The 144179-nt window shown below is 42.4% G+C and overlaps 1 protein-coding gene, 1 non-coding gene and 1 pseudogene across 3 annotated transcripts; 1 reads left to right on the top strand and 2 right to left on the bottom strand.

The window, feature by feature from the left end:
- Positions 1–11388: 11388 nt before the first annotated feature.
- LOC125119013 (small nucleolar RNA SNORA12) lies at positions 11389–11532 on the bottom strand. The gene has a single exon (XR_007132977.1). It is a non-coding gene; the product is annotated as a small nucleolar RNA SNORA12 (small nucleolar RNA).
- A 23871-nt stretch (positions 11533–35403) lies between these two features.
- On the top strand, positions 35404–143553 carry PCYT1B (phosphate cytidylyltransferase 1B, choline). 2 transcript variants are annotated; one of them, XM_047765403.1, is made up of 8 exons: positions 35404–35743; positions 66105–66204; positions 75606–75722; positions 98108–98259; positions 100746–100824; positions 113021–113163; positions 117242–117430; positions 139750–143553. In XM_047765403.1, the coding sequence occupies exons 1-8, from the start codon at positions 35627–35629 to the stop codon at positions 139960–139962; spliced, it is 1110 nt and encodes a 369-aa protein (XP_047621359.1). In that variant the 5' UTR covers positions 35404–35626; the 3' UTR covers positions 139963–143553. The 2 variants fall into 2 exon arrangements, with proteins under 2 accessions (XP_047621359.1, XP_047621360.1); XM_047765404.1 differs by lacking the exon at positions 35404–35743 and adding an exon at positions 65420–65622.
- On the bottom strand, positions 89667–92071 carry LOC125118292 (E3 ubiquitin-protein ligase RNF168-like; annotated as a pseudogene).
- Positions 143554–144179: the final 626 nt, after the last annotated feature.

Raw genomic sequence — 144179 nt, 5'->3', positions numbered from 1 at the left:
GTTACATGTTGTTCTCTTCATATATTTTCACAGGACATCTATACATATTTCTCTTATAATCACCAGTCGATGCAGTTGCATTGTCCATAGTCAGGAATGTTTGCAGGCAAAGTTCTTAGAAATCTTGTGGCCCCCTCCCACAAAATAACTTCAGATTCACAGCTGAAGTTTGGTAGGTGAGAAAGAATGGAGGAGAAGAAAAAGAAAAGGGCAAAGATAAAATGAGCCAGGCCCTCAGGTCAAACACATAAATGATGAAACACACATCATGAAAGGGTTGCTGGTAAACAGCAAAAAGCCATGGGAAAGATAGAGGCAGTTACAAAATAGATCATGTCCACTTCTTCTGAGTTTTATACCAGGCAGAAAGTCAATTTTTCTGTTAGGGAGAAAAATGTCTGCAAAACCCCAGAAAGCCATTAAAATAATAACTATGAGGTGAGAGGAAAAAAACAATTTCTTAGTTACTTGGCTTATCACTCTCACATTTTAGAGAAGTTTTGTTAATGGTCCAAATGGATCAACAGACACTCTTTTTCGCTTGAAACTTGGTTGTTTTAGCAAGTTACTGCAAATTAAAACTCTTGTGTGCCTAAAAAGAAAGATAATAAATTCCGAAGGTCTTGGTTCCCTACAACTTCTCAGTGCACTTCTTTTTGTTTGACACCAGCTGTTCTTCAGATTGAAACACCATCCTCAGAATTACTTATTTGCCTCCAGTCCTTTCAGGAGTACCTCTCAGTGTCAAATCAAATTGCTTTTCCTTGTACGGTCTATCCCCTCAAAGCCAAACAGCTCAGGAAGAAAATAGTGCAACCTCGGTGCCAAATTAATTTGTTCATTGACAAAATGTTTATTGAGCACTTAATATATGCCAGGCACTGAGGATATCAGCAGTGAAGTGAGGTCCCTGCCCTTCCATTTTGCTGGGAGAGATAGATAATAAACCAATAAGCATATGTCCCTTGGCGGTAGATATTATGAAGCAAAACAAAGCTGGAGCAGAAGGAATAGAGAATGATGAGTTAGGGGTGGTAAAATAAATTGTTTAAGTCAGGGAAATGTTCAGTTTAACACACCTCATATACTAATTTGTAATTCCATGAAGACTGGTACTTCTGTAATTGCCTTCATTTTCCACCTGGTTGAGAGCTTGACACAAAGTTGATGCTCAAGAAAATCCACTGGAAAGAGTAATATATGCAAAATACCTACATTCTAGACTTGAACTTGGATATGTCTTGATATCATTGGACTGTGTTTTCAGTCCATACTTTGGAAATGCAAAGCTCATACTTTGCATTCCTTTTTCAGAACAGTTGTGAGATAATGCCAGGGGAGCAGGAAAAGCAACAAGCCAGGGAGTCACAGGTAGTCGCTTTACTTCAGGTCCAAAGAAGCTGCCATCTCATCTGCCCCCTGGCTTCATCTCAAGACTAAGACCCCCAAAATAGCCTTGGATGAACTCATCAGTCATAGTGGTTCTAAGCCCAGTTACCTGGCATTCACACAGCAAAGGATGATGGTCACTTAACGAAATGCTGCAGGGATTGATTTATTCATTTAACAATTATTTTCAAAGCAACTACTCATACTTAGAACCATGCTGGAAGGAACAAACTATTTCACCTCAGTCCAGAATCTAGCCCTCAGCCACTAAGATTCAGGAAATAATATTATTCATACATTGAGATGATCAGACTTTTGATGACAAACTACCTGTAATTAACTGTAATTAAAATAACCAGAAATGATAATTAATTCATTAATTTCTACAGTAAGTTAGAATACTTCTAGATGGGCCAGCACTGAATATTTGTGGGGTCAGGACAAGAATATAAATGGAGGCCCAGGAGTAGCTGTCGTGGCTCAGTGGTTAATGAATCCGACTAGGAACCATGAGATTGAGGGTTCGATCCCTGGCCTTGCTCAGTGGGTTAAGGATCCGGCGTTGCCGTGAGCTGTGGTGTAGGTTGCAGACACAGCTTGGATCCCGCGTTGCTGTGGCTCTGGCGTAGGCCGGCGGCTACAGCTCTGATTAGACCCCTAGCCTGGGAACCTCCATATGCCGCAGAAGCAGCCCTAGAAATGGCAAAAAGACCAAAAAAAAAAAGTCAAAAAAAAAAATGGAGGCCCATATATCATGTGTCTAAATATCTAAATTCTGTATTGTTTGAAATTAAGCTAACAGACTGTGAGTGTGTGTGTGTGAGGTGGGGGCAGAGCCAGAGTCCCTCCTCTGTACCACACCACAGGGTAGGGCCAGCCCACATATCTAGATTCTGTTCATGTTTTCCTGCTAAAAGCTTGACAACCCCTCGTGCCCAGGGTTATGCATCTCTGCAGTGAGGTTACTCCTCAGGAGTGTGGCCCTGAGGAAGAGGCCACACACTGCAAACAGGATGAGGACATTTTGGCAGAGAACTCCAGAGTGTTCCACAAGCGGGGGGGGGGGTCTCCAGGCATGCACCCTGTCCCCATGATCTCATGGACTCCTTAGAGGAGGAGAGCCAAAGGGGGGGGGGGGCTTTTTTTTTTTTTTTTTTTAGGGCAGCACCCATGGCATATGGAGGTTCCCAGGCTAGGGGTTGAATCAGAGATGTAGCTGCCGACCTATGCCACTGCCACAGCTACTGCAATGCCAGTTCTGAGCCACATCTGTGACCTACACCACCAGTCACAGAAACACCAGATCCTTAACCCACTGAGCAAGGCCAGAGATTGAACCCACATCCTCACAAATACTAGTCGGATTTGTTTTCACTGAGCTACAGCGGGAACTCCCAAAGTAGAGCCATCTTAAACATGGCCCCCAAGGCCATGACCCAGGGCACATCCTGCCCACTAGTGAGGTACTAGAAAGCCAACAGAACGCTTCTGGGGAGTTCATGCAAAATGAGGGTGATTTCGCCAACTCTGAAGCTGAGGCCTAGGTGACCATCCACATCTCCCAGAGTAGAACACCTCCTGGGCCACGAGGACACTTATCTCTCCAATACAGGTGTGTATCTCCTGTGATAGAGATAACACAGTTTGCTTCCCCAACAGCCTCCTTTTCTCTGGGTGTCAGGGGCTGCAAAGGCTCCCCACAGACTGTAAGAATAGGGCTGAAATCCAGCCCTCCCCTTGCTCACCAAATGGGGCTGCTTTTCGAGGAGAAGCACCTTTTTCTAATTCACACAAAATGCCGCATGGGAGACCTGTTGCCCACCCATTTCTAACTATGTAGGCCTGGGCAGCTAGGCTCCACCCACTGACACCACTCTCAGAGCTCTGGAGCGCCCCTTGTGGTAGACTGCAGGGAATTGTTAATAGGACTCTCCTGAGACCATTGTAGTTCAAGAGGCTCCCAAAAGAAGAGAAGACTCCAGAAAGCTACTGGTAAGCGTTCAGATAATAGACACCTTCATAATCCAAGGGTAAACAGCTTAACTGACCAAACTGGGTCTCTGGTAAGAATACAATACATAGTTGTATTGGTAGCCCTTTTACCATGCTATTTGCTTTGTAATCAGAATTAATCAAGACTACCCTCTCAACTTTCTCATGCTTATGACAAATAATCACCTACTCCAATCAGGAATTAACTGAGGGAATAGACTGGCAGTGATTCTTCTTTTGGATGTGAGACAAGAAGCTTGAAAATATAATCAAATGCTCTGTTATTCTAATGGATGACAATAAGAGGCAATTTCAAAACAAGCCTCTCTTGTGAACCGTTGGGCCTTGATGACACAGAGTGATTTTTCCATTACTGAGATGAGCAGGACAGTGCAAATAGAGATTGGTGATGTCTTCCTGACAGCTGAACCAAGCTTTAGTTTAGATTCAGAGAAACCGTCTGTTTGAGGCAATCTGTGCTGCATCAAGGTGGGCCATCATTTCAGTGGACCTGGTGACTCACTCTAGAAGAAATAATGTGCACAGGATTTGCTTCTTCTTTTTTTTTCCTTCTTTTAGTTTACTGCCTGGAACCCATCCTGGGAATATGGCTTACCTCGGATATCTAATGCTAGCCTCTTTCAGGGATGATCCGTGGGGGATAAGAATGAGGATGAGGAGTTCCTGTCGTGGCGCAGTGGTTAATGTATCCGACTAGGAACCATGAGGTTGCAGGTTCGATCCCTGGCCTTGCTCAGTGGGTTAAGGATCCAGCGTTGCCGTGAGCTGTGGTGTAGGTCACAGACGTGGCTCGGATCCCGCGTTGCTGTGGCTCTGGCATAGGCTGGCAGCTACAGCTCCGATTAGACCCCTAGCCTGGGAACCTCCCATATGCCGTGGGAGCAGCCCAAGAAATAGCAAAAAGACAAAAAAAAAATGAGGATGAAGGAAGATATAGGAAGGGAGAAAGAAGAGGTATCTGCAGAAATGCTTAGATCTGAAAAGAAGTGTTGCAGGGTGAAGGCTATTGGGATCTGGAGGCAGCGGTCCCATGCAAATATAACATCTGTTTCCCTGGGTTCTGCAGTGGCTTCTAGACACAAGTTCTATGGGTTTCCTCCCTGTTACCCTCTAAACTACCCCTGCATGCTGAGGATCCTCTCCTAACAGTCTTTGTACCATGTGGAAAAATGAGTGTATCAGTCCTAGTTCCGTCAGGGAAGCAGAACCACTATGAGCCATGGAAGAAAGGACTTATGATAGGAAATAGACCTGGCCCATCATGGGAGAGGCTGGGGTAAGGAAGGTCCAGGGAAGGGGGTTGGAGGATGGAAGAGGCCATCCACCTGGGAGTCAGAAGCCCTGCACATCCAGCTGCCAAAGTGGAGAAGGAAGCCTAAGAGAAGCGATGGGAAGCTCTTTGGGGCTACATATACATCCAATGGTGGCCCTGGGCTGCTCTTGGGCAACAGTATCAGCAGTTGGGAAAAAGATCTGGACACAGAGTGAGGACAAGCTAGGACCCACTGTCACTTCTCCTCTGTTGGTTGCCACGCCCAGCCACTCTTTTCACTCTCATGTCTTCCAAAGCTTGTGCAAATTCCTCTTTTGGCCAACTCTGACTTGGAGCTAAAGGAAAGAGATCCTTGGGAATGGAATTCCAGCTTACCCTATCAGTCTACTACATACTCCCATGCTAGGAAACTAGCAGCAAATTCACTGACAGAACTCCCCCTGCAACCAGCACAACACTTGGACAGAGAAAGCGTGGGATGGATGGATGGATGGATGGACAGATGGACAGAAAGCTTGAAAGGATCCTTGGACTGAGGAGACCAAGTTTTACTGTCCAGAAGATGGAATATTTAAGAAAGTAACTAAGAGTTTTCCTGCCAGGATAGGAAATGTTTATGTGGTTTAGTTGTTTTTCTGAACTGTGTTGTGGTACTCATGATAACAGCAGCCAGAGTTCCCACAGTGCTTTGCTGTAGCCAGATTTAAAAAGAATTTTTTTCAGAGCCAGCCCAAAGCACATGCATATTTAAAGCGTTCTTTTAACCCACAGCGTTATCTGAGGGGAAATTACCTTAACACAAGTTGTGAAGATTCAACATTGTTAAAATGCACAAATTCATTGCCAGAGGTGCTTAGAAGAGCTCCTGGGAAGAGATGAAATGTTTTATTAGACACAAAGTGCATCTGAGAGATTTATTTTCTCCATCTCTATTCACCTATTTGAAGGAAGTGCTGAGTTGTATATTAACACTTTAAGGTCTTGACCACTTTTCATCTTGAAAAAGAGAGAGAAAGTTTGTCATTCCAGGAGCATAATCAGTCGAGGCGTCACACAATGACATAGTTAATTCGCCAACAGAATTTGTTGCCATAGCTCCAGCGAGGGACAGGGTAGGTCAAACAATGGCCTTTTTCACGAGTGCAGCTTTCACCACAACCAGCCTGTCCCCACACAACAGGCCATCGTCGCGCCAGTGCAGAGCACAGTAATTGTTAATGAACCACAGCCCAGAGGGGACAAGAGGAGGCTTGTGGCCAAGACAGCAAGAGCACCCGGCAACTTGGATCTCTGCTCATTCAATCCCTGGGACACGACTAGCTCCTTGGAGTTTACGCTGAACCTTTGGTCAGGTGCTCCCATAAACCCGGAGAAAGAAAACTTTCACCCCGTGATGCAAAAGAACTCCAAAGGGAAGAGAGGACTCTAAAAAAGGAGGGAAGGCAGGTCAGGAGCAGACATGGTGGGTCACCAGGAATGCACCATGAAAGAGGACACCAGGGACAGTTGCCCTCCCAAATTCTGGGGCAAGGTAATGTACTTGCTTTCTTTTTTTTTTTTTTGTCTTTTGTCTTTTTTGTTGTTGTTGTTGTTGTTGCTATTTCTTGGGCCGCTCCCGCGGCATATGGAGGTTCCCAGGCCGGGGGTCGAATTGGAGCTGTAGCCACCAGCCTACGCCAGAGCCACAGCAACGCTGGATCCGAGTTGCGTCTGCAACCTACACCACACAGCTCACATCAACGCCGGATCGTTAACCCACTGAGCAAGGGCAGGGATCGAACCCACAACCTCATGGTTCCTAGTTGGATTCGTTAACCACTGCGCCACGACGGGAACTCCTGTACTTGCTTTCTTACTGATTTTTGCCTCTTTGATTATCAAAGTAGGTTCAAAAACCAAAGTACTGTGCATTTGTGAGTGTAGTGGACCTGTGATAATTAATGGAATCACTCTCAAAATAGAAATATCCTCTCCATCTTAAGGTGATTTAAAAAAAAAAAAAAAAGAAAAACTGTGGTTAATGATTCTTTATCCCCTGACTAAGGTGCAAGCATTGTGGACGGCATTAGATCATGAGGACAAATTCTTTTTCTTTTTTCTTTTTTTTTTTTGTCTTTTCTAGGGCCACAACCTCGGCACATGGAAGTTCCCAGGCTAGGGGTCTAATCGGAGCTGTAGCCACTGGCCTACGCCACAGCCACAGCAACATGGGATCCTTAACCCACTGAGCGAGGCCAGGGATCGAACCCAAGCTCATGGTTCCTAGTCGGATTCGTTAACCACTGAGCCACGACAGGAACTCCCTCAAATTCTTTTTCTAAAAAAAAAGGTTAAATAGATATGCACCAATATATATGAAATACATAATCAACAAGAACCTACTCTATAGCATAGGGAACTATCTTCAATATCTTGTAATAACCTCTAATAGAAAAGAATCTGAAAAAGAACATATATATATTAAAAAAAAAACTTAATCACTTGGCTGTACACCAGAAACTAACACACCATTATAAAACAACTACACTTCAATTAAAAAAAATTTTTTTTAAAAAGGTAAAAAAGGAAAAAAAGGTCAAGTCAGTATGAGTAAATGTATGTAATTCAAGACCAAGAATGATGGTGTGGGAGCCTGAGGGCACTGGAGAAATGTTTTGACAAAATGTTCATTATCTTATAAGTTGAGAAAATCTTCTAGTAGTAAAGTCACAAAATCCTGACCAGAACATCCACTTGTGAATTCCTTGCAGTGCAGCTATCCTGTAAGTGATACTACCTACTGTGGTCTTTTACTTGGGGGCGAGGGTTCCTAGGGGAAATGTGCATCTTAGTGGAGCCCTATTAAACCAAATGAGTTCTAGATGGAAAAAGTCGAGGTGGTGGGACCAAATAAGTAGGAAGGATTCTAAATGAGGTCAAGAAGAGATTAGGCCCAGCAGTGATGTAATTTCTGCTTCAAAGTAAAGCTGGTTTTACACCACTCCCCAGAGAGTGGTTGGTTTCTCATGCCTTGGGACGCTGGCCCTGCTCTTCCCTGTCCCAGCACTCCTTCAAAACTTTACCAGGTGCCTTGGAGTTGCCCTGGAATGGCTGGTTAAAGCACATAGGCCTTAGAAAGTGGCCGGGGTGATATCCACCAGGCACTTGAGCTACATGACTGGTAGACCATGTCCCCCCATCTGTCCCTTGCCCATATTATCGCCTCCCCATGATATCTCAGATTTGGTGTGTTGAAGACTCATGAATGTTACCATCTCCTTTTACCGAGTTACTGGGGAATCGGGAGGCATTGTGGTCATGCATTCATTTATTCACTCATTCAGGCCTCATTCCAAAAATAGATTTGAAGTGGTATCAAAACAGCTAGATTCAGTTCTAGACTGGGACAGATATGAAAAACTGGTTTGATCCTTCTGTGTACGGTCATGTAGAATTAAATCTGCCTAAATACTACTCTGTATCCCCATACCCGTTGTGAATTGAAAAATAGCCAGAGGCTTTCTAATCTCACGATCGACTAATACCATCACTTATTATCAGAATAATAGCTGACATTTTAGTTCGTAGTAGGTGACCTGCCCTGTCCAAGTACGTTACATGCCTTACTTCATGTGATTATATTCAGTGAAAGTGCTCAAACTCCTAACCACTGTTCGTTTGTGCCTCAGTTTCTCAGAGTTAAATGGAATGAGTTTATTTAGCCTTCTTGGCTAAACAAGATGAATTACGGTATTAATTATAACAATAATAAAGAAGTGACTGCATTAACATTTTAGTCATGCTTTTCAGTTCTCAGTATACTTTTCATATAGAAGCTGACCCCAATTTCTGTAAATATAACTTTCTAACTGCCAGCCTTTTGGGGCACCCCTAAGCTGACACGTGACATCTCTGGCTATTGCTAATGGTGCTGGTCTATCAGCTAATAGTTATGAGCATCATCACTAAATATTATATCTGAACAGTGAGGTTAATTATGAATTTAATAATATAACTACCCTTAAACAATCAGAGTATAACTTAGTCTGCCCTCAATGTCTGAGGATTGTTCAACCAATCATGAATTGCATAGTACTGTAATATTTATTTATTTTTTTGTCTTTTTGCCATTTCTTGGGCCGTTCCCGCGGCATATGGAGGTTCCCAGGCTAGGGGTCTAATCGGAGCTATAGCCGCCAGCCTACCCCAGAGCCACAGCAATGTGGGATCCGAGCCATGTCTGCGGCCTACACCACAGCTCACGGCAACTTGGGATCCTTAACCCACTGAGCAAGGGCAGGGACCGAACCTGCAACCTCATGGTTCCTAGTCGGATTCATTAACCACTGCGCCACGACGGGAAGGCCTATAATATTTATTCTCAAAAAAATCCACATGTAAGTGGACCCACACAGTTCAAACCCATGTTGTTCAAGTGTCAACTATATTTTTAATCTAAGAATGAGAATTCCCTTTAAATGAAGGAGTTGGGAGTTCCTACAGTGGCACAATGGGATTGCGGCGTCTTGGGAGCACTGGGACACAGGTTTGATCCCCAGCTCAGCACAGAGGGTTAAGGATCTGGCATTGCCGCAGCTGTAGCTTAGGTCGTAACTAAGACTCATGTTTGATCCCTAGCCCGGGAACTCCCTATGCCACGGGGCAGCCAAAAAAAAAAAAAATGGATATTCATTTTCTGCATATTACTTTACTACAAATACTTTAGTATTTGATTGGCATTTATTTGGAAATAGGAGAATGCCTGAACATTATCTCAATTCCTCTTTCCCAAATGCTGTGAGGTTGATATTATTTTTATTCTTATTTTCAAGTGAAAATTGAGGCTCTCAGAGGTTACGTAAATTGTCCAAGGTAGTAAGGAGAGGGCTGGAATTCAGGTTCTTGGAATCCAGTTTCACTTTTTAAATCTACACTGTCAATTAAGGTAGCCACTGGCCACATATAACTTTAAATTTTAATTAATTATAATTAAATAAAATATCAAGTTTAGTTTTTCAATCATACTAGCCACCTTTCAGGTACTCAATTGTCACATGCATGGGAGTTCCTGTTGTGGCTCAGTGGGTTAAAAACCCAACATATTGTGCATGAGGATGTAGGTTCAACCCCTGGCCTCCCTCAGTGGGTTAAGGATCTGGCGTTGTTGTAAGCTGAGGCATAGGTCGCAGATGTGGCTCGGATCCCATTGCTGTGGCAGTGGTGTAGGCCAGCAGCTGCAACTCAGATTCGACCCCCTTGCCTCTTCCACATGTCACAGGTGTGGCCCTAAAAAGAAAAAAAAAAAATAGTCACATGTGGCTACTGTTTACCTTGTTTGGATAGTCCAGATACAGAATATTCCAGCATTGCAGAAGATACTATTGGATAGTGCTGCTTTAAGCCACAATATCTCTTTTAGGTATGTTGACACATTTTCTCAAAATATATTGCATTTCTGTTAAAGTAATATGGATTTAAAATTTTGCCATAAAATCTCATTTATTTCAAGTTTCTTCATTTGCATAGCACCAAGTTAAATTTGATCTGCAAACTAATAATATAGATAAGAGTCAAGGAGACATTAAATGCACTTCAGAGACCAAAGATTTTTAAGCACCATCAAATAACTCCAAAAGCTCTCACTTAGATGCAAGCAATTGATATGCTAATAATACATTTTTTATATATTCATTATAACCAAGATCCCCTAAAGTGCCCTGGTAGGAAATAATGTGGCTAGCTAGTTCTTTCTGCTATTCCTAAATTCTATGTAAAATCACCTTCTCCTGCTAACTTACCTTCCTTTCTTACTTTGGATCACAAAGTAAATTGGTAGCATAGAATACTTTGATGCTGAAAATTTTACTGGCTCAGGATCTAATTCCTTGCTTCTTCCACTATACCCAGAATTCCCTGGCAGGAGTGCTCCTGTGGGCTCCTCAGAGAGCCTGGTACATGGGAGGGGTTCCAGAAAAATCTCTTGATTGGCTCACAGAGACCGTTCTTTCAAGATGCCACTCAATGGAGTTGACTCTGATTTTCTACAAAGAGTTCATGGATCAAAATGAAAACTCTCTCTGTCTTTCATTTCTTCTTTTCCCTTTACCAGTCTTTGCTGCAAAGTCTTCATGCTGAGATAAGGGCTTCCTGTTTGTGAGAAAGAGATATTTACTGGGCATTCAGGGGAGGGGTGGGGGTGAGAGATGTTTGCTGGGCATTCAGGTGAGGGGTGGGGGTGAGGCGTGCCATCCAGCCCCAGGATTGGAAATGAAATCTGCCAGCTCCTTCAGAAGGAGCAGTTACCTTCCTAGGGCACTAGTCATGGGTTAGGTCGATCAGTCCTCGAATGTTTATGTTGAACACATTTGCTAAATATTGTGCTGGTTCCAGGTACTAGGATAGATGAAGAGAATTTTGGGTTATTTAGAGAAGAATGGCACTTGGATTCCTAAATCTTTAGCTGAGGTGGCTTCTTGCAACTTGCTTGGTTTGACCATACCAAATATCAATGTCTTTTTAGAAAAAATAAAACTCAGGTCCTCAATTTAGCAGTAAGTTTCAAAGAATATGATTTGTCACTTCCTTATCTTCTTTAAGGAAAATGTGTATAACGTTTAATTAATAGAAACAACATAAGTGTATGTTGAATATTTAGTCTTTATTTAGAGGGAATTAAACAATTTAGAACCCTCCAGATTTCTGAGGTTTAGAAATCTGAGTATTTTTTCCCTGCCACCTGTGGGAACCAGTCTTTGATTCGGGAAAGGCTAGAAAGAGATCGCTTTGTTATCAAGCCTTTGCCAGCTCCTGGATCTGTGGCAGAGTCAGGACCATTGGAAAAACTCAACAAATGTGCCAAAAAGAAAACCACCTCAACTATCTGAGCATTTTTTTTTCAAAGCCACTTAAAGGGAGAGTAGATGTTACATTTTTACTTTTTGTTCCAAAATGCCATTAGGTGCTTACCTGCTCAGCCTTCTGTAATTCCTGCAGACAAATCTCAATATTACGGGAACAGGCATTTATTTGCACAGCCTTCAGCTAACTCAGCACAGTCCTTGTCCCCTTTGGAAACTGCATAGTAGACTGACCCAAGGGTCACATGTCCTCTTAACCCAATTAGCAGGTGTATCATCACTGCCATAGGCTGCTCTGCTGATACTTCTTACTCTGAAAGTTAAGAAGTGATGCACATGCTCCATTCCTGAGACAAGTGAGTGTAAAGTTCTTTAGAAGACACTAATGTCTCTCCCTAAACTATAGAGCCCCAGCCAGTGTGGTCCTCTAAGGCAAACCTTGACTATCTCACATTTAGGAAACCTCACTGGCTTAGTTAGCATGCAGAGAGATGGGAGTGAGAGGCTGGACCTGGGAGTGTTTGAAACCTGGGGTTCCCTTGGCCTTCCCAGCCCTGGGAACTGTGGGGAGAAAAGGAGTCTTACTGGTCTCTCATTTTTTTTCCTTTATTCTAAAGGACTTGGAGCCAGATCCCAAATAACATGGAGTAAAGAATGCACAAGAACTGGCATAAAATTAATCTTGCCCCATTCTCACAATGAGACCTCATAATGTGAAGACATATTCTTTATTTTAGTCTGGCCCCAGATATTAGGACATTTTAAAATTTCTCTGTCTTTCTGCAAGCTACAAGCTACAAATCCCCTCTCCCTTTCCCTCTGCCCCCACCTCTCTCTCTCTGTCTCACACACACACACACTCAGGAAAAAAAGGACTTTTAAAAGTTGGACCATATGGCACAGGACAAAACGAAAAACAATATCTTTTTTAAAGCTGTCTTTCTCAGTTCCATTAAGTCATAAACAAAAACTACAGAAGCATCATTCATTCATTCATTCATTGTTTTTTTTAGGGCTGCACCCACGGCACATGGAATTTCCCAGGCTAGGGGTTGAATCGGGGCTGTAGCTTCCAGCCTATGCCACAGCCACAGCAACACAGTGTCTGAGCAGCCTCTGTGACCTGCACCACAGCTCATGGAATTGCCAGATCCTTAACCCACATCCTCATGGTTACTAGTCTGGTTTGTTATCATAGCTGAGCCACAATGGGAACTCCTGAGAAGCATTTATATAATTCTTTTGAAAGCAAATACCAGTATGATGAGAAATTTTTTTTCGGCTACACCCACAGTATGTGGAAGTTCCTGGGCCAGAGGTTGAATCCAAACAGCAGCTGTGACCTGTGCCACACCTGTGGTAATGCCAGATCCTTAACCCATTGCGCTGAGCTGGGGATCAAACCTGTGCACCACAGAAACACCAGATCATTAATGCACTGTAGGAACTCCAAAATGATATTTATTTATTTTTTAAATTTCTTTTTGGCCACAAAAGGATTAAACTTGTGCCATAGCAGCAACCTGAGCTGCTGCAGTGACAATGCCAGATCCTTAACCTGCTGTGCCACAAGGGAACTCCTGATTAGACTTTTTAACAGTACCATTATATTCACTAAAATAATCAGTCCTTGAGAGTTTGCCTTACATATATGTTTTTACTCTATATATTCTTCGAGAGTGGAAACATCACATTCATATTTGGTTCCTGATGGACTATAGATATTTAATAAATGTTTGCTGAATAAGTGAAAAGAATGTATATCTGTGTTTACTTTGTATTCTCCTTGCCCAGGAAGAGTCTTGAGTTTGTCCATCTAAGGTCATCTCTAGGTCATGTAGGAGAACGATTGAGTTTCAGCCCAGCCTTTCAGACAGATCTGTGTTGCATGGATCAACTTCAGTTTGACTCTAGCCTCTACATTGATTGACATGAACACTAGCAACAAAAATGTCATCATTGTTTATAAGGCTCTCCACCCCAAATCCTGCCAGACTCCGAGGGTTGCTGTAGGTTTGTGATATCTGAAGACCAGGTGGGACTTACTTAGAGATACTAGAGAGGGTAGACTCACTCTCTACAGCTCTTCCTCAGCTTCCCCCCAAATGGGGAGAGCTGGATCAGCCTCCAAGAGACATGGGTAAGACTTGTATCACATCTGTCCCATAAATTCTTTTCTGTGTGGCTACCCTACTTTTCCTTAGGATGGCAACTGAAGGACTTTCTTAAATATCACACGAGGAATTCAATACGAAATGGAGCATTAATAAAATAATTTTGTAGGGTTTTCTCCATTATACAACGTAGGAGAGAGTTATAATCCCTGAGAAGCATGGAAGTCTTCCTACCCTATACAATGTAGACCAGTAGGTCAATTAATTGAAAAATAACATAGTTATAATGGAGACTTGTTTTTTAAAATGATAAATATATACATTAAACATTTTATTTAAATTTAAAATAAATATACTGTTGATTTTCCAATCCTTTAATTGGGCCACCGATTAGAACTCTGTTTTCCTTTTTTTCATTAGGCATACACATAGGCAGTGTCTCTGATTTCCATTTTTAGTTTGTTCTAAATTAAGTGAAAACAAGTTACTTTCAAAACACTCTTGAGTATAGAATCCTAGATTGGGGGGGATTTTGTTGCCTTTCTTTTACAGTCATCTTGTTGTCACCTAATTCAACAGCAATTTTATTTTATCATTATATATATATTTTGGCCACACTCATGGCATATGGCAGTTCCCTGGCCAGGGAAAGAATCAGCCACACCTTTGACCTATGCCACAGCTGCAACAATGCTGGATCCTTAACCCACTGCACCAGGCTGGGGATCAAACCCGTACCTCAGCAGTGACCCAAGCCACTGCAGAGACAATGCCAAATCCTTAACATGTTATGCCAAAGTGGGAACTCCCTCAACAGCGATTTTAAAAAGTCACAAGGTTTATCTTGTCTTTCTAAAATAACTTAATTTCTTAAAAGAAACTCTTTTGTTCATCATTTTATCAATTTATGTAACATTTAATTAAATTATATCACAATCACAAGTACAATAGGCATAAATGGATCTGGAAAGAAGTTTAGTTAAGTCTTAGAAAATGTACTATTCAACTGGAGGAAGCAAAAGTATCCAGGCATTCTCAAGAGTAGCTTACCTACTTAGCCAGAAGTCTTAGGACACTTAGGGGAAATGGAGAGTGTTGGTTAATTCTGCAGGTTAGTTCATGTAGAGGTTGTTTAAGGGAATCACTACTGTGGCCTTTGGGGCATAAATTGTTACTATAGTAATCAGAGCAGGAAGGAAATCTTTTGTCTTCCATGCTTCAGGGGTACTACATTATTTAATGAGCACCTACTTTGGGATAGGTATTCTAGAGACTGAAAGAGTCACTCTTTTAATGATATAGAACAGAACCATACAAAATCTATGGGATGCAGCAAAAGCAGTTCTTAGAGGGAAGTTCATAGAGATACAGGCCTTCTTTAAAAACAAGAAAAATCTCAAATTAACAACCTAGGGAGTTCCCGTCGTGGCTCAGCGGTTAACGAATCCGACTAGGAACCATGAGGTTGCGGGTTTGGTCCCTGGCCTTGCTCAGTGGGTTAGGGATCCCGCGTTGCTGTGGCTGTGGTGTAGGCCGGCGGCTACAGGTCCAATTAGACCTCTAGCCTGGGAACCTCCATATGCCATGGGAGCGGCCCAAGAAAAGGCAAAAAGACAAAAAAAAAATCAACAACTTAACCCACTACTTAAAAGAATTAGAGAAAAAAGAGCAAATAAAACAAAGTCAGCAGAAGGAAGGAGATAATAAAGATCAGAGAGGAAATAAATAGAGATAATAGAAAAATATATATATATAACTCACATTTTAAAGTGTGTAAGTCAGTGAGGCTTTTTTTTTGGTAAACATTTTTTTTGGGGGGGGTAAAACTTTTTTTTACTAAGTTATGCAACCATCAACCCAATTTAATTTTTCATCATCCCTCCAAAGAAGCCGTTAATATTCTTTTTTTTTTTCTTTTAGTGCCACACCTGTGGCATATGGAAGTTCCCAGGCAAGGGGTCAAATCGGAGCTCCAGCTGCCACAGCCACAGCAATGCCAGATCTGAGACGCATCTGCGACGTACACCATATCTCATGGCAACTCCAGATCCTTAACCCACTGAACAAGGCCAGGGATCAAACCCACATCCTCATGGATACTAGTCAGGTTCGTAACCTGCTGAGCCACAATGGGAACTAGGCGGTCATTCTCCATTCCTTTCCAATATCCCCAGCACCAGGCAAGTACTAATCTACTTTCTGTCATATGGATTTACAGTACGTGGTCTTTTGTGTCTGGCTTCTTTCATTTAGCATGTTATCAAGGTTCAGTCACATTGTAACATATTTTGGTACTCTGTTCTTTTTTGTGGTCAAATAACATTGCATTGTGTGGCTCTACCACCTTGTTTCTCCATTCATCAGTCAGTGGACATTTGAGTGGTTTTCACTTCTTGGTTATTGTGAATAATGCTGTTATTACATTCGTGTATAAGTTTTTTTTGTGGACATGTTTTCAGTTCTCTTGGGTATATACCTAGGAGTGGAATTGCTAGTTCTAATAGTTAACTCTACTTTTAACTTTTTTTTGTGTGTGTGCTTTTTAAGGGCTGCACCTGTAGCATATGGAAGTTCCCAGGCTAGGGGTTGAATCAAAGCTGTAGCTGCTGGACTACACCACAGCCACAGCAACGTGGGATCTGAGCTGCGTTTGCCACCTACACCACAGCACATGGCAATGCTGGATCGTTTAACCCACTGAGCGAGGCCAGGGATTGAACCTGCATCTTCATGAATACTAGTCGGGCTCATTACTGCTGACCACAAGAGGAACTTCCTCTACTTTTAACTTTTAAAGGAATTTCCAAACTGCTTTCCAAAGAGGCTGCACCATCTTGTATTCCCACCAGCAATGTGTGAGGGTTCCAATTTCTCCATATACTCACCAATAGTTGTTATTTTCCATTAAAAAAAAAAAACTATAGCCATTCTAGTGGTACAGAGTGGTATCTCATTGTGTTTTATTACGGCCGCATGGGGAAGTTCCTGGGCCAGGGATCAAACCCATGCCACAGCAGCAACCTGAGCAGCTGCTGTGACACCAGATCCTTAACCCATTGAGCCACCAGAGAACTCCCTTATTTTGGCTTTGATTGGCATTTCCCTAATGGCTTATGCTGTTGAGCATTTTTTTAGTGTGTTCATTGGCCATTTGTATATCTTCTTTGGAGAAATATCTATTCAGATTCTTTGCCCATTTTCAATTGTACTCTGTGTCTCAAAGATCCATCTTTGCCCTAAAACAAAATGCTCAACCTTGGTAGTATTGACATTTTGGAGTGGATAATTCTTTGTTGTGTGGGGTTTTCCTGTGCATCGTAGGATGTTTAGCAGCATCCCTGGTCTCTACCCACCAGATGCCAGGAGCACCCTCCAACTTGTGACAGTCAAAACACTGCAAAATCACCTTGTGGGGGAGGGGCAAAAAAATCTCTCCTGATCAAGGACCACTGCTCTAAAAGATCCTTCTGTGTATCTAATAAACATATGGAAACATAACTCAGTTTTAGTGGAGTGGTGGAGGCAGAAGCTGGTCTGAGTGGGTGGAAGATGATATAAGAAAGTGGAAGGACCCTGGGGGTATGAACTGATTTTCCCAAATCTGGCTGGTGAGTTGATTGACAGCATGAGAGATAAATATCACGGTTACAAGTGAGAATTAGGTAACATTATGAGATAAACAATACTTCAGTATAACACACAATGATTTGTAAGACTGTATATGAAGGTATCACCAGTAGGGTTTATCTAGAACTCCTTACAGGACTTCTGAGAAAGGGAATTTCCTGTGAGCTGGTCTCTGGGGGCACTGTCATCCTTTGACCCTGCTGAGCATGAAGCCCAATTGCCGGGGCCAACTCAGCAGGATGGGGCTGAAGAACTTAAGGAAAAATAGTTAACACAAAACAAGACACAGAGACATTTATCTTAAGTAGAGGTGGGAGCCAGGGAACTCAAGGTCTCAGGGACCAAGAGCGCCCTGCCTCAAGAAACCACACTGCTTTTATTCTGAGATCAAGTGAGGAGTGGCTATGGGTGGATGATACAGGGTTTGTTTACTATTCTTTTACTATTTAAAAAGCCACTTAGGTGGTAAAGGGTTAAGCTCTTACTCTGACCTCTAGGCACATAACAGTTCTTAAGCTTAAGTCACTTATGCCTTTAGGTCTTTGCTCTTAAACTTAAGTCATTTACCAGCACTGTGACTGTTTTTCCAAGAAGGAAGACGGGATAAAGTAAGACAAGAAGATGGGATAAAGTAAAGAAGGACAAGATGGAGTTTTCAAGGAAACATGTCTTGCAACACCCAATTAACTGTTAAGTGGCCTTTCCCTTAGCTCTCAGCTTCATTTCTCATGTTAGTCTCACCTCTCAGTGGCGATGTGTACACAGTTGTCTCAGACACAGATGGTTGGATTGTAAGGAACAGCACCTACTAAGCTAGTTTTTTAATAACGGGGAATGCAAGAGGCTGTCTAAGAGAATCCACAGAAAGCTGAAAAGCGGGCCTTAGCAAGGTCAGGGAGCTGAGCAGCTCGAGAAGCGCTCAGAAGGAGTCATTTTTGGGACATAGTTCCTCTATTGCTCTGCCCACAGCTCAGCTCCTGACCCATTCAGTCTCCATCGCTTTCTAATTCCTAAAAGAGGGAATCTGAGGATCTGAGAAACTATGAACTAGGCCATGGCTTGGCTGTCTTAATCCAGGGTCTTAACCCAATTCGCTGGGCTGAGGGGTGGGGCAGTTTTCATAGCACGGATGGGGATGGGGTGAGGGAGAAATAAGAACCGTGTCATAGGAGTTCCCGTCGTGGCTCAGTGGTTAACAAATCCGACTAGGAACCATGAGGTTGCGGGTTCGGTCCCTGGCCTTGCTCAGTGGGTTAAGGATCCCAAGTTGCTGTGGCTGTTGTGTAGGCCGGCGGCTACAGCTCCAATTAGACCACTAGCCTGGGAAACTCCATATGCAGCGAGAGCAGCCCAAGAAATGGCAAAAAGACAAAAAAAAAAAAAAAAGAACCGTATCATAGATCCTTAAGCCAGTCCACCACCTGTATAGATTTTGCCCCACTTTTTACCTTCTCCAACATTTTTACCCCACTGCCTACTCCCCTAAATACACAACACATCTCACAGAAATGGCCTTAGCCTTGTTTGCGAGTTGAGTACACAGTTACCACCACTTTTTAAATTTAAATTTTTATGTTTATTTGTTATTGAAATGCGGCTGATTTACAATATCGTGTTACACAGTCACCACCATTTACCTAACGCTTTCCTTCAGGGCCTATGGTACTATGGTCTTGATCTCAGGTGTCCTGACTTTAGAAAGGGGATGGTGGGGAATGGGGGGGATTACCCAGAATATTTTTTCTTTAGTAATGACATGGTAGGCAGATGTCATATAAACTGAGATGGGCAGTTTTAACAAGAGAAATATATCTGTTTAGGGAGCAGTGTCTGAAACCTCTTCATCCCAGTGCCTCCCCATTGTATAAGGGTTGGAAATAAAGACCACAGAGCTGTTGGGAGATGGTACATCCATCCCACTAGTTAATAAAGTGATGCCCTGCCTTCACAGTCTATTAATTAAGAGGGTAATCAGTGCATATTTCAAGTTTGCTATCTGAAACTCAAAGGCAATAAAGTCAGAACACTACTCAAGATTTTTTTTTTTCTCATAAAGAAGTGAATAACAAATTAGGGCCACAGAGATAGAGTAATCACATTTTGAATGATTTCTCCTGAGCATGCTTTTAATAGCCTGTATGCATCAAATAAGAACAAAGAAAGGCAAAGTTAATTACCTCGGAAAGTCTTCATAAAGTTGTAGCCACATTAGGAGTTCCCGTCGTGGCTCAGTGGTTAAAGAATCCACCTAGGAACCATGAAGTTGCAGGTTCGATCGCCGGCCTCTCTCAGTGGGTCAAGGATCCAGTATTGCCGTGAGCTGTGGTGTAGGTCGCAGACGCGGCTCGGATCTCGTGTTGCTGTGGTTCTGGCATAGGCCAGCAGCAACAGCTCCGATTAGACCCCTTTTCCTGGGAACCTCCATATGCTGCAGGTGCGGCCCTAGAAAAAGACCAAAAAAAAAAAAAAAGTTTTAGCCACATTAGCTCAGGGTTTCTCAGTCTTGGTACTGCTGGTATTTGGAGCCAGATAATTCTTTGTTGTGGGAGCATATTGTAGGATATTTAGCAGCATCCTGTGCATATTGTAGGATATTTAGCAGCATCCTTGGTCTCTAACCAGCAGATGCCAGTAGCACCCCTCCACCCAGGCTATGACAATCAATATCTCTAGACATTGGTAAGTGTCCCCTGTGGGGCAAAATCAGCCTGGATTAAAGACTGCTGAATTAACTACATACATTCCTTCTCACTCCTCATTCCTCCTTGGAGCCCTCTAGGGTTTGCTGTTTTAAACCCTTGGAACCCAACACTTTTCTTTTCTTTTTAAGGGCCGTACCTGTGGCATATGGAAGTTCCCAAGTGAGGGGTCAAATTGGAGCTGCAGTTGCCAGCCTACACCACAGCCACGGGAATGCAGAATCCAAGCTGTGACCCACTGAGCGAGGCCAGGGATCGAACCTGCATCCTCATGGATACTAGTCGGATTCATTTCTGCTGCACAATAGGAACTCCCTGGAACAAAACCATTTCATATTAGGGCCATCTACATTTTACAGAAAATTATTTGAAAAGAAATTGACTGGGTCGAAATTTACTAGTCCATATGACAAGGGCTCCTTGCTTTTCTTCATTGAAAAGTAGTACACAGGAGTTCCTACCTCAGCACAGTGGGTTAAGAACCTGACTGCAGCAGCTTGGGTTTGATCCTTGGCCTGGCACAGTGGGCTAAAGGATCTGGTATAGGTCGAAGATGCAGTTTAAATTCAGACTCTGGCCTGGGAATGTCCATATGCTACAGGTGTGGCCATAAAAGTAAAGAAGAGTAGCAGGAGTTCCCGTCGTGGCGCAGTGGTTAACAAATCCGACTAGGAACCATGAGGTTGCGGGTTCGGTCCCTGGCCTTGCTCAGTGGGTTAACCATTAGGCGTTGCCGTGAGGTGTGGTGTAGGTCACAGAGGTGACACAGATCCCGCGTTGCTGTGGCTCTGGCATAGGCCAGTGGCCACAGCTCCGATTGGACCCCTAGCCTGGGAACCTCCATATGCCACAGGAGCGGCCCAAGAAATAGCAAAAAGACAAAAAATAAATAAATAAATAAATAAGAGTAGCAGACAAAAAGAACAAAGGAAGATGGTCTAACAAAGGTATTTATTTAAGGCACTCAGCTAAACAGTTTACTTATATTTAATCCCTACCAAATGCTCAGGGACATCATTAGCCTTATTGTACTGGTGAGGAAACGGACCCCTAAAGAGTTTAAGTGATTTGCCAAAGAACACACAGTTTGTAACTTGGCAGTAGAGCTGGAAGTCTGAGGACAGTTTGTGCATTGATATATATTGGCTCAGAATAGGCACTTAAAGTGCTCGACAGTTAATCAAGCAGTGACCAATTCTTATCTTTTCAAAATATACTTTTATTATGGAGCGTTTCAAACATACGCAAAATTAGACCAAACAGTCCCTTCCTATTTGTGCTGCTCATGTTCTCCTCACCTAGCTTCAGCAGTGATCAGCTCATGACCAATATGGTTTCATCTAGAGCTTCTCAACATCAGCATTATTGACATTTGAGGCTGGATAATTGTTGTGTGTGCAGTCCACACACAAGACAAGGCAAGACCAAAGCCACGTTCTGACTGGCTTGACGGTTGAAAGTACATTGAGTCGCTTCTGGATTCAGTGTATTACTTATGTAGACAGTCAAATGTAGCCACCTTCCTGTAGTCCTTGTCCCACACACCAAAAAGGACAACACGGAAACAAGAGGCCAGGGGACCTAAACCCCCATCGCTGAGGAGCCCATTGTAGATGACGACCAACTGGTTTTCTCCTCGTTAGTCCTATAGGGAGGGGGCAGGGCAGGAAACACCGAGGAGGCGATTAGCAACTGCCTCATGACAGCATCTCAGGAGACACAGGGAAGCAAGTGGGAGATGCTTCAGAGGGGCTCCTAATAGGCTGCCCACCTCTCGTGTTCCAGGAAGAGCACAGAGCCTTCTGCCGACACTCAGATGCACTGCAGTTCAAGTCTTGGCCCGCGTGAACTATGTGGACATGATCAAGGTTGTCAGGGTGCCAGGGCAGAGCCATTTCCCCCACAGTGGAGGGCTGTCCTGTGCACTGTAGAATGTTTAGCAGCATCCTTGGCTTCCACCCACCAGATGCCTGGAGCACTACTTCCCGAGATGTGACAACTAAAAATGTCTCCAGACATTGCCAAATGTACCTTGGGGGGCAAAACTGAACCCAGTTGAGAATTACTCATCTAGAGCCTTATCTGCTCCTCACATCCACATGATATATTTCATCCGCAAATACTTCAGTTTATATTTCTTTTTTTTTTTTTTGTCTTTTTGCTATTTCTTTGGGCTGCTCCCGCGGCATATGGAGGTTCCCAGGCTAGGGGTCGAATCGGAGCTGTAGCCACCGGCCTACGCCAGAGCCACAGCAACGCGGGATCCGAGCCGCGTCTGCAACCTACACCACAGCTCACGGCAACGCCGGATGGTTAACCCACTGAGCAAGGCCAGGGACCGAACCCGCAACCTCATGGTTCCTAGTCGGATTCGTTAACCACTGCGCCACGATGGGAACTCCCAGTTTATATTTCTAAAAGTCTTTAAAAATATAAGCAAAATAACATTTTCATCCTTAAACAAATTAATAATTCTTTTAGAGCATCCAGAAACTGTTGAAATTTCTAATTGTTTCATTAACATTGTAATTTTTTACAGTGTTTTGAATTAGGATCCTAATAATATAGTTAATATACTGCAATTGATTGCTGTGTCTTCTAGATCTCATTTAATCTATAAGTTTCTTTCAATTTTTTGGCTGTAGAGACTGAGTTTTTCCTATAGAGTGTCCCACGATCTGGATTTTTTATCCCTTCTGTATTTCCTGTAAGTTTGTCTTGGAGCAAGATTTATGGTCAGGAGTCCCTGCTGTGGTGCAACAGGGATCGGTGGTGTCTCTGCAGCGCTGGGACGCAGGTTTGATCCTGGGCCTGGCACAGTGGGTTAATGATCTGGCGTTGCCGCAGCTGTAACTGTAGCTCTGATCTGATCCCTGGCCCAGGAACTCCATATGTCACTGGGCAGCCCCAAAAGAACAACGACAAAAGAGGTGTGGTCAAAGCCAGGTTCTATTTACTTGGTCCATTACTTCATAGGCAGTACATATACTTCTATCAAGAGTGTATAGCATTTGGCAGTTCTTGTCGTGGCTCAGTGAAAACCAATCTGACTAGGATCCATGAGGACTCAGGTTTGATCCCTCGCCTCTCTCAGTGGGTTAAGGATCCAGCACGGCCACGAGCTGTGGTGTAGGTCGCAGACACAGCTTGGATCTGGCATTGCTGTGGCTGTGGTGTAGGCTGGCAGCTGTAGCTCTGATTTGACCCCTAGCCTGGGAACTTCCATATGCTGTGGATGTGGCCCTAAAAAGACCAAAAAAAAAAAAAAAAGAAAGTATATAACATTTGGAGTTGTCTGTCTTTTTGCCATGTTACCAGTTGCTGATGCTCAATACCTAGATCCAATCATTCATTAGGCATTATAAAATAGGGCTAGTTTAATTCATTACCTTCTTCATTATTTATTCTAAGATGATACCCTTCTCCTTCCTTACTACTTAATGGTCACACAGAGGTACAGTTTGCAGAGGAAAGGTAAGATAAATGCTTAATTTTCTTCCCTCTGATTCTTAGTTTTCAAAATAATACATTTGTTCCCTTGCCTCTTCCAATGCAGACAACTAAGATTTGGGGTTTGGGATTTTTTTTTTTTTGTAGTATTATGAGCTTATGGATTTAAACATATCTGGTGGATTTCAATCCAATGTCATTTGTGTCTCTGTTGATGTATGTACTTTTTCATCTCTGGTTGGCAGGAGTCTCTCCAAGTTGGCTCCTGAGTCCTTCTGTTAATTAAAAGGGTAATAGAACTTATCTACACACGTGAGTGTTTTTATCTTCCCATTTTCACTCTACAACAGTGTTACTTAAAGTCTGGGCCTTAGGCAACACATGTGAGTTGATAGACTGTCCAGTTGATGAGCCCTACTCTGGTCTTCTGAATTAGAATTTCTGGGAACAGGACCCAGCAAACTGTAGTTTCACCAGTTCTCCAGGTGAGTCTTAGGCACGATAAAGTTTGAGAATCTCTGCTCTACAAGAAGTGACTTCAGAGCCTAGCTTTGGGTTGCCTTCCTCACTTAGGAACTCTAGCCAAGAGTTCCCACTGTGGTGCAATGGGATCGGTTCTGTTGCACCAGGATGCAGGTTCGATCCCTGGCCTGGCACAGTGGTTAAAGATCCAGCATTGCTGCAGCATAGTCGGAAACTGCAGCTGGGATCTGATCTCTGGCCCAGGTATTCCATGTGCCATGGGGTGGCCAAAAAAAAAAAAAAAAAAAAAGATTCTAGCTCTTCTGGAATTTTTCACCAGAGTAGACCACTCCTTTTTTCTTACTGGATATCATCAGAGGGTACAGTCAATGCTGAGGGTTATTTCTGATATTTTTGAAACAACCAAAAGTCAGTTGACTGGGAGTTTGATACGTGAATGATAAATCTGGTTAATACCTCTGTGGCAACAAAAATTTCGATGTAATAACTGCTTTTCATAAGTGGCCTTATACAGTTGCCATGATGAAAATTGCAAAAGGAGTTCCTGTTGTGGCTCAACAGTTAACGAACCCAACTAACATCCATGAGGATGCAGGTTTGATCCCTGGCTTTGCTCAGGGAGTTAGGGATCTGGCATTGCTGTGGGCTGTGGCGTAGGTTGCAGATGCGGTTTGGATCCCCTGTTGCTGAGGTCTAGGCTGGCGGCTGCAGTTCTGACTGGACCCCTAGCCTAGGAACCTCCATATGCCGCCGGTGTGGCCCTAAAAAGATAAAAAGACAAAAAAAAAAGAAAGAAAAAAAGAAAATTGCAGAATTACTCCAAAAATGTTTTGAGCCATGATGGTATTATATATGCCAGGCACTGCCATGCTTTAATGCTAATGGTTTTGCTCCTTTTCAGTTCAGATGGTGAGGTTGTCCAGACTACTTTGCAGAAATAAAGGATTATTTTTCTTTGAAAGTGCTTATTCCATGCTTGCTTGCTTGCTTACTCATGAGTATTTCTTCTTGTAGCAAGGATGGGCTTCTGTGGAGGCGCACTGACTGTATATAGTGACTCTTGAGCGTTGTTAGTAAGTCTTTTAACAGAGCCTCTCATCTGGCACTTAAGGAGACTAGGTTTAAAATTATTGCTTTTAGGAGTTCCCGTCGTGGCGCAGTGGTTAACGAATCCGACTAGGAACCATGAGGTTGCGGGTTCGGTCCCTGGCCTTGCTCAGTGGGTTAACGGATCCCGCGTTGCTGTGGCTCTGGCGTAGGCTGGCAGCTACAGCTCCGATTTGACCCCTAGCCTAGGAACCTCCATATGCTGCGGGAGCGGCCCAAGAAATAGCAAAAAGATAAATAAAATAAAATCTAAAAAAAAAAAATTATTGCTTTTAGTCATAATGAAGATTTTTACATAGCCAGCTTCTTAGACTAATAGGGCTTATTTTTTTTCAATACAAACAAAATAAAGATTCTTGGAAAAAAGAGAGCCTAATAGTTTGGGGGTCAAAACCCATGTCTCAGTGCAGTCTCTCATCATCTCTACTTCACTATAGCGGCTCTCAATTTTTTTTGTGTTTGTTTGTTTTGAAATTTTCAAAGTTCCTCTACTGTGCCCCCAGGCCAATTAGGCCACAATGTCTAGGGAGTGGGAATGCAGCCTCAGTGGACTTGAAAGCTCCTGGGTGATTCTAATGTACAACCAAGGCTGAGGCCCTTGTGAAGCAGGGACAAAGAGAAACTTCATTAATAAAGACATGAACTTATACCCCTGAAGTATTAGGCTCTCTTTTTTCAAGTATAAGATATTTGATATACTCGGGGCCTTTGGAAAGATCAAGTCTCACCAGCAGTGCCTGCTATTCCTGAGAGATTTCCATTTTACTCGCAGAGAAGATAACCCAGCGAGTCTACTTCTGCTTGTATTTTGGAGGAAGAACCCATCTGATGGTACTTTTTGGAAGATTTATTAGAGGATGTGGAGACACTATTTTGAATGAGTGTTTCAAGATGACATCCTCCACTGGCACCTACTGAATGAGTCAAATATGAGATTTATAGGGGCTTAATAAAACGTTTTTATCTAGCTAGGCTGTATCATTTAATGTCAAGCTAAATGAAAAGCTTTCAACAAGAAGGCTTTCCAAAGAGAACAAACCAAGCAGAGCGTGGGAAATGAGCTTCGGAGGCAGCATATCATGAGCAGGGGCTTTGAAGTCCAGCAGACCTGACTTTGAAACTCGGCTCTGCCGTTGTCTAGTCCTGTGACCTCAGGCAAATTACTTATTCTCTCTCATCACTGATTCTTTCCTGCAGACTTGGTGTAGGGCCTGTGCCTGACACAGAGTAGGGTTTCATAAATTACTAAGTATTAAAATTATAGGCAGAGTTACCGTTGTGGCTCAGTGGGTTAAGAACCCCACATAGTGTCCATGAGGATGCAGGTTTGATCCCTGGCCCCACTCAGTGGGTTAAGGATCTGGCTTTTGTCATAAGGTGCAGCATAAGTTGCAGAAGCAACTCAAATCTGGTGTTGCCGTGGCTGTGGGGTAGGTGGCAGCTGCAGCTATGATCCCTGGCCTAGGAACTTCCATGTGCCATGGGTGTGGCCGTAAAAGGAAAAAAAATTATAGGCACTGTATTGCTCAAATACCTGGAGATGAGATAGCAGGTCCAGTTAATGCTAAGGAAGGTGGAGTAGGCAGAATACACACCCCCGCCCCCTGGAAAGATGCCCCCCCCCCCGAAGATGTCTACAATCTCATTCCCAGAGCCTGGGAAATGCATTATTTTACAGGGCAAAAGGGATTTTACAGATTTAATTAGGTTAAAGATCTTGCGATGGGAGAGAGCAGCCTGGATTATCCACGTGGGTCCAATGCAATCACAAGGGTCTTTTCCAGAGAAAGAGGCAGGCAGGAGAGTTAGAGATGTGACTGCTGAAGCAGAGGCTGCAGTGGGACAGCTGCTGGCTTTGAAGATGGAAGAGGGCTATGAGCCAAGTAATACAGGCAGCTCTAGAAGCTGGAAAAAGAAAGGAAACATATTTCTTCCAGAGGCTCCAGAAGAAATGCATTGGTTTTAGCCCACTGAGATCCCTTTCAGACTTCTGACCTCCCGAACTTTAAGATAATAAATTTGTGTTGTTTTAAGTCATTATGTTTGTGGTAAATTGCTACAGCAGCAATAGGAACCTAATACGGATTAAACTAGATCTTCCTTTGAGCATTCAAAGATACTGAGAACAGATTTTGCAGGATTTCACTTTGGAGGCCTGGCCGTTCAAATCAATTAGTATGAGGTCCCAGGAATGTAATAATAGTATACTTGCAAATGAATTTGTCCATCCTGGCATCAGATGGTCTTGATGATTACTTACTTGCCAGTCAAGCACATTTGTAGCATGTTCAGAAGGCCCCTGGCACAGTCCTCAGGACTCTGCCGTATTTGCTGCCTTCCTGGGAAACTGCCTGGTAGGAAAGCAAGGAGGAAGGAAACTGATTATGGCAGATCAGTAATCGAGAAAGACAGGTCTTTGGGTTATCAGAAGCAGTGTGGATTCAGTCACCTATCTGAGGGACAGTTTGATAACAGTGTCAAACAACATGTATATAAAGCCTTAAAAAATGCAAGTCCTCTGACTCAGCAATTCTACTTGTAGGACAGCTTATCCTAGGAGATAAAAAGTTGGATTAGTATGCATATCTTTCACTTGCTTAAAAAATCCTTTCGTGGTTCCCATAATTGCTTATAGAATAACACTTGGGGAGACTCATGGGAGACAGCATTACATCCACTTACATTGGATAATGAAGACTGGCAGGTGTTTGTACTGGCCATAGCTTGGTCTACACTTGAACCTGGTTAGATTAACCTTGAAGGTCCCGAGCCACCTTTGCTACATTTGCTCTCTTTCATGAAAATCACTGAAAACAGTGGTCGTGACTAACAGTTCCAATGTTAAATCGGGCCTGCCCTTGAGCATTTATTACAAACTATCATACAATTTTGTGACTGAAATTAAAATTCTTATATGTCTGTGTAATTGAGCCATTAAGTGTTGAAAATTACCTATATTCTTACCCACTGACATTCAGATGATACGTTTGGCATGCAAAAATTGTGATTCCAAATTATGCTCAACTCCAAGTGTGGAATCTTTATTCATTTATTTTTTCAGTTGAATTATCTGTTTCAGCCATATGTCTGGACCCAAACCCTGTCAAGGAGGGACCAAAATTTACACAACATTCTTGAGTATGATGGCGGCTGCATTTGGAGTTTTGATTAAACTACTCTACATGTGTGATTATTACTTGTAAACAGATGATTAGATATTAATTAGACAATAAGTGATTGTAAAGCACTTAGAAAATAAAAGTGTTTATAAATACCACCAAGTAATGGCAACAATAATTCTTTACTGACTACACAGCTGCTAATGTCAATAAGAATGATTTATTCTAGCTAAGGGCAGCTTTAATTTATGCAAAAAACCTGCTATCATATCTGTTTTGGTACAGCCAAACAAAATATATCATATTTACAACTGATTTTACATCAGCATTTAGATAAATACACCTCATTTTGATAAAGCAATTTATCTCTTTTAGGACTTTCTCAGACACAGGCACAACCATTAATTATGTAGTGCCTTCGAGTGCTAAGAACTGGAGGCCTTTGCTGCTCATGGCTCTGGTTTATGTCAAATATTTATTTCTTTAAAATATAAGATGTAAGGTGGCATTTTCATTTATGCAGGAGGTTTTTCAGGTTGGGTCTGGGCAGTTGCTCCCCAGCACCTTAAAACTGTGTACAATAGACTCAATTGATTTTGGTCAAATGAATGAGTAAAAGTCAATATTTTCCTGGTGATTATAGAAGCCGGAAAAAGAAGAAAATCCATGTAAGGAAGAAAATAAAGCACTTTCCTTCTATCTTCTTGATTTTGTTTTCCAAAAAAAGGTTTTGAAGCTCTGATTGCTTTTTATGTCGGGTGATTACTTTTCCCCCTAATGGCCTTTATGGGTTGTGGACCTGTATCAGCCTCACTCTTGACCCACTGGTGAATTTGGCAGGGCATTTGTGTTTAGCTTTCTGTTGTAAGTAAATTCAAGCACTTACAATGAGTCTAGGTCCATGCTTTCAGAGATTTGAAACGAGCTGAGTGAATACCAGTGAAGAGTGCTTCATGTTACATGATTTCAGTAGAAAAAGGGTGGAGTGGTTGTTTTCAAAAAATTTTTTCATAGTTGATTTACAATGTTCTGTCAATTTTTGCTTGGAGTGGTTATTTGGGGTGGTGAGATACACATGAGTTAGCTCAGCAACCTTGTTGACAAAGCAAATCTATATCAGAATGAGGCGGTGTAGTTTGGTGGAAAACAGAGTTGAACTTTCATGAGACCTGGATTCAAGTGATACTTCTGCCACTTATCATATGACCTTGCTCAAATCACTTAGCCTCTCTGAATAGGTTTATTCATTTGAAAAACTTCAGTATTAAAACTAGTCCATCCCAGAGAGCTATTATGATGTAATTCAGTGTGTAAAAGAACCAAGTGAGAGGTGAAATGTTTTACCCAGCAAAAAGGTTTATCATTACCATAATTCTCCTGGAGTGGGTGAGAAGGAATTATTCGTGGATTGCATTACTTAGATGGTGAATGTTTTTTTCTGGACTATGTCAGGGTTTAGGCTCAAACCATAAGCCACATGTAGAAAACTGGGTAACTGGCTCAGAGCAGAGCCATTAAAGTAACAAAGTTCCATAGAAGATAATAATGGTTTCCAGGAAACCGTCTAAGTTCTTCTGTCAACTTTGTCTAGTTCTTTCCAAGTTCTTTCCTTCTTTTTAATAGCTTCCTTATAATCCAAGATGATGACGAAAATGAAGGAGAAAGAAAAAAGAGAAGTGGAAGAAATAATGGAGTCAAGAGTACTGGTAGGTAAGGAGGAAGGATTTGGGATGAAGGAGGTTTTACACATGGCCTTCTTGATAGATATTAATGTATGTATGAAATGTATGTAGGGGCATACAAACTGGAGGTAAATAATTGAACATTCTCTAGTTGACAACATTTTTATACCATGGATACAAAATTTGTAGCAGCATGATTAAAGATTGGAAAATAAAAAGGGAAAGGTATTTTCAAAGAAGAGAAAGCTTAAATGTAATACCTGCTTTTCCAGAAAATAGACTAACAGATATGCAATGTTACGACTCATTTTTATCCATGTGGAATAAAAGCGGATAGAAAGGCATTTGCCATAAGGGAGATCATACTAAAACTTTATGATAGGACACTGAAATAGTATTAATTGGAGATCTCCCAGAAGCAGATCCTGAGACAAGGATTCAAGTTCAAGTAGTTATTTTGGGAGGTGAGTGTAGGAAAGACCCACGAGGAGTGTGGGCGAACAAGACAAGGAAAGGAAGCCAGCTACAACCCTGGGAAACTGAACTTAATCCCACAGGGGAACTCTGGGAGTCCGTGTAGAACATGTGATTCAGTTATCCCACCTGATGATTGAGAACAGTGGGGTATTCATACATAACCTCAGCGGTATTGCTGGGGAGAGAGGGCAGGAGCTTCCCATGGCCAGGGAGAACCCCCAGGCAGAGATGCAGGTGCTAGCCGTTGACAGTGGGCGGGTGTTGACATTGGTAAGGCTGGAGGGGACTGGGCTAAGTAGATGTTTTCTGCTGCAAAGAGATTATTTTAGTTCTTCCCTGCAGATCTTTGGGAATGGTATTTTCAACTACTGGAAGTTGAACTGAAGACCACTTGGGGGAGGGCTCTTCCAAGTGGAAGCGCAGGTCGCTATAGCCCGGGTTCCTCATCGGATCAAGTGTTGAGGGGATTAGGAGCAGCCCATGGTAAGTACCTAGCAGAGTGCCGAGAGCGTAAGAGGTACTTGACGAATGGTAGGAAGAAAGATGAGGGGCAGTGCTGATCTAACAAGTTCTCACGCAAAGCCCCGCCCTACTCTTAGAGGTTACAAGACTCAAGAGCCCTTTCTCCAAAATTTCCCTGAGGATTTCCTGAACAGCCCGCCAACATGTTCCCTCAGCTTTTGCTAACTGGAAATAGGACTCTCCCAGCTTCACTCCTGTTTCAGCTTTCTTGGTTCCTCTCACCGAGTCGCCCCCTGCACCTTGCCATTCTCTTACATGCTAACCTCTCCCTGCCTCACCAACCCACCCACCCCCTCACCACTCCACCCTGCCCCGTCCTTATCCAGCCCTTGATTCCTTTGGGGAGAAGGGGTGATGTTCATGTTTTCCCTATCAGGGTAATAGATGCTCATTTAAAAATACTTGTTGTAGTAATGAATCCGACTAGGAACCATGAGGTTGCAGGTTCGATCCCTAGCCTTGCTCAGTGGGCTAAGAGTTCGGCGTTGCTGTGGCTCTGGTGTAGGCCAGCAGCTACAGCTCCGATTGGAACCTTAGCCTGGGAACCTCCATATGCCGCGAGTGTGGCCCTAAAAAGACAAACAAAACAAAAACAAAAACAAACAAAAAACTTGTTATAGACCTAAAAATATATTTAAAAATCCCCAATTCCCCCATAATCCCACAGTTTAAAGATGTCACTTAACATCTTGGTGTATTTCCCTCTGGTGCTTTTCTCTAGGCATGTACATATCCCCAAACTTTTGCAGAGTAATATTTTGTGACCTGCTTTTCTCACCTGGCATAATATTAACATGGTCCCCTAGTGTTAGATTGTCTTAAAAAACATCACTCTTTTTTTTTTTTTGTCTTTTTGCCATTTCTTGGGCTGCTCCCGCTGCATATGCTGCATATGGAGTTTCCCAGGCTAGTGGTCTAATTGGAGCTGTAGCCGCCGGCCTACACAACAGCCACAGCAACTTGGGATCCTTAACCCACTGAGCAAGGGCAGGGATCGAACCCGCAACCTCATGGTTCCTAGTCAGATTCGTTAACCACTGCGCCACGACGGGAACTCCAAAAAAACATGACTCTTAATGCATGTATAATATTATATGAATGTATCATTTCTATTTTACTCATTCCTCCTATTGCTATAAATTGGATGCTTTTTTGCCTTTTTAAAGTCTATGTTAAGCATCTTTGTATATAATTATTTTGGGGTTTCTGATTAGTTCTTTGGGGATAAATTCCCAAGAGGAATCCCTGGGTCAAAGGGTACAAACTCTCTAAAGGCTGTGAATATGTACTGCCATATGTCCCCCGTGGAGTTTTTAACAATGTTAACATTTTGTATGGATTTGTGTAACCAGGACCATAATCAGGATACAGAACAATCCCATCACCTCGATAACCTTCCTTCTGCTATCCCTCTATAGTCACCCCCACATAACCTCTAGCGGGTTATGGAATACTTAATACCATATTGTGTAATTAACTGGTCATTCTTAATCATCTTAATGGCATTATGAAGCCCCCCAGTTAAAAATAACCCATTCAGTTATTATTAAGACGTACCGAAATCAGATTGCAATAGGAGCCAAGACTTTGATCCCCAGAGTTGGTGAATTTGGTAAGGACCCCTCTCAGAGTGGGGCCTGAAAGAGTTTATTTTTCCCCATGAGGACTGTGAGGTTCAATCACTGGGCTGTGGGGAGAGGGGCCTGAGAAGCCAGGATAAGGCTGGAGTAGGAATGGAATTAGTTATAGACCTGACCCTCAAGGCAGGTAGACGGAAATCTCAATTTTGAGGTTCAAGGACTTGGGCTGATTAGGTGTCACGTGTGAGTTGGATTTAGCATGCAGTGGCACTGACTGCTAAAAGTCTGACTTTCGTGAGACAGTGAAGATTTTCATCCTAGGCAAAGGCAGCATCTTGTTTCAATGAGACAGGGAGTGGGGGTGGGGGGGAGACGGGAGAGGAAGGGCATCTGCCCACTTTGACACAGGAAAGGCTTGGGATGGGGGATAAGGGCATGGTCTAGGCTCTTGGGCAAGAGGGGTTCACAAGGACCCCACCAGACATCAGGACTCTGCTAAATAGGCAGGTGCACTGGCGAGCCTCCCATTCTAGAGAGAGGATTAGAGGGTCAATTAGGAACCCAGCTGGTAGCTAGGTAACCCAGAACACAGTGGGGGCTGAGGGGTTAGGTGCTTTCCAAAGGGATCATGTGGCTCGAGGCATTGGTTCTCAAACTTTATAGCATGTGGCAGAATGCCTGTAAAACTCGAAAGTTTTTTGTTTTTTTGTCTTTTTTTTTTTTTTTTTGCTATTTCTTTGGGCTGCTCCCGCGGCATATGGAGGTTCCCAGGCTAGGGGTCGAATCGGAGCTGTAGCCACCGGCCTACGCCAGAGCCACAGCAACTCGGGATCCAAGCCGCATCTGCAACCTACACCACAGCTCACGGCAACGCCGGATCGTTAACCCACTGAGCAAGGGCAGGGACCGAACCCGCCACCTCATGGTTCCTAGTCGGATTCGTTAACCACTGCGCCATGACGGGAACTCCCGAAAGTTTTGTTAAAACACTGATTGCTGGCCTCTGCCGCCTGAGTTTCGGACTCAGTGCATCTGGGGTGGGGACGGAGAATTTCTAAGTTTCCAGGGCTGCTGCCACTGCTTTTTGGGGGACCACCCTTTGAGCAGCACGACAGTGTGGCAAAGAAAACACTAAGATTAGAAGAACAGCCTCCTTTCCCTCTCACGCAGTATAACAGTGGGAAAGGGACCCCCAAATGTATTGCAGGACTTGATTCTTCCAGGTTGAAGGCTTGGTACAGCTAAACTTGAAGTTTGAAGTGTTTTGTGTTTCTAGGAGGGCAGATAGGGTAGCAAGGAAATGGTGGGAAGGCTTCTTTTCAGATGACCCAAACCTCACTGGCATTCTTGCATCACTGGGGTTCTCTCAAGCATGGGTGATAACTGCAGTGCCAAGCGATGTCATTCTGACTTAAAGCGACAGGATCTGTAACTGTCAAACCACAACTCCGCTGCAGAACCCATTTTCTTCTTCTTTTAAGGCTAGCCCTCTTTGCTTATTTGAAGAGTAATAAAAATAATGCCCCGTTACATTAGTATAAAACATTCTAATTTACAAGCTGCTTTCACATAATATCTTATTTAATTTCCCAAATTCTACGAGGGAGGCAGGACAGGGATTTTTATCCCATCCTTTGGACTACTGGTCCCCTAAGTATGGTCTCCTTCAGCATCAGCATCACCCAGGAACTTGTTAGAAATGCAAATTCCACCCCCCGACCCAGACCTGGTGAACTTGGTCTTTAAGGACCAAGAATTTACATTTCCAACAAGTCCTCAGGTGATACTGATATTGGTGCTGCTGGGCCTGGACCATACTTGGATGAAAACCACTGCTATAGATTAAAATGAAAAATTTAGAAGCCCAGGGACTTAAGAGGACTTCTACCTAGATGCTTTTTCAACCAGTATACCTGCTGCATCCTGGCCCGCCCCTCCATCATCCTTCCAGTCCTAGCTCCACTGCTTATGAGTTTGAGGCCCTGAGCAATTACTCTAAATTTCAATTTTCCCATCTGTAAAATGGGGATAATAATAGGATCAACCTCTTTGGGTTTGCATGAAGATTAAACAAGATCTAGATTCAATACTTAGCACTGTGTCTGTGCTTAAGAAATGTTAGCAATTACCAGGACTTTTATTAATGTTATTTAAAGTGTGCTATTTCACTAGAACGAATACCTTTGTTCTTTTCTTTGGGCATGTGTCTTCAGAACGCCCTCTTAAAATGGTTATTCCTGGACAATTTAGACATTAAGGCACATCATCTTTAACACCCCATCTAGGATGGTTCTCTGATTGTCACGAGCCTTTGGCTGAGAGCAGGTTTCTTAGGAAATGGGAGCAAAGGAATAATAGACCAGCGTAAGGAACAATATATTGAAGGGGCAAGACTTCATTGAGGACACTCAGAATAGCTGGAGGTGGGGGGAGTGACTGAGGGAGGAAGCAACTAGGGAGGGCAGTCTGAGGTGGGAGGCAGTTCCCACCCCGGGCGGCCCCATGGGTAAGCGCCAGGGCTACACCAGGCCTCAGGGGATCTGCCAGTGCTCCCACTGCAGTCAAGGGAGTGAACACACAGGTGCTCGCAATGAATGCCCGAGAGGCTCTTCGAGCCAGCTGGCAACTGTGGGCCCAGCGAATTTGGGCTCAAAAGTGGCTTTTGTCTTCAGGGTGACTCCTATTTGGCAAAATTCTGACTACAGCACATCAAATATTCATGCCAGGGACTTGGTCTTTTTTTAGTAGAGGTCTGCTACATTCTGTCTAGAGGCGTCTTGGACCCCTCAGGACGCGGCTTCTTCTTATCTGGGTAGTACAGCCGGGGTCCCCAGCCCAGAAAGGGCCGAGACCTTTGTAACTGAATTAACCAGAAGAAACAAAAGCGGCAAGTTCGGGCCCCGTGGGCACGGCCGACCAGCCAATGAGGGCCGGCCGCTCCCTGGCGGAGTGGTACTATGATGACAGTAGCCAACCAGCGCGCTCCATGCAAATGAGGTACTGTATCCCGCACCCGCCGCTCCAGTGCCGTCTGGTTGTTATAGTGATAAACTGAGGCCTTGCCTCTCGGCTTCTCGGAGAAGGAAAGGGGCGGGGGGTTGGGGGCTAACCTCTTTACTTCCCCCTGGGAAGACAGAAAGAAGGGACGAAGAAGGGGGATGGGTGGGGAAGAGAAAAATACGTGACAAAGAAAACATTCTCTGCCTGGGAGGAGACTCACAGAGGGTATAGAGCTGGAGGGAGCATTCACTGGCCATGCCAGTACTTACCACTGATGCTGAGTCAGAAACAGGTATCCCAAAATCCCTTTCCAATGAGCCTCCCTCAGAAACCATGGAGGAAATAGAGCACACATGCCCACAGCCTCGACTGGTAAGTAAAGACAAAGGATGCAAATGTATGCGTGGCTATGGCACAAAAGAGTTCCTTATGCGTCCACAGCCAGCGAGGAAAACGCTGCTTAGAGGATTTTCATGTAAATGAGAATGGAGCTACCGCCTAATCCTTCTCAGCTGTTTATACTTAGCTTCTATACCGGGCGCTGCTCTCAGCTTACAAAGCATTATTGTATTGGCTGGGTAGGAAACGGGCTGCTCGGGCTATGCTGTGTTTTTTGTGCCTTGGGAGGAGGGGATGGTCTTTTTTTTCTTTTAGGTGTATTCTCATCTAAAGGTAAAGATTCTACCGTACACTTGAAAAATGGTATTCTCCTTACAAAGCTTGGGACGAGTCCGTTGTTAAGTTCTAAATTTTAGCTACGGGAATGATTCGGTCCTCAACTAATTTTGGTGCCTAATGCGAATTTTGGAAAAATGAAAAGGATATGGAAGCCAAACTTGCCCATTCGTTTCAAAATTTCAAAATAAATAAGTAAAAGGGTCTCTCAGCGATGTATTTAGAAATATTGTGCAAAACTAGCCCTGAGTTAAAAACCCAAGCCTTCCAGCCTAGCCTTAATTGTGCACCTTAAAGGAATGGTAAACATCACTGGAACGTGCAGTGAGGGCTGCTGTTCAGGTCATGGGAACCTGGGGAAGCTCCATTTACTTCGAAAGGGGCTGCATGCCTTTAATAATGAAAGTGTGGAAACGGGCACTGGGAGTTGCTTCCATCTCACTTACTGATATTCCAAATTTAATCCGCTCCTCTGCCATTGGTTATGATTCTTAACTCATAAATGTGGAAGGTGGTTCTCAACTACCTCAGTGTATATACTCAAGGAGTCAAAAACACCAAAAGGGTGATGGATTTTGTATGACCTGAAGTCTTGGGGAACTTGGGGAGACGTCTCTTTGAACCCTCAAATCCAAGCGACACACTAGATAGAGCTATCCTCTCTCTAGCGATTTCTCCCATGTTAAAAAGGTGCAATATTTTGATTGGCTGTGGAGCTTGAACCTGGAAAGAGGGTTTTTTTTTTCCCTTAAAAAAAGGATTTTGTAATGTAGCATTTTCTGTGAACTCCCAAAATAAGGGCTCATAGATTCCAAGGCCAGCCTATCCACAGCTGTTACTTCTTCATTAGGGTTAATGAGGGTTCAAAGGGAGACTTAGGACAATTTTCTAAAACATGAAAACAAAGAAAGTTACATTAGAGCACTGTGGGCTTTTGTTCGCTGTGTTTCTATTTTTTAGGATCTATTTTCTTAGGGTGCTTTGCTATTAACTGCTCCCCAACGCTTAAGCTCCTTGCAGAACAACATACACAGTGTAGTACCTGTGTTCTCACGGGATGCAAACCACCCGGATAAGTTTGTTGCCAAGGGATTCCTTTGAGCCCCTGAACAACTCTTGGTTTAGTACGGCAAAAAGAAAAAACAAAAACGAAAAAAACCCTGATTCATTAAAAAGCTTGTTTCAGGATCACCCCAGATATATTTTAAAAGTGAAACTCAATGTTGAAATTTGCGTCACACACCTTCCTGACAGGTAAAGGGCAAGGAGGAGGGAGAGGGCATCCGGTGCCAGTTTGCGTATCATTTTAGTCCCTTGTGCCCACTTCTTTTCCTTCCCTTTTTGACTTCTAGCTGTTCTGTTCCTTGGTTGCTCCTGCCTGAGAGGATGGGCAGAGGAAATCAAGGGAAGGAAGAAAGTTCAAATACTTTCCATTTTCACTTGTGACAACTCATCCTGGAGGTTAACTCACAAGAACCATGCAAAGCTGGCAATGTTAAACTTCTACCACCTCCCCATCATTTTAAAAGTGAGGCAGCTGAGGTTCCGAGAGGTTATGCGACTTCCCCAAAGTCACATTGCTTTGAAGGGCTGTAGAGCTGGGATTTGAACCCAGCGCTCTATACCTGCAAAGTGGAAGATCTTTCCCCTGCAACACGCCCTTAAATGAGATACAGTTCTTTCCATCTTTTTAGCAGTTCTGGCTTAGTGTGTGTGTGTGTGTGTGTTAAGGATGTATAGAAGTTGAACTGTTTAAGTGGTTGCATTGATCCATTTTATTTTTGGCCGCAGCATGTGGAAATTCCCGGGCCAGGGACTGAACCTGCACCACAGCAGTGACAATGCCTAATCCATAACTGCTAGGCCACCAGGGAACTCTGCTTTGGTCTACTTTTAAAAAATATTTTATTGAAGTATAGTTGATTGACAATTTTGTGCTAATTTCTGCTGTGCAGCAAGGTGACTCAGTTGTACAGATATATTCTTTTCCCTTATGGTTTGTCACAAGACATTGAATATAGTCCCCTATGCTATATAGTAGGACATCGTTGTTTGATCTGCTTTTGTTAAAAATGTTCCATGTCCATCATTATTGTAGTCTACTGAAAATTGGCTCTGTTTAAATAGAAACTGCAACCAATTTATAAATGACTACTAAATTTTTTGAAGTACCTTTTCTCGTATCACCTTGGCTAATATCTTCATATTTTGAACTATATAAATTCTGTTTCTCAGTACCCAAACATGTTACCCCAAATCTCACGTGGATTACTGAGGCTGCTGAATTGCTTAACTAACTTTGGAAAGTGCATGGAAGACTTGAGAGATTCCCCTTCAGAGGACAGGCTCTTTCTCCTACAAGTTATTAAACTTGAATTCATAAAGTGGAGAGGAAATAGGATTCAGTAACAAAACGTTATCTTAAAAAAGTAGCAGTTACCAGAGTGGTTCTCATTGCCTTAGCTGAGGCAGACACTGCTTCCCCAAACTCACTCTAACTTTTACCTAGCGGTATGGCAAAAGAAATTTCTGGGTGTATAAAGGGCCATAAAGTTTTACTGCAAGTCCCGGAATGTGAATTTCTGTCGCTGAGTGTCATTGTCTGTCAATACACATTTTATTTAAATCTCTGCAGTTGCATAAAATGCCCTTTGTGTAATGAACTGTGCTCTTGATCTAGCATGGCCCTTGAGAACGTGTGTACAAGTGCTCCTGTCTGCATGTGTTTGTCTATGTATTACTTCCAGTGAAGGTTGATGATGGTGATCCGGGTTAGCTCTGCCCATGTTGATTGAGTACCTACTGTGTGCTGAGCTCCGAGCCCAGTGGTACCTTGTGATCTAGCATTCTAGAAGAGACTGGCACGCAGACAGATTGCTTTCATTCAGATTAATAAGGACAGAGCGTGCAAAGGGGTGTGTCACCAGGTACAGTGCAGGCAGGAAGAAGGGAGTGGTGAACTCTTTGAGAGTGAGTCCCCATTTGCCAGGGGGATGTTGAGTAGAAACCTGTCTTGTCCTCACTGTATCTCTGGTCTCTTCTGCAAAGCCCGGCATAGCTCTTTAAGGAAAGGAAGTACGAAGCTGGCATGCCTAGATACACAGGACTTTTAAAGCCGTCTGTACTTTAGATCTTTGTAAGAAGCAAATTGATAAGGATATTGAGGATACAGTGGAATCATGTTCAAGGGGGAATTTTTCTGAAAGATAAACCTGTAGGTTTTCCACCTGCCTTTTTTTTTTTTTTGTATTGGAAGAAAATAGAAGAAAGAGGAAGAATAACACTGATAAAGAAATAGAAAATGACCTAGGTTTTATAATAGAGCTTATGTCTTAAGAATGTAATCTTCTTCCCCTTCTTTACCATGCTGGCTCAGGTTTGAGATGTTTCTGAGAATTCTCTCCATTGCTAGAGTGTTTTTTTCTTGGTCCTTGACTTATTTTTCACTCTTGGCAATTTTCTTTTAAACATGATGCTATGTGACTTATAAAGTTGCCTGTCTAGAAGAGAAATGGAGTGGCCTTGGGTGAGAGGATGCAGTAGCCTTCTGTGGAGACCCATGTCCTGAGGGAAGAGGACTCCTCGTGGGAAAGGACTGTGTCCTCAAAAGTCCCCAGCCCTCAAATAGGCCTAGGCAAACCCTCTGGGCCCAGGAGACGCTCCATAAACCCTTTCTGATGCAGCCCAGCCACCCTGAAAACTGTCTGCTGAGATATTTGGTTAACGACCTTGGTCAAGTTCTTCCAGGAGTGCATTCTGCTGTCAGAAAGAAGTTGTTATTCTAGCCTGCAGTAGTCATTTCCATGAAGATGGATGTGCCACAGATCAACTGAGAAGGCCTTGGCAATAAAAAAAGGGCTGGTTCGATATGCTACGTTAGCAGGAGTTCATTTTGGGCTTTACTTCAAAGTGGAGCCGTGCCAAGAGACTGCTGTCTTGCAGAAGGTGCATTATGTCAGTTAGGAGATAGGACGCTTAGCCGCTAGTGCTCACAAAGATGAGCAGATTTCCAGAGACCTCACTGGCTTCCTTTGCTAGCATCGCCATCTATTTAGCTACTCAGACAGCATACATTTTAAAAGCGAGATACTTACGGTGCTATATTGGTGAAAATAAACAATCATGAGCTTCCTTGGGCATATACTGTGGTCAACTGGAATTCTGCCCAAGGTTATTATTAGACCTCTTCCTGCTGGTCTCGATCCAAATGCAACATCCACTTCTTACAGATGGATAATCGTCAGGCATATTGGACATGGGATCAATGAATTAGTTTATTCCATTCTTTTAAGTTCATTCTTCCACTATCCCTCCACTCTCTCATTTACCTAAAGCTAAACTCCCTATGTAAGAAATTAATCAAATATAAGAAGATAGGTATGTTCTTTGTGTGTGTGTGTGTGTGTGTGTGTGTGTTTGAGCACGTAGAAATGAAAAGGGTGAATAGTCTTCATTTCTTCATGCAGGCAGTGAGGGGGGATTGGAAGCATTCATTGATGCAGGGCTTTCGAAGGTAGCTGAGGGAGTTCCCATTGTGGCTTAGCAGGATAAGAACCCTACATAGTATCCATGAGGATATGGGTTTGATCCCTGGCCTGGCTCAGTGGGTCAAGGAGCCGGTGTTGCTGCAAGGTGTGGCATAGGTCGAAGATGTGGCTCGGATCTGGCGTGGTGGTGGCTGTGGCCTAGGCTGGCACCTGCAACTCTGATTCCATATGCTGCAGGTGTGGACCCTAAAAAGGAAAAAAAACAAAGGTAACTGAGAGAAAACTCAGTCCCTGACCAACAGGATCCACAGTTAGCTAGCTACTTAGCAGCATCCATGCACAGCAATGCACCAAATGCTGTGGAAAGAAATAAAAGAAATAATGCACAGGAGTCCCCTGGTGGCTAGTGGTTCAGGATTCGACATGGTCCCTACTGTAGCATGAGTTCGATATCCCAGGCCCGGGAACTTTTGTATGCTGCAATTGCAGCCCCCCCACCCCCCAAAAAAGAAGTAATTCAGAGCCCCTGCCCTTGAAGATCTTTTTCATTTAACAGGAGCCAGTAGTTTGGTAGGTGGAAGCATGCTAGGATGCTGAAATCCCTTAAGAGAGCTTTTTTTTTTTGTAAGTTTGGCTTTAATATATTGTACTTTCTATGGCTTCTAAACTATATTTTCTCTATTGAGCAGAAGTACTTTCCAGCCGGAAGTATTCCATTGCTCTGATCCCCAAGTTAAGACAAGTCCCTGAATTGGAAAAAAAGATGCAACTTGTTCATCCCCAAACATTTTTGGACATGGAAAGGATCAGTTTATTTTTGAGGGGATATTAAGCCCCACTGCGAGTGGCCCACTCCAGCCTCTAGAGTAGCGCCATCCAATGGAGATATAGTGCAATTTAAAATTTTCTAATAGCCATAAGGAGTTCCCTTCGTGGCGCAGCTGCAAGGAATCCGACTAGGAGCCATGAGGTTGCAGGTTCAATCCCTGGCCTCACTCAGTGGGTTAAGGATCCAGCATTGCTGTGAGCTGTGGTGTAGGTCACAGATGTGGCTCGGATCTGGTGTGGCTGTGGCTGTGGTGTAGACCAGCAGCTGTAGCTCTGATTAGCCCCCTAGCCTGGGAACTTCCATATGCTGGGGGTGTGGCCCTAAAAAAGCAAAAAAAAAATTTTTTTTTTCTAGTAGCCACAATCTAAAAAGTTTTTGAAAAAGTTGAAATTAATTTTAATGATTAATTTAATCTGATACATCTAAAATATCATTTCAAATGTAATCAATATAAAAATGACTAATGAGGTACTTTATATTCTTTCCTTCTTACCAAGTCTGAAATCTGGTGTGTGTATTACACTTGCAACACGTCTCAGTTCAGACCAGTCAGTGTCAAGTGCTCAGTAGCCACATGTGGCTTTAGAAGGAACTCACTTGCCCAGGCCTGTGGAGGATAAGCTCTGAGAAGCCACAGTGATAAATACATTTCATGTTGCATAGCGCACACACACACATATATTTACTTATAGCTGAAAAAAAAGCCTTCCTTTACTTCCTATTTTGCACTCATAGTTTCTGAGCTCTCCTTTTATGTTTCAATTAGGAGGCTGCTACAGTAATCTACCTGAGAATTAATATGTGTGAAGTTAGGGTTGGGGTGGTGGAAGAGGAGAGTTCAGGATGGATGTGGGAGACATGAAAGAGGTAAATGCCGCAGGATCTGTAACTGAGTCTGTGGGTAGATCAGTATCAGGAAGGCTCAGTTTTCTGGCTCCAGTGAGTGGGTACCATCACTGAGATGGGAGCCTTAGGGAATGACAGTTTGTGAGAGTGAAGGTTGGGGATACCATGGGGGTTTCCACTCAAAGGTGTCTAATGAATGTTTGTTTTTAGAACTCAGAAGAGAGTTGTGTGCTGGAGACATTGATGTGGGAGATGCAGCATGGAGGAGATGGAAGTGAAATTGAAGTAGTGAAATTGATGGGAGTGAAATTGAGTCAGACAGCTTCTGGAGTGATGAAAGAAGTGTATGGAAATGGTTAACTAGCAAGAGTGCCTCAGGATAATCCTACTACAGGGTGATTTTAGAAATTAACTGACCCTGAGCCATCCTATCAGCTTCTTAGAAGGAGTAAAATAGAAGAGCTATAATTAAATCTATTAGAAGTCTCCTTATACCTGCCTGTCTCTACATGAAATCTGGTTAAATTAATCTACTTTATCCCAGTGCCTTTCTAGGAATACCATTTAACAAGCCAATAGAGGAAGGATCATGAAAAGAGGACAGAGATCTCAAATATCTGAGAGATGGGGGTGCCAAGGGCTAGGTACGTTCTGTGGAGGGACTATCCAATAGAACCCAATGCAGCCGAGAGATCTCATGAGATCACAAGGGACAGTCTCCTTTGGATTTAGAAAGATGATGTCAGCGGTGATGTTTCAGTGAAGTGGTGTAAGCAGCGGCCACACAGGTCGAAGAGCTTTTAGGAGGTGGGCAAGTAGAAGTTTGACTGAGAGGAGAAGCCTATAGAATGGGTAGGACTCAAAGATGGATAAATCAGGGTTTAAGATTGAGGGAGGCTAGCTTTTCTCTCCTCTTCTTTTTTTTCTTTTGTACTTCCCTCCATCCTTCTTTTCTTCCATCCATTCACGATGCCAAAACTTTTGGTTGGCTCATTCTTTTAACATGGTAGTGACTTGCGCTTAAACATAAATGGGAAAGAGTCAGTGGTAGAAGGTGGAAGCAATGGGGAAAATTGATGAGGGGAATGGCCCTTAGACTGGAGAGGTTGGGCTCCAGTTCACGAGTAGAAGAATTAACTTCAGGTGGGCAAAGAGACGCTTCTCCCAGCATGGTGGTCAGGAAGCTGGTAAGGGTATTTAGGATTAAGAATATGTTACAAGGGAAAGGGTAGTGAAGGTTAAAAGCCTCTCTTATCTGATAGCTTCTGTTTTCTCTGAAGGTGGAGGCCAAGTCATGGTGCTTGGTTCTGGTAGGTGCAGAATTGTAATTATGGGATAGCCTGGGAAGTTGGGTCCAACCCTAGGCTATTTCTTGGCCACAGGCCTCCAGGCTGGGGTGGGGTGGGGGAAAGGGTGGTAGGGGAAGGTGGAAAGGCTGAGTGGTTCCTGATGAGGTGTGCTTGCTATTGATGAGAGGAAATGGATCTATTTCTTTATGGCCTCCAGGCTTCCACAGCAACCCCCCCAAATCAAGGCAGATCCAGATCTGTAGCTCCAGGGGCACTGGGCTGGCCCATAACCGAAGGGCAAGGTCCTGGCAAGACAAGTCTCTGCTTGCTGGAACCCACCATCTCATTCCAACGTCAGCTTTGCCATTGACTTAATTATTGCATGGGCTTGAGCAAATAAATCACTTCTCCTCTCCGCACCTCAATTCTGTCACCTACTCTGGGTTGGGTAGCTGATCTTTTCCAGTTCTAAGACTGTGATTCTAGCTTTCAGAGCCGTGGAACGTGCCTCACCACAGGGTGCTCTGTTTGATCTGATGCTCATCAAACATCAGGGCTACCCACTCCTTACCTCCCTTTGGTTTTTACTCCATTTTGAGTAAAAAACAGGTTGAATGATCTTATGGTAAGACACATTGGCTAAATATGCATAATGAATGTTCACAAAATAATTTGGAACTTTATATTAATGTCATATGAGCCACTTTGTCTTCCACTTTATACTTCAGATGCTTGGTTGAATGTATTCTGAATCATACATTGAATGTTTTAGTCATTGTTCAAAGAAACCTGTGTTGAATCTCTTTTTAATGTGAACAATAGCCTCCTAATTGATTTATTTTATAATACTGAACTTTAAAATATTGGGTTTTCCTTGAGGCAGAGCAGTATGGCATTGAACTGTGGCGGCCTTTCTCTAGCTGATGCTGCTCATCTAGGACTTATATTTGGGGTTTAAATCCAACAGTGGGTCAGGCCACAATCCTGTGACTCTTGTATCCTTCACTGGTGCCCACGAGAAGCTTCCTGGTGCCCCTTAGTGAAATAAATGTAGACAGATGTATTCTATCTGATGACTGGAGGCAGGATGAAAAGGAGAGAGCAAGGAAGGTAAGAACAACTGAAGTAATTGCAAGCTAGGCCCGTTTTCTTTGAACAATCTCCCAGGTAAAGCCGCTACCTTGCTAGGATCTGATTACGCGTTGCTGGTCTCAGACCATAGCATTATTGTTTTAACGCTCCTACCTTCCTCCTTATCCCAGCATGCATCACGTTGTAGGGGAGGCTGGGGAAGCTGACCCTGCTTGGGGATAAAGAGACAGTTTAGCACTCGACAGTCTTGAAGGCACACTTGAAAGCTCAGTGATCGGAAAACAAAGCAGCAAGCCCCGAGAGTGTGTGCCTGCGTCATAATGTGTGGGGCCACATGGGGCCAGCCCGCTGAGCGGGATTCCTTTTCTTAGCATCTCCTCTTGCCAAAGTCTTTGACTTGGCTTTTTTGTTTGCCACAATAACAACAACAATAGGTTAATAGAAGCAGCATGAATGATGTGTACAGCTCATGGCCAACCGATGGGCTGTTGACAGCCCGCTCCTGGCACTCACAGGCTTCTGTGCTTCATCTCCAGTGGGCCTGAGATTGTAGGCACAGGCACCTAATACTAAACTGTACTGTACCTCCAGATTGTTCAGCTGTAAGGTCATGGTTCTGTACGGGCTTCAAGTCTAGAGGTCTCACTTATTTTCCTCCGTCGGCAGGTGGGGGAATGGAACAATCTTTATGGTGCATATTGTCAGGCACTGTGCCGGATGCCTTACGTGGGTTATCTCGTTTCACCAGGCTGCAGACCTATGAAATAAGATCTATTCCCCATGTGAGAAATAAGGAAAGCAAGCATTAAGTAATTCCCCAAAGATCAAATGCTAACTGATAAAGCCGGGGTTTAAATTAAATTTGTCTGATTTTTAAAGCCCCTGCTGCCACGACTCACAGTTTTCCCACATACGTGAGCAGGGGTCACCTGCTCAAGCTCTCGGGTGATTTAGAAACAAGATGTGTTTGACTGCACTTGGAGAAGTGCTGTATTTAGCTCTCCTGTGTCACATTTGCTGCTTTCAGGACCAGGAGTGGAAAGAGATCAGATGTCTAGGCTCTTAGTAGTAAATTTAGAAATTCAAAGTAAATACATTTGACCCAGCACTTGTACTCCTAGGAAACATGCACATCTGGCCTCCAGAGACTGGTGTTAGGATGTCTTTAGCAGCATTATTCATAATAACCTCGAAGGGGAAACTACCCAAATGCCCAGCAGAAGTAGAATAACAAAACTGTAGTGTATTTACACCATGTAATGCCACACAGCAAGGAGAATAAAGAGTCCAGAACCACCCGCACAAATAGGGGTGCGTCTCACAAACAATATGAAATCAAAGAAGCCAGACACAGAAGAATATACATGACATGATTCCATTTCTATTACACATTTTTAACTTAGGCAAACTATGATGTTCAAAGTCAACAGAGGAAGGAGCACAAATTGGATGCTGGCACTGGTGGGTTACCTGATCTGGACGCTGTGTGTGTTCAGCTTGTGAAAGTTTACTCAGTCACACACTTAGGGTCTGCCCTCATTGCTGTATGGATATTATTCTTGAAGACTAAGTTTATTCTGGCCACCGTAATAGAGGGAGTGCACTCTCTGATAGGTTTCCCATTTGCAGACAATTCTGGCGACCTCATAGATAACACTCTAAGGAATACTCTCCTATCCAACCTACAATCACAGTGCTTGGCTGCTAACAGAGCCGCAGTGTGTTCAGTCCTGCCTGGGAGAGAACAAAGGTAAGCCCTTGAACTAAACTTGGCTTATTTCTAGGACCCTAGTCAGTCAAGCCCTCATCAGGTAATCTGTGAATTAAAAATCCATGCTGCCCCATCCATATGCATTTTCTAATGGCCTGGTCTCACTGTTTCCCGACTCAGAAGGGCGTGGATGGAATTGGTTAACTAGCAAGGGTGTCTCAGGATAATCCCGCAAATTGTAGAAAATAACTGACCCTGAGCCATCCTTGTCAGGGTGGCTCCAGGGAGGTTTTTAAAGGGAAGAAAAATGAGGAGTTGTAGTTCAAGCAATTAGAATCCTCCCTATGTCTGCTAATCTCTGTATGAGATCTGGTTAAATTCATCTACTTTGCCTTACAAGCTTCTAGGATGTTACCTCAAGAAACAACATTTTGAGAGTCAACAGAGGAATGGCCATGAAAAGAAGACAGATATTTCTCAAACAGATGGGAGATCAGGGTCCAAGAGTAAGGCAGTCACCTCATTGGCAGGTATTCTTACACAGTTTTTCTGTGTTTGTGTCATATATATATATATATGTATGCATTTTGTATATAATTTTATGTATATATAAAATTAAGGAAGTCATACACTTTGCAGAACCAATCTTCTTTGGAAAATCTTTCTTTGTTGGAACATCTTTAGTGGTTCAGAAAAAAAGGGTTTTATTATTGAAATAGAATCTAGCAAATACCTCAAGCTGAGACATTAGAAGTATCTGTGCTTCCATCCAACTGTATAGAAAACCGCCCACACTACATAATTTGTTCTAATGCTTGTTTCTTCCAATCTTCAGCAATGTTTTCTATATGTCTTCCAAATATATTTACTGACAAAGGAATGCATTTAAGTTTGACATCATTTTTTTTTTCTACACATTAGAGCAGCCCGTTTTACTGTGGCATACAGAGCAGGTGTTTCTGCAAAGGTATGAGACTTTTGGTTTTTCTCTGTTGAATTGTAGCAACTTGAAAAAAGGCTTCTAAACATTATCATTACATGGAACACTGTTTTGTGAAGTACTGGATTGCTTACCACACATCTTGAAACATTGCTGAAAAAAAATCAGAGAGGTTTGTCTTTATGTTCTGGATGCTTCCCTTGAACGTATCATGGTTATTATAACAGCTTCATTCATTGCATCAGTAGCTAATATCTCGCGGTGAAGTTTAATGCTAATAGCACCTATTTCAAATAGTCTTTTTGTTTGTTTGTTTTGGCTACACTCGCAGCATGTGGAAATTCCTGGGCCAGGGATGGAACTTGCACCACAGTAGTGACCTGGGCCGCTGCAGTGACAACACTGTATCCTTAACCCCCTGGGCTGCAAGAGAACTATTCAAATAGTCTTTGTGTTAATTTTTGGGTCAGCTGCCCTCTTGTCAAATTGGATGAGGCTGTCGTTGTTCACACCTGGTAATGTGGCTGGTGCAGCCCTTATACAAAGAGCAGAAGGGTCAGCTCTGTCATTCTTGTTGTTGGTCTGTGCTTATACTATCTTTACTTTCCTATTTCACTGCAGGAAATATTTGAAGCCACCTGCTGATCTTGTGATCTTGTTAAAACTAGATTATATGATCCACAAATGCACTCATACAGGCCCAGGTGACCCATATGATATTGCAATAAGGTGAAAGTAAACGAATATGTCACTAGACCCAGGCCACCCTTCTTGATTGTAACAACTTGTATTTTTCCTTTGGAACACCTTGTAGACTTTGTGCTGACAGAGACAGGGCACCAGAGTTTGCAAATTAGAATTGGATATTAGTGGTCCTTCCTTTCTTGCCTTTATTTTTTTGCTTTCTTAGGGCTGCACGTGTGGCATATGGAAGTTCCCAGGCTAGGGGTTGAATCGGAGCTGCAGCGGCTGACCTACAGCATAGCCACAGCAGTTCAGGATCAGGCTGCATCTGGGACCTACAACACAGCTCATGGCAATGCGGGATCCTTAACCCACTGAGAAAGGCCAGGGATCAGACCTGTGTCCTCATGGATACTAGTCAGGTTCGTTATCATTGAGTCGCAACTGCTTTTTCTTTTTCAGCCACCTCTACAACATATGGAAGTTCCTGGGCCAGGGATCAAACTGGCACCTCCACAGAGACAAGCTGGATCATTAACCCACTGTGCCACAGCAGGAACTCCCACAACTATTATTTTAAACTTTCAATATTTTAAAAGTCACCTGAAGCCCTTTGGGGAAGGTGATGATATGAATAAAATATAAGATTATTATTGATGTTCTTTGTAAACTCCTTCAGCTCAATTGCCTAAGAAAAAATTGATTTAGGGTATGGAATTTTTATCTAAGGTGATTTTTTTCTGTTGTTCATCGCATCTGTCTATTTCTTGATTTTAAGATGTCATTAATTGTAAGACACACTTCCATTTCAGAGGTGTTAGAATGTCACAAAACGGTCCACACAGATTTTAAGACATTTATTTTAAGACCCCTCCTAGTCTCAAACATGTTAAAATGTGGAGGGGAAAATGTACATTTCAGAATCAATGCAATGTGGTATTATTTTTAGTACTAAGGAAGAGTATTCCAGCTCCATGAAGGATTTGGAAAGTGGCCACATGGGGAAGTTAGGCTTCTAGATCGTGTCATAAGGAGGCCTGTATCCCTAGTGCATAATAAAAATCCTGATTCCAGATTGCTGAAAGGGCAGTCATTACTAGCCTGACCTAAATGTGGGCATTCACACATTGGCTTAAAAAATGTGATTCTTGGGACTCTAGATAGAGCTGGAAAATGTGTTCTTTAAAAGATATTTAAGGTAATTTTTATACTGTACGGTTGTTTTGCTTTTTAACTAACTTCAATATTTATTTTCAATAATAGAAAAGTGAGCAAAGGACACAGTTTTCTCAGAATATAAAAATGGCTAATAAAGATTTGAAAAACATCCCCTCTTTCTTGTAATCAAAATAATGCAAATTGAAACAGAGGGATGCTATCTTTGGTCTATAAAATTGGCAAAGATAATACTCAGTGCCAGTGAGATGGCAGAAAGATAGGTGCCTTCATACATTGTAATGTGAGTATAAATGGTACAGCTTTTGTGGAACGTTATTTACCAGTATGTTAAAATGTTCTCCAAAGATTCATCTTTAGGAGTTCCCTTGTGGCACAGGGAGTTGAGGGTCTGGCATTGTCACTGCTGTGGCGTGGGTTTGATCCTGGGTCCAGGAACTTGCACATGCCATGGGCATGGCAAAAAAAAAAAAAAAAAAGATTCATCTTTAAAGTGTTCATACCCCCGATCTAAGTAATTCAACTCTTAGGCATCTATCCTAAGGAAATAATCAGAGGTTCACAATTATGATTAGTGCAGTTCCTGTCGTGGCTCAGTGGTTAACAAAACCCGACTAGCATCCATGAGGATGCCGGTTCAATCCCTGGCTCCACTCAGGGTGTTAAGGATCTGGCGTTGCTGTGAGCTGTGGTGTAGGTCACAGACATGGCTCAGATCTGGTGTTGCTGTGGCTGTGGTGTAGGCTGGAGGCTGCAGTTCCAATTAGCCACCTAGCCTGGGAACCTCCATATGCTGTGAGTGTGGCCCTAAAAAGCAAAAAAAAAAAAAAGTTTTAGGAAGTTATTTATAGTATAAAGTATCAGCAACTAAATATTCAACAAGAAAGAAATACTTAGAGAAATTATGGTTTTTCTATTTAGTGGAATGTTTTATAGCTTTGAAACCTAGTGAGAGTTCTGTGGGAAATATCCATACCTTCTGCTCATTTTGTTGTGAATCTAAAACTGTTTTAAAAAATAAAATCTAGGGAGTTTCCATTGTGGTGCAGCAGAAACAAATCTGACTAGTTGCCATGAGGATGCCGGTTTGATCCCTGGCCTCACTCAGTGGGTTAAGGATCCAGTGTTGCTGTGAGCTGTGGTGTAGGTCACAGATGCAGCTTGGATCCCGTGTTGTGGCAGTGGTATAGGTCGGTGGCTACAGCTCCAATTCAACCCCTAGCTTGGAAGCTTCCATATGCCACAGGTGCAGCCCTAAAAAAAGCAAAAAATAAAATAAAAATAAAAAATAAACTCTATTAATGGAGTTCCCGCTATGGTACAGTAGGATGGGCGGCATCTCTGGAGTGCTGGGACACAGGTTCAGCACAGTGGGTTAAGAACTGGGCTAGGTCACAGGTGTGGCTTGGATCTAATCCCCAGCCCAGGAACTCTGTATGCCACAGGCTGGCCAAAAAAGAAAAAAAAAATAAGGTCTATTAATTAAAAAAAAGTGAGGTTGAAGACTATTTAAATGATATGATAAAATAATCATAATATATTGAGTCAAAATAGCTGTCCGTGCTGTAAGATTCTAAAGTGGTTACTATGTGCAAATAACATATCAATCAGAAAGCTTGAAAAAGAAATGTAGAAAGTGTTAACAATGATCATATTTGGCAAGTAGAATTCTTTTTTATTTATTTTTAATTTTTTAATTAAAGTATAGTTGATTTACAGTGTTGTGCCACTGTACAACATAGTGACCCAGTCATACATTCTTTTTTTAAATTCTTTTCCGTCATGGTTTATCCCAGAGATTAGATATAGTTCCCTGTGCTGTACAGTAGGCCCTCATTGCTTATCCATTCTAAATGTAATAGTTTGCATCTACCAACCCCAAACTCTCAGTCCATTTCCCTTGGCAACCACAAGTCTGTTCTCTATGTTTGTGAGTCTGTTTATGTTTTGTAGATAGGTTCATATATACCATATTTTAGATTCCACATGTAAGTAATATCATATGGTATCTGTCTTTCTTTTGACTTCACTTAGTATGAGAATCTCCAATTGCATCCATGTTGCTGCAGATGCCATTATTATTTTGTTCTTTTTTATGGCCGAGTAGTATTCCACTGTATATATGTACCACATCTTCTTAATCCATTCACCTTTCAACGAACATTTAGATTGTTTCCATGTCTTGGCTGCAAAGTTGTTTCCATGCGAATAGTGCTGCAATGAACATGGTGTATTTGTTATTCTTGACTTGTTAATGATGGCCATTCTGACTAGTGTGTGGTGGTACCTTATTATAATTTTGATTTGCATTTCTCTAATAATTTGCATTTTTTCATGTGCCTCTTGGCCATCTGTATGTCTTCTTTGAAGAAATGTCTATTTAGGTCTTCTGCCCCTTTTTCAATTGAGTTGTTTGTTTGAGTTTGTTGAGTTTGTTTGAGTTTGTTTGGGTTTGTTGAGTTGTATGAGTTTGTATATTTTGGAGATTAGGCCCTTGTCGGTTGCATCATTTGCAAAGATTTTCTCCCATCCTGTAGGTTGTCTTTTCATTCTTTTAATGGTTCCCTTAGTTGTGCAAAAGCTTTTGAGTTTAATTAGGTGCCATTGGTTTATTTTTGTTTTTATTGTCATTATTGTAAGAGGTGGATCAAAGAAGATGTTGCCATGATTTATGTCAAACAGCATTCTGACAGTGTATTTTTATTAAAGTGTAGTTGATTTAGGGTATTGTACCAATTTCCGCTGTACAGCAAAGTGCCCCAGTCATAAATATATATACACACACACACACACACACACACACACACACACACGCCTTTTCTTATATTATCTTCCATCATGGTCTATCCCAAGAGATTGGATATAGTTACCTGTGCTATACAGTAGGGGCAAGTAGAATTCTTGGTAAGTTTTGCTTTCCTTTATTTTCCCAATTTCCCAATGGTATATATTATAATGATAAGAAAAAGTTATGAAACATTTTTAAGTATATTTATTTTTTTAGAAAGTGAGTTTAATTTTTATCAATAATCATTCTCTCTCCAGTGACTTTAAATCCCCCCATTCAACAAGTATTTCTTGATGGCCTTTTATATTCCAGGTACTGCCTTTGGAAGTAGGGATATAGTAAGAAATAGAACAGACTTAGGCCCTGTTTCTTGGAGTTTCCATAGTAGCTGGGGGGAGACTGGGCATAAGTAAACATCTCCTCTTGTCAACCTATACTTATGCCCTTAGCTGAATGAATAATGAATCTCGTTTAGCGGCTTTTAGTATCATTTATATTCTGATGGCTTCTTAACCTATATCACTATCTTAGTCCTCTGACCCAAACTCCAGACTTGTACAACTCACTGCCTTCCTGCCATCTCCATTTGGAGATCTAATAGGCATGTCACATGAAATGTGTGAGAACAGAAAACATTTATTTTACTGTATTTTTTTCTTCCAGTTTTATTGAGATAGAATTGACATATAGCACTATATAAGTTTAAGGTTTACAGCATACATGATTTGACTCATATATGTGATGAAATGCTTATCACTAGTGAACATCCATCACCTCCTATAAATACAAAGTTAAAGAAAGAGAAAAAAATTTTCTTTGGCATGAGAACTCTTAGGATTTTCTCTCTAACAACTTTCATATGTAATATCAGCGTTCATTATATTTATCATGTACTTTACATACCTCATACTTGTTTAACTTATAACTGGACGTTTGATTACCTTCATCCAATTTCCCCCTTCCCCACCCCCTCCTCTGGTAACTACAAATCTGATCTCTTTTTGTATGAGTTTGTGTTTGAGGTATAATTGACCTACAACACTGTGTGAATTCACTATTTCTGTACATTTCAAAATGGTCACCATGGTCTGTCTAGTTGTTCTTTGCCATACAAGATATTCCATAGTTATTGACTGTATTCCCCACACTGTACATTTCATAGCCCTGACTCATTGATTGTGCATCTGGCAGTTTGAACCTCCTAATCTCCCTCACCTGTTTCTTTACTCCACTCATATCCCTCCCCTCTGGCAACCACCTGCTTGTTCTCCACATCTATGACTCTGTTTCTCTTTTGTTATGTTTGCTCATTTGTTTTTTTAGATGACACATATAAGTGAAATCATATAGTACTTATCTTTCTCTGTCTGACTTATTTCCCTTAGATTAATACCCTTAAGGTTCGTCTATGTTGTTGCAAATGGCAAGATCTCATTCTTTTTTATGACTAATGTTCCACTGTGTGTGCGTGTGTGTACACTGCACAGTAAAGATATATATTTACACGCCACATCTTCTTTATGCATTCATCTATTGATGGGCCCTTAGGTTTGCTTCCATATCTTGGTCGTTGTAAATACAGCTGCTATGAACATAGGGGTCCATATATCTTTTCTAATTAGTGTTTTTGTTTCCTTGGATAGATTTCCAGGAGTGGAACTGCTGAGGCATCGTAGTTCTATTTTTAACTTTCTGAGGAACCTCCATAACACTGTTTTCCATGGTGGCCGCACCAATTTACATTCCTACCAACAGTGCATGAGTGTTCACTTTTTCCACATCCTCGTCCACACTTGCTATTTCTTGTCTTTTTGATAATAGCCATTCTGACAGGTGTGGGGTGATATCTCTTTGTGGTTTTGATTTCCATTTCTTTGATGATTAGTCATGTTGAGCATCTTTTCATGTGCCTTTCTGCCATCTGTACATCTTCTTTGGAAAAAATATCTATTCACATCCTCTGCCCATTTTTAAGTTGGATTGTTTGGTTTTTTGATAGTGAGTTGTATGAGTTCTTTGTGTATTTTGGATATTAACCCCTTATTGGATGTATCATTTGCAAATATCTTCTGCCATTCAGTAGGCGACCTTTTCCTTTTGTTGATAGTTTCCCTCACTGTGCAAAAGGGTTTTTAATTTGACGTAGTCCCATTTGTTTATTTTTGCTTTTGTTTCCTTTGCCTAAGGAGACAGATACCAAAAAATATTACTAAGACTGATATCAAAGATCCTACTGCCTGTTTTCTACTAGGAGTTGTATGGTTTCAAGTCTTGTATTTAAATCTTTGATGCATTTTGAATTTATTTTTGTGTAGGTGTAAGAGTAGTCCAGTTCAATTCCTTGCAGGTAGCTGACCATTTATTGAAGAAGCTTTCTTGTCTCATCGTATATTCTTGCCTTCTTTGTCATAGATTAATTGTCCATATAAGTGTGGGTTTGTGAGTGAAATTTTGATCTCCTCATCTTGTCCCTCCTACCCTCAAACCTATACTTCATTGTCCTCCCCATTGTAGGGAAAAGCAATGTCCTCTTTCCAATTTTTCAGGCCAGTATCTTTGGTGTTATCCTGACTCCTCTCATTCTTTCACACTCTACATCCAATCATTTCCAAATTTTATTTATTCAAAATCTACCCAGAGTCTCGGAGTTCCCGTTGTGGCACAGCAGAAACGAATCTGGCTAGGAACCATGAGGTTTCGGATTTGATCCCTGGCCTCGCTCAGTGGGTTAAGGATCTAGCATTGCTGTGGCTCTGGCATAGGCTGGGGGCTACAGCTCTGTTAGGTTCCCTAGCCTGGGAACCTCCATGTGCCATGGGTGCGGCCCTCAAAAGACAAAAAAGGCAAAATAAATAAAATAAAATGAAAAAATAAAAAATCTACCCAGAATCTGATCACTTCTTACCACTTCTACTGCCCTCACCTTGTCCCAGACTCTGTCTACTCTTGTCTGATTATGGTAACAGATGCCTCAGGTTTTTTTTTTTTTTTTTTGCTTCTACCTTTGACTTCTTACAGTTCTTAATATAGCAGCCAGGTGGTCCTGTTAAAACTAATTAGATCGTATCACTCCTCATTCAAAACTTTCTTTCTTCGTTTCTTTCTTTTTTTTTTTTTTTTGGCTTTTTAGGGCCGCTCCACAGCATATGGAGGTTCCCAGTCTAGGGGTCAAATTGGAGCTGCAGCTGCCAGCCTACACCACAGCCACAGCAACGCAGGATCTGAGCCATGTCTGTGACCTACACCACAGCTCAAAGCAACACCGGATCCTTAACTCACTGATGGAGACCAGGGACTGAACCCGCGTCCTTATGGATGCTGGTTACCATGGGTTCATTACCACTGAGCCATAACAGGAACTCCTGTTTCAAACTTTCTAATGGCTCCCATCTCCTCAGAGTGCAAGCCAGTCTTTTTAGCATCCTTAAAACCCCAGGCCACTGGGTATCTTTCATCCCCTTCCTTTTGCCTCGTGTCTCTGGCTGTATTTCCTACTACATTTCCTTTATGCTCAATTCCTGCAGGCACACTGGCCTTCTTGTTACTCCTGAAAGAATCCAAGCATACTTTTTGCCTCAAGGCCTTTGCACTTAATTGTTTTCTCTGCCTGGAGTGTTCTTTCTCCACATGGCTCAGTTGATCCTTTATGTATTTACGCATATATCAGCTTCCTTAATTATCCTACTTACATTTACACACCCTAGCTCCCCTTCCCCCTTATTTTTTCTATAATACTTAATACCTGTTAACATGCTACACATTTTGCAATCTTTTTTGTTGTTTATTATCTTAAAGCATTTCAAGTGTAGTATTTTTTGCCTATTTTGTTCCTCACTGTATCCTCAGACCCTAAGACAGTGCCTGGAATACAGCGAGTCCTCAAGTAGTGTTTCTTGGAAAAACGAATGGTGGACAGATACCATAAAGACAATTTAAATGGCTTTTAAAAGCTCCGATTTTAAATGGTCCACATACCTGGGAATAATGTCATTTAATGGTGCATTTATAGGTAACAGTTGTTGTTTAAAATGGTCTTTTCCCGTTAGATGCTTCCCCACCCCCTTATGTTAAGGACACTTGATCTTGATTAAATTTCCTGCATCTCTGAATTCACAGGGGAGGAAATATTTCTTTAAATTAATTTTTAAATTAGACTCATGGCATGAATGTATTCTCATTGTGAAAATAAAACAAGATTACAGATATATATAGAGAGTAAAAATGACAGCATCCTTTAATTTCTTCTCCTAATGCTATCTTCTTCCTCAGAGGTTACCCCAGTGTAACAATTTGTTGTGTTTTTCTAGGCCAGTGCTATTCATTAGAACTTTTTATGATGATTGGAATGTTCTATACCTGTGATAATAAAGCAGCCTTAGCCACATGTGGTTATTGAGCACCTGAAATGTGACCAGTGTGACTGAGAAACTGTGTTATTTTATATAAATTTAATTAATCATAACTTGAATTTAAATAGCCATGTATGGCTAATGGCTACTGTATTGGACAGCATGGTTCTTTTTTTTTTTTTTTATTTTCCCACTGTACAGCAAGGGGATCAAGTTATCCTTACATGTATGCATTACAATTACATTTTTTTCCCCACCCTTTGTTCTGTTGCAACATGAGTATCTAGACAAAGTTCTCAATGCTACTCAGCAGGATCTCCTTGTAAATCTATTCTAAGTTGTGTCTGATAAGCCCAAGCTCCCGATCCCTCCCACTCCCTCCCCCTCCCATCAGGCAGCCACAAGTCTCTTCTCCAAGTCCATGATTTTCTTTTCTAAGGAGATGTTCCTTTGTGCTGGATATTAGATTCCAGTTATAAGTGATATCATATAGTATTTGTCTTTGTCTTTCTGGCTCATTTCACTCAGTATGAGATTTTCTAGTTCCATCCATGTTGCTGCAAATGGCATTATGTCATTCTTTTTTATGGCTGAGTAGTATTCCATTGTGTATGTATACCACATCTTCCGAATCCAATCCTCTGTCGATGGACATTTGGGTTGTTTCCATGTCTTGGCTATTGTGAATAGTGCTGCAATGAACATGTGGGTGCATGTGTCTCTTTTAAGTAGAGTTTGGACAGCACGGTTCTAAACATTTTCTACGCAACTATTTAGTTCTCTCTCTCTTTAGCCATAAATGACATCATTACCATATAGCATGTATACATATTGTTTTGTGCCTTGCTTTTTGCATTTAACAAAATGTCTTAGAAATTGTTTCCTGTCTGTGCAGCTGTATCTGTCTTACTGTTTTGTGTGTTTGTTTTTTGTCTTTAGGGCCACACCTACTGCATATGGAAGCTCCCAGGCTAGGGGTCCAATTGGAGCCACAGCTGCCATCCTATACCACAACCACAGCAATTCAGGATCAAAGCTGAGTCTGCCACCTACACCACAACTCTCGGCAACGATGGATCCTTAACCCACTGAACGAGGCCAAGGATCAAACCTGCATCATCATGGATCCTAGTTGGGTTTGTTACTGGTGAGCCACAATGGGAACTCCTTGTCTTACTGTTTTTGCTGGTGCCTATTATTTCATAATATGTGAATGCCATACTTAGCTAAATGAAAAATGGATATTTCTTGATTCTGAACCATGTACTGGGCTTCCTTTTCCTCTACTCCACTGGCATCTCTTGAGGCTTCATGCCAGTTGCCTGTTCTGAAATTCTACATAATCATTAACAGCACAGGAGTCCAGTGATTCACATGTGTTTGGCCTGTAGTCAACTCTAAGATCTACTTTTTCTCTCCTGTCTATTTTCAAAAGACTTAAAATACTCTGATCCCATATAAAATCAGGCCTTGAGGAGTTCCCGTTGTGGCTCAGTGGTTAACGAATCCAACTAGGAACCATGAGGTTTCGGGTTCGATCCCTGGCCTTGCTCAGTGGGTTGAGGATCTGGCGTTGCCGTGAGCTGTGGTGTAGGTCGCAGACGCGGCTGGGATCTGGTGTTGCTCTGGCGTAGGCTGGCAGCAACAGCTCCGATTAGATCCCTAGCCTGGGAACCTCCATATGCTGCGGGTGCTGCCCTGAAAGGACAAAAGACAAAAAAAAAAAAAAAGAAAAAGAAAAAGAAAGAAAGAAATCAGGCCTTGAAAAATATATTCACTGACAGGAAAGTACAAACCTAAGAGTATGAGATTGAGGGAATGAGTCTTCTGCCATCTTTTTGTTTTTCTGAATTTGCAGTTCTTTTTTAAAACAACTTATTGGAGTAGAGTTGACTTACAATGTTGTATTAGTTTCAAGTGTACAGCAGAGTGAATCAGTTATACAAATACATATCTCCATTCTTTTTTCCCATATAGGTTATTACAAACTATTGAGTAGATTTCCCTGTGCTATACAGTAGGTTCTTGTTAATCATCTCTTTTATACAGTAGTCTGTATACTTTATTCCCATCCTCTTAATTCCTCCCTCTCCCTCCCACCGTTTCCCCTATGGTAACCATAAGATTGTTTTTGACATCTCTGAGTTTGTTTTCATTTTAGAAATAAATTGTTTTGTATCATTTTTTTAGATTCCACGTATAAGTGATATCCTATATTTGTCTCTGTCTGTCTGACTTACTTCACTCGTTATCATAATCTCCTAAAGTCCATCCATGTTGCTGCAAATGGTATTATTTCATTCTTTTTTGTGGCTGAGTAATATTTCATTGTATATACATACCACATCTTCTTTATTCTTCTGTGATGGACATTTAGGTTGCTTCCATGTCTTGGCTATTATAAATAGTGCTGCAATGAACATTGGGGTGCATGTATTTTTTCGAATTGTGGTTTTCTCAGGATAGATGCCAGGAGTAGGATTACTGGATCATAAGGTAGTTGTATATTTATTTTTCTTTTTTTCCTTTTTGTGGCTGCACCTGCAGCGTATGGAAGTTCCCAGGCTAGGGGTTGAATAGGAGCTGCAGCTGTAGGCCTACACCACAGCCACAGCAATGCTGGATCCTTAACCCACTGAGTGAGGCCAGGGATTGAACTTGCATCCTCTTGGAGACTATGTCAGGTTCTTAACCGGTTAAGCCACAATTGGAACTCCTATATTTATTTTTTTAAGGAACCTCCATACTGTCCTCCATAGTGGTTGCACCAGTTTACATTCCCCCCAACAGTATAGAGGGTTCTTTTTCTCCACATCCTCTCCAGCATTTATTGTTTATATGCTTTTTGATGATGGCCATTCTGGCTGGTGTGAGGTGATGTCTCATTGTAGTTTTGATTTGCATTTCTCTAATAATTAGTGATGTTGAGCATCTTTTCTTGTGCTTTTTGGCTGTCTGTCTGTCTTTGGAGAAATGTCTATTTAGATCTTCTGACCATTTTTTGGTTGGGTTGTATGTTTTTTGATATAAAGCTGCATGAAATATTTGTACATTTTGTAGATGAATCCCTTGTTGGTTGCTTCCTTAGCAAAGATTTTCTCCCATTCTGTGGGTTGTCTTTTCATTTTGTTTATGGTTTCCTTTGCTGTGCAAAACTCTTAAGTTTAATTAGGTCCCATTGGTTTATTTTTGTTTTTATTTTCATTACTCAAGGAAGTGAATTCAAAAAGATACTGCTGTGATTTATGTCAAGGAGTGTTCTGCCTATGTTTTCCTATAAGAGTTTTACAGTATCTGCCCTTATGTTTAGGTCTTTAATCCATTTTGAGTTTATTTTTGTGTATGGTGTTAGAGAGTATTCTCATTTCATTCTTTTACATGGAGCTGTTCAGTGCTCCCAGCACCGCTTAAACGAAGAGACTCTCTTTCCTCCATTGTATGTTCTTGCCTCCTTTGTCATAGATTAGTTGACCTTAGGTGAATTTGCAGTTCTAAAGCTGGTCAGTCCTGAAGCGAGAGGCCTCCATTGGAGGGAGTAGATTCTTTCTGAAGTCCTGCTCTTGTCTCTTGCATATCCTGATTAAAATGTTCTGTTGTAAAGGTCCTTCCATCTGGAAGACATTCTTGAGATGGTTATGACTTTATTATTAACTATGAGTAATTCACTTTTCAATTGATCTCTGTGCTTCTGACATGCCTCATCAACATTTGCTAGCTAAATTTATTGAGCCTGGCATCATACTATTATATATACTGTATCAGTCCAGGCCTTGTCATGACAGATGGCTTACTCTAAGGGGGAAATAAGAAGAGAGCTTAACAAAGGGACTGTTTACAAAGGCGTGGGCAAAGTTGAAGGAACCCTCAAGGCATAATACTGTACTCGAAGCCTAGAAACATTGGGAAGCTGCCATCCATAGGCCTGAAGGGGCAGGAAGGATGTGCTTACCAGCACCTCATGGAGCAGCCTACTGCTGCCTCTCAGGGGGGATGCCAGGGAGAGGAGTATCCTGGCTCACTCTTGTCCTACCCTCTAGCGTTTCTCATGCTTCCACTGGACCCAACCCAACTGGAAGCAGGAAGGCAAGGGAACCCATTGGTGCAGCCCATGCAGAAATCCATACAGGAAGGAGTAGAGAGAGTAGGAGAGAGTGGATTCTAGAGAGGTAGAAGGAAGATGATAAGCACACACATACCATTGCATTTACTCCTTGCAGCAGCCGTATGAGGTAGATCATTTCATTATCCTCCTTTTATAGATGAAGATACTGGAGGTTAGAGAGGTTAAGAACCAGCCAATTTCTAAAACTCCAATTTGAACTCAGACCTGCTGACTCAATAGCCCCACTGCAGTTCAAAATAGCTAAGCTTAAACAGGCAGCTCTGCGGTTGGCTAGCACTCTCAGCTGTACCATGCTAAGTTCTGATTGGTTGGTTAACTTGCTATCTGATTGATCCAGTTGTCAGGGGTGCACACTTTAGAAGTAGAGGTTCTACAGACAATTTTTGTACTCAAGTAATATTCGTACTGTATATTTTATATAGCGCCTAATAGTTCTTTTATACATTCTTAAAAATATTTTTCCCTTACAGTTTATCATAGGATATTGAATATAATTCCCTGTGCAATATAGTAGCATAGTAGGACCTTGTTTTATACCTAACCTAGTAGTTTTTGTGGGGTTTTTTTTTTTTTTTTTTTTTTTGCTTTGGAGGGTCACACCTGCAGCATATGGAGGTTCTCAGGCTAGGGGTCTAATGAGAGCTATAGCTGCCAGCCTAAGCCTAAGCCTAAGCCACAGCCATGCCAGATCCGAGCTGCATCTGCGACCTACACCACAACTCATGGCAATGCTGGATCCTTAACCCACACAGCAAGGCCAGGGATTGAACTCACAACCTCATGGTTCCTAGTCAGATTCGTTTCCACTGCGCCACAATGGAAACTCCGAACCTAATAGCTTTTGTTTTAAGTAAATATTTGACAATGTCTAGTTGAACATATTCTGCAAATGAAATGCCCAAAATCTTCCCCCTTAAAAAGTCCATGCAGTTTACATAACCAGAACTTGCATGCCAAAGAAGCAACATATTCACATGCAGTGACTGGGTGTTCTGAAATCTTAAATTAGGTAAAAAGAAGTTTAATTACAGTCTAGCTCCAAGTCTGTGGTCTGGCAAGGCCCTGGCACATGTGAGGTCCAGGGCACTGGGCCAGGGCTTCTTAGCCCTTTCAAATCCTCACTCTCTTTGGGTAAACGTAACAATTGCATGTGCCTCTCTAGCCCTGAGTTGAGAATATGGCTACCTAGGGGGGCATAGTCTGTCCTCTGATGATCGCTACCACCCAAGAGGCTTAATTTCTGACTTGTGTATAGAGAAAGGTAGAGTTTTTTTCCTGAAAATTAAATATGCCTCTTCAAGTGAATACATCCTCCCATTCTAATAAGGCCACTGTTGACATTGGAGAATTGCTGCCCCAGAGCTGATTCCCTTTTTCCGCTTTCTAATTCCCTTCCCCTGTTTATCCACCTCCCAGACATCTAGCATGTGCTGGTACACACTCGACTATGTGATCTAGTGATTTGGAGTCTAAGTTAAGAATTGTGGGAGTTCCCATCGTGGCTCAGTGGTGGTTAACGAATCCAACTAGGAACCATGAGGTTGCAGGTTCGATCCCTGGCCTTGCCCAGCGGGTTAAGGATCCGGCGTTGCCGTGAGTTGTGGCGTAGGTCACAGACGTGGCTCCGATCCTGCGTTGCTGTGGCTCTGACGTAGGCCGGTGGCTACAGCTCCAATTGGACCCCTAGCCTGGGAACCTCCATATGCCGCGGGAGCGGCCCAAGAAATGGCAAAAAGACAAAAAGACAAAACAAAACAAAACAAAAAAAAAACTGTATGTAAGTCCCTACTTTACTAAATTTGGGTAAAAATATGGTCCCATTTTTTTTTTCAATTTTTTGACGCCCCCACACACACTTTTCTGATTACCAGAAAGTCCAGTATTTCCTTATTGAGGACATTTTATCCTAATTATCTAAGAATCCTAATGTTTCTTCAGTTCAAAGGGAGCCGAAAAGATAACCTCATCTGAGATCTACCACTGCTGTTGCTCTTGCTGCCACTTGGTGTCACTGTTGAAGACAGGTCCTTTACACTTCAGCAGAGGCAGTCCCTGCTTCGTAGAGTTGTGGTACAAATTAAATGAGCCAATACATTTGACAGCATATAGATGGGTACATGGCACTAAGTAGGCACGTAAGGATTTTTATGTTATGTTATTGGGCCTTAGTTGTATGTCTTATGTAGGGTCTAGACCAGAGGATCCCTGAAACCATCCCAGCCCTGGCACATGGTGAGGAAGAGATGGGGGCCTGCAGGCTGGTATAGTGGCTGGAGGCAAGGTTGCACCAGTCTCTGACCCTCTCCAGAGCCTCTGGCTGTCTTAATCCCATTGTCCTGAGGTTGGTCTGCCCTTTGTAGGTGGAGGAGGCAACCTGAGTAGCATAGAATTCTTGTAAATCACATGATTTGCTCTGGCTCAGAGGAAGAATTTTGGGATGTTCAGGCTAAAAAAATACTGCCTCAGATCACAGGGCTGGTTGATGGTAGATGGGTCTTAACCAAGATCTTCCTGAATAAAGAACTCGACTCTAAACTCAGGGAGTGTTTGGGCTCACTTGGAAGGCAGTGATCTAGAAAACAAGGGTGTGGCTTATTTATTTTTACATTCTCCTCATTCCAAGCACAGTGCCTTGTACATAACAAGAAATACCCCTCCTCCATGTCACCTGCTGTTAAAGATAGTCACATGCTCACGAGAACACATGTGCATGCTTGCACACACAAGCACACTTACAAACTCACTCTGCCTTCCACCTCTCGGCCTCTCTTGTTTTCCTACCTTTGGCCACAATAATTAAGAACAACATGCACAGTGTGCATATAAACCTTTTTTTTCACCTTTGAGTAACTCCTGTTGCTTGACAACTTTAATTGCCAGATTTCACACCTTCTCGAATATGCCTTTCTTGGAAAATGGCAACAGCTTATATCTTTAATAGACTTTGTGAATAGCACGTAAAATATCTCCAATTAGTAATTTATTTTATTTATTTTTATTTTTTTAGGGATGCACCCGTGGCAAATGGAGATTCCCAGGCTAGGGGTCTAATCGTAGCTGTAGCCACTGGCCTACGCCACAGCCACAGCAACTTGGGATCCGAGCTGCGTCTTCGACCTAGACCACAGCTCACAGTAACGCCGGATCCTTAACCCACTGGGCAAGGCCAGGGATCGAACCCGCAACCTCATGGTTCCTAGTCGGATTCGTTAACCACTACGCCATGACGAGAACTCCAGTAATTTATTTTAGATCATGTGGAAAAGATTCACTAGCCACATATATTAAAGGTTAATGAGTCATTCATATAAGCTAACACTATTTGTCAACCCATTTACTATTTGGGTTGCGTCCTAAAAGTTCATTCATGGGCCAGTTTGTTTCCATGGGGAACTATAATATCTGTTATTATATCATAATATAATGATCCTAATATATAGTATTATGTATTATGATTTATAATGAATACTAATAGCAGTACTAATAGTTGCTACAATTCATTGAGTACCAGGTACTTTACATTCATAATTTGTTTTTTCAGAACAACCCTGCAGGATAGGTACCCATTTTACAGATGAAACTGCGATTCAGTTGAGGAACTTCCTTTTAAGAACACACAAAGTCAGATACATTTCTTGTCCCAAAGATGGCAACTGCTAAAGAAGCAAGGACAGGCCACCTACAACCTGCCTCGCTACTCCCTCTCCCTTTACCAGCTACAGCTGGTGGGTACCAGGCGGCACCCGAGTCAAGGCCAGCCTGGTTTGAAAAAATGAGCTTGGCCCATTGATCTTCCCTTAGGAACTGGAACTGGGAAACATGGAAAGAAGCAGTTAAGTTAGTAGGAGCAGGAGCTGAGGCTGAAAGGCTCAATCCATAGTTGTTGAGTGAGCGTTGGGAAGGGAAGCTGAGGAAGCCATAATGGGCCATATTCAAGCTGAAGTTTATGGGGGAGTAGCAGGCAGACTTTCATGTAGTGGCAGGACATGGAGTAACTGGGAGCGGGACAGAAAGAGTCACATACAGAGAGCAGCCAGGTGGATGCCGAGCACCTGGGGGCCAGGCGCTGCCCCTTCCCTCCTTTCCCCACCTCAGTTTCTGTGGCAGGGTAGCCACAAAATAATCCTTCATCTCTTGAGTTAACTTTAGTTGCAGTTCCTTTCAACCAGGAGAGCCAAATTAGAACTTCAAGGCTTTTAAGTGCTTGAAAGGGGGTTTGAACCCCCATTTTGTGGTCTCTACTCTTGTCACTGTACCTGCATCCTATTGCCACATCACAAATGCTGCTCTCGCCCATTGTGGTCCGTGAGCTCACCTCATGTATCGGAAAGAGAACCAAAAAAGACTCCAGTTTCCTGAACCCATGTCTCAAGTCTTGCTTTCAGAGCCTGAATGGGAAGTTTAAGAAAACCTCAGGAAACCAGGAGGTCTCTAGCTTCTAGGGTGGAAGGTGCTACAGTGGGGAGAGCGAGTGGGCGGGTGTGGGGCAGGAGGGGTCCCTGGCAGTGCAGAGGAGAATGGGAGCTCCTCCAGGACGAGGACCGGTCTTATCTGTGCTTTTACCCCCAGTTCTAAGATAGTGCCTGACGCGTATGTGAATGAGTGAATGAATGAATGAGTGAATGAGTGCACGAATGGCAGAAGTGGGGCCCAGCCCCTCGTCACACGTGTGAATCATTCCTCAACCGCATCGTCTCAAGTCCAGGAACACCTGTGTCTATCTTTAAGCCGTTATCCATGCCACAGTATGAGTAATGTTTTCAGTGACTCGTCACCTTCAGCTTGAAAAATCCTAAAGATGGTGCCGTGATGACCATGGTAAGGACACGGTTCGAAGACGGCAAGGGGATTCCGGATTGCCCTGACCCTGTTTGCAAAAACACGGTTCCCTTTGTCTTCCTCTATCTAGAGAGAGTGAGGTTTTCATTTTAAGAGGCTGGCTAAAAAATGCAGAGCCACTTCCTGGGCAGGCTTCCAAGTGACTACATCTCTCTGACAGCGCTCCCCGGAGCCCCAGCCCAAGCTGCCTGGGGCGGGGCCTCCAGCCGCTGGTGGCTGTTGGAGCTACCAGAGGAGCAGTTATCTGCAGCCCGCCAGAAACGCGGTGCTTTTAGGCCCTTCCTGGCCACAGATAACAGCTCTGGCCTTTGGGCCGAGGAGACGTCAGAGTGTGTGATTGGCCAGGCCGGGGTGTGTGGGATACAGATGTCTGCCACACTCCTGAGCATGGCATTCCTTCCAGCTGAGTGCCCCCGGGTGTGGGTAAGTCGGAATGTTTGAAGTCTGCCCTCCCTGGTTGTGAGATGCTCAATGCTGAGCATCGTGACTCTCCAAGGGCATGACTTAGCATATTTCTTCATCGTGCTAAGCCTCAGTTTCCTTTTCTGTGGAGCAGAGCTGGAATTATCCTGTGCTGTGGAGGGACAGGAGGATCTAGCCGTCCTTCAGTATTGTGGGGCCTGGGAGACAAGGCGGCCAGGGCATCACATCTAGTACCTGGCGGGAAGTACACGCTGAAGTGCTCTTCTTTCTGAAGCCAGTCCAAAAAAAAAAAAAAAAGGGTTTCAGCGACAACATCCCTGTGTTTATTTATAACAGTCCAATATTTCTCTGAAAGGCTCAGCGGAGGTATTCTACTTCCTCCTCATACGCGTGTAGCCGGCAGAAGTAAAACTTCAGGGGAAGTTAGTGCTACAGGAAAGAAGTTGTTCCGACTCTGTTCCCTTTCTCTTTTTCCCTTCTAGACCCTGACTGCACCCGCCCCATTTGCTGACGAAACCAGCTGCCAGTGCCAAGCACCCCATGAAAAACTGACCATTGCTCAGGCCCGCCTAGGAACTCCAGGTGAGGCTGTGTTTCTTGTTCTCTGGATGGGCCCTGTCCTGGCATCTAAAGCGGCGGGCAAGGCCCATCATTATTTGAGCAGCACTTGCTCTGATTTGGCTAGTCGGATTTAGAGATGACAGCACAGTGACAACGTAGGGTAAACCCCACCCATGACGAAGTAGGCCAACCAAAGTAGCAGAGGAAAAGACAGCGCGGGGTACCAGAGTTGGAGCCCTGGGGCTGCCATTTGCGAGTTCTGCCACCTTGGGCGAGTCAGGAGAATGAACTGAATCTGCTTCCTCATGTGCAGACAGGGACAGTGATTCCTGCTTCACACGGTTTTTATGACAGCTAGACTGGGTTCAAAACACCGCAGCATTTTTTAAACACTGTGAGGTCAGTCTTAGACAAACCTGAGCTACTGTAATTATCATCATTCTTAAAAATCTGTGTTTTGGAACAGTTTCTCCAAGAGTGCCTTAAATTAAAAAGCCTGGGCTTTGCTCTAGGAGTTTATTTGCTCATTCCTTTAGCCTATAGCAGAGATGGAGAGGGAAAGGATTTTAAAAGAGCTATAAGGTGCTATTTCTGTTGCCCAAGGGCTTTCACTATAATTAAAGAGACAAAACTACTAGATAGGAAATAAACCCCACTAGCAGCATGCATGCGGGTGCTTAGGGGTTAAATCATGCAGCCCAGATGATAACTGACAGTGAAGGGTAGATTCATTTGGCATTGAGCAGTCAGGCAAGATCTGGTCCCAGACCTGAGCTGATCCTTTGGAGAGAAGTAAGATTTGTACTCTGTGGGCAGAAAATGGAAGGGTATTCTGGGCAAGTGGAATAGGAACAGCGTAGGCACAGAGATAGAGAGTGAATGGTGGCATTCCAGTTGAATTGGGATGGAGTGAAAAATAAGCCTAGTCCAGCAGGTAAGCCTTGAGCCATTCAAGATGGCATAATTTGATGGTTTCCACTCACCATTGCAACAAAACAAACACCCCAAATTTAATAGTCTTTGGGTCAAAGGACAGTTTGCTTAATAGTAACAACAGATATTAAGTGGTTGCAGTGCACTAAGTTCTTTATATGTATTGTGTGTCATTTGACTGTCACAACTCTATGTGGCTGGTACTTAGAGGATTTCACAGATGAGGAAATGAAGGCTTTAGGGAAGCTTTGACTCTGTAGATCATTTAGCTAGGAAGTGGCCGTGGTTCTCACATTTGAGTCTGCTTCAGAATAACCTAGAGGGCTTGTTAAAACACAGGTGGCTGGGCCTCACCCCCAGAGTTTCTGATTCAGTCCACCTGGGGTGAGGCCTAAGAATTAGCGTCCCTAAGAAGTTCCCAGGTGCTGCTGCTGCTGCTGGGGGACCACACTGTGAGAACCATCGGTAAGTGGTGAAGCTGGTTTTCATCTCCAACCTGTCTGTGCTCAAGCCTCATCTTTCAGCCATGACACTGTGTCTCCCCTTTAAGAATAGCCTGGAGGGAGGGATGTGGGGAAGAGTTAGCGGACAGGAGTGACTAGGGGTGAGAAAGGTCAGAAGAGGCTTGGGGAGGTAGTTCCAAGTAGCTAAACCAGTGTGCAAGGAATCACTTCACAAGTGTGTAAGAGGCAGACGTTGTGCTCGCTCTCCCCTACCACTAAATCTGGGGTGAGGCCCAGGCATCTGCGGTTTTAACAAATATCCCAAATGATTCTGAAGTTGTTGATCTACCCTGAGAAATGCTGTCCCAGCAATAAGTTTGAAACGATGCAATGGAAGCCCGGGTGTTACGAAGAGAACAGATTTGACATCAAGCAAAAGGATGAGCTTTAGGCCTGAGCAGAGAAGGATCCTCCTTTCCTAGGGAGGAAGAAAGGGAATTAGAGCTTACTCGCCATCTGCTAGGTGCTGTGCCCCGTACATACTGTATTTCATTGAGTCTTTGCAAAATCGGGCGAGATGAATATTATTGTGTCCTTTCTGCCGGCAAGGCACATGAGATGTGGAAACCTGAAAAGTGGTTTGCCAAATGGTCTCGCTGGCTGGGTAGAGCTAGGATTCAATCCTGAGTCCCCTTCACCTCATACTCCCGCTTTGTCCACCACAATGGGCTGCCCGGTGGAGCCCAATGAGAACACGCTCAGACTTCAGACTGGAAGATGGAGGGTATGTGAACAAGACAGATGGAAGCTGTGATTTTTTTGTAGTGGCGGGGCCATCTGCATGCCTGCTGCTGTTCCACCAGCACCTAGATGCTCAGTAAATACCCGGTGAATGAATGAATGAACAAAGGAAGAATGAAGGCAAGTTTGGAACAAGAGAGGAGCTCATCATTTGGACATAGGCTTGGAGAGAGTTTGGCCTGATGTGGACTAATCGGCTGAGGTCGGGCACCTGTTTGCTGTCTAACTGCCAAGCGGTTTAAAGCTGGAGAGTCAAGCTGGAATAAGGTGGTGGTGCATTTTGAAATATCTGTATGGTGAGCTCTGTGGAGCACTGGTCACTGCTGGAGGGGTGAGATGGAGCAAAGGTGAACTGTTACTCTCAGAAGAGATCTTCTCCCCTCTTAACTCGGGTGATGGCACTGGGAAGTTAGTTATCCAGGAGAATTTGTGATGCTGGTTGGCATCTGGCCGAGGGAGCTTCTGCTAGACATTTATTTAGAACTTCTAAACATCAGTGTTAAAATGTGGTAAGAATGAGTTCCCGTCGTGGCTTAGTGGTTAACGAACCCGACTAGGAACCATGAGGTTGCGAGTTCGGTCCCTGCCCTTGCTCAGTGGGTTAAGGATCCGGCGTTGCCGTGAGTTGTGGTGTAGGCTGCAGACTTGGCTCAGATCCTGCATTGCTGTGGCTCTGGCATAGGCCGGTGGCTACAGCTCCGATTAGACCCCTAGCCTGGGAACCTCCATATGCCGTGGGAGCAGCCCAAGAAATAGCAAAAAAACAAAACAAAACAAAGAAACAAACAAACAAACAAAAAAACCAAAAAGGTACTTGGTAGTGGTTGGAGGGAGTGTTATGGAGAGGATCTAAACAGGATCGTTGGAGCATGGTGCTGTTACTAGAGAAGCTCACAGAGTTTTAAAAATCTTACTGTTTGGCTATTACTTAAGAAAACAAGAAAAACATTATTACTTTTTGGAACTGTTTGGTAATTTTCAAGACTAGCAAGCACTTTCTGTGGCACTGTCTTGAGCATCCCATCAAAAAGACAAAACAGACGTGTATTGGGGGCCTATAATGTGCTTCAAGATTATAGTTACAACCCACGTCTTTCCCTAACTGCTTTACTAGCCCTTTTTATGACTTCATCCGATTGCCTACATTATGTTTCACGGTCTTACGTCTGCCCAGGCAGGGGCTGGTGTATACATTCTAAAAGAGGCAATAACAGACTCTGCTCGTAGCTTTTAGCTCCTGGACCTCATCTGTGAGGGCACAGAGTGAGGAACCTCAAGAACAGGAGGAACTCAGTCATCAGAGTGGGTGGAACTGGCACCTTTGATCTTACCTCAAACTAGTCCAGCTGCAAAGCTATGAACCTACAAGGTTTAGCATGTATTCTCAGCATCAGTCCTCTGCCATGAGATGAAGGAAAAATCCAAGTGACTCTTTCGGTAGTTCCTTTTCATTAAAGCTGACTTTTTTTTTCTTAAACGGAAAACTCAGCTCTGATTTCCTATTTTCCATCACAAAAGGGAGTTGTATCATTCTAGTCACACGGCGATGTGTGTAGAGTTTTCCAAATTCGTTTTTCAAGAGCCACCTTAATGAATTTTGCCTTATTTCCATGCCCCCTGTACTATAATTTATTTATTTTTCTTTACAAACATTTTTAAGCTGAAACTTAAGTATTTTAAAAGCAAACATTAGCCATTATCATTTATTGAAAACAGCATCACTGGTTCTGAGTGGAAGGAAATTATAAAGTTTATGTAAAACTATAAAATACATAACTATTCGATTTTTAGAGATTAATTTTTGTCTCATTTTTTTGCACATCAGCTGTATACAAAAAGAATTCTAGTTACCATAGTTACCGGGCATTCAATAATTGTCTCTCTCTCTCTCTTTTTAAAAAAGACTCCATATTGGTGTGTAGTTTTCTAGAAGGCATCATGAGTTAGAAGAAAGAGCGATGGAGTTTGGTTTGCACTCAAACTTCATCTTAAATTCGTTGGATGATGTTGGGTAAGCTGCTCAGTTTTGCTGAGCTCCCATTTGCTCTTCTGTGAGAGAGAATAGTAGAGTGGATTTAGAGTTGATGGAAAGATTAAGTGCAATACATGTGCTTTGTAAATCATAACATAAATCATAGCATATATATATATATTTGTCTTTTTGTCTTTTGTAGGGCCCCACCCAGGGCATATGGAGGTTCCCAGGCTAGGGGTCTAATTGGAGCTGTAGCCACCGGCCTACGCCAGAGCCACAGCAACGCGGGATCCAAGCCGCATCTGCCACCTACACAACACCTCACAGCAACGCCATATCCTTAACCCACTGAGCAACGCCAGGGATCAAACCCACAACCTCATGGTTCCTAGTCGGATTCGTTAACTACTGAGCCACGACAGGAACTCCGATCATAACATATTTTAAGGCAATGTTAATAAGCTATATTTACAAAGCCATAGTCTGAGTTCCTTTGCTGTGCAGTGGGTTAAGGATCCAGCCTTGTCACTGCAGTGGCTCGGATTGCCGATGTGGTGTAGATTCGATCCCTGGCCTGGGAATTTCCACTTGCCATGGGTGTGGCCAAAAAAATCAAATTAAAAAAAAAGCCATAATAAAAAAATAAACAATAAGCCTTTTATTGTTGCCTGAAACTGAAACAATACCAAGAAACACTGTATTATGCCCTACAAAAATGTGAATTCAGGTGTAATGTAGTTGTTGAAGGCCTCGTGTCTGGCTGTATGGTATGTGTATGTTTAACTTTTTCACCAACTACCATACTGCTTTCCAGTGTGTTTGTACCATTTGACATTCCCATCAGCAGTGTGTGAGAGTTCCAGTTGCTCTCTATCCTCATAAACACTTGGCATGTAAAAATTTTTAAAATTTTTAGCCATTCCCGTGGGTATGAAGTAGTCTCTCAGTGTAGCTTTAATTTGTATTTCCCTAATGACTAATAGTACTGAAGATCTTTTCCTGTGCTTGTTTGCCATCTGTGTATTTTCTTTGGCAACGTGTCTGTTGAAGTTTTTTGCCCTTTTAAAAATGAGTTATCTTATTATTGAGTTTTGAGAGTTCTTTATATATTGCAGATTCAAGTCTTGTATCACATATACATTTGCAAATATTTTCTCCTTAACCTTGCCTTTTCATTTTTGTAAAAATGGCTTTTAAAGACTAAAGCTTTAAATAAGGGTTAATACAGACTTTTTGTTTGTTTGTTTTATAGTGTGTCCTTTTTTGGTTCCTATTTAAGAAATTTTTGTCAAACCCAAAGTCACTAGGATTTTCTCCTGTTTTCTTCTAGAAATGTTACAGTTTTAGCTTTATATTTGGGTCTGTGATCCATTTTGAGTTAATTTTTATATATGCTGTGAGATGTGTGGTAAGCATAGCCCCCTTCACTGTTCCATTTATTTAAAAAATGCTGAATAACTTAGGGAAATTTGGAATGTAAGATCCAGGAAGTTAAAATAATCAGATATTACCCACAGTAGTGTATGATGGTCATTATTTGTATCCATGTTTTTCAAGCAAATGTTCAGCATCGTTTTGATGTTACATGCAGTTTGTTATATTCAAATTATTTGAAACATGGTAATCATGCGGTATAAAGATATACATTTTGCCAGAACATAACTGTTATCTGATATACCTTGCTGTGATCATTCAGGATAAACAAAAAGTTACTTGAAATACTTTAAAAAATTTATGATAACCTGTGGGCAGAAAATCTAATGCCATTGTATTCATTCATTTCTATGCTGTATAACATATTACCACAGACCTGGTGGCTTAAAACAAGGCACATCCATTATGTCATAATTTCCATGGATCAGGAGTCCTAGCCTGGCTTAGCTGTGTCCTCAGCTCAGAGTGTCACGAGGCTGCATTCAAGGCGTCATTCAGGGCTCAATTTTCATCTGGAAGCTTGACCAGTGAGAGGTCTGCTTCCTGGTTAGCTAGAGTTGTTGGCAGGATTTATTTCCTAGTACTTGTAGGACCAAGGATTTATCTTCTTGCTGATTGTCAGCCAGAGACCACTTCAGCTCCTAGAGGCCACCTGCATTTCCTTGCCATGTGGCCCTCTCCAAATATGGCAGCTTGCTTCTTCAAAGCCGCCAAGGCACAAAGAACGAGTCTGCTAGCAAAATGGAGTCATATATACTATAACATAATCATGGGAGTGACAGCTATCATCTTTATCATATTCTCTTGGTTAGAATCAAGTCATGGGTCCCACTCCCACTTCAAAGGGAGGGGATTGGACAAAGGCTTGAACACTAGGTGGTAGGGATCATTGAGAGCAACTTTAAGTTCTCCCCACCATGGCCATGGAATAGATGTGCTCTATCTTTTGATCATTGCCAACTTCTAGCTTCACAGGCTAGTGGCTTCTAGCACAGACCCTGTGGAAAGACCCCGTATGCCTAAAAGGATGTCCAGAAAAATCTGGAACAAAAGATTAAAACAAATATACAAACTAACTTAAAAAGAAACAGACTATTAAATATTATGGAGGATTTCAAACATTCACAGAAATAGAACAGTAGAGTGAACCGTCATGTGTCCACCACCTATACCTAACAACCACCATCATGTGGCCAGTCTTGCCTCACCTACTCTCCCCTATTGAATTTTTTGAAACAAAATCCCAGGCATCTTATAATTTCATCCATAAATATTTCTGTATATATGTCTTAAAAAAATAAGAACTCTGTTTTTTAGACATAACCATTATACCATTATCTCACATAAAAAATGAATACTAATTCTTTAATATAACCAAATATCCAGTGTTCCAATTTCCAGTTGTCTGATGTCATCACTTATTTATACTTTGAACCCAAATCCAAATAATGTCTATACATTAAAGTATGTTGAGGTGTTTTTTAAAATATCTTTCAATCTGCAAGTCCCCCTTCCATCTCTTTGTCCCTCTTCTTTTTGTCAAAGGTTGTTTGTAGAAGAGATCAGATTTTGGGGTTTTTTGGGTGTTTTTTTTTTTTTTTTTTCCCGGTTCTGCAGAGTTTCCCAGTCTGGAAATTGCTGACACACTACAATTTTTAAAAGTGTGAGCTTATGGCAAAATCAACTCCATAAATACTCTTCAAAGATTTACTAAATGGCCTTTTTCTCAGTAATTATGTTGCCTTTCTTCACTTTTCTTTCCTCCTTGCTTCCTGAATTTATTTATCTTGATCACCTCTGCATCAGTAACAGAAAGTTCTGCAAAACTGCCATCTGCTTTCCCCTGGGGTTTATATTTTAAAACAAAATTTTCTGAATTGAATTCAAATTGAATAAGAGCATTGAAACCAAGGATCTCTCATTAGACAGTTTGTTATTTCAAAGTATTTTTTTATTTACCATGCCTTATTTAGAATACAGTATAATCCTATGAAGGCAATTCTGTTTGTTCAAAATGGTGTATAATTGGGAATAATTGCATTTCCTTATCTGACATAAAGTCTCTTGGGTTTTCTTATTAGCGAAGATTATTAGAAACATTGTACCATCTGAATCTATTAATATAATATTCCTTTTAATTTATAGTCTAAATTAATGTGGTTGTACTACAACAAGAAATAATCACAATTTAAAGTCTAAGTCTTAAAGTTTGCACTTTAAAAAAATGTTTAATGTCCATATAATACATGCATGTAGTTTTAAAAGGTAGTAGGACTCTTCGGCTTACAAAACAAACAAACCAGAAATCCCCTTCCCTCCCTGTCTCACCCCTGGTTCTTGTTCCCTGTAGGCACTCGCACTTGACAGTCGACTTTGCAAATAGTTGTTGACATCTCTCATCCAGTGTCATTGCCTTTCTTGTTTCCTCTGCCCTTTGGGGGGGTTATACATTTTTAATTCTTTCTCTGTAATTCTTGCCGTGTTGAGGAGGAAGTAGCGATAAGTATGGGTGTTCAGTTCGCCATGTTTGTGAAGTGTGTCATATTTTCTTTTTCCAGTTCCTTCATTGAGAGTCCAGAATGGTGTAAATGTTGACACCCAACCCCTCTAATTCCCAGTGTCTCCCTTTTATTTGAGGAAGTGGGTCTTTGGACTGGCTCAACAAAAGTGTTATCCTGCAGTTTTTAGCAGAGTCTCCTGGCTCCCAGGAAGCTGTGGTGAAGTGTGTCCCTCTTCCTCAACAAATGGCCCTTCCCAGAGCACTATATGCCACTGTAAGAGTATCTCATGTAGCCCCTTCACTTTTTTTTTTTTTGTCTTTTGCCCTTTTCTAGGGCCGCTCCCTCGGCATATGGAGGTTCCCAGGCTAGGGGTCGAATCCGAGCTGCAGCCACCAGCCTAGGCCAGAGCCACAGCAACGCGGGATCCGAGCCGCGTCTGCGACCTACACCACAGCTCACGGCAACGCCGGATCCCTAACCCACTGAGCAAGGGCAGGGACCGAACCCGCAACCTCATGGTTCCTAGTCGGATTCGTTAACCACTGCGCCATGACGGGAACTCCAGCCCATTCACTCTTGACCTTTCTCCCTAAGAATGACTGTAGTGTGGGTTTCTTGCCTCCAGCCCTGAGCACCACCTCCCACCCCCACAAGTAACTTTTACTCCCTGACTCTCCTCTCTTTGGGGCATGTGCCCCCAGCCTGTGCCTTAAGGTACCAAAGAGGGTAGGGGGAAATCTTCGTGCAGTGGTATGCTAGTGAATGTTTAATAACTGACCCTCCAGAGAGAAAGAAGTCATGATGTGAGCATGTGCCAATTTCCATGGGGTCAGTTCTCCTCCCAAGGCTGATTTCATGCTGCCACAGTGACTTGGAAGAGGTGCACAACACAGCCTTTGGGAATGGAGCTCGGGGGGTCTTCATTCAGAGCTGCCAGACTCGAGGATCAGGTCATTTGTCCTTTTTGTTGAGTTCCTCAGTCACGTCTGCCTTGGTATTCCTGCTGTGCTCACTCTGCCAGCCTTTTGGTTATGCCTGGTCTGTCTGAATCTGCCAGCTCAGACACCTGAGACTCCACTCAGGGTCAGGAAAACTCCCCAGTGCTCTGTAGTTAAAAATGTGTGTTCCAGGTTGATCTTAAATTTGCCATATTTTTACTCTGCTTTGATGTCCTCGGAAGAACCTCTTGATAAAATTAATTCCATGCACTAATATGGAACTGATAGTATGTAAACATTGTGTTTCATCCAGGTAAAGCTTTACTGATGGAAGCATCAGGTAACTAAGATTCCTTATTCTGCACTTTGTTGATGATGTTTTATTTTTCTTCCACAGTTGACAGACCTGTCAGGGTATATGCAGATGGAATATTTGACCTCTTCCACTCAGGTCATGCAAGGGCACTTATGCAAGCAAAAACACTGTTTCCCAACAGCTACTTGTTGGTAGGAGGTAAGAAGTCCATTTTCTCTTTGTCTAGAAAACTCTTGTATAATGTGCTTCCTGAAAAGGACCCCTTTCAGGCTTCCATCTTTAAAACCTCACATTGTTAATGCTCCCAGTTCAGCCCATATTGGGTTACTTGTTTACTGTCTAAAATTTAAAATGACATTAAAAAACTATAGGGGAAATGACATCATGAGCTTATAAACCATTGATTCCCAGAGAAAGACAGACTAATAATTCCACCAAGGATAACTGCTTCATGGTTTCCATTAATGCCTTTCTTCTTGTGTTTGAGGCATGATCCAACTTCTGTTTCTGAAATTTTCTGGAGGGTTAGGAGAAAAGCAATATTATTCTGATTTCAAATCTTGGAGACCTTAGGGGATTCAAGATGATTATTGGCAAGCAAGATCATTCTCTTTGCTTTGTGTGACCCACAGCACTTGGGACAATGTTGTGCTAATGGTAGTGGCTTACAACAGTCCTAATTAATTGAATTTATGCCTAGTGTGTTAAAGAAATAGAGATTTGGAGTTCCTGTTGTGGTTCAGCAGAAACAAACCCTACTAGTATCCATGAGGGGTGGGTTTGATCCCTGGCCCTGCTCAGTGAGTTAAGGATCCGGCATTGCCATGAGCTGTTGTGTAGGTTGAAAATGTGGCTTGGATCTGGTGTTGCTGTGAGTGTGGCTTTGGTCAGCAGCTGCATCTTCGATTCAACCCCTAGCCTGGGAACTTTCATATGCCACACTTGCAGCCCTAAAAAAAAAAAAAAAAGAGTGGGAGGGAGGGAGAGAGAGACACCCAAGTAGTCTTTGTTCCCAATGAAGGAACTGACTGACTTTGTAAGCTTGTGGAGCAAGAAGGGTGGTTAGATGTAGATTGAAATTTTCTTCTTCCAGAAGGCCTACAGATACTCATTTAGGTAAAAGGAAAGCATCTGACCTGGGGGACCTGTGTCTTTTCTCTGCAGCTTCTGGAAGCAACATTTTCTTTCACTGTGATTTTTTTTTGTGTGTGTGTGGCATTACATGAATGAGATACCATCAACCTTTAGACCTCTATTGTGAGAAAAAAGGTGCTGGTAAGAGACTACAAATAATTTTTTGGAAGTATTTTATCTTCTATAAGTTTAAAACACTTTTTGGATATTTAAGAGGAGTCTTTTGCAGACTTTGTCAAGCATGGTAACCATGTGGTTCTTGAATGGAGTTCTTTCCAGAAGGAAGAGAGAATGAAAGGCAGTGTTTATTGGACAAGTCATGCAGAGGGAACCCAAGGCAGGCAGAGAAATCATTCCTTGTTTATGCCCCTTTATTTTGAGTGGAAAACCATTTCTTGCACAAGCGCTACCACCTGGAGTCAGATTTGAAGCTTTGGGAGCCCTGGGGAGATGTCTGCAGTGGTTGGACATTGGTCATTCTGGCAACCCAAGCTTGGAGGTGATTAGGTGTGGGTGACACTTAACAGGAACGATGACCTGGGCCTGGCTTAGCACATCAAAGTAAGATCAAAGGAAGCGTGCAACTCTCAGTACATTCTTGTAAATTGGAAAAGGCAATAAATTAATATTAGCACCTCTCTGGGTCACTAGGCAACAATGGTTTCACTGATTTTCTGAATGATTCCTTCATTTAACAGCTATTTCTTAGGCTCCTACTATGTGCTAGGCATTCTTCTCTACCCTGGGGATGCAGCCATGAACAAGGCAGACTATGTCCTCAGATAACTTAGAGTCCAAGAGGAGGCAGACACTGCCCAGTAAACAAGTAAATACTTGTAATGGTACTGTGAAGAAATGTAGAATAGAGTAAGAGGAAAGAATGACTTGGAGATAGGGGAGGAGGGCTGTTTCAGGCATGCGGGTCAGAAAGGGACCTCTGAAGTGTTGACAGTTGTGCAGAGACTTGACTGAAGTAAGGGTGCACAAAAGCCAGAGCGCCTGGCTTGTGTGTGTTGTTCTCAGCAGTCCAGACAAGACTGTTGGGCCAAGTTGGAAAAGACATGGTAGCTACAATGATGTGTTATTTTATTGATTTGTGAATCTTAAGGAGGGCTTTCATAAAAGCACAGGTGATTTAGTACTCAGAGAAATTAACATGGACAGAGTTCAGAGCCAAGAAATAAAGCAGAAGTGAAGGAGAACAACTCCAGCAAGAAATCCTACACTTAAAAAATGTGGAGTTCCCGTCATGGCTCAGTGGTGAACATACCCGACTAGGAACCATGAGGTGGCAGATTTGATCCCTGGCCTCACGCAGTGGGTTAAGGATCTAGTGTTGCCATGAGCTGTGGTGTAGGTCGCAAATGCGGCTCGGATTCCACATTGCTGTGGCTCTGGCGTAGGCCAGCAGCTACAGCTCCAATTTCGACTCCTAGTGTGGGAACCTCCATATGCCACAGGTGTGGCCCTAAACAAAGACAAATAGACAAAAAATGTTACTGGAGTATAGTTGACTTATAATGTTGTGTTAGTTTCAGGTGTACAGCAAAGTTAATCAGCCATAGATGTAAAATATATAAATCCATTTTTTTCACATTCTTTCCCCATATAGGCCATCGCAGAGTACTGAACAGATTTCTTTGAGCTAGTAGTAGCACCAATTGATTTTGTACATAGTAGTATGTATATGCCAATCCCAACCTCCCAATCCATCCCTCCTCCAAATGTTTCCCCTTGGTAACCATAAGTTTGGTTTCAAAATCTTTGAGTCTGTTTCTCTTTTGTATCATTTTTAAATTAGATTGTGCATATTAGTGATCTCATATGATATTTGTCTTTCTCTGATTTACTTCACTTGGTATGATAATCTCTAGGTCCATCCATGTTGCTGCAAAGGGCATTATTTCATTGTTTTTTATGGCCAAGTAATATTCCATTGTATATATGTACCATATCTTCATCCAGTCCTCTGTTGATGGAGATATAGGTTGCTTCCATGTCTTGGCTCTTGTAAATAATCCTGCAGTGAATACTGTGGTGCATGTATCTTTTTGAATTATGATTTTCTCTGGATATATGTCCAGGAGTGGGATTTCTGGATCAGATGGTAGGTTTTTTTTTGGCTGCACCAGGGACATATTGAAGTTCCCGGGCTGGGGATCAAATCTGAGCTGCAGCTGCGACCTACACTGTAGCTGTGGCAATGCCAGATACTCAGCCCATTGTGCCAGGCTGAGGATTGAACCTGTGCCACCTCAGAGACAATGCCAGATCCTCATATGGTAGTTCTATATTTAAAGGAACCTCCACACTGCTCTCCACAGTGGTTGCACCAACCTACATTCCCACCGGCAGTGTAGGAGGCTTCCCTTTTCTCCATACCCTCTCCAGCATTTGTTTGTAGATCATTTAATTATGGCCATACTGATTGGTGTGAAGTGATACCTCATTGTAAGTTTTGATTTGCATTTTTCTAATGATTAGTGATGTTGAGCCTCTTTTCATGTACTTTTGGGCCATCTGTCTTCTTTAGAGAAATTTCTATTTAGATACTCTGACCATTTTTTGATTGGGTTGGGTTTTTTCAATATAAAGTTGAGTGAGATGTTTATATATTTTAGAGATTAATCCCTTGTTGGTTGTTTCATTTGCAAAGATTTTCTCCTGTGGGTTGTCTTTTTTATGATTTCCTTGTGCAACAGCCTTTAATTATATCCTGTTTGTTTATTTTTATTTTTATTTTCATCACTCTGGGAGGTGGATGCAAAAAATATTGCTATGATTCAAGAAATCCTAAACCTCTTAGCAGTCATGGCAAAAGGAGCCACCCAGTTGTTCCCTAACACTCAAATGCTAGAGTTGATGCTGCTCCATGGTGGAGAACTAGTTCTTCCCACCCTGAATTCTGGGATGTTTCTGAGGGTTGTTGCCTAAGCAGCATCGAGTAATCCAGTGAACCATGTCCTCTCTAGTAGATTGACAAAGAAATGTAGATGCCCCCTCCATGGCTATTACATGGATTCTCTGTGGAAGCCAAAGGCATCATGGAGACCATATCTTTTTTTTTTTTTTTTTGGCTTTTTAGGGCCACAGCCGTGGATATGGAGATTCCCAGGCTAGGAGTCTAATCGGAGCTACAGCTGCTGGCCCACGCCACAGCCACAGCTATGAGGGATCTGAGCTGCAGCTCATGGCAACACCGGATCCTTAACCCACTGAGCGAGGCCAGGGATCCAACCCACAACCTCATGGTTCTTAGTCGAATTTGTTTCTGCTGCACCACAACAGGAACTCTGAGACCGTATCTTTTGACAGATGACAGGGACTACAATGTGGATGAGAAATGAAGCTGTAAAAATGTGGTATGTAGCCTTCTGGGGACAGTGCCAGAGTAAGAGTGAAAACCTACAAGCAGCATAAGCAATAATAATTTCAACATGTTCTTTTGTCCACTGATTTATTATTATTCTACTTAAAATAATTGGCAATACTCTGAAATATTTTTAGACCACCCTGTTAATAAAATTGTATAAGCTTGTATTTCATGTGTCTCCACTAATGTAGTGTATTTGATTCCTAGTCTTTTAGACAGAATCTCAAACCTCCTGTGTGTAAGATATTGGAACTCACATCCCATGAGTGGCATTGCTATGATGAATGCATTTTGTAAAACTGTGCGTAAGCCTATATTTCTTTGATGTATGTAGTGGTTGCCTTCCTCTAAAATTCGGCATTTATCACAGCTGTGCCAGAAATACTTGGCAATTATTCGTAAAACAGAGTTAGGGGCTAGATCCAAATAATTTCAAATAATTATGTAGAGACATTCAGAAATCTTGCAGGATGTGAGAAAATTCTCATGTGGGGCTGCCCCAAACATAGCAAGATGTTTGGCATTGTTGGTACCTTGCCCACTAAATGCCAGTTGCTGCTTCCAATAATAGTGACAACTGAAGATGTCCACAAGTTTCCAGAACTGCTTCCCAGGGCATGATGATGCCTTTGTTGAAAATCATTGTCTTAGACTAAGAGTCTTCATGTTTTGTTCCCCACAATCCTTAAAAAGAATGTTGAAAAACTATATATGTCATTAAAAATTTTTAAGTTGATACCTAAAATTTGGTATCCTAAGTTTAAATAGTTGTAAAAGATATGATTTCTGGAATATTATAAATATTACCTTTTCCAAAAATCAATTAACTGAATTTTTCTGGCAAGTTTTACATTCACTGCAAAATTGAGCAGAAAAGACAAAGATTCCCATTTACCCACTCATGCACAGCCTCCCCCATTATTAACATCCCCCACCAGAGTGGTAAGTTCGATACCGTCCATGAACCTACAGTGACACATTATTGTCACCCAAAGTCCACAGTTGAATACATGAGAGTTCACTTTTGGTATTTTACATACTGTGGGTTTAGACAAATGTATAAAGACATATGTCCATGATTGTAGTATTGTACAGAACAGTTGCAGTGAGCCCTTAAATGCCTCTGTGCTCTGCCTATCCATCTGTCCTCTCACCGAACCCCTGGAAAGTGTCTCTGGTTTTGCCTCTTCCAGAATGTCATATAATTGGAATCGTAAAGTATGTGCCTTTTTCAGATTGACTTCTTACTCCTGGTAAAATGCATTTAAGGTTTCTCTGTGTCTTTTCATGGCTTGTTGACTCATTTCTTTTTAGCACTGGGTAATATTCCATTGTCTGGAGGTACCACAGTTGATTTATCCATTCACCTTCTGAACGACATCTTGGTTGCATCTAGGTTTTGGCAGTTATGAATAAAGCTGCTGTAAACATCTATGTGCATGTTTTTCTATGGATGTAAGTTTTCAGTTCATTTTGGTAAATACTAGTGAGTATGATTGCTAGATCATATGTTAAGAGTATGTTTTGCTTTTTTAGAAACTGCCAAACTGTCTTCCAAAGTAGCGGTACCAGTTTGTATTCCCACCAGCAATGAGTGAGAATTCCTGTTTCTCCAAATCCTCACCATCATTTGGCATCGTCAGTGTTCTGTATTTCGGTCATTCTAATCAGCTTGTAGTGGTATCTCATTGTTTTATTTTTCAATTTCCTGATAACATAGGGTATTGAACATCTTTTCATATGCTTATTTAACATCTGTATATCTTCTTTGGTGAGGTGTCTGTTCAGATCATTTGTCTGTTTTCCCAGGATGTTCATTTTCTTATTGTTGAGTTTTATGAGTTTGGATAACAGGCCTCTATTAGTTGTGTTTTTTCAAGGATTTTCTCCCAGTCTGTGATTTGTCTTTTCAATCCATTGACATTGTTTTTCGCAGAGCAGAAATTTTTAATTTTAATGAATTCCAGCTTATCAATTGTATCTTTTTTTTTTTTTTGTCTTTTTGCTATTTCTTGGGCCACTCCAGTGACATATGGAGGTTCCCAGGCTAGGGGTCGAATCGGAGCTGTAGCCACCGGCCTACGCCAGAGCCACAGCAACGCGGGATCCGAGCCGCGTCTGCGACCTACACCACAGCTCATGGCAACGCCGGATCGTTAACCCACTGAGCAAGGGCAGGGACCGAACCCGCAACCTCATGGTTCCTAGTCGGATTTGTTAACCACTGCGCCACGACAGGAACTTCAATTGTATCTTTGATGTTGTATCTAAAAAGCCACTGCCAGAATTCCCATCATGGCGCAGTGGTTAACAAATCCGACTGGGAACCATGAGGTTGCGGGTTTGATCCCTGGCCTTGCTCAGTGGGTTGAGGATCTGGTGTTGCTATGAACCGTGGTGTAGGTTGCAGATGCTGCTCAAATCCCGCGTTGCTGTGGCTCTGGCGCAGGCCGGTGGCTACAGCTCGGATTCGACCCCTAGCCTGGGAACCTCCATATGCCGTGGGAGCTGCCCTGGAAAAGGCAAAAAGACAAAAAATAAAAATAAAAAAATAAAAAGCCACTGCCATACCTAAGGTCATCTAGGTTTTCTCACATGTTACCTTCTACAAGTTTTATATTTCTGTATTCTACATTTTGATCTATGATCCCTTTTGAGCTAACTTTTGTGAGGGGTATAAAATCTGTGTTTAGATTCCTTTTTTGCATGTGTTTGTCCAGTTGTTACAGTACCATTTGTTGAAAGGATTATCTTTGCTCCATTGCATTACCTTTGCTCCTTTGTCGAAGATCAGTTATATTTATATGGATCTATCTCTGGGCTCTCTCTTCCACTCCATTGATCTCTTTGTCCATTCTTTGACAAATACCACACCTTCTTGTTTATTGTAAATTTTTTTTTTTTTTTGGTCCTTTTTCGGCCACACTAGAGGTATATGGAAGTTCCCAGGCCAGGGATCAAATCCAAACCTCATCTGTGACCAAAGCCACAGCTGCAGCAACTCAGATCCTTAACCCACTGCACCACAATGGAAACTCCTACTGTAGATTTATAGTAAGTGTTGAAGTTAGATACTGCCAGTCTTCCAACTTTGTTCTTTTCTTCCAATATTGATTTGTCTATTCTGGGTCTTTTGCCTTTCCAAATAAACTTTATTATCAGTTTATCATTAGCCACAAAATAATTTGCTGGTATTTGGGTTAGGATTACTTTGCATCTAGAGATCAAGTTGGGAAGAAAAAAACGTCTTGACAGTATTGAGTCTTCCTATCCATGAACATGAAATATATTTCCATTTCTTTCATTCTTTGATGTCTTTCACCAGAGTTTTATCATTTTCCTCATCTAGATATTCTACACACTTTGTTGAATTTATACCTAAGTATTTTATTTGTTGAGGTTGCTAATGTAAACAGTAATGTGTTTTTAATTTGAAAGTCCATTTGTTCAGTGCTAGTATATAAGAAAGTGATTGACTTTTGTATATTAATTAACCTTGTATCCTGCAACATTCCTATAATTTCTTATTAGTTCTAGGAGGTTTTTGGGATTGTGGATTCTTTAAAATTTTCTACATAGACAATCATGTCATCTATGAACAAAAACAGTTTTATTCCTTCCTGCTCCCTTTTATTTCCTTTGTTTGTCTTACTGAACTAGCTAGGATTTCCAGTACTATGTTAAAAAGCAGTGGTGAGAAGGGATATCCTTGCCTCATTCATGATCTTGGTGGGGAAACTTCAAGTTTCTCACCATTGAGTAGGATGTTAGCTATAGGTTTTTTGTAGATAGTCTTTATCAAGCTGAGGAGTTCCCCTTTATTTCTAGTTTGCTGAGAGTTTTTTTTTTTTTTTTATCATGAATGGGTACTGGATTTTATCAAATGCTTTTTCTATATCTACTGATATGATCATGTGATTTTTCTTCTTTGCCTGTTGATATGATGGATTACATTAATTGATGATGTTTTACTTTTTGGATTTTTTAAATTGGCATATATTTGATGTACAGTATTATATAAGTTACAGATAACACCATATAGTGATTCACAATTTTTGAAGGTTATACCCCTTTAGAGTTATTATGAAACATTCACTTTATTCCCTATGTTGTGCAATATATCCTCATAGCTTATTTATTTTATACATACTGGTTTGTACCTCTTAATCCCCTACCTCTATCTTGCCCCTCACCCCTTGCCACTCTCCACTGGTAACCACTGGTTTGTTTTCCATATCTGTGAATCTGTTTACCTGTGATAAATCCCACTTGGTTATGGCGTATACTTATTTTTATACACTGTTGGACATTTTATTAAAGAGTTTTGTATCTACATTCATAAGACATAATTGTCTGGTTTTCCTTTCTTGTAAGGTGTTTGGTTTTGGTGTTAGGGTATTGCTGGCCTCATAGAATTAGACATTCCCTTAGGTGGCATTCCCTCTCCTTCTATCTTCTAGAAGAGATTGTGGAGAATTGATATAGTTTCATCCTTAAATGCTTGGTAGAATTCACCAGTGAACCCATCTGAGCCTGGTGCTTTTCTTTTGGAAGGTTATTAAACATTAATTGAATTTCTTTAATAGATACAGACTTATTCAGATTGTCTATTTTAGAGTTACTGTTGTGGCTCAGTGGGTTAAGGACGCAACATGGTGTCTGCAAAGATGTGGGTTAGATTCCTGGCCTCACTCAGTGGGTTTAAGCCTCTGGTGTTGCCACAAGCTGCGGCATAGGTTGCAGATACAGCTCAGATCCAGTGTTGCTGTGGCTGTGGTGTAGGCCTGCAGCTACAGCTTCCATTTGCCCTCTGGCCTGGGAACTTCCCTATGCTGCAGGTATGGCCGTAAAAAGAAAAAAGATTGTTTACTTCCTCCAGTGTGAGTTGTGGCAGCTTGTGTCTTTCAAGGAATTGGTCATTTTCCTCTATGTTAGCACATTTGTGGGCACAGGGTTGCTCATATATCATTTGTTATCCTTTTAATTTCCATGAGATCTCTAGTAAAATCTTCTTTTTCATGTCTGATATTAGTCATCTGTATCTTTTCTCTTTTTTTTTTCTTTGTTAGCTTGGCTAGAGCCTGATCAATTTTATTGATCTTTTAAAGAACTAGCTTTTGTTTTTGTTGACTTTCTTCATTCCTATTTTTACTTTCATTGGTTTTGGCTCTGGTTTTTTATTATTTATTTTGTTTTGCTTACTTTAGATTGAATTTGCTCTTTTTTTCTAGTTTTCTAAGAAGGAAGCTTAGATTATTGATTTTAGATTTTTTAAATATATACATTCATTGCTATAAATTGCCCTCTAAACAGTGTTTTCATTGCAATGCACAAATTTTGATAAGTTGTGTTTTCATTTTTAGTTCAAAATAGTAAAAATATATATATTTTTTAATTAAAAAATATTTCTTGGGAGTTCCTATTGTGGCTCATTGGGTTATGAACCCAACTTTTGTCGATAAGGATGTGGGTTCAATCCCTGGCCTCACTCAGTGGGTTAAGGATCCAGCACTGCTATGAGCTGTGGTGTAAGTCACACATGTGGCTTGGGTCCTGTGTTGCTGAGGTTGTGGTATGGGCCAGCAACTACAGCTCTGATTTGACCCCTAGCCTGGGATCTTCCATATGCCACAGCTGCAGCCCTAAAAAGCAAAGACATAAAAATTTTTTTAAAAAAATTTCTTGATTTATTCTTTGATCCATGTGTTACTTAGCAATGTGTTGTTTAATCTCCAGTTATTTGGGGATTTTCCAGCTCTTTTTCTTTTGTTGATTCCTACTTTAATTGCATTGTGATCTGAGAGTAAGCATTGTATGATTTCTGTTCTTTTAAATTTGTTAAGGTGGGTTTAATGGTCCAGAATGTGGTATATCCTGGTGAATGCTCCACGTGAGCTTGAGAAAATATGTATTCTACTGTGATGGTGCTGTTGAGTGCACACACATACGCACACACACACACAAAATTGAGTATATTGTTGCTATTATTATTTTGAACACATACCGTAGTCTGTTAGATCAATTAAGAGTAAGAAAGATAAAAGTTTTTGTTTTTATCTTCACTTATTTCTAATGCTCTTCCTTTTTAAAATTTAGATCTGAATTTCTGAACTACATAATTTTCCTTCTTTCTGAAGAACATTTTAAAACATTTCTTGTGGGCATTCCTGTTGTGGCGCGTGGAAATGAATCCAACTAGTATCCATAAGGATGTGGGTTCCATCACTGTTCCTGCTCATGGGTTAAGGATCTGGTGTTGCCATGAGCTGTGATGTGGCTCAGATCCTGCATTTCTGTGGCTGTGGCATAGGCTGGCAGCTGTAGCTTCTATTCGACCTCTAGCCTGGGAACTTCCATATGCCACGGGTATGACCCTAAAAAGCAAACAAACACAAACACAAAACATTTCTTGCAAAGTAGGTCTACTGGAAACAATTCTGTCAATTTTTGTTTGTCTGAGGAAGTCTTTATTTCCCCCTCCCTTATAAAGGATAATTATGTAGTGTATAAAATTTTAGGTTGATGGGGTTTTTTCTCCCAACATTGTAAATATTTCACTCCATTCACTTCTTACTTGCATTGTTTCTATGGAGAAGTCCAAAGTAATTTTTATCCTTGCTCCTCTATAGGTAAAGTTTTTGTTTTTTGTTTTTACCCTTGGCTTCTTTTGAGATTTTTTTCCTTTGGTATTTATCCTGCTAGGTATTCTCTAACATTTAAATGAGATGAGTAAGATGAACTGGTAGGTGAATATTTTTGTAAATGAACATATTACTGCTAGAATGAGACAGGGTTTAACATTGATTTTATTCCTATTTTTCTTTGTTACAAAAGTAAGTGCTGAAATATTTTGTTCACACAAGTACTTAGATGGAAATGGAAAACATTTGTTATAGTGATGCCAGTCAGTTTTTGAACTCCTGAGTTATTTGCCAAATACCACAAAATAACTTACTGTCACCAAAATAATTGCAATGATCTATATGAAGTGATAATTTATTTTAGGACCTTTTTTCAAATTTACTGTTATAAATGGATTAGAAATAATCTGACCTGCCAAAATATTTGTTTCCAAGCTGTTAGAATAATTTACTTTCTCCCTTTTTGGAGGTAAAACACAAAGGCTTTATCAAGACTTAACAAGTCACTCTTAATTATAATCCATACTCTTTTCCCTAAAATCAGCCTATTCAACCAGATATACTGATAAAGGTTGGGGAAAATGAAATATTGTTAATTATAATATAGCCAATTCAATAATTTAAAAAATGCATTTATCATTTGCCTAAAACTTAAAAAAAAAACCTTTGAGACTGCAATTTCAGTTTATCAGATTTGCTGAAAACACCATCTAATCCAATTGACAAAGCCAGTCCTCATTGTCAAACCTACTAAAAATCTGGGAACTAAGAAAAAGTCTTTTCAATTCAAATATATTAATATATTTCAATAAGCTTTATAAAAACCACTGGGAAATAAATTATGGAATCCAATGTATAAAAAAGAATCAGTCAAGACTAAAATGATGTAGATATAACAAGTTAGAAACAAGACAACACAAACACAAATTGTAATATATAATTTATATATTATAACAAGTTAGAAACAAGACAAAAAGTTACAAAAACAATGTCCTTAATTTACAGGAATACAATGTAATTTATGAATAAATTATACTTATAAGAAGAGGAGTATGACTTAAAAAAACATTCCTTCTCTAAATATTGGTGTTTGGCTTTGGAGAATAAATAAAATCAAATATGGAAATCAGAAAAATCTTAATTATCTTTATTAGATAGCTTGGTTATGCTTTTCCTATGTATTTAAGGAAAGAAAAGAGCACATATTGTTAAGAAAAAAGCATGAAATAAGGCAATTTGCAGCAACATGGATAGACCTAGGAATTATACTAAGTGAGGTAAGTCAGACAGAGAAAGACAAATATCATATGAGATCACCAATATGTAGAATCTAATAAAAATAATACAATAGAACTTACAAAACAGAAACAGACTCAAAGATTTCTAAACCAAACTTATGGTTACCAAAGGGGAAACGTGCAGGTGGGGAGGGATAAATTAGGGAGTTGGGATATATACACACACACTGCTATATATAGACTAGATGGGTAACAAGGACCTCCTGCTGTATAGCACAGTGAAATTTACTCAATAGTGTGTAATAACCTATATGGGAAAAGAATCTGAAAAGGAATGAATAAATGTATATCCATAACTGATTTACTTTGCTGTACACCTGAAATTAATACAACTTTGCAAGTCAGCTATGCTCCTGCAAAATTTAAAAAATAAAAAACCCCAAACCCCCAAAATAAAACAAAACAAAAAAACCCAAACGGACGTTCAGTTAGAGACTAGAGGGAGGGGAAGTGGAGAGTTGCTGCTTACACCTTGTGAGCACACAGTTTCGGTCACGTAGGATAGGGACGTTCTGGGGATCTGTTACACATCAACATGCTTGTGGTTGACAGTATTGTACTGTACTTGGAAATTGTTGGAAAGGTGAATTTTAACTGGTTGACACTATTTTTTAAGAAAAGACTATCAGTTAAATACTTTATACAAGTTCATCGATGAATCATCTTTCTCCTCAAAGTATGTCCTATCTAATCCTCAACCTATGATGCAAATCAGAATAATTCCTCCAAATGCATACAACATGGTCTCCAAGAGAGAATCCGGTGAATAAAATTGATTTTCCCTTAAAGAAAAGGGCATATAGTACCAAACAGTAATTTGGCATAGATATTTTATTTTTAGTTAGCAGGGGATAGAAAATGATAAACTTTTAGAAGATGAAATGGGATAAAATAATCTATACATGGAATTTATAATCTATAATGGAATTTTGTGGGTTTTTTTGTCTTTTTGCTATTTCTTGGGCCGCTCCCACGGCATATGGAGGTTCCCAGGCTAGGGGTCGAATCAGAGCTATAGCCACCGGCCTACGCCAGAACCACAGCAACGTGGGATCCGAGCCGCGTCTGCAACCTACACCACAGCTCACGGCAACGCCGGATCGTTAACCCACTGAGCAAGGGCAGGGACCGAACCCGCAACCTCATGGTTCCTAGTCGGATTCGTTAACCACTGTGCCACAACGGGAACTCCCCACTTGGTATATTATAATGTTGCTTTACTAGTCAGGACAAAATGGTGAGCAAAGGCCATTAAATATGCACTTTTGGGAAACACATGGAAATTAAGATTTCTTGTGAGTTGGCCAAGGCATTTTTTAAAATAAGTTTGTTTTTTCTTTCTTGGGGGCCACACCTACAGCATGCAGAAGTTCCCGACCAGTCATCAAACCCCCACCACAGCAGTGACAATGCCAAATCCTTAACTGCTATTCTATCAGGGAACTCCCTGACCAAGGCATTTTTATGTCCATTAGACCTGTCAACTTAGTACATTGCAGTTACTAAAAAAGGAAAGGATTGGGCCTCTTGCTTATGACTGAGTTTGGCACAGACATATTTGTACATCGCATAGTCCTTTAATTAAGGACAGTGAACGTGTCCACAGAGCAGTATGAAAAGTTTATAAAGAATCTATGATAGAGAGCTTCACAATCCAGCTTTACTAGATTATAAAACACTCACCTTTACCCATGCATTAATTTGCGTATCTCTGAAACATCTGAAAAATACTTTTCTGTGACTTACTAGGCTGTAGGGAATGAGTGGTTTTAGGTACATTACAATTATCTCTAATAGAATTTGGTATCTTTCTTACATTAACTGAACATTTCAACTGGATCTTTAAAGAAGCTTGCCAGTTTTCTCAGTACAACCACTGTGGAAAACAGTATGGAGATACCTCAGAAAACTAAATATAGAAGTAGCATATGACCCAGCAATCCCACTCCTGGGCATATATCTGGATAAAACTTTCACTGAAAAAGATACATGCACCCCTATGTTCATAGTAGCACTATTCACAATAGCCAAGACATGGAAACAACCTAAATGTCCATTGACAGATAAATGGATTAAGAAGATGTGGTATATATACACAGTGAAATACTACTCAATCATAAAAAAGAAAAAATAATGCCACTTGCAGCAACATGGATGGAACTAGAGACTCTCATACTGAGTGAAGTAAGTCAGAGAAAGACAAATACCATATGGTATCACTTATATCTATAATCTAATATACAGCACAAATGAACCTACCTACAGAAAAGAAACAAGGTCATGGACTTGGAGAACAGACTTGTGGTTGCCAAGGGCGAGGGGGAGGGAGGGGGAGGGACTGGGAGTTTGAGGAACTATTGCATTTGGAGTGGATAAGCAATGAGATCCTGCTATAGCACTGGGAACTACATCTAGTCACACGTTGTGGAACACGATGGAGGATAACATGAGAAAAAGAATGTACATGTACATATATATGTATGGCTGGGTCACTTTGCTGTACAGCCAAAATTGACAGAACATTGTAAATCACCTATAATAGAGAAAATAAAAATCTTAAAAGTTTACCAATTTTCATTTTTTGAGTGTCTCTGAGGTTCTGGATGCTCTAGATCAGTTTTTGTCTTTTGAAATTCTTATCTTTGGAAATCTTCCTCTGTCCATTTAGTAATTTGTCTGGAGGTGAGGACGTAGCATGTAACTGATACTCATCTGAGGATCCTTTTTGCCTGTTCGGCCGCATGTGTTCTTGGCCCACCTCTTTCTGAAGCTGTTATGCTAATAACCAATCCTGTTCTTCTTGTAAATGTCTCTCAAAAAGTAGATGTTTCTTATCTATCAGTTTTTGAGTAAAGTTTATTTCTGTTTCCTCTTTATCTGAGGAAACTGGGAGATCATTTTTCTTCTTTTTGCAGAAAAGTATGGGTCCCTGACTGCTTCAAACAAAGATTCCTGTTTTCTTTTTTCTTTTGGAGCTATCTTTTTGGTCAGTAGGTGAGACTTCGTTTTCTTCTCCACTGTGTTATTTCTAGTTATTGGTGTCATATCTGAGACAGTGCACCCAGTCTCTGTTCTGCCACCAGGCTTAACTATAGCTTCTTCAGAGTAGGGAACTCTGGTTTTAGGTCCCTCATGATTTATGACACATTACTCTTTTTCATGAGTTTTGGGTCTTGTTTTGATTTTTCCTTTAAGGCAACATTCTCTACTACTGGCACCCAACTGAGGCATAAGTGACTCTGCTGAAGATATTGCACTTTGTTCTTGATCTTCAAGGCATATCTGTGGAGAAAATGTTAGCATATCTTCCTTAATTTCTGTGCCTTGCCATATAGGGCTCTTCACCTCACTGCTGTCAGTTTCCTTAGACATGGAATTTTTCCTGTCGTCTTGTACAACTTGAGACTGTGATGCTGACCCAAGTTGAGATTTAGGTGACAAATACTTCTGAATATCTCCAGTGTTTGTTTGCTTGTTCCTACTTTTCTTTTGCGAGTTTGTTGTGACTAGATCAGATTTTTGGGAACTTAATGCCAAGACACGTTCCTCAGACAAATGATTAATTTGAAGACTTAGCTTCCTTGCCAGCTCTTCATCGCTTTTCACTTGCTCTTCCATCTCTCTTTTCCTTTTTTCTGCCTGTCGTTTTTCCTCTTCTTCCTCCTCTGCCAGTAACATCTGTATATATTCTTCACTGGCTTTGTTTTCTTCTTCCTCATTGGCTCGTCGCTCTGCCTCTGCCTTGCTTACCTCCTCTTCATATTCTTTTCGTAATTCCCCTGGTTTACTTACTAGGTGAACTGGTCGATAGTGATCAACAATTTCCTCCGATTGTTGCCCAGAAGCTCTACGCTTGCATTCCTCTGGATAATATCTTTGAATTATCTCCCACAGTTTCATATTGACGAGAGAATTTCTTAGGGTATGGTATCGAATCCATGTAGAGAGGCGGTGGCGACAAAAGGGACAGCACAAATTTGCCTTTTCGACAGTTGACTGGAAGCACGGTTTACAGAGTGTATGGTTACAAGGGAGCGTCACAGGCTCAAGTAGGATTTCCATACAGATCTGGCACTGGCATTCTGACAAGGAAGGGATGGCGTCTTTCCTTCCTTGGGATAGTGCAGCCATTTTAATATCCTAATAAGGTATATCCAACATCAACACCAGGGGAGGATGCTCCTGTAGTAGCTTCCAGCAGCCAAGACCGCAGAGCCAAGTAGCTCCAGGCAGCTAGAACGCAGAAGGGCCCAACCCTCGAACCACCTCTCGAGGAAGAACGTTGCTCTGCCCAGACGCCCGGAAGCAGGAGCGGGACTTCCGGAGTGGGGGCTGCGCACTGAGCACTTCCGGGTGCTCTGAACCCGCCCCTCCCTTTCCTCGGTCAGCTCAAAAGCCTAACCTTGGTGGCGGTGCTGTGGCAACCTCTGGGTACCTCTTGAAAGACATTTGTGTATCCCTAGGGGTATGTGTACCCTAATTTGAAGACCATTGCCTTAGACTATATTTCTCGAGTTTTACAAAATAACTTCATGGCGGACAATGTTGTAGTGAGGAAAGTTTGGGAGCTCTTTAAAATAGGTATTCTGTGTTGGTTGGCTGAAAGGCTGGCTGTTAATATTAGGTGTGTATTTAGCAAATAAAACGCCTTCAGTGAGTTGAAAGAAACTGCTCTATTAACTGTGGACCCCTTACGTCTGCAGGCAGGTTTGTTGTGGGAATTCCCTTGTGTGGAGCAAGGGCTTTGTGCATGAAACCACTCTGGTGGGGGCAAGTGCACAAACAGGTCCAGTTGAAATACTTGGTATTTGGCAGAAATAATCTATTCAAAGACCAGAAACTGTGCTCACTGGAGCACAACCTTGGGCAGGAATAGATACCACAAACTGCCATGATTTTGTACTATGATTATAATACCTGCACTTTTAATTTTTAAGCATGTAGTCAATAGTAATTTGAACACTGTTTATGTAAGCCTACTCTGTGGGTATTATTTTAGTGAGTTGAAACTATCCAGTTATAAAGCCCTTTTCCCCTCCATTTTAATTTAAAAGCTCATATCATTTAAAAAACAGAAAAGAAATTAAAATTTACGTTAGAGATTTTTTTTTTCCTAGAAAAATTTTTTAAGGATACAAGTCACCACATACCCAGTTTTGCCTCACAGGAGGGGAATAAAAAAAAAACAGTAATAGAAATACTATTCTTATATAGTAGACATAAATATTACCCTGTAAATGGGGATTTATGCTCGATTGTATTTTAACTGAAATTAATATTCCCCTAAGGCTCTATTTTGCCTGACTAGTGGGAAATTCAATCTCAGCCTTCGTTGGGGTCTCTTCACCTCCCCAGAGTCAAATAAGATTGCAAAACATTTACAAGAACAGGAAAAGGGCTTCCAGTCTCCAGCCCAGCACCGTTTTTGCACTGCCCTCATCGTCTGAGTGGACAAAATTACTAGGAAGGAGCAGTCCCACTGTGTCTGTGGAAGGTGAGTCCCCAGCGATCTGTGCTCAGGTGAAACCCCAGTGTCCTAGTCTCTCTGAGGCTCTGCTGCTGGTGGAATCCTCAGATTTTTGACCTCGTCCTCCTTTGAAGGAATCTTCTGTCTTCTTCCTTAGAGAATTCTCCCAGGGAGCTCTGGCATTGGGAAAACGGCAGCCAGAAAGACAGGCTGTCTACCAGCAGCTTGGACTTCACAGCTTCTGTGGGGGAGTTTGTACCAAGAAGTTGGGCACCTGTGCGGAGTGGGGGCAGGGAAGAGACAGAACCCCAAACACAAATGAATAAATAGCTCCACAAACAGTCCTAGACTACTACTGCTATTTGTAAATGGCAAACGTGACTGAGCATGAACCCCTGCTCCCACATATGATCAAATTTAGTTCTCTAAATATTGCCATGGTTTAAAAACAGACAGCAGAGGGTTAGAGTAACTTGCTCAGGAATATGTGGCCGAGCTGGGATTAGAACTCAAGTTTGTTGGGCTCCAAAATTCATGTTCTATTTTTTCTCCTGTGGGGGTATTAATAATATTTCATTTTGAGCACAGTGAGCTGCCAGTACAGGTTAGCTACAGCGGGAGCTCCCAGATAGCTCAATGTAGTCATTCACTGAATGCCATTGTTCTGAGTTCTCCATCTGGTTGTCAGGGTGCATTTGCCAAGACTCGAGAATAACAGTGCTGCTTTGGGCGTAATTAATGTTTAGACAATAACTGGTCAGCCTGTTCATCTGCTTCTTGAGGTCACTCCTGGGATATGAAAATAGGACCCCGTATTGGCATAAACAGGTTGTTTGTTTTCTCTGTGCTCTGTCAGGAAGCCATGATCTTGTTCATCTCAAAGTTATACCAAATTGCTCAGGTGCAAGTTCAAAAGCCATGTCGGGGTGGGGGGAGAGTGTGGCTCAGCCTAGTTTTCTGTTTAAAATGGAAAATTGATGGATCCGAAATCCATTTTTGCTTAATACAATTCTTGAGTTAGTGGGTTTTTTTTTTTTTTTTGTCTTTTTGCCATTTCTTGGGCCGCTCCCGCAGCATATGGAGTTTCCTGGGCTAGAGGTCGAGTTGGAGCTGTAGCCACCAGCCTACACCAGAGCCACAGCAACACAGGATCCGAGCCGTGTCTGCAACCTACACCACAGCTCATGGCAACGCCAGATCCTTAACCCGCTGAGCAAGGGCAGGGACTGAACCCGCAACCTCGTGGTTCCTAGTCAGATTCGTTAACCACTGAGCCACGACGGGAACTCCGAGTTAGTGTTTTAATAAGGTCTTGTAGTCTTTTAAAAATATAAAGTCTTTTAAGAACAGTTAAAAAGCTGTGGCTCAATTTTAAAATTGTATAGCTTGGCCCATAAATAATTCCTTTTTATGGAGTTAAAACCCAGTGCAGTCAGTGAATCAATACATAACATAGTCATTATGGCCCTACTACCCACGCCCCCAACTGGGCATGATGGGTGATTCAAACACAGGCTCGGTTCTTTACTCAAGATGTTCCTAATGTGCTTCAGGGGCTTTCAAATGCTGTATGCCTCAGAATCATTCTTGAAACTTGTCCAAAGTAGAGCTACCCAGGCCCCACTCCAGAACCATTGTCTTAGTCTGTTTGGGCTGCTATAACAAGGTACCACAGACTGGGTAGCTCAAAAACAACAGGAGTTTATTTCTTACCATTCTGGAGACTGAGAAGTCTAAGATCAAAGTATTAACATGGATTCCTTCTGGTGAAGGCCCGCTTCCTGATTCATAGCTTGCCTCTTCTCGCCGTTATCTTACATGGTGAAAGGGGCTAGGGAGTTCTCCAGGGCCTCCTTTATTCTTTTATTTTTTACTTATTTATTTTTTGCTTTTTAGATTCATACCTGCTGCCTATGGAAGTTCCCAGGCTAGGGGTCAAATTGGAGCTACAGCTGCTGGCCTACACCATAGCCATAGCAATGCCAGATCCAAGCTGTGTCTGCGACCTACACCACAGCTCATGGCAACACCAGATCCTTAACCCACTGAGCTTGGCCAGAGATTGAATCCGCATCCTCATGGATACTAAGTCAGGTTCATTACCACTGAGCTACAATGGGAACTTCCTCTGGGGCCTCCTTCGTAAGGTGCTAATCCCTCGCATGAGGGTTCCACCCTCATGACCTAGTAAGTATCTTCCAGAGGCCCACCTCCTACTGTCATTACCTTTGGGAGTTAAAGTTTTAACATATGAACTTTGACTATAGCACCCACTGAATCAAAATCTTGGAGTGGGGCCTGGGCATCTTTCACAAGCCCCTTAGCTGATTCTGTTACTTAGCAAGGTTTTTGAGCCAGTCACATGGTTGGTAGTTTGATGATGTAAACCAGTATAATATTTTCTATGTTGTATTTCTATATATGTCTATAACAACATTACAGGATGTATAGAAGATATATTGACATATACGTGTGATACAAATATCTCTTATTTGTATGTGTGTTGAAATGTAACTAGAGATAGTTATTTTAAATAGGTAAGTAGCAAGGACCTACAGTATAGCACAGAGAACTCTACTCAATATTCTTTAATAACCTATATGGGAAAATAATCTGCAAAAGAACAGAGATAGATATGTATATAACTGATTCACTTTGCTGTACACTTGAAGCCAACACAACATTGTAAGCTACCTACACTCCAATAACATTTTTTAAAATCTTAGGAAAACTTTATTGAGCATCTATATGTATCAAGCACTGTTAGTTCACTCAATAAATATTTGTTTAGAGCCTATTATGGGCCTTCAGAAAAAGAAACAGACAAAAGTCCCTGTCCTGAGCAAGCTAGTATTTTAATAGAGAAACACCAACAGTAAACAAATGAGACAATTAAATAACTATGGGTGCCATAGCAAGGAGTCAAGTCGGGAGGGGACGGGACCTGCCAGTGGTGAGGGCAGACCCCAAAAGAGAATAAGGTGTCTGGGGAAGCCTGGAGGGAGGAGAGCGGGCGAGCCCTGTGGATATTTGGAGCACAGGTGGTCCAGGTGTGGGGAACAGGTAGCGCAAAGCCCTGACCTGAGTAGGAGGGTTCTTGGTGGCTTCAGGAAATGGCAAGGAGGCCAGGAGCTGGGACGCGACAGGAGATGGATTCAGAGAGGCAAGGTGGGAGTGGAGGGAGGTGTGGATCTTGTAGGAGTGTGTAGACTGCTGGAGGAGTTTGGCTTGTACTCTGAGGGAGATGGGAAGGGTTTGGATCCTGGGGTTGCTGCAATCTGACAGGTTTTAATGGGATCCTTTTGGTGGATGAGAACAGGCTATTGGGGGCGGGGCGGGGGCTGGAGTTCAGAGACTAGTTAGTAGGCCTCCGTGGTAAGCTAGGGTAGGGCTGGTGAATGGGCTGGGAAGGGAGTGGCAAAGGAGATGAGAAGAACGTGACTTCTGGTGCAGTTTTGCTGATGGTTCGGGTGCTAAGTGTGAGGGCTGCAGAAGGAGGGTTTCCAAAGATGCTGAATGTGACTGCTGGCTGTACTTACTCTGTGGCCAGATTTGGTTCTGTTTGTGGGTCATGATTTGTTTCCAAGAAAATGACCGTATTTTTGCTTTAAAAACATATGTCATTCACTTAAAATGTGTAAGGTTATTGTATGTACCTAACACCTGAAAGGAAAACCACTTCATCTTCAGGAGCAGTTAGCGTAGTCTGATGGGCTGCAGTAAGAGCTGGACAGGGATATTGGTAAACAGAGATGTACCCACAGTGGCCTCTCCTCCTGACAAGTAGAAAAGCTGCTCTTGCCAACCAAAATATATACTGGAAATGATGAGGAATAATACTTATTGCTCCCTTTATTTTATTTTTTATTACTCAATGAATTTTATTACATTTATAGTTGTACAATGATCATCACAACGAAATTTTATAGCATTTCCATCCCAAGCTCACTTTATTTTAAAGCACTTCTATGGAAATCCTCAAAAAATGCTTTCCGGGGTGATAACGGAGGGTATTACCATCCCCACTGGAGGATTCAGGAGCTCGAAACCTAGAAAAGACGGGGTGTGGGAAGCAGGAATTCTGCTAGATCAGATCTTCAATTTTGTGACTTTATCCTCTTGATTGTGTGGCCTGGTGTGTAGTGACTGGACCTCAATCCGGGGAACAGAAGTGTGTGCATGTGTGTATGTGTATGTGCATGAATCACACTTTGGTTACTAAGCACAGTGATCTAGTAAAGGAATTGGAACCACTTGTTCAAGCCTTCTACAATTCAGGCCTCTTGGTCCCTCTCCTTGCTATCCTTGCTCTGTTCATTTGGTCATTTTATCTCTGAGTGGTAATTTTCACCGAAGGGTGGGCTAAGGAAATAAAAAGATGTGAATGCCACACTAGGTAGTGTGGAGGATAATTTTAATAAAAGCCACAATGGAGACTGCAGCTGTAATTAGCACCAAAATGAAATTCTCAATTGCCAGTGGATTTGAGCTTGATTTGCTTCCCTGATCCTTTGTTCCCATTAAAAAAAAATAATAAACTGGATTTGATTATGCCACGCACCTAGTGAGGCTGAGCTCTTTGTCTTGCTGAAGAAGCCGTGTCTGTAGTGGGAAAGCTGTAATCAGGGCCTGGGCCAGTGAACATCATTTAATGCATCTGCCTGCTTCAGTTTGCAGTGACGACCTCACTCACAAATTCAAGGGTTTCACCGTGATGAATGAAGCAGAGAGATACGAAGCTCTGAGACACTGTCGCTATGTGGATGAAGTCATCAGAGATGCTCCCTGGACACTCACGCCAGAGTTTCTGGAAAAACACAAGGTACTTGCTCTGCCATGTTCTCTAAGTAGCCAAGTTAGGGAGTTGTCTGCTTCTACAGCTGACATCCAGAAAGTCCAGAGACTTCCACTTCCTGAAAGAGGTAACTTCAGGTACTGTCATGTGGCATCACCGGATATAGCAGCTGTCTTGTGCCCAGGCATTGAGTCTGGCAGCCTCCCACTTCCTCAGGGGGCACTCTGGAGCTAGACCACTCAGGTCCCCCTGCGGCTTCTGTCCCTTCTTAACTGCGGGACCTTGAGCAAGATATTGAACTCACTTACCTGAACTGTAAAATGGGTACCATGGGTGCCTTCCCCACTGGGCTGTTTGGAGGATCTAATGAGATCATCCAGTAAGACCCCCCTCGGAACACTGGCTGGCCCATAGCAAGAGCTTCCAGAAAGTCACCACCATCGCCATCATCATTATCGATGCTTATAGATTCATAGGCATCATTTTTCATGGAATGAATGACCACACATTTTATCCGGAAGGGCAGGGCTCAGCCTTTGAGGAAAGAACTTTATATCGATGATTTTGTGACCCTGAGACTCCTACTGATAGAAGATTTTTATTAGTTGAAAACATGAGAAATTCTTTTGATCTGCATCAAATTATGCGCTTGGTATCTCCCTACCGGCCCCACATTAGGAGCTATTCTTTCCTTTCATAAGCAGTACAAAAAAAATAAGATTAAGCTGTTCTAAAAGTTTTCTTTTCTATTTTTAAATTCACGATGCCGTAGAGAATAGAGAACGCTGATAAATGTGCATGGGTAATAGCAGAGGAGACAATTTCCCAGCAAGAGTAAAAAGAGAAAGGAAAAACTACAATATGATTTACTTCCAGCAATCATGAACACATTTTTACTAGGCATCTATTGAATCTTCAACTTGTGGGAAGCATTATGGTGATTCTAATCATGATAATGATGGCTGCCATTTATTGGGTACTTACCATGTGCCCAGCCCTGTGCTAAGTGCTCTGCTCTTACTGAATCACATTCAATCTCATGGCTACCGTGAGACATTTTTGTTGTTATACATTGATGAGGATGAGCAACTGAGTTTGAGTGCTAAGGATAGAATTAATGAGAGCAACGTTTCTGAAGTATTTGCTGTGTACCAGTTATTATTTTAGCATCTTTATGCAATTATATTATTTAATCCAGTGATTCTCAAGTGGGGGCAAGTTGGCCCCCAAGGAACATTTAACAATGTCTGTAAACACTTTTGGCTGTCACAAAGGGGTTCTACTGGCATCTAGTGGGCCAAGGCCAGGGGTGCTACAAGTATCCTACAAGGCACAGGACAGACACTCCCCTTCCAGCAAAGAATTACCTAGTTCAAAATGGCATTAGCAGCAATCGTGATTTAATCCTTATGACTTAATTTCTGAGTTCTATAGCTAATAAGTGGTGGGCTAGGAATCCATACCCAGGAAAATTGAACTGCTATTCTAAACTACCTCTCAGTGTAGTTATAAAGGGGTGTGAAAGCGAGGCAAGGGGTTTTTAACTTGATGTGGTAGGAAACAAGGAACTAGTGAAGAGCAGCAGGCACAAGGATGACAAGAGGAAAATTCAGTATTTAAGAGGTCCACCCACCATGTGACAGGGATGGCTTGGAGAGGAAAGAGCCTACAGTAAGGAAAGTTGGATACAAGTTGTTATTAATAATCCAGGTGACGGAGCCCTGGATTTGGAATAAGCAATGGAGAGGAAGTGATGGGTGTATGCACTCGTGTGTACACACACGCACACACACAAATGGGACTTGTGACCTCTGTGCTATGGCGAGTGAAGGAAATCAGAAAAAAGGCTGATTCTAAGGTGTTGGGAGCCTAGGTAACCTGAGAAAATGGAGGCGCCATTGGAAGGGGCAGCAGTTTTCAGGAGGAAGTAAATTCCCGACAGGTTTTTAAAGTGATAGCAAGGGTGGTGAAAGAGAAATTTTGGGTAAATTTGACAAGTTTTATAGTTTCAGCAGCCTTATACCTCACCTAAAATAATACTTGCCCTTCCTGCCTCGCAAGGTGGTTGTCTGAATCAAATGAGGAGAGAGACGTGAATTCGGTTCCACAACATAAAATGTGACCTAAAGGTGAGGGAAGGCCTATTGCCATCAGTAGGACAAGAAATGAGGATTTTGGTTCTTCATAGTAGGGGTGATTAAAATCTGAAAAGGAATGAATTCTCTGAAGGAGAAGTTTTAGAGGCAGAAGGACAGAAGGCCAAGAAGATCCACTGCTAGAGGTATGAGAAGGAAGAGGGACCAGCAGAGGAGAGAAACCAATCTAGTTCCCATCAGCTCATGGAAATAGAGACACTTGGAAATACCTTCTGGTCAAGGATTCAAGCCTCCATTGTAAACAGCTGATTTCAACTGCTTTATCACAATTGCTTTGGGGCAAAAAGGTATCTATGTCAAATCACAGACATGCACATCCTTCCCTGGGGTGATGTCACTCTTCTCTCTCTTCAACAGATTGACTTTGTGGCCCATGATGACATCCCGTACTCCTCTGCTGGCTCTGATGACGTTTACAAGCATATAAAGGAAGCAGGTGAGGGGTTCTCTTGTGCTCAGCTGTCCCTTGCAGCATGACAATCAGGTGTAATAAGAGACATACCCTGGGCGTGTGGTGTATACATGAGGCATTGGAATTTCAGATGTCTCCCAAGTAGCCTCTTCAAGCCTCTGTTGACATGTGCTAAGGTTCAGCCGTGGCACAGATGCTAGGTAGCTATTTATGGAGAAATTATTATTATTATTTTGAATTTACTTTTTATTGTTATTTCCTCCAACACACTTTTTTCCCCCACTGTGCATAATTTTTTCTCCCATTGTTGTGCTCCATTGTAAGTTCTCAGTGCTGCACAGCAGGATCTCATTGTTAATCCATTCCAAGAGCCATAGTTTGCATCCGTTAACCCCAAGCTCCCAATCCCTCCCACTCCCTCCCCCTCCCCCCGGGCAGCCACAAGTCTGTTCTCCAAGCCCATGATTTTCTTTTCTTTGGAAAGGTTCGTTTGTGCTGTATATATTAGATACCAGATATGAGTGATATCATATGGTATTTGTCTTTCTCTCTCTCTCTCTCTCTCTTTTTTTTTTTTTTTTTTGGTCTTTCTATATTTTTCTAGGTCCGCACCTGCAGCATATGGAGGTTCCCAGACTAGGGGTCTAATCAGAGCTATAGCTGCTGGCCTACGCCACAGCCACAGCAACTCGGGATCTGAGCTGTCTGCGACCTACACCACAGCTCACAGCAACACCAGATCCTTTACCCACTGAGCAAGGCCAGGGATCAAACCCACGACCTCATGGTTCCTAGTCGGATTCGTTAATCACTGAGCCATGACGGGAACTCCAGTCTTTCTCTTTTTGACTCACTTCACTCAGTATGAGAGTCTCTAGTTCCATCCATGTTGCTGCAAATGGCATTATGTCATTCTTATTTATGGCTGAGTAGTATTCCATTGTGTATATATACCACTTCTTCCTAATCCAATTGTCTGTCAATGGACATTTGGGTTGTTTCCATGTCTTGACTACTATGAATAGTGTTGTAATGAACATGTGGGTGCATGTCTTTTTTAAGGAAAGTTTTGTCCGGATATATGCCCAGGAGTGGGATTGTTGCATCATATGGTAGTTCTATGTATAGATTTCTAAGGTACTATTCTCCATAGTGGTTGTACCAGCTTACATTCCCACCAACAGTGCAGGAGGGCTCCCTTTTCTCCACACCCCCTCCAGCATTTGTTATTTGTGGACTTATTCATGATGGCCATTCTGACTGGTGTGAGGTGGTATCTCATGGTAGTTTTGATTTGCATTTCTCTAATAATCAGGGATGTTGAGTATTTTTTCATGTGCTTATCGGCATCTGTATATCTTCCTTGGAGAAATGTCTATTCAGGTCTTTTGCCCATTTTTCCATTGATTGATTGGCTTTTTTGCTGTTGAGTTGTATAAGTTGCTTGTATATTCTAGAGATTAAGCCCTTCAAACGATGCAACTGACAAGGTATTTATGGAGAAATTAACCTGAGTACCAAAGTACTCAATTTCCAGTTTGAGGCTCGATTTTAGAGTTTCTCACAGGACCTAAAACCACGTGACCTTGTTGTTTATTTCTTTTATCGAAGTATAGTTCATTTACCATGCTATATTAGTTTCTGGTATGCAACAAAGTGATTCAATTATGTATACATAGGTGTATTATTTTTCAGATTATTTTCTATTACAGGTTATTACAAGATATTGAATATAGTTCCCTTGTTGGTTCCCAGTAGGTCCTTGTTGTTTACCTATTTTGTATATAGTAATATGTATATGTTCATCTCAACCTCCTAATTTATCCTTCTCCTCCCAGACCCTGTTGTTTAAAGGGCAGCCATTTTCCTCATTAACAATGAAATTACATTATGCTTCCAAGAAAGTTCCTTCTAGAAGAAGACAGATAACTTGCTAATTAATGATCTGGACTCCTTGTCTCCAGAGTCCAGTCCTTCCATGTGTCATCCTGTCACATGATAATAATATCCTCAGGTACCACATGCAGAGGCAGCACAAAAAATGGATAGATACTTGTGGAATCAGGTAAACTGTTTGCTGCCTGAAACTATTAACCGAAGTCGTGGAAGGCAGACATAGTGGCTGAGCTTTGGAAGTCATCTCATTTGTCACTAAGCATTTCTGTTCAGGTCATCCCCAGGGACTTATTGGGGGGCTGAAAAGAGGGGTTTTCCTTCCATTGTGGGATCCCCAGAGTTAATTCCTTCATCAGGTACTCTTCCTACTCCTATGCTGCTCTGACTCAACGGAAGTCGCTATTGGGGTTTCATAGCAGGTCTGTGGTTTCTAGCCTCGTAGGATTCTCAGTGCTCCTTGGTAACACTTACCTCCTCTTTTTCCCCTTCCTGCCTTGATTTGCTCATGACTCCTTGCAGCCTTGCAGCCTTGCCTCCTATCCTGCATCCTACGTTTTCTGTCCCAGGCTCTTTTTCTGAACCTACCTTCTCCCTTCCCTGGAGCATGTTTTCTTTCATTCTTCTTCTTTTGTGATCTGAGGTCCTCACTCTTCAGTAGTTTCTTACATACATGTGGAAGACTACGAAAACAAACCCAAATCCTTCCTTTTGCCCTCTATCTCGACCCTCCACCACTCATATCCTTGCTCAGGCCTCCTCTTCACGGCAGCTGTCATTCCTTGGCCATCTGCAGTCTGACTTCTGTCCTACCTCCTGCACCTCTCAGATGCCCTTCGGACCACCCAAGCCAGTGGCCTTAGTTCAGTCCTTCTCTGGGCATAACGACCTTTCTTAGACGCTCTTGTCTTTGCTTCTATTTCTGGGACACTACTTGGACCTTCTCATTTTTCCACTGGTCTCGCTGAGTACACCAGGGTTTTGCCACCAGGTTTCTCTCCCTTGGCCCTGCCCAGCCTCCTGTCTTGCCAGCCTCGGCTCTGTGCTCTACCTTCCATACGCCCTACACTCCAGGCACATGGAGTCCATCCTGGTTCCCAGGCGTGCCCCTGCTTAGTACCTTTGCTCCGGCTGTTCTCTGAGTTTAGAATGCCCTTCCTCTGAGCTTCTTTGGCCCAGCTGAGAAGCCAGCCCAGACATCCAGACATGCCTTCTTTCCATGGGACATGATTCAGCACACTTCCTAGCCTCCTCAGATGCAGACATTGTTTGCACATGGACCTCCTTTTCAGTTCCCTTCTCTTGGCATCCTGATTGTGTGTGTGTGTGTGTGTGTGTGTGTGTGTCTCTGTCTGTCTGTCTCTAGCTAGAGTGAAGTGCCACAGGCCATATTACATCCATCTTTGCATCCCCAGCACAGTCCCTGGTGCATTTGTGGTGCTCCTTAAGTGTTGGCTGAATAAGAGAGTGCTTTTATAGAGTACAATGGGGAGGCAGCTTAAGATGGACGCCTTCTGTCATGCATGGAGAATGGAGCCATTTACCTAGGTAATTTAAGCCCACACTTCTGTCTTGTGGAATTGTTCATATTATTTAGATGCAAGGATGATATTTTGGCCTGAGTGATATGGATTTTTGTGTCCATCTTAATTTGCTTTCCATTGGTATCTTGGCCTCTGAGTCCTTCACATGGCTTTTTATTGAAGGAGATGCTGATAACATACTAAATTACCACAAACCATCTTAGCCTCACTGCCCAAGAAAATCTCAGTGGAAGATGGAGGGGCTCTCTATTTGACTTGTTTCAAAAATGACTGTGATCTGAATGAAAGATCTTCGAAATTATTTCTGTGAATTTGCATTTTTCTTGCTCTATCCGATAATAGGCAAGAACTCAGAAATTAAAGGTGCTCTCTTGGGCAAACATGTAATGGAAAAATAGTCTCTGCTATACCCAACACTTGTCATTTTCCTGAGCTGAGGTTTTCAGTCAGTGTCACAGGGTTTCAAATAATCACCTAAGAATCAAAACAGTCATTGCTGGGATTTTTGAAATACCCAGCCTCCCCAGGCTATATCCATTTGGATTACCTAAAAAGACAGATGGGGCAAAGGTAATTACTTCTATCCTCTTATAGGGTCAGATGACTCTCAAAATGGAGCTGTCCAAGGTGGAGGGAGCAGTATTGGCACCGAATTCCTTAGCTTCTGCATCTGCTTTCCTTCATCAAACCACCTTCCGTAAACTTGACATAAGCCCGTTGCTGCCAGCGAATCTTGGAGCAAGGAAGAGTTTGAGGAAAGGATGGACTGGGTTTGGTGGGTTTTTTTTTTTTTTTTTCCCACTGTACAGCAAGGGGGTCAGGTTATCCTTACATGTATACATTACAATTACATTTTCCCCCCAGCCTTTCTTCTGTTGCAACATGAGTATCTAGACAAAGTTCTCAATGCTATTCAGCAGGATCTCCTTGTAAATCTATTCTAAGTTGTGTCTGATAAGCCCAAGCTCCCGATCCCTCCCACTCCCTCCCCCTCCCATCAGGCAGCCACAAGTCTCTTCTCCAAGTCCATGATTTTCTTTTCTGAGGAGATGTTCCTTTGTGCTGGATATTAGATTCCAGTTATAAGTGATATCATATGGTATTTGTCTTTGTCTTTCTGGCTCATTTCACTCAGGATGAGAGTCTCTAGCTCCATCCATGTTGCTGCAAATGGCATTATGTCATTCTTTTTTATGGCTGAGTAGTATTCCATTGTGTATATATACCACCTCTTCCGAATCCAATCCTCTGTCGATGGACATTTGGGTTGTTTCCATGTCTTGGCTATTGTGAATAGTGCTGCAATGAACATGCGGGTGCACGTGTCTCTTTTAAGTAGAGTTTTGTCCAGATAGATGCCCAAGAGTGGGATTGTGGGGTCATATGGAAGTTCTATGTATAGATTTCTAAGGTATCTCCAAACTGTTCTCCATAGTGGCTGTACCAGTTGACATTCCCACCAACAGTGCAGGAGGGTTCCCTTTTCTCCACACCCCCTCCAGCACTTGTTCTTTGTGGATTTATTAATGATGGCCATTCTGACTGGTGTGAGGTGATATCTCATGGTAGTTTTGATTTGCATTTCTCTTATAATCAGTGATGTTGAGCATTTTTTCATGTGTTTGTTGGCCATCTGTGTATCTTCTTTGGAGAACAGTCTATTCAGGTCTTTTGCCCATTTTTCCATTGGGTGATTGGCTTTTTTGCTGTTGGGTTGTATAAGTTATTTATATATTCTAGAGATTAAGCCCTTGTCGGTTGCATCATTTGAAACTATTTTCTCTGGGTTTGGTGTTTTAGCTAAAAGTAGATGCAGAAGTAGATTTGTAATGGCGTCGTTTATTTTCTGTTTTACTTTCTACCATGCATCTCATCTGTAGGTACTCTAGGCCCATCTCTGCATACCTTCCTACATATATTAAATCAGTATCCAGCATGGTACAGATACTGTAGTTCAGTGAGTTACCATGTGCTTTACTTAGGGATTTCAAGAACTCTCATATACACCACATTATCTTTGAGCTGCCCCCATTGCTGGCACCTGCCATCCTCCCCCATTCCTGGGGGCCACTAGAACTCTACCTTCCTTGGTCCCACCATCTCTCATCTTCAGCCTGCTGCTGCTAAGCCTTTTCCTGGCACTCAAGGACCTTCAGACTCTTAAGGTAGAATGGGCTTCCAGGGGTCTCTAACCCATTCTTCTGTCCCCTCTTTGGCATTACTGCCAGCTCCTGATAGAACTGATGCTTGTACATCTGTGACGGAGAACTTCTTATCTCCCAAGGCAACCCCTTCCATCTCTGGGTGGTTTTCACTCTCATTGGTGAACACATGAATTGCGAAGTGCTTCCACAAGCCTGGAATTGTTGAAGGGAAAATGGGATACAGATAGGAGTACGATATAGCCCTCACCCTTGAGAGAGGAGAGCCAGATGTAAATAATTACACCAAAATATTATAAGTCTGCTCTACACAGCAGGCTGGGGAGGTGTGTCCGAAGGTGGAGTATATGCCGAAGTGCAGCATACTTGGAGAAAATCAACAGTGCTGATGCGGTAAAGGGTATGCGGAGGGGAGAGCAGAGAAGGAGACCAGCAGGATGAGTTTAGACTTAATTCCGTGTGTCACATGGAGCCGGAGCCCACTCTGAGGCAGGAGTGTGTGCCAGGAGCAGGTCTCTTGTGGGGGAAGGACCGCCTGGGTAGGGGGGGCAAGAGTAATTTCTGTAACCAAACTTAGGTGCTCCTGTTTCCACAGATGACAGAAAAAAACACTCTTGACATTTGAAATAATTTAGACTCTTCAAGGTTTGCACTTAGACTATGTGGTATCAACCTTTGACCTTTGTCTCCTGGCGTGATCTAAGTATTGGCTTGGCTTGGGGTGGCAAGCTGGCTCTGCAGACCTTTCTTATGAAATAACAAGACCCTCTCAGCCATCATCCCTGGCTGCCAGATCCCACGGCTGTCCTGTGATACTCAGCCACCTCCTCCACCTGTTCCCCGCCATCTCCCCCTTTGGCCTGTCCTTGTCACAGCCTCTGCTGCGAGACTCCCTTCCCCAAAACTCCAGGCGGCCACCAGAAGTCATGCTCATTTAAATCTCAGCTACCTTCTGCGTTCCTCGAGAGGGTCCCCGGGACGTGAAAAATGTCCTCCATAATCTACTGGAGGGCGGCAGGAGGGAGCCACATTAGGCCCTGTCTGACCTGCCCTCTGCAAGGCCTCCCCATGTTGGCATGGGGCCCCTGGGGACCATTTCCTTCCCAAAGTTCCTCAGGGTAAAGAGGGTGCTGACCCCTATGCTCTGGGCTTTCAAAGGGGTCTCTTCTCTGCCCCTGTGCCTGGTCTTTGAAGCTGCATTGGGGCAAGAGACAGGCGCTGCTCATACCCTCTTGCTTCTGCTGCCCACCTCCTGATCCCTCTCTGGGCTTTTACCACAACCCCAGGAGGTGCTTTTCTTCTTCCTGGAGGGCAGGAAACTGCCTTATTGTGAATTTCATGTCTTTCCCCACTCCAGGGCTTATAGATCAACATGCTATGCCCTGAGTCCATTCAGCTTCCGGTTCCTTATTTTATTTTTTATTAAATTTTTTTTATTTTGTATTTTTTGCTTTTTAGGGTCGCACCTGCGGCATATAGAAATTTCCAGGCTAGGGGTCGAATTGGAGCTACAGCTGCTGGCCTACACCATAGCAACAGCAACGCCAGATCCTTAACCCACTGAGCGAGGCCAGGGATTTGTACTGTCCTCTAAGAAAGGGCTCCCTTGGCCATCAGGAGCATTGGGTAAGAACGGGAGGCCTACCATTCCCAAGTGCCAAGCTTGTTTGTAAGGAGTTCCAAGGAAGGAAACCCCATACACTTCAGGCTTGGAAGGCTGCTAAGAAATATGGTGGGGTGAGGATTGGTGGCTTGGAGAGGAGGAGGGGGGAGGGGAGACATTGGCTGACCTGCCAGTTACATAGTGATGGGTTATGACGTGGAGTGACTATTACTTTTTAAGTCTTTGTAAGATCTGAGCTGTGAGCAAGCTGCTCCTTTCCTAAAGAGGCCCTGAAAGGGCTGTCTAGACAGGTGCTTGTCAAGTGTAAACGTGTCTCCAGATCCCTGCAGAATCATTTTCAAATGCAGATTTGAGTTTAGTAGGTCTGGTGGGACCTGAGATCCCCATTCTAATGAGCTCCCAGGTTGTTAGCAACAGCAAGTTCATAAGCCTCACTTAGCCTTTTTTTTAAGGTCCACACTCGTGGCATATGGAGGTTCCCTGCCTAGGGGTCAAATTGGAGCTATAGCTGCCGGCCTATACCACAGCCATAGCAACTCAGGATCTGAGCCTCCCACAGCTCACAGCAGTGCTGGATCATTAACCCATTGAGCAAGGCCAGGAGTCAAACCCACAACCTCATGGTTACTAGTAGGATTCGTTTCCACTCAGCCACAATGGGAACTCCCATAAACCTCACTTAGAGTAGTAGGAGTCTAGACCAGGGGTTCTGGTTCTCCCAGGGTTACCCCCAGGGGACACTGAATCAGCATTTCCTGCAGTGACAGTTCTTCAGATGCCTTGTAGAGGAGGAACAAGCATTTGCTGGAGGTTTTATTTCTGGGTGAGCTGCCTCTAGTGAGTTAAGAAAAAGTTGTTCTCCTGATTTTAGGGAGTAAAACCTCAAGTTCTAGCAGTTAGTAGAAACAGGTCCAGTGTTTTTCTAACTCTAAGCAACTCATCCTAAAAGAACCACTTTATTTTGCTCAAGATTTTGTGGGACACATTTCAGCAAGGGCTTGGCTGGGTGGTTCTTGCTTAGGGTCTCTCAGATGGTGGCAGTCAGATGCTGGCTGGGGCTGCCTTCATCTGAAGGCCCAATTGGGCTGGAGGTCTCGATGGTGCGCTTGATTGGCACGCAGTGGATGCTGGCTGTGGACAGGGAGCTCAGTTCGGGTTTACACTGGAGCACCTACCTGTGGCCTCTCTGCAGCCTGGAGGTTGGGTTCCAAGAGTGTGCCTCCCAAGAGGAGGCAGTTGGAGAGCAAACAACTTCAATAGAAGCCGCCAGGCTTTTTCTGACATAGCCTTGGAAGTCATCCAGCCTCATTTATACCATATTCTATTTGTTATAAACCAGTCACTAAGGCCAGCTCATATTCCCAGGGACAGAAACTGTGTCCATCTTTAATCCATCTTATTTCCCATCTGCAAATTGAAGAGTCAGGTAATATTTTACTTGCCCTGGGAGCACAGGCATAAGACATATGTGTGGCTTTGCATATGCACAGGGCCCCTCTTTGTGGTCCATTGCTCTACTCTGCCGATTCCTCAGCAAGAGAAAGCCATGGGAGAAATCTGTTTGGGGCCAGATTGAGAAGGCCAGAGTGTTCATCATCAGAGAAAGATGCTTAGAAATGGCATAAGCATCCACATTTGGCTTTTATACTTGAACGGAGCTTTATTCTGAAAGGCAGATATCACTTTAAATAAAACCAGACATCTCAAGGGCATGATTTAAACTTTATAGCCCCCTGCTCTGCTTGTCAGAACTACATGGCAAAATTCTCCAGCAAAGCTGGGTGGAAAGATGGAGCTTAAATTAAGTAGACTGGAAGGTCCACATTACTCCTCATCATTCTAATGTTGCCTACTACTGTTGAAAATTTCCTTCATTAACATGTGCTTTGCCGCTTCTTAAAATAGCTCCATAACCAAATGCCGCAATTCTGAAAAGCATGATAAAAAAGGTTCTCTGATCATGCTCATTACTGAATATTTTTAGCAGAGCAATAATTAGGATTTGGAGGAAGCCGGCTGACTCATTATGTCAGCAGAGGGCTTGGCTTCCTTCAGAGACCTACCTCCCAACCAGCCAAAGCAAATCTCTCCCCAACCCTAACTTTTGGTTCTTCAGCCACAGAGACCTCACCCTGTGGCTTCAAGGAAAGGGTGAGCTCATGTCCCCAGGGTCGAAGTGACTTGCTAACTTCAATGGCTAGGACATCTCCCTAACATCTCAGCAGACAGGAGCTGTGGGTGATACACTTGCCTGCTGAAAGACGGGTCATACTTATTGCCAGAAAGCTCTCTGCTGCTCCATCAAGGTGGGGGTATTGTCTCAGGCCCCCTAGCTTGGGACTCCACCCTGACACAGTTGGGTCAGTGCAGGGGGGTGCTGTTTATATCCCTGCGTGTAGGTGTTTGCATCCTCTGCCTTCTACGTACTTTTCTGTTTGAGTCCACATTCTTAGAAGGTGCTGAAAGAAGTTTCCGGCCTAGTGGCAAACCCCAGCTCTGCCCTCTGAGCCACAGACTATTTGAAACTGGATGCTTTGGAGTTCCCTGGTGGCCTAATGGGTTAAGGATCCAGTGTTATCACTGCTGTGGCTCAGGTCACTGTTATGGGAAGGGTTTGATCCCTGGCCAGGGGCCCGGCCCCTCCCCTACCCTGCAAAGAAATTGAATGCTCTGTCTGTAACAGCAGTGCCACCCTGCTGCTGATACTGTGGATGTACGCTGCATACCATGGCCAAAGAAAGCGCCAAAGGGATACCCTGCTTGGGGCTAGAAGACTGAAAAATGCACCAGTGTCCATAGAATCAGAGAGAACTGGATTTGGAAAAGCACTTAGAGATGAATATTCATCTAGTCATTCACCCAACAAATATTCCTGGGGCCTGCTTGTCACCCAGTGCTGAGAATATAAGACAGGAGTCCTTCCTTCCCTCATGCAGCTTAGAGTCAAGTGAGGAAGGCAGTTAGGGAACAGGTTCTCTTGGAATATTTGAAGAAGGGGTTCCTGTTGTGGCTCAGCGTGTTAAGAACCTGACATAGTGTCTGAGAGGATGCAGATTCCATGCCTGGCCTTGCTCAGTGGGTTAAGGATCTGGCATTGCCACAAGCTGCGGGGTAAGTCACAGATGCACCTTGGATTCAGCATTGCTGTGGCTGTGGTATAGACCGGCAGCTGCAGCTCCTACTGGACCTTTAGCCTGGGAGCTTCATATGCCACAGGTGTGGCCCTAAAAAGGAAAAAGGGGGAAAAAAAAAAAAGGAGCAGTGGACCACAGGAGAGAATAACAAGCAGGAAGACCCAGGCTGGGGTTTAAGAGATATTCTTGAGGAAGTGATGGTAAAGGTGAAACCCAGTGGAGGACCAAGAGCTAACCAGGCGGAAAGAGGGAGGGGATGGAGGCCAGCCCCCGTGGGACCCTTAAGTCTGGTGTGGCTGGGCCAAGGCAGGGCCAGCCTTTCGTTCAGCTCCATAGAAAACAATGAGAACGGAGCCTGCTGTAGCTATGCGGCATGGCGGCCTTGGCTTAGGGAGTGAAGGGGTAAGAGGGTCTGAGATGAGACTGGAGAAGAGCACGGGGAAGAGAGAAGGCAAGCAGCTTCAGAGTCAAGTTAAGGATTTGACTCTATATACAGAGGACACTAGAAAGCCAATGAAGGATGCTGGGCAAGTATCTGACTTACATTTTGAAAGTTTGCTCTGTTGCTCTTGCTACTTTTTGGAGAATAAGATTGAAGGGACAGAAAAATGATATCTCTGGACTGGTTTTGAGGCTCTTGCTGAGGCCTCTTGAACAATATGGTGTAATGTTGGTTAAATGGAAGATGGAAAAAAGTGGGTGAACTGGGGAGACATTTAGGAAGTAGATTGGTGAGTAGAAGGGTGTCGATGGGATGTAGGGAGTGGGGGAGAGGGAAGTGGCAGAGATGAAGCCAAGTCATCTTGTCCGGCCATCTCATTCCTCACCTTTGGTGACTGAGGTTAAGTAACTTGCCTTCTGAGGCTTGAGTGACTTGCCCAAGTCTACAAATGGAGGACCTGGCACCCCTGTCCCTGGGCTCTGTCCATCATGTCGTCTCATGTCTGATGTCTCTGACCGAGTGACCATTATCATGTTGGATAGAAAGATCTCAACTGCCAACACGTGATTTCAGTTGACAGCAGAAGTGCAAGCATAAACCAGATTCTTGTCTTTGATGACATTTGTGACTTCTTTCTAACCCTGTATTGGAACACCTAAATATATCTTGAGGACTTTAAGGAAGTTCTATGAGATGAAAGGGTCTTTGAGTGGTAATACCACCATTCAGAGTACACTATTCTTGGATAAAATCATCTAGCACCCACAGGCATGTCTTTAGACAACAAAAATAGTACACTCCTTTTCTTACCCTTCACTATAATGTGCCGCAGAACTCCCGGGGGGAAGAAGGGGAGGTGCCATGATCTGAATAATTTCTTGACTCGGTTGTTATGCTCCATTCACTTACGCGTTTAATTTGCACTGAGCTGGGTGCTCGTGACAGTGACAGTCAAGGCATAATCCATGCTTTTAGAATGTTCCCTTTCTACCAGGAGATGGATATCTAAAGTACTTTTGTTAGTGGAAGACAGCTTTTGTTCTCAGTGTTTTGGATTCTGCCTGGTGATGTCAGGAAAGGTCTACCGGAGGCACGGCCTTGAAGCTGGACCCTGTAGGATGAAGAGCAGGTCTACAGCTGATGTGGCAGGGAAGGGGGATCCCGGGAAGCAAAGAAGGGCTGGGCGTGAGCAAATGCTAGGAGCCGGGTGAGCACATGGTGCATCCAGGGAACGGTTCCAGGATGACAAACAGTGTGAATGGCACTGAGCCTGGCAGAGTCAGTGAGGGCCAGATGCAAAGGCCCTACTGACACACCTAAGAGCTGCCACTTTGTCCTAGAAAGGAGGGCCACTCAAGCACATGGGTCACCTGAGGCCATCTTAGTTGTTTTTCTTTATCTCGTCTTTCCTGTTCGAACAGGAATGTTTGTTCCAACGCAGAGAACAGAAGGCATCTCAACATCAGACATCATCACCAGAATTGTCCGTGACTATGATGTTTATGCCCGACGCAACCTCCAGAGAGGGTACACAGCCAAGGAACTGAATGTCAGCTTTATAAATGTAAGTGCGCCACCTTGTACCCTCCGAGGACCAGCACATCACCCTACTGCTGCCACTGTTTATTGATCACCTTATACACCACTCGGTGTTCTTGATGTTTTACATTTATTGCCTCATTCAGTCTACGTGAAGAGCCCAATGACGTAGGATTAGCCCCATTTTATAGATGGAGAAACCAATGTCCAGAGGAGTCACATGAGAGGACCAAGGCACACAGGCAGTGAGGGAGCTTCCCGCCTTCTAAAGGAGCTACCTCGCTTCCCTCTCCTCACCCCACCTTCCCCCTTTAGAGTCCTCAGACTTTTGGGAAGAGTTTCTGCAAGATGTGCCCTCAGGAAAGGTGAGACTTAAGTCTGTTCTGCTTAAGGGGAAGGAAGGAGGGAAAGGCAGTGAAAAGCTAAACCCAGAGAAAATGCTTTCTTGTTTTAATGTTTTACAATTTTTCATTTTATTAAGGCCTTATGGATGCTCATTAGAAACCTTAACGGCCATTTTATTATTATTATTGTCCAGAGAAATTACAGCTGCTTAAATAAAGCCCAAAGTCTTTGGCTTCCTTTTGTATTTCTGCTGTATTGTTCCCACAGAGCTGCTGTTAGTTTAATAATAGTGCAACTATTAAAACAATCTTTAAGGCAAGCAAAACAAGCTGTTAAAAAGCAAAGAGGGCAGCCCAGTAGCCGGAGATGATGTTAAAAGTCCAGGCAAATACAGGTGTCCAGACTCAGTAAATATAGCATTTCCATCCCCCAGAATAGACGCTGTATTTTCCAAGAGTGAGTTTTTTCTACAGAACTAGATGCTTGTAATTATGTGCAGCCACAATTATCCAGCAGCCTACACAAATCGATCAGTAGTGCCTTCAAAATGAGGACGGGTTCATTAATCGTAAATCAGTGATTATGAGTTGTCCTCGCGAGGCGGGGAGTGTTGGAAGTCCAGGCTCCATGGTTTCATACAGACTGGGGAACCGAAGGGAAAATGTCAGGTTCAAGTGGCACCAGAACAGGCAAGCTGAAAAGAATTCAGTCACAGGATTATTTAGTATCTTATAGAGAATAAAGCCCTGGTTATTTCAATAAATTAAACTGTCTGTTCTTTTAAATTGAATTCAGTCACCCATCCAAGCATGTCGAGCCATTTCCAAAAGTTATTGCTCATGCGCTTTAAACGGCCTTTAGATAAGCCACTTAGCTCAAGGAACCGTGTAGTCAGTGTGGCTGCGCCCGCTGCCTTTCTGTGACAACAAACCTGGCCGCAGCTCAGAGCTAAAATCAAATGTGGGGGATGGGCATGTCAGCAAATGACAGAACCTTCACGGTGGTGGCAGGCACCCAACGGGGGGGCAGGCACCCAGTCCAAGTCCCTCTATTTAGCAATGAGGAAAGCTGAGCTCAGAGAGAGGATCTGGCTAAGGTCCCTCTAACAAAGTAGAGGTGGAGGCGGTAGCAACTGCACAGCCTTTGGATTCCCAGTCCAGTGTTCATTCTTGCATCCAAGCCGCTCCTGAGAGCTGTATATAATAAGCACGTGTTCTCTATAGCTGGGTGGCAGCATGTACAGCTCACACCTCACCTGAGTCTGCAGTAAGGTTTGTAAAGTTTACATCAGGGAATCTTGACCCAGTTTTTTAACTCTGTACATGGCTCAAAAAAAAAAAATTCTGAAATATGAAATGAACTTCAGTTCCATAGAGTGAAGAAAAGTGATAAAACTTATTACCCTTTCAGGAGAAAATGTACTATGATATCATAGAGAAAAAGACCTTTTGTTTCTTTTGGGGGGATATTTTTGTATTTTTTGCCTATTTATTTTATTAATTATAGTTGATTTACAATGTTGTTCCAATTTCTGCTGTACAACAAAGTGAATCAGTTATATGTGTGTGTGTGTGTGTGTGTGTATACACACACACACACACACACACATTCTTTTTTTACATTCTTTTCCATCATGGTCTATCCCAAGAGATTGGATATAGTTCCCTGTGCTGTACAGTGGGACTTGACTGCTTATTGATTCTAAATGTAATAGTTTGCATCTACTAAACCCATACTCCCAGTCCATCCCCCTTGGCAACCACAAGTCTGTTCTCTGTGTCTGTGAGTCTGTTTCTGTTTTGTAGATAGGTGTATTTATGCCATATCTTAGATTCCACATTTAAGTGATATACGGTATTTGTCTTTCTCTTTCTGACTTACTTAGTATGAGAATCTGTAGTGCCATCCATGTTGCTATAGGTGACATTATTTCATTCTTTTCTATGGCTAATATTCCATTATATATTTGTACCATATCTTCCTAATTCACTCATCTGTCAGTGGACATTTAGGTTGTTTCCATGTCTTGGCTATTGTGAATAGTGCTGCTATGCACCTATGGGTGCATGTATCTTTTTGAATTGTAGATTTGTCCAGCTTTATGCCCAGGGGAAGGATTGATAGATCTTATGGTAATTCTATGTTTAGTTTTCTGAGGAACCTCCATACTGTTTTCCCTAGTGGTTGTACCAATTTACATTCCCACCAACAGGGTAAGAGGGGTCCCTTTTCTCCACACCCTCTCCAGCATTTGTTCTTTGTAGACTTTTTGATGATAGCCATTATGACTGGTGTGAGGTGATACTTCATTATAGTTTTGAGTCGCATTTCTCTAATAATTAGTGATGTTAATCATTTTTTCATGTGCCAACTGGCCATCTACATGTCTTCTTTAGAGAAATGTCTATTTAGGTCTTCCACCCGTTTTTTAATTGGGTTGTTTGTTTTTTCATTGTTCAGTTGTATGAGTTGTTTTTATATTTTGGAGGTTTCATCCTTGTCAGTTGTATTGTTTGCAGCTATTTTCTCCCATTCTGTAGATTGTCTTTTTATGATTTCCTTTGCTGTGCAAAAACTTTACGTTTGATTAGGTTCCATTTGTTTATTTTTGTTTTGACTTCTATTGCCTTGGGAGACTGACCTAATAAAAACATTTGTATACGATTTATGTCAGAGAATGTTTTGCCTTTGTTCTCTTCTAGGAGTTTTATGGTGTCATGTCTTGTGTTTGAGTCTTTAAGCCATTTAGAGTTTATTTTTGCACATGGTGTGAGGGTGTGTTCTCATTTCATTGATTTACATGCATCTGTCCAATTTTCCCAGAACCACTTGTTGAAGAGACCGAAAGACCCTTTGTTTCATGTTATTTTCATGGTTTTGATACCACTCTCATCAGGTAATGTGATTAAATGCCTGTGCTGCTTAATAGTAATGATACAGCCAACACACACTGAGTTTTTACTAAGTGCCAGGCTTTGTGTGCCAAGCACTCTACAGCATTATCTCATCTAATTGTTACAGCAACCCTATAGGACAGGGATGCAAATTATCCCCATTTTACAAATGAGAAAACTGAGGTTTAGAGGTGACATGTGACTTGCCCAACATATGATGCCTTCCAGGCACATAAGTATAGCAGTGCTGCATAAAGTCTATACGAACAAAATCCCAGTCCAGAGAAGCTATCAGAACAAAAGCTTTCTTTGTCATCAAGGAAACTGATGCAGTTCACTTAGCTTAATGGGAATATGACAACAAAAATTTTAGTATAACACATGGGCTGTGAGGCCCAGCCAGTGGCGCACTTACGTCAACCAATACTGGTTTTAACAATGTCCCAGTAAAACAGAGAACTCAGGCACCTTCCGAGTGGCCATTCTATTTATAATTCATACTTTTTCTAAGCCTCAGAAGAATTGAGGGGATATGTTTGCTCAGTATCTATCCATAATAAAGAGCAAACATATACTTTTGGTTCTTGTCTTACAAAAGCGAATTCAACTCTGATATCTCCAAGAAAGAGAACATTAAAACCACTTGTACTGCACTGTACACATCCAATTAGACTAATGAGAAATAACTTTTCTTACAAGAGAATGTACCTTCCTGTCAATCCAGCCCTTGGGAAATATCAGCATCCTGATTCTTCTAGTTAAGAACACTCAGGGGTGGAAATACATAAAACCATTCTGTGAATGTCTGATCTCTCCCATGCACTCTTGGATAAATCTATTTCTTTCTCCTTTAACTTTGACCAGGAGAAGAAGTACCGCTTCCAAAACCAGGTAGACAAGATGAAGGAAAAGGTCAAAAACGTGGAGGAAAGATCAAAGGAATTTGTTAACAGAGTGGAAGAAAAGAGTCATGATTTAATTCAAAAGTGGGAAGAGAAGTCAAGGGAATTCATTGGCAACTTCCTAGAACTCTTTGGGCCTGATGGAGCATGGGTATGTAATTATTTCACTTGGCCCCGCAATGGTGGGTGTTTTCAATTTATCTTCCTTTCCAAGGACTACTCCAGGGTGTCCCTTATCGCAGTCCAATGTTGTGACTTTCACTTTAAGCACCAGCCCAAATGACTTCAAGTCCATGTCACTTCCTTATTTAGTTTCTGCTTTTCCTTTCAATATGGCGCCCAGTAGTGCCCAAAGCCAGCACTGGTCTCTTTTTATTTCTTGCCCAGAGTTTGAAGCCATTTGGTAGTCAGTGAATATCTACTATCACACAGGTTGGTTCTGTAGCTCATCCCAGTCTCCCATTTGGAGATGATGCACAGCTTGGGATAAGGGTGAGTGGGTTAGTGGCATCATGGAACTTGTGTTGTAAGACAGGCTAAAGGCTCTTGGATCAACCAGAGGAGGAGGATGCAAAAGAAATGTAGCTGTCTTAGTCAGCTCTTGTTTTCATGAACTCCTCTTTCATTGGTTGGAAGAGAGAGAAGAGGTGGGATTTGGCCCTGTGTCTGTGCCCATCATGTCCTGATTCCCCACCCCCCTTTCCATGGCATTTATATGCTTGGAAAGGTGTAAAGGTCTTAGGGGACTGAGGCCATGATCTGCATCTTAAAACTGAGACAGAAAATGTAGATAGGGTCTCTTGCCTAAATTCTATACAGAACTCTGAGTGAAAATTATGGAAAGGGGAAAGAAAATCCTGGGAACCACCTCATACTCCATTGGTATTTCTATTGTACATGCACTTCCAAAGTAAATAACCAGTATTATCAGCAGAATTAATCAGGGTTCTATGAAGGAGAGTTTTAAAGCTAACTTTCCTTTTAGAACAAAGAGGAATGATTTCATTTGATTTCCCTGATTTGAAGTAGCCTAGATTTCCTATTATGACATGAGAAGTCTATAACAAAATCCACTTTGGCTTAATTATTTTATTGATGGGTTGTCACTGCTGCCTCTCTGCTCATTTGAGCTGGTTCATTATAGGATTATCTAAGAGTAAAACACTCAATTATTAGCAGAAAAAGAACAATGTTTGAGAAGTTAGAAGATGCTTTGCTCAAAGCCTAGCAGCCTCTAAGTGATTATAGAGGTGGCTGTTGTAGGCCAACCATGTCCTGTTGGCTGAGTCTGAGAAGGATGGAGGGTTTGGAAGGGGCTGCTTGAGCCCTCGATGACTCCTAGAAAGAGCTTGCAGGAGTGGAGGAGCCAAGGGTTGGGTTCCTTTTCATTTTCCCTGCGTTTCAGCTCAGATCACTTTAATCATGGGACATAAATTATATCCCTGTAGATGTAAGCACAGACTCTGGGATTCCATGGTCACTGTAAAAGCCTGAAATTTCTCATTGATCTCGTGTGTACTTTAATAGTTTACATTTTTCACAAATAATTTTCAGGCTCTGAGGAAATAACTAGTAGTTTTTAAAACCATGCAGGTGTTCATTTGCTTACAGGCATTCAGAAGTGTGTCTCTGCTGATGTCGACCTCAAGGGTATGGATGTTTTCTCCTCCTGGAGTAAACAAAGGCAGGAATGGGATGTAATTTCATAGCACCTTGACAGACTCTAGTCATTTCAGGCTCCCAGTGAAGGTGAAATAGTAGCTGGAATTGTTCTAGCAGAATTTGGTGACAGTGAACTGAGGTGATTTTTAAGAAATGAAACCCAGCTAAGAGACTGGAGGTTTTTCTTTTTAAAACTTGCTATTAGTGTCAAAACTGTTATTAACATTAATTTACCATATCAGCCAGACTTAGACGTTACTTTTTTTCTGTTGACATTAAAAGTACAGGAATAGTTACAAGGATGTTAAACGCCAAGATAAGTAATTTGCTTTTCATGAATATGCTATTATTATAATAATTCTTTATTTGTGGATTTGGGACTGGAACTCATTTCTTAAAATAGAGGATCTGTATTACCTGCCAATATAGTGCTGATACAAATAACCCAAACTTGGAAAGGTACAAAAGAGAATGATTTACGGTACAAAATTTGGTACAACAGGTTTAACATGTAGCTGATAGTGGGTATTTCGTAAGTGTTTCTAGATTGAATTGATGTGTGATGAGGACCTATTCACAGAAACCTTCTAGCATCTGTGAAGGATACAGTGAGGCCTAAATCCTTCAGGTCTATATTCATCTATATTATCTATCTTCTCTATGGTTATCTGTACATTTATATTGATAGCTCAGTATATACCTGTAGCCTTTTATTGCTTATGCTGCTGGACAGGGCCAGGTTACAACTTAGTGTTTGGTGGATCAGATTCAGTAGGCAGACTTGGTTTGCTTGACCCTCAACAATGTTTAAAATTTTCTTTTAAGGGGGGGGCATGAACTTTCCAGTTTCCTGTGTCCATACCATTCCCCATTATTCCTTGCTGCCACCTTCTCTAACCTGATTTACAGATGGTATGGAATCTTTAAGTCTCCCCCAAGTGACCTCATGTTTGATAGCAAGAACGAAAATATAAAATTCAAGACCTTACATTCCATCTCTGAGTGAAAGGTGGTGGTGACGTTATCGTCTAGAAGTTGTACAGCAGGTTAAACTCTTTTTTCCATAGACATTGTATGACTATTCATTTTAACCACATAAGAAGGCAGGATTTATAGCCATGTTATACATAAAGAAACAAAGGTCTAGAAAATTTGTGATCCTTTCCTATGGGTCTCGAGGAGTTTGGAGGATGGAGCCTGGGGCCAAGCCTCTTAGTGAAGGCTAGCACCAATCCTTCATGATAGGAATGTCCATGGGAACACACTGCTTCACGTTCCTTTGGTCAGGGCGTGGCACTGTGGAGAAACTGGGGTCTACCACACCCCTCCTCTAAGGCTTTGTGGTAAAGCCAGTTGCCCAGGCCAGGTCATCTAGATTCAGGACAGGGACTGTCAGGTTTCTTCCTAAGCAAGAAGAAATCATGGTGTCCCTGGCTGTATTCATTATTAGAGTGTAACAGATTACCCCCAAACTTAGTGATTAAAAACATTTATTCTCTCACATAGTTTCTGAAGGTCAGGAAGCAGCTTACCTGGATGGTAATGACTCGGGGTCTTGTTATGAAGTTGGCAGTCAAGATTTCAGCTGGAGCTACAGTCGTTTGGGGCTGGAGGATCCTCTTCCCCACTCACTCACATGACTCTTGACCGGATACCTCACCATGTGGGTCTTTCTACAAGGCTGCCCAAGTGTCCTCACAACATGGCACCTGGCTTCCTCCAGAGTGAATGAAAGTACACACACAAAAAAAAGCTATGGTCTTTTATTACCTAACATCAGAAGTGACAAAGCATCATCACTTCTACCATATTCTATTGGCCACACAGACAAATCCTGGTATATTTTGGAAGGACACTTCACAAGGATGTGAACACCAGGAGGTGGGAGCTATTACCGGGGGCCATCTTTGTAGTTGGCTACCATAGTTGCCTTTGAGAATATGAAGCAAGCAATCTACTTTTCAATTGCTGTAATAGATTATCTGTTTCCATTTATTCATTCCGACTGGTGGATTGTCAGGGCCTAACGTGTTAATTTTCAAACTTATCACCTACCACTTACCTATTTGCTTGATTCTTATAACTAGGTGTTTTGTTTTTGGAGTATACTTGATTTACAAAGTTGTGTTCATTTTAGGCATACAGCAAAGAGATTCAGTTATCCACCTACACATATCCATTCTTTTTTCAGATTATTTTCCCATATAAGTTACTGCAGAATATTGAGTAGAGCGCCCTGTGCTATACAGTAGGTCCTTGTTGGTTGTCTATTTATATATAGTACTGTGTATATGTTAATCCCAGCCTCCTAATGTATTCCTCCCCTACTCCCATGTTTCCCTTTTGGTAGTCATAATTTTGTTTTTTACATCTGTGAGTTTGTTTCTGTTTTATAAATAAGTTATTTTGTACTCATTTTTTTTATTAGATTCCACATATAAGTGATCTTAAATGATATTGGTCTTTCTCTTACTTCACTCAGTATGATAAGCTCTAGGTCCATGTTATTGCAAATGGCATTATTTTGTTCATTTTTATGGCTGAATAATATGCCATTGGTATATATGTAGCACATCTCCTTGATCCATTCCTCTATCAATGGACATTTAGATTGTTTCCGAGTCTTGGGTTGTGAACAGTGCTGCAGTGAATGTTGGGGTGCATGTATCTTTTTGAATTATGGTTTTCTCTGGATATATGCCCATGAGTGGGATCGCTGGATCATAAGGTAGTTCTATTTTTTTTTGAAGACCCTCCATACTGTTCTCCATAGTGGTTGTACTAATTTTCTTCCCACTAACAGTGGAGGAGGGTTCCTTTTTCTTCACACCCTCTCCAGCATTTGTCGTTGTAGACTTTTTGATGATGGCCATTCTAACTGGTGTGTGGTGATACCTCATTGTGGTTTGATTTGCATTTCTCTAATAATTAGTGATATTGAGCATCTGTTCATGTGCTTTTTGGCCATCTCTGTGTCTTCTTTGGAGAAATGTCTGTTTAGATCTTCTCCTTTTTGCTTAGGTTTTTTTTAATATACAAAGCTGTATGAGATATTTGAATATTTTGGAGATTATCCCCTGTTGGTCCCTTCATTTGCAATGATTTTCTCCCATTCTGTGTGTTGTCTTTTCAGTCGTTTATGATTGCCTTTGCTTTGCAAAAGCTTTTAAGTTTAATTAGGTCTCATTTGTTAAAGATACTCTAGGCAGTGGATCCAAAAAGATATTGCTGAGATTTATGTGGAAGAGTGTTCTGCCTGTGTTGTCCTATAAGAGTTTTACAGTATCCAGCCTTATGTTTAGGTCTTTAATCCATTTTGAGTTTATTTTTGTGTGTCATGTTAGAGGATGTGCTCATTTCATTCTTTTACATGTAGCTGTCTAGTTTTCCCAACACCACTTATTGAAGAGACTGTCTTTTCTCCATTGTATATTCTTGCCTCCTTTGTCATTGATTAGTTGACCATAGGTACATGGATATCTTGCAACTAGTTTTGACTCCTACTCATAATAGAGACTGTTACCCAACCAGAGCTGCAAAGGTAAGCCATCCCAACAGTGAGTTGGTGTTACCTTTCTTTGGAGGATGTGTTTCTGAAAGATAGACAGTCTCAAGGGGGAGATTCTAAAGGAACTAAATTTTGAAGCTTTTGTTGTTCATTTCCAAGATATTGAGGGCCAAGGAGCCAGAATCAGGGCATGTGAATTCCTAGTGAAACTTTGTCTTTCTGTGAATAAGGTCTATTAGCTTATCTTCATAGCTACAGCCTGAGGGGCAGGCTTTTAATTAAACATATACCTAAGGTCTGACTGCAATCCTCTCCAGAGCCCTGGGAGGGCAGGTACCATCTGCATGTTCTTCTGCCACACTCCACAGTGCTGGTCTCTCCTGGAGGGGAGCTTGTGCACACAGTCTGGTGCCCTAGTTTTTGTTGCTTCTGCCACCAAGGGGATTCCTCTCAATGGTCTAGCTTTGGTGGCCAGCAGGGCTCACATTCCTGGGCCCCATGGGACTATAACAGAGAGACAGTTCTTGGCTTCCTACCACCCCATAGGGCCCTGTGCAAACAGTAGACCGAAATATACCCTGAGTCTTTCTATGAAAGTAATCTGTTTGCCCCTTAGGCCATAGCTCCTGGATAAGCAGACTTCTGGTTTAGCATAAATCTAGGACCTACTGAGGTGTACTCTGAAGACAAAGGCCAGTTGATGCCATCTCTGTGCTCTCCTGCCTCATACTAGGTTGCCAGTAGCTACTATAAAGGAACTCACACACTGATCTGGTGCCCTGATTGCTGTGACTGCCACCCAGGAGGCACACTTAGATGCATGGCTCTGGTGAACAGCAGAACTTACGCTTGTAGTCCACAGTACTGTATGTATTTGTCTATTTTAAAAGCTGCTTCCTGAGTGTCCGGCTTCCAATCAGCCTGAATCTAGGGGCTGACATATCTTGGCACCATCTCAGGCACTAAAAATAAAATGGGGTTCTTGGACAATGCCAACGGTTTGAGAGACAATCAAGAGCCAGGGCAGGATTGAACAATAAACTTCATCTCCTGCATGAAGCTACTCCTGCAAGACTGGGAGAGGTAGCTATTTTGTCTCATGCATAGAAATCAATACAGTGTCAAGCAAAATTTTAAAACCAAGGAACATGTTCCAATGAAAGAACAAGGTAAAACCTCAAAAAAAGTCCTTAATGAAACAAAGATAAGTGATTTACCTGATCAAGAGTTCAAAATAATGGTCATAAACATGCTCATGGAACTTAGGAGAAGAATGGATGAACCCAGTGATAACTTCAACACAGAGACAGAAAATTTTAAAAAGTACCAAAGAGAAATCACAGAGCTGTTAGTATGCAGAAACTGAGCTGAAAAACACACCAGAGGTATTCAATATCCGATTAGATTAATCAGAAGATCAGTGAATATGGAGACAGGTCAGTGGAACTCACCCAGTCAGAGCAGTAAAAAGAGAAAAGAATGAAAAAAATTGACAGCTGCTTAAGGAACTTATGGGACAATGTCGAGCCAACCAATATTCATATTATAGGGGTCCCAATAGGAGAAGCAAGAGAGAAGGAGGCAGAAAACTTATTTGAAGAAATAATGGCTAAAAACTTAACCTATCCTTGGGAAGGAAACAAGATCCAGATCCAGGAATCCAAGAGCATTCCAGATAAGATGAACCAAAAGAGACCTATACCAAGACATATTATAATTAAAATATCAAAAATTAAAGACAAGAAGAGTATCTTAAAAGCAGCAAGAGAATAACAACTTGTCGTCTGCAGATTAAAACTATAAAACTATCAGCAGATTTTTTTTTTTTTTAGGAGAAACTTTGCAGGCCAGAAGGGAATGGAATCATATATTCAAAGTGCTGAAAGAAAAAAACTTCCAACCAAGAATACTCTCCTAGGTGAAGCTGTCATTCAGAATTGAAGGAGACAAAGTTTTTCAGACAAGCAAAAGCTAAAGGAACTCATCACCATGAAACCAGCCTTATAAGAAATATTAGAGGGATGTTTTTAAACTGAAAAGAAAGGGTGCTGATTAGTAACAGGAAAACATATAAAGTATAAATCTCAGTGGTAAAGGTAAATATGTAGCAAAACTTAGAATAATGTTCTAAAAGTGATGGATTAGTCACTTATAAAGCTAGTATGAAGGTTAAGACAAAGAAATAAAAATAACTGTAAATACAGTAATTAAGGGGTACGTGAGATTAAAAGATGTAAAAGGTAACATAAAAGGTGTAATCTGGCGTAGGTTGGGAGGGAGAGTAAAGAAGTAGAGCTTTAGAATGTGTTCAAACTTAAGTTTTTATCCACTTGAAACAGACTGTTACACATTGTTATGTGTAATAGTAACTACAAAGCAAAAACCTATAGTAGATAGAAGATAAAGGAATCTAAACAAAGATTTAAAATCAAAAATATTTTTCCAAAGAAGATCATCAAATCACAAAGAGCAAGAGAGCAGAAAGAAATCAATTAACAAAATGGCAAGAGGTACATACCTATTGATAAGTACTTGAAATAAAAATGATTTAAATTCTCCAATTAAAAGTGAGTGTCTGAATGGATAAAAAAGGCACACCTCTATGCCATTTACAAGAGACTCACTTCAGATGTAAGGACACAGACCTAAGAGAAGGGATGGGAAAAGATACTCCATTATTCTATGCATGTGGAAACCAAAAGAAAGCCAGAGGTAACTATGCTTTTTATCAGACAAAATAGACTTTAAAACAAAAGCTGCAGTAAGAGACAACGGCATGGTATAATGATCCAGAGGTCAAATGAACAAGAGGATATAACACTTACCAATATTGATGCACCCAACATAGGAACACCTAGATATATATTAACAGAACTCAAAAAAGAAAGACAATAATACAATAATAGTAGGGGACTTCAGTACATTATTTTCACCAATGTATAGATCATCCAGATAGAAAGTCAATATAGAAATTCAGCCTTAAATGACCTATCAGATGTAGTTGATATATACAGAACATTCCATCTAAAAGCAATAGAATAGGAGTTCCTGTTGTGGCTCAGTAGGTTAAAAATCTGACATAGTGTCCATGAAGATGTGGTTTGATCCCTGGCATTGCTCAGTGGGTTAAGGATCTGGCATTGTGCCACAAGCCGTGGCATAGGTCACAGGATGCAGCTCAGATCTGGCATTGCTATGGCTGTGGCATAGACTGGAAGCTGTGGCTCCAATTCGACCTCTAGCTTGGGAATTTCCATATGCTGCAGGCGTGGCCCTAAAAATTAAAATAATAATGATAAAAGCAGTAGAATATACATTCTTCTCAAGTGTACATGGAACATTCTCTAAGATAGACATGTCACAAAACAAGTCTTAAATTTAAGAGTGAAATCCTATCAAGCACTTTTCTTACCATGATGGTATGAAACCAGAAATCAGTTACAAGGAGAAAACTAGAAAGTTCACAAATACGTGGAAATTAAACAGCATTCTACTGAACAACCATTGAGTCAAAGAGATATCAAAAGTCAGAAAATACCTTGAGGCAAACAAAAATGGAAATACAACACACCCAAACTTTTGGGATAAAGAAAAATCAGTTCTCAGAGGTAAGTTCATATTAATAAATGCCTTCATCAAGAAACAACAATAAAACCTCAAACAACTAACTTTACATTTTAAGGTATTAGAAAGGGTGACAGAGGAAGTCCAAAGGAAGGAAATAAAGATCAGAACTGAAATAAATAAAATAGAGGCTTAAAAGACAGTAGATAAGATCAATGAAACTAACAGCTGGTTCTCTGAAAACAAACAAAATTGATGACCCTTAAGCTAGACTCATCATGAAAGAGGACTCAAATCAACCAAATTACAAGTCAAAAAGGAGACGTTGCAATTGATACCACAGAAATACAAGAGACTACTATAAACAGTTATGTAACAACAAATTTGAAAACCTAGAAGAAATGGATAAATTCCTAGAAACATACAACCTACTTAGACTGAATCATGAAGAAATAGAAAATCCGAACAGAACAATTTGCTAGTAAGGAGATTGAGTCAGTAAATCCAAAACCTCCCAACAAAAATTCCAGAACCAGATGGCTTTACTGGTGAATTCTCTCCAACATCTAAAGAATACTAATCATTCTCAGTCTTCCAGAAAAAAAAGGAAGAGGAGGGAATACTTCCAGACTCATTTTACAAGGCCTGCATTACCCTAGTATCAAAACAAGACAAGGATGCCATAAGAAAAGAAAATTATAGGCACTATCCCTGATGAACATTGATGCAGAAGTGCTCAACAAAATATTGGCAAATGAAATTCAACAATACATTAAAGGGATCTTATACTGTGATCAAGTGGGGTTTAGTCCAGGGCTCCAAGGGTGTTTCAACATCCATAAGCCAATGTGTCTCACACACCACTTTTAACAAAACGAAGGATTAAAAACTATATGCGTCATAGAAAAAGCATTTGAAAAAAATTCAACATCCATTTATGATAAAAACTCTCAACAAAGTGGGTAGAGAGGGGAATGTAGCTCAACATAATAAAGCCAAATATGAAAAGCACAGAGCTGACCTTATACTCAATGGTGAAATCTGAACGCTTTTCCTCTAAGATCAGGAACAAGATAAGGATGTTCCTCTTCTCACTTTTATTTAATGTAGTGTTGAAAGTCCTATCCATAGCCATTAGGCAAGAAAAAGAAAAAGACGTCTAAATTGGAAAGGACAAATTGTCACTATTTGCAGAAGACATATATAAGAAACCCTGAAGACTCTACAAAAAAATTGTTAGAACTAATAAATTCAGCAAAGTTGTAAGATACAAAAATCAATATACAAACTGTTGCATTTCTATACACTAATAAAAATGATCAGATGTAAATGGACAACAATCCCCTTTAGAAGTGCATCAAAAAGAATAAAATGTATAGGAATAAATTTTACCCAGCAGCTGAAAGACCCATACAGTGAAAACTGTAAGATGTGGATGAAAGAAATTGAAGATACAAATAAGTGGAAATATATTCTGTACTCATGGATTGGAAGAATATTGTGAAAATGCCCATACTACCCAAGACAATCTATAGATTCAGTGCACTCTATCAAAATTCCAAGGGCATTTTTCACAACAATACAACAAAAAATCCTAAACTTTTTATGGAACTACTAAAAACCCCGAGTAGCCAAAGCAATCTTGGGAGAAAAAAGGTCAAAGCAGGAGATATCATGCACCCTAATCTCACACTATATTGCAAAATGATGGTAATCAAAACAGTATGGTACTGGCATAAAAACAACATATAGATCAATGGAACAGAATATGGAGTCCAGAAATAAACACATGCATATACGGTGAATTTATGACAAAGGATCCAAGAATATACAGTGGAGAAAAAAACAATCTCTTCAATAATGATGTTAGGAAAACTGGATAGCAACATGCAAAGAGAATGAACTGGACCACTCTTACACCGTACACAAAAAGCTAACTCAAAATGGATTAAAGAGTTTAGCACAATACCTGAAGCCATAAAACTCCCAGAAGAAAACATTGGGTGGTAAGCTCCTTGGCATTGGTCTTGGCAGTGATTTTTTTGGATTTGACACCGAAAGCAAAGGCATTAAAAGTAAAAATAAACAAGTGGGACTACATCAGTGTACAAAGCTTCTATATAGCAAAAGAAAGCAATGAAGTGAAAAAGCAAACCACTAAATGGAAGAAAATATTTGCAAGTTATATATATGATCATGGGTTAATATCTAGAATATATATTTAAGAACTCATACAACTCAAAACAAAACAGAACCCCCAAAACAACTTATGATCCAGCAAAATGAGCTCACAGATATAGAGAGCAGATTGGTGGTTGCCAAAGGTAGAGGGTAGGGAGTGTGCAAAATGGGTCAAGGGGATCAAAGCTACAAAGGTATATACTTCCAGTCATAATCCCTGGGGATTTAATGTGCAGGATGCTAACAAAAAATGTGCAGCATGCTCATAGTAACTTTCACATATGCCAGAGTATAATTAAGAGTAGATCTTGAAAATTCTCATTACAGGAGTTTCCACTGTGGCTCAGTGGGTCAAGAACCTGACATAATGTCCATGATGATGCTGGTTTGATCCCCGGCTGGGCTCAGTGGGTCAAGGAACCGGCATTGCTGCAACTTGCAGTGTAGGTCACAGATGTGACTTGGATCCAGTGTTGCTGTGGCACAGGCCTGCAGCTGCAGCTCTGATTTGACCCCTAGCCCATACACCGCCGGCATAGCCGTAAAAAGAAAAAAAAATTATCGTCACGGAAAAAAAATTTGCAACCATGTAAGGTAACAGATATTAACTAGACTTATTGTGATCATTTCACTATATCTGTGTATCTCAAATCATTATGTTGTACACCTAAAACTAATATGTCATTTCTACCTCAAAAAATATAAACATGGAGTTCCCGTCGTGGCTCAGTGGTTAACGAATCTGACTAGGAACCATGAGGTTTCGGGTTCGATCCCTGGCCTTGCTCAGTGGGTTAAGGATCTGGCGTTGCCGTGAGCTGAGGTGTAGGTCACAGATGTGACTCGGATCCTGCGTTGCTGTGGCTCTGGTGTAGGCCGGCGGGCTACAGCTCCGATTAGACCCCTAGCCTGGGAACCTCCATATGCTGTGGGTGTGGCCCTAGAAAAGACAAAAAAAAAAAAAAAACCACACACACACACACACACAAAACCAACCAACCAAACAAACAAAACTATGAACATAGACTTTTTTCTCTACTCTTTACTGCTGTATCCTCAGGGTTTAGATTAATGCTCGAACCATACATAGTGTGCTGTCAGTAAATGTTTGTTGAAGCAATCAATCATTGATCAGCTTTAAGATGCTCCATGCCCAAAAAACCCCTCCATAATATTTTGTAATACACTAAATGTTTCTTTTCAACACTCATCATGGAAATACTTTACCCTATGCTAGCCAAAAAAAAATTCCCGTCATGTGTATATGCAAACACTGGTGCATATACTTATATACATACATATACAATTATTCATACATACCTCATTTTGTTTATCCATTCATCTATTAACGGGCATTTAGATTGTTTCCACATTTTGGCTATTGTGAATAATGCTGCTATGAACATTGTTATACAAATACCTGTTTAAGTCCCTACTTCCAAGTCTCTGGTGTAGATATCCAGAAGTAGAATTGCTAAGTCATTTGATAATTCTTTTAAAATTTTTGAGTAACTGTTTTCCATTGTGGCTGCACCATTTTATATCCCCTCCACAATGCACAAATGTTCTCATTTCTCCACTTACTGCCTAGTACTTGTTTTCTCTTTGTTTCTTATAATAGCCGTTCTAATGGCATTGCTAATTTTTAAGACTTTTTTTTTTTTTTTTTTTGGCTTCACCCAAGGCATGTGAAAGGTCCTGGGCCAGGGATCAAACCTATGCCACAGCAGCAACCTGAGCTGCTGCAGTGACGCTGGATCCTTAACCCACTGTGCCACAAGAGAACTCCAATTTTTAAGACTTTTGAGTTGAGAAAAGAAATATAAAATTCACTTTGTGGATCCGAATTAGATTTCTCACTTGAATTTTTTTGGACAGTTTCAAAAATTTGTCTTCCAACAAATGCTGAAGATAAAATATGAGTAAACATCACAAACTTCTTAAAGGAAAGTGGCTAATCATGGAGAGCTGGCATGAGCAGGGGCTCATTTCCTGGCTGGGTAGCCTTGGGCAAGTTCATTTACCTCTCAGCCACTTCCTAGGGTTGTTGGGATGATTAAATTGTTTCATACTCGAGAGCCCCTTTTACCAGTGCCTGGCATCCATGCACGTGTCAGGCACTGTTGCTGATTCATTTGCACAAAACTGAAACCCTCTCCATGAGTTCCATCTTGATCACCAGAGGTCCAAACCAGATATAACTAGGATATTTTTTTGTTTCTTTTTCTGGCAGATTTCCCAGAATATATCTGAAACACTGAAACCTTTAAAGGCATTTGTCACGACCTTTACTGCCTCACTAGCTGTTAAGAACTTTTTAAAAAGGAAAACATGGTAGGAGGGGAAATAAAAAATTACTTTCATATGGACAGGACTATAAACGGGATTATTTTCTTGGGAGAAAACTTCATAAATGGAAACCTCTTAATACACTAAAAGAGTGAATTTAAATACCTTTTCCCTTTGAAAATGCCATGCCATGCCATGCCATGGTCTTCATTATTTGTTATATTTCTAAAGTGCTTTTCTTCCCAGGAAGCTCATTACAAACTGTCTCCTGACCTGATTCAATTCAGCTCCTTTGCAGGGGAACCACCATTCAAAATGCACAAGAAACAGATCAGAGAGCTTGCAAATCCAGACCCAGAGTTGTTTTGCATGGATGTTGCACTTTATGAAGTGTGACACCACTGTTTATCATTAAGCATTCAAATAATTTCATCCCCTTAGGCAGAATATTCAGTTATGAGCTTGAGTCCAACTACAGCAGACAAGTTGCAGATTCCTTAGAATGTGGGCTTCTAATGGAAATGCTGACAATCCATTAACAGCAGGAGGGCTAATGGCTGCCACTAAAAATATACTTAAAGATTACAGTAATAAAAACATATTTTAAAGTGCCTGTTAGAAGTTCAAGGATTTTTTTTTTTCATGTTGCTCTTAATAACAGGCCACCCTATCCTTTTGGCATTTGATTTTGTCTCATAAATGGGCTTAATCGAAGTTAATGCTGTTGTACTACAGCATTTTTCCTGTTTGATTTTGAGGGGGTTGGATGTGTTTTGGCAGAATTATCACTGCCTTTAATGGAAGGTGAATAATTGGTATGTTTGTAGAATTGTGGGATTTTAAATCTGGAAAGGATCTCAGTGATCAGCACATCATCTCTATTGTATCTGCGAGAGGAGATCTGCGATCCTAAAAAGTAATGGACTAGAACTTAAAAAGGGAGAATGAGTGCCGGGGGAGCTAATGATGTACCTGAAGGTTTAGTATTTTCTTACTTGTGACATTACTGCAATGCCCTTTGACCTATTCTCCTCGCCTCACTTATCTTTCTTTCTTCCTACCATATCTTTTCATGCTTATAAAAATAATATGTTCATAATAGAACTATTAGAAAGTAAATAATAAAATACAATAAAAATCATCTATAGTCTCATCATCCAGAGTGGTCACTGCTAAAATTTTGGGGTTATTACCCCCATCGTTTTTCTATCTACATTTCTATATTTCCTTCTACAAAATTGGGTTCATTCAGAACATACCATTCTGAAATCATTTTTACTTTGCAATAGCTCATGAACATTTTCTCACATTACTGAATATTCTTTAAGGGCTTGACTTTCATCACAGTTATACAAGATTTCCCTAACCTTTTTAGGGAGTTTGCAGTGTTGTCTATTGACACTGCACTGAATCGCCACATACACAGATTTACGTCTTTGAGTACCTCCTTGGGAAAAAAGGTTTGGTACCTCTTGCCCAGTTACCCCTCTGAAAGGCACTACTATTTTACCTTTCCACCAGCAATAACAGGAGTGTGGTCTCTCTCCTGAGCCTTCACCAACACTAACTGTTACAAATTTTTAAAAAAATCTTGGGAGAGTGATGTCACCAAGATAGCAACATAGGTCATTCCTCCCTTCTCCCTCACAAGAACTAACGACTATTCACAGAGAAGACACTACTGGGAGAATCCTAGGACATGTGGGTGAGGCTGAAGCACCCCCTGCACCACAGAGATCAAGACAGCATTAGAAGGGCAAGGGATTTCTACATGCTCAGAAATCTCCCCTGAGCCTCGGGTGCCTCTAGTGAGTCACGTGCCCAGGCAGACATCCAGCTTCCCCAGCACTGTGGGTTCTTTCTTGGGACCTCCCACTCTGGTCTCACCTCATGGAGATTGCAGAGGAATCAAAAGGGAACCTCATCTTGACAAGGAGAAAGAGGCTCACAACAACTAGTACTCTGATCTTGGCAGACCCAGTTCTTACTTGCAGAGCCCAAGAAGTAGTCCCAACCAGCCACTTTGCTCACCTGCAGAACCAAGTCATTGGCACGGTCTAACCTGGGAATTCAGTGGGGTCCAAGTCTGTCTGATTTGAGTCCTCAAAGATTTTTGGCCCTGGAGCCTGGTCTGTCCCCACTCAGGCAGGGGAGCTGAATTATAACCCCTACTCATTGCTAAGTGAAGCTCTCAGCCCCATCTGACCAAAAAGGCTGGCAAGGACATCTGGAAGCTTCATAGCCCAGCAATGCTCAAGCAGAGAGTACAGGCAGAGCTAATCATCTGCAAAGCCAGCACCAGGGAGGGAGTGCTCTCTAGTTCTGCCCAGGTAGAGGAGCTGTTTGATAGCTTCATCTACTGCTGAGTGAAGCTTCTGGCCCCACCCATCCAGAAAGCCTGGCCAGAACACCTGGAAAGCTGTACAGCCCAGCAACATCTGAGCAGAGAGTCCAGCAGAGCTGACAGACCATAGAGCAAAGCCAGTGCCTCTGTTTAGCCAGGAAACTTAGAGTACAGGTCAGCTTGAATCAAGACCATAAAGATCCTTCCTGGCCTTGGAATTAGTTCTCCCACTGTGCATGGGAAGGGATCCTAATTCACAGACCCAACCATTGCTGAATATAGCTTGGACTCCAGAATCCAACTAGAGCATAGGGGAAGCTGTATAGCTCATCCAACAGTCCTGCTTACAGTGGCACTTGAACAGAGAGCACACTTGGTGGCCCTGTCTGACCAGGGAATTCATTACCCAATCTTGCTTGACTCAGGTTCCCAAAAAATAAGCTGTGTGGGCCCTTGAGCCTATTCTGCCACCCTATCAGGAAAGAGAAGTTAATTTATAGCCCCACCTACTGCTGAGTATAGTACCCAGTCCTGACCATCTAGTAAGCCAGAAAGCCCAGGAAACTGTGGAGCTCAACCTACAGCCTCACTTGAGTTGGGAACCAAACCAGCAGTCCTATCCACCTGTTCTCAGCCAGCACCCTACAACCTCAGAGTTTGGGTAGTGGCTTCACTCCAAAATAAGCCCTGATAGCAAACCATGCCTGCCCAAGGCTATTATCAGCAAACACAACCAAAAACCCAAAGTGAGCTGACTAGTTATGAACTATCTCTGCCAAAGCATACATATAAAGCCTAGAAGAGAAGACTGCTTATTCCTATGTGCTTATACCAATGTAAGGAATCTAAGATCATGAAAAATCTGGCTGACAATGAAGGAAACTAATAAAGCTGCAATAATTGACCCTAAATAAATATCTATGAACTTTCAGGCCAAGAACTCAGAATAATTCTCGTAAGTTTAGTGAACTACAAAAACACACAGGCACCTAAACAAAATCAGGAAAACCATGCACGAACAAAGTGAGAAATTAAGAGAAATAGAAACCATCAAAAAAAAAAAATCCACCCAAACAGAAACCCTAGAGCTGAAAAACACAATGACTGAACTGAAGAACTCAACAGAGAGCTTCAAAAGCAGATCAACTGTGCAAAAGAAAGAATCAGTGACCTGGAAGTTAAGACATTTGAAATTATCCAGTTAGGATCAAAAAGAAGAAATAAGAGTGAAAAAAGCCTATGGGATTTATGGGACACAATCAAAAGAAACAATATGTACATTATGGGAATTTCAAAAGGAAAAGAGAAAGAAAGTGTATTTAAATCAATAATGGCTGAAAACTTCCCATCACTGGGGAGAGAAAGGACCGTTCAGATCTGTAAGGCATGAAGGACCCCAAATCGATTAAACCTGAGTAAGACTACACTGAGACACATTGTAATAGAAGTCAAAGAATGAGTTTGGAAGCAGCAGGAGAAAAAAAAAATTTATGTATGTTGGAACCCTCATAAGACTTTTGGTAGATTTCTCAACAGAAATGGTTCACATCAAGAGAGAGTGAAATGGTCTATTCAAAATATTGGGGGGAAAAAACCCCATCAAATGAAAAAGGAAAACATTATAACTGATAGCTCAGAAATACAAACGATCCTAAGAGGCTACTATGAACAACCTGGACAGCAGAGAATAAATGGAAATATTCTTAGAAACTTACAGCCTGTTAAGAATCAGGAAGAAACAGAAAATCTGAACAGACCAATTACTATTAAGGAGATTGAATCATTAATCAAAAAATGTTCCAATGAAGAAAAGCCCAGGACCACATTGCTTCACTGATGAATTTTAGTAAACATTTAAAGAAGTATTAATGCCAGTCCTTCTCAAACTCTTCCAAAAAATTGAGGAGGGAAAGCTCCCAAACTTGTTTTACAAGGCCAGCATTACCCTGATACCAAAGCCATAAAAGGATACTATCAGAAAAGTAAACCACAAGCCAATATCACTGATAGATACAGCTGCAAATTTTCTCAGTAAGTACTAGCAAATTGAATTCAGCAGCACATTAAAAAGATCACTCACCATGATTAAGTAAGATTTATCTCTGGAATGCAAGAACAGTTCAGACACAAATTCATCAATGTGACATATCATATTAATAGGATAAAAGAAAAAAATCATACGATCATCCCAATAGATGTGGAAAAGCATTTGACAAAATTTAACAACTATTTGTGATAAAACCTCTTAACAAACTACAGATAGAAGGAATGCTCCTACAACATAATAAAGCTCATATATGACAAGCCCACAGCTAACATACTCAGTGGTGAAAGATTAAAAGCCTGTCCTCTAAGATCAAGTACAAGACAAGGTTCCCCACTCTCACCATTCCTGTTCCACATAGTACTAAAAGTCCTAGCAAAAGCAATCAGGCAAGGCAAGGAAATAAAAGCATTAGAATTGAAAAGGAAGAAGTAAAATAGTCTCTATTTGAAGATGACACGATTTTATCTATAGAAAATTCTAGAGACTCCAATAAATCGGTAGATTTAATCAATTCAGTAAAGTTGCAGGATACAAAATTAACAGAAAAATCAGTAGCATTTCTGTATACTGATAATAAGTTATCTGAAAAGGAAACTTAAAATATCCCATTTACAATAGCATAAAAAACAAGAGAATACTTAGTAAGTTTAACCAAGGAGGTAAAAGATCTCTATACTGAAAACCACAAGACATTGATGAAATAAATCAGAAAAGACACATAGATATCTCATATTCACGAAATGAAAGAATATTGTTAAAATGTCCATACTACCCAAAGCCGTCTATAGATTCAATGCAGTTCCGATCAGGATTCCAATAGCTTTTTAAAAAAACAGAAGTATAGAGTCCAAATATTTATATGAAACCACAAAAGACCTCAGACAGCCAAAGCAACTGTGAGAAAGAACAAAGTGGGAGGCTTCATACTTCTTGCTTTCAAGCTAAACCATAAAGTTTTGGTAATCAAAACAGTATGGTAGAGGAGTTCCCTGGTGGCCTAGTAGTTAAGGATTTGGCATTGTCACTGCTGCTGTGGCTTGGGTTTGATCCCTGGCCCAGGAACTTCTACATGCCCCAGGCATGGCCAACAAAACCCCAGACACTGTGGTAGTGGAATAAAAGACACAGACCAACAGGTCAGAATTGAGAGCCCAGAAGTAAACCTAGAGAAGGGAGCCAAGAACACGCAATGGAGAAAAGACAATATCTTCAATAAATGCTCCTGGAAAATTGTATATTCACACGTAAATGACAGTAGATCTCTATTTTACATGACCCACAAAAAATTAACTTTAAATGGATTAAAGATTTCAATTTAAGAGCACAAGCCATAAGACTCCTAGTAGAAAACATAGGAGAAAAGACCTTGACATAGGTCTTGGCAGTGAATTTTTGAACATGACACCTAAAGCATATTTTTTTAGGAGTTCCCGTCGTGGCGCAGTGGTTAACGAATCCGACTAGGAACCATGAGGTTGCAGGTTCGGTCCCTGCCCTTGCTCAGTGGGTGAACGATCCGGCGTTGCCGTGAGCTGTGGTGTAGGTTGCAGATGCGGCTCGGATCCCGCGTTGCTGTGGCTCTGGCGTAGGCCGGTGGCTACAGCTCCTATTGGACCCCTAGCCTGGGAACCTCCATATGCCGCGGGAGCGGCCCAAGAAATAGCAACAACAAAAAAGACAAAAGACAAAAAAAAAAAAAAAGCATATTTTTTTATAGTTCATTGATAAGTCTTTTTTTTTTTTTTTGTCTTTGTCTTTGCCATTTCTTGGGCCGCTCCCACGGTATATGGAGGTTCCCAGGCTAGGGGTCCAATTGGAGCTGTAGCCACCAGCCTACACCAGAGCCACAGCAACTCAGGATCAGAGCTGCGTCTGCAACCTACACCACAGCTCACCGCAACACCGGATCCCTAACCCACTGAGCAAGGCCTGGGACCAAACCCGCAACCTCATGGTTCCTAGTCAGATTCGTTAACCACTGCGCCACGACAGGAACTCCCGATAAGCCTTTTTTGAATTACCTGTATGTGCCAAATACTCATTACGTTCTTTTTGGTTTGTATACTTAGTCTTATATACATAATTTGTATTTAAATGTTGCAGAAATTTCCCTTTTTTTTCATTTGCCTTGTACCTTATTTCATAGCAGTTTTTTGTTTGTTTGTTTGTTTGTTTTTGTTTTGTTTTGTTTTTTAGGTAGAGAAATTTTTTTTTCTTTTTATGGCCACACCTGCAGCATAAGAAAGTTCCTGGGCTAGGGGTTCAATCAGAGCTGCAGCTGCCGGCCTACACCACGGCCACAGCAACACTGGATCCGAGCCGCATCCATGACCCACACTGCAGCTTGCAGCAATGCCAGATCCTTAACCCACTGAATGAGGCCAGGGATTGAACCCACATCCGCATGGACACTATGTCAGGTTCTTAGCCCATTGAGTCACAACGGAAACTCCAAGAAATTTTAGATTTTTATACAGCCAAGCATCAATCTTTTCCTTTATGGTTTCTTACTTTACTTTTATGCTCACACTTTATTTCTGAAACACCAATCTTACCATATCCCTCTTTTGATTAAAATCTTGCAGGGGCTCTTTGGGAGAAGTCCAGCCTCCTTCTGGTGCTCCGGCCTCAACTACTTTCACCCTGTAGGCACTTGGGGTCCAGTCAGGCCAAGTAACTGTACTTAGTCCACTCTACTTAGCACGCTCTGCTTAGAAAGCTTGCCCTCATCCAGCCCCACGGGCTCACTGCCCATCTCTACCGCCTGTCACTGAAGCCCCAGCTTGGACATGACCACTAACTTTACCCTCTTTTTCCCCTTCTTGTGCAGCACCTGGTCCCCAGGGGGCTCAGTGGTGGTTTAGAAAATGAGCAACTCAAACGACAAGCAAAGTCTAAAATGGTTAATAGGAGAATTGGCTCTCATGGCCAGTTGAGGATCGGAAGATTGGCCCATGCTGCTGGATGCTGAGGCATTCCAAGGAAAAGTAGTGAGAAACTAGAGCCCAGAGCCCCGGGAGCATGGGGAGGGTGCTCAAACATGGGGAACAGAGTGTGTGAGGGCTGAGCTGCAGGCCAAGGGCAGAAGGGCAGATAGGTTGGCAGCACCAGGAGGCCTGGCGGACAGGGGCTTGGGCTAGGACTGGATTCCCCAGAAGGCTGCAGGACAGGGTCACAGGAGAGCTTGGTTCTGAAAGTACTGGGCAACAGTCACCTGAGGCCCCAAACTGGAAAACCCATCTAACCACCCAAACCTCCTCCACCCCCGCAGTGCCCACCCACCCCCCCCACACACCCCAGCAAATGGCATCGCCAGCTTTCTCATTTCACAGGCCAGAAACTGGAGTCACTTGATTCCTCTTCCATACCCCACATCCCATCTGTCAGCTCTACCTTCCAAACAGAGCCAGACCATAGACCGAATGATTCTATTTAGATGACATTCTGGAAAAGGCAAAACTCTGGGGACAGAGAACAGAGGCAGGAGGGATGGGGGGTGGGGTGAGGACCAAGTATCCTGAGAGAACTGGGCGGCTGTCGGAACTGTCCTGCAATTGGAGTGGTTGTCACCCAACTGGAGGCATTTATCAAACTCACAGAACTGTTCTTTAAAAAGCTTAACTTTAAATAAATTATATCTTAATCAAACTAATGGAAAAAATATACCAGAAGTCTAACCATTTCTCAGCGTCCTCACAGCCATCACCTGGGTCCAGGGCGCCGTCGCATTCTTGGGTTCTGAGCACAGGGGGCTCTTAACAGTTCTCCCTGCTGCTGCCCTGGCTTCACTGTACTCTGTTCCCAGCACTGCAGGCAGAAGGGTCCCTTTAAAAACAAAAGTCAGGGTTTATTCTTTTGCTCAGAGTTCAGAGGTAAAGGAACTCTCCAGAGCTTTCTCTACTCCTCAAAGGGCCAAGTTCTCACAGGGCCACCAAGACCCTAAATGCCATAGCCCTCTGGTGACCTCCTCCTGCCCACCTGCCCCATGACGCTCCTCACCCAGGTGGCTCCCCTCCAGCCCCCACCGCCTCCTTGCTCGTCCTGGAATGTGCACTGCATGCTCCATTCTCGGGGTTCTGTTCTTGGGGTTCCCCGATTCCATTCACGTGGTCCCCTCCCTGCTCAGTTTCAGGTCTCTGACCAAGAAGCATCTAATTAGTGAGGCCTTCCTGGAGCCCCCTGTTTACAATGGCAGCCCTGCCCGCCCCCCAACAGACCGTATCTCCATCAGACATACTTCACATGTGATTATGTGTTCCTCCCTCAAACGCATGAGGACAGAGATTTTTTTTTCTTTTTTTCTTTTTAGGGCCACACCCGAGGCATATGGAAATCCCCAGGCGAGGGGTCGAATCAGAGCTGCAGCTGCCAGCCTCCGCCAGAGCCACAGCAATGCCAGATCCGAGCTGTGCCTGCGACCTACACCACAGCTCACGGCAACGCCGGATCCTTAACCCACTGAGCAAGGCCAGGAACTGAACTGGCATCCTCACGGATACTAGTTGGGTTTGTTATTGCTGAGCCATGATGGGAACTCCACGGACAGGGATTTTTGTTTTATTTCCTGCTGCCCTGCCAGCACCTTAAGATATTACATTTGCCTGGCAAACCAGACAGAGCACTTGAATTTTGGAGATGGGGGCAAAGGGGGTAAGAAGGACTGATGATCATCTGATGGGTCAGCATCTTCCTGCACCAGGATCTCACGCAGCTCCTCCCCAGAGGTAGTCTGGGGCACACGGGGCTGCAGTGCAGGGCCGAGTTCGGGGATGCACAAGTCTGAGTCGTGGCTGCCCCTCCTGCCTTTGTGTTTGTTGGTTACATTGCCATCTCAGATGACCCATTTACCGGATGCCTTCTCTCCCATTTCTCTAGAAGCAGATGTTCCAGGAGAGGAGCAGCCGGATGCTGCAGGCCTTGTCTCCGAAGCAGAGCCCCGTGAGCAGCCCCACCAGGAGCCGTTCCCCTTCCCGCTCCCCGTCGCCCACCTTCTCATGGCTCCCCAACAAAACCTCACCCCCCTCGTCGCCCAAAGCAGCCTCGGCCTCCATCAGCAGCATGAGCGAGGGGGATGAGGATGAGAAGTAAAGGCTGTTGGCAGACGGCGAGAGCCACACCACACAGGCTGGGGAGGAGGGCGGGAGCACTGGGGACGCCTGGGTGGTGTTGGAAGGGTAACAGGTGCAGGAGCTGCAGCTCAGCAGGGAGACCCTGAGTTCTGCCAAGGGAAGGCCTCGGGACCAGCTCTCCCTCCGTCTCCACTTAGCCCGAGACTCGGGCTCTGCATGGAGGTTTCCAGCCGGACAACCTATTCAAACCTTCTTAGCATCATCTAGAGTCACTCTACTTTAACCTTGCTAAGGCAAGATGCAGAGCACCCTGGGAGACTTGCACTGAGGGAGGTGTCTTCTGCTTTGGTCCTTATCCCCGCCCCCACCCAGTATACGACCTGCGGAAGCAGCCGTCCCCCTCAATCTGCTGCTTCTGGCTCCTAAGGGCCCTGCACGTTGCCTCCAAGCACCCAAGCTCCACCAGAATAAAGTTGTTTCCAGTAGAGGTGGCACAGTGCTTCTGAAATAGTCGACTTAACGACAAATGCCAACCTTTTCCGTTGAGTCACTGAGGTCCGATGTTGCATCGCCTTGGTTCTTTCTGGTTCCAGAAATGGGGCGTTTAGACAAAGCCTTGTTTTAGGCCAGATACAGAAAAGGTCACCTAGTATGAACTGTAACTTCTTATCTGAAGGACAGTTTTGTCAAGGAGAACGCCACCTAAGGCCTAACATGCTCCTGCTTGTCCTCTTTCATCAGTGGTTTGACTTCATTGTTTTCCAGAAATTACCTTAATCTTTCGGAAATGCAACAAAACATCATATATATATATATATATATATATATATATATATAAAAAAGGAGCCACTTTGCTTTGGCTCCATGTTTAGCAGATGGTAGGTGTTTCTTGAAGCTTCTTAAAGGACGCTATTATGGAATGGCTTTTCCCATTTCTGACCAGTTTCCAGTTTCATAGGCCTCAAGTAACAGTTTGGTATACCAAACCACATAGTATACAATAGGGGGTGCTACTTGCACGAATCTGATCTATGCTCCCAACATGCCATCCAGAGTGGAGACCATATGCAATATAAATATATGGTGGTGGCATTTTCCACTCTCCCCCTCTCCTGCTCTCACCCTAATACCCCGCTGAAATCCTTGGTCTTAAGAACTACCTGGTTTCCTTGTGACTTGGGCACTTTGTCAAAAGCTCACCCTGCATTCCTTTAGACATGTCTCGTCCCAGCCAAGAAATGATTTTTGCATGTTGTTCTCATGGCCTCCCATCACCTTCTTGAGTGGAGGAAGGACTCTGAAGATTGTCACAGAGCACGGTGACAACCTCAGCATCCCCACCGAGTTGTCTTAAGTTCCCATCCCCGAAGCACAGGTAGGAAAAGAGCAGGTGGAGGCAAAGTGTAGAACCACCCTTGGACAGAAGAGGCATTGCCTGGCTGTCCTAGTAAAACCAGAGGCCCAAAACAGCCCCTTGTGGGCACAGCCCAGCATCTCTTGTGACAGAAACTGCCCCTTTCAGAGGCTCTGGGAGCCAGCCTTCTGAGTGACAAGTGGGGCAACCGATGAAGCAAGGTGGCATGTCTTTCCCCCTCGTGCTGGCGTTGTACTACCTCCCTGCCCACCTGGAGATAAGTGGTGGTTTTTCGGAAGCAAAACCATGAGTCTAAGCTGGCCTGGAACCCACTTGTTCCTGGCACTTTCTCCAGAACTCTGTCGAGCACTCATGGGGGACGGAGAGCTGGTGGGAACGTGGCACGTGAGAAGAAAACTTCTCATTGCAACTGGGGCCCAGAACATTGCCCGGCAGAGAGAGACAAAGGTCCATGCTTCCACTGCGCCCATTTGGTCTCTCCTGTCGTGTACTCAGGGCACACTGGGCTCGTGTGCCCAGTGTCTCTATTGATGTTGTTGAGGAGGAGAAGGCCAGGTGGACAAGGCAAGGCAATGAGAACAGGGGAAGGGAAAAGGAAAAAGAGATGCCTGGAGAGAGGAAAGAAGGTTAAAGAGAACCTACGCCCTCAAACCATTTCAGGGCCTCGCTTTATTGGGGAAACTCTCAAGAATACCTCTCATGTGCTTACTCCATGGCCCAGAGCAGACAAATCCACTGTCATCTGAATCCTGTTCTGGAGCAGAGAGCTTGGGATTGATGTTATCAGGCAGACTGTAAGTTTGCCCATCTTACACGCCACACTGACAGGTGGTGCTTACATGACTCAGATTTGGTGCCATCCTGGCCGCCAATTATGGAAAATGACCAATGCCTGAGATACTGCAGGGATGGGCCATAGCAACCCCCATGTGTGTTCTAAATCTCACCCTCTGCCCCCGCCCCCATGTCTAACGATATCTTCCCACCCTAAGGCTACAAGATTACTGAGAAGGAATGGGGGGGGATTCTGCAACCCAACTTTTGATATTTCCTAGCTGTCAGTTTCTCCCTGCCCCTCCTCCCCGGCCCAGGAGGAGATGGGGTTGCTCCTAGGGCTGACCAGTCAACAGTAATGGTCAAGAGTGGGTTAAGGCTGGAATGAGAGATGTAGCAGGTGTGGTACACGCTCAGAGAGGTAAGCAGAAGGGACAAAAGGCAAGGAAAGGCTCTTCTGCTCTAGAAGGAGAAGGAAGCTTGAGGCTGAGGCCTAGGGAACAGCCACTTAGGCTGTGGAAGGAGGCAGGTTACATGCAGATGGGCAGGGGCTGGGTGAGTAGCTCCTTTCCGCTCTCTTGGGCATGTCACGCACTCCCTAACAGGTGAAGAAGGCGGGCTTCCTTTCACAGACACCCAGGGGTACCCATGCAGGATGGGGGTTCTCCCCACCCAGCATTCCCCTTTCAGCCCTCCTCCATTAGCTGCCACAGCTTCCTTCTGGGGACTCCGACATCAAACATTCACCAGCTCAAAACACGGGGCAATTGTGATGTCACGGTCACCTTGAATGGCCTGTTTCTGGCAAGCCAGCTCCCGTGGGCCAGGACTTCACAAAGGCAAAGGAAACCAACCCCAAGAGGGATCTCGAGACCTAAGTCTGCCTTCTGACCTGTGCTGCGGGGAAGAGACACGGCCGGGGGATGGCCAGCTTGCACCATGCCTTAGGCTGCAGTTAGGAGACTCCATCCTTGGAGGGAGGGACGGGACGAGTGTGGATTTCTTCTCTAGCGCCCAGGTGTACCCCAGGTGTGCGAGATGGCGACAGGGACTCAGCTCAATCCGATGAGTGGGAGGGAGAGCACATGTTCCTATTCCTCAGGCCTCCTTTCAGCACTAGTCCTGACCATCAGATCTTTTTTTCTTTCTTTTTTTAAAAAAAGAATGAGCTCATGAGGCATTTGCAACTTCTACTTTTCTCTAGACTTTTTTTGTTGTGTCACTGCGATCTGTCCCGGGACAAAGCCATACGAAAAGCATGCGTACTTAAGACTTGCTGTACACTAAGACGACGGTGGTGCCTGGTCTGGGTTAAAGCACGACCTTACGCCCAAGCATTTGCTCTGGTGCTGAATTACTCGACCTTCGGAGTCAGCCCCTCCCCCCTCCGCCCCTGCCCCTCCCCCTCCTCCTCCAAACCCACTCCTGCTCTCCAACGGAACATGGCATTACCAACTTCTTTATAAATAAAGGGATGCAGAATTGCATTTTACCTGTCTTGTTTCTTAAAAGCGTGCTGCTGTGTGTTCCTCCTTATGAGCCCGAGCTTCGTGTGGAAAAGTGTAGGTGCAGACACCGCTGTCTGTCCCGCCTCCACCCAGGTGCGGCCCCAGCCCTCCTGAAGGAGGGGCCGCGGCAGGGCCCAAGCGTGGGGGTGCCTCACGCCTGACTAGTCAGGAGCACTCACCTGGAGCGGGGGGCACGGGGGGAGCCCAGTCTGGACCCCAGTTGAATTTTCCAACGGCCAACTTGCCTTCTGACCTTGACCAAACCACTTCACCTCTCTGGCCTCTGCTTTTGCAAAACCGGGGTGGGGCGGGGGGGGGGGGTTTCAGAGGTCTCCTTTGCCTGTCAAGGTCTCTGAACTTGTGAGGCAGCCTGCATTGTCGATAACGCGCCTCCAGCTCTCCTGCTGCCACGGAGCCACCATGAGAAAGTGCTTCCCCAACAGAGCGGGAAGCTGGAGAGGTGGCTGCTCTCAGACCTCAGGCTCGCAGGGCCCACCCACCGTTCTCGTCTGCTGCGGCCTGGCGGCCTACTTTTCACCTGTACCTAAAGATTGGGGCGTGGCCACGTCCACCACTTTT

This window comes from Phacochoerus africanus, chromosome X (assembly GCF_016906955.1).
Source record: "Phacochoerus africanus isolate WHEZ1 chromosome X, ROS_Pafr_v1, whole genome shotgun sequence".
Lineage (NCBI taxonomy): Eukaryota > Metazoa > Chordata > Mammalia > Artiodactyla > Suidae > Phacochoerus > Phacochoerus africanus.
This window is presented reverse-complemented; position numbering and strand designations above follow the sequence as displayed.

Coding starts and splice junctions, on each gene's coding strand:
- PCYT1B (XM_047765403.1), top strand. CDS start 35,627: ATGCCAGTACTTACCACTGATGCTGAGTCAGAAACAGGTATCCCAAAA. Junction 66,205..75,605: donor GGCCCGCCTAGGAACTCCAG/GTGAGGCTGTGT, acceptor TTTCTTCCACAG/TTGACAGACCTGTCAGGGTA. Junction 117,431..139,749: donor TTGGGCCTGATGGAGCATGG/GTATGTAATTAT, acceptor CCATTTCTCTAG/AAGCAGATGTTCCAGGAGAG.